The following is a 144,179-nucleotide window of genomic DNA, read 5'->3' as shown; positions in this document are numbered from 1 at the left end:
ATTTTGAAACTACATACATGCATTGCTAGAAAATGGAAAACCAGTCATACAGCAATGCAATCACCAACACAAAACACCATACAAACAAAAGACAAAACAACCATTCACATGAGTCCTAGCAGACTGGCCAATCTGTAGGACCATCCGCGGCCGGAAGTGGGAGTACCTGCAGGGCGGTGACATGGGGGGTGGCGCAGGTTGGGTGGTAGTAATGCATGGATTCCGGAGCTTCCCAGGTGTGTAAATATTTAAATAAATAAAACAAATTTCGTTGAGTGCACTGCATCCCCAAATGCGATGTAGTGCACGCAGCAAAATTAATTTTATTTATTTAAATGTTCACTTACCTGTAAAACTCCGTAATCCATACATTACTACCCCCCACCCTGCCCCTCCTCCTTCCCACGTCACTGCCCTGCAGGTACTCCCACTGCCAGCCGTGGCTGTGTTGGACATAGCCTGGACGATGAAATCCAACAGAAGAAGGTGTGCCATGCGCCCAACAAAGGAAAGAGAGGGGAAAGCGAGGGAGAGAAACGGAGTGAGAAAGCACAAGCAGCGCTAGGTTGTGCAGGGCACCTGGCACCAATCAATCAATCAATCAATCAATCAATCAATCAATCAATCAATCAATCACGGCATTTGTAAAGCGCGCTACTCACCCGGGAGGGTCTCAAGGCGCTGGGGGAGAGGGCTACGTTACTGCTCGAACAGCCAGGTCTTGAGCTGCTTCCTGAAGGAGAGGTGTTCTTGGGTTCGCCGAAGGTGGGTGGGGAGGGAGTTCCAAGTCTTGGCTGCCAGGTAGGAGAAGGATCTTCCTCCGGCGGTGGCTCTGCGGATGCGTGGTACGGTGGCGGGGGCATGGCTGGTCGATCGTACCTGGTGGGTGGGCGTGTAGAAGGTCATGCGGTCGATGAGGTAATTGGGTCCCAGGTCGTGGAGAGCCTTGTGTGCGTGGGTGAGGAGTCTGAACGTGATTCTGTTGCTGACGGGGAGCCAGTGCAGGTCTATCAGGTGTCCGGTGATGTGGCTTTGTCGGGGGATGTCCAGGATGAGTCGTGCGGAGGCGTTCTGGATGCGATGGAGTCTTTTTTGAAGTTTGGCTGTGGTTCCGGCGTAGAGGGTGTTCCCATAGTCCAGTCGGCTGGTGATGAGTGCCTGGGTAACGGTCTTCCTGGTTTCTGTGGGGATCCATCTGAAGATCTTGCGGAGCATGCACAGGGTGTTGAAGCATGATGAGCACTGCGAGGGGTCGAGGGATCCGTTTGTCTCGAGGAAGGCAGCGAGCTGTCTGTTGATGATCTTCTCGATGACTTTGGCAGGAAAAGGAAGGAGCAAGATGGGACGGTAGTTCTTGAGGTCGGTGGGGTCCGCCATTAGTTTCTTCAGGAGGGCGCTAAGCTCGGCGTGCTTCCAGCTCTCCGGGAAGGTGGCGGTGTGGAAGGAGGTGTTGATGATGTCCCGGAGATGGGGTGCGATGATGGCGTCGGCCTTGTTGAAGACGTGGTGGGGGCAGGGGTCGGTTGGTGATCCGGAGTGGATGGTGTTCATCGTGCAGGTGGTGTCTTCGGTGCTGATCGGGGTCCAGTTGCAGAGGGTGGTGGAGGCGGGCGTTGGTTCGGTAGTAGGGTGCGTGGTCTGTGCGTCGAAGCTGTTGTGTATGTCGGCGATCTTGCGGTGGAAGAACGAGGCGAGTGAGTTGCAGAGGTCTTGCGAGGGAGTGATGTCGTTGTTTCCGGCGCTGGGGTTGGAGAACTCTCTGACGATGCTGAAGAGTTCCTTGCTGTCGTGGGCATTGTTGTCAAGTCCTTCTTTGAGTGCCGTCTTCTTGGTGGCGCGGATCAGCTAATGGTGTTTGCGGGTGGCGTGCTTGAGAGCGGTCCTGTTGTCTGTGGTCTGGTCGAGCCGCCAGGCTTTCTCGAGGGTGCGGCAGTTCTTCTTGGAGTCCTTGAGTTCATCGGTGAACCAGGGGGTTTTCTTGCTGCCGGGTCTGCTGGAGCAAGGTCATCGGCGCAGGCGGTCAGCCACTTGGTGAGGTTGCTGGCTGCTTCGTTGAGGTCCGTTGTGCTGGTGGGAGGGTTCAGGCTGAGGGAGGCGGTGAGCTGCTTGGCGGTGATCTTGCTCCAGCTCGGGCGAGGAACCTGTTGTGGGTGGTGGTGGGTGGTGGTTCTTCTGAAGCTGAAGTGGACGCAGCTGTGGTTGGTCCAGTGGAGTCCGGTGGAGTGGCTAAAGGAGATGTGCTTGCTGGATGAGAAGACGGGGTCAAGCGTGTGGCCGGCGTAGTGGCTGGGGGTGTTCACCAGTTGCTTGAGTCCGAGGTTGGCGAGGTTGTCCAGCAGGGTGGTGGTGTTTCTGTCATTGTTCTCCAGGTGGAAGTTGAGGTCCACTAGAAGGATGTAGTCAACGGATGGAAGGGCGTCCGGGCTGATGAAGTCTGCGATGTCTTCGCTGAATTGTGTGTGTGGTCCCCGGGGTCTGTAGATGAGGGTACCCCGGAGGGTGGTCTTGGGGTCGGTGTGTATCTGGAAGTGGAGGTGTTCAGCGGCGGTGAAAGATTTGTCGGAGTTGGTCCAGATGCGGATAGTGTTCTTGTGTACGATGGCGATGCCTCCTCCCGTCTGGTTGGCGCGGTCCCTCCGGGTGATCTTGTATCCGTCCGGGATGGCTATGGCGATGTCGGGCGCTGAGGAGGCGTTCATCCAGGTTTCAGTGAGGAAGGCGACATCTGGTGTTATCGCGTCGAGCAGGTTCCAGAGTTCCACGGCGTGCCTGTGGACGGAACGGGTAGTGAGCAAGATGCACTTGAGTTGCTTGTTGCTGGTGTCTGGCTTGGCGGGAGCGGTGCAGGTCAGGAGGCAGGTGAATTTGCAGGCTTGGCAGGTGAATGGTCCGTGGGTGCGTCTCGGGGTGGCTCGGTAGCAGGCGGGGTTCCAGCCAGCGTTGAGTGCGTTGAGGGTGGTGGGGTCGTAAGTCTGTCGTGTGGGCTGGCATTCTCGGGGGCCAACATGTGTGTGTGTATCGCCAACCGTACACCATGAGCCCAACGCTGTGTCCCAATCACAGCCACAAAGCCTCACAGTCTGACAAACCTCAGAGATGAAAGCTCCATTGTTCCAATACAGAAGGTGGGAGGACACCTGCACCTCTGACCTTGGTCCTGAACACGCCTGGAACACCCTGAGAGAGATGCCATGGCAGATGTGGATGACTCCCACACCACTCATTGCGCAAAGGAACCATCTGCCTGATCCACACCCCACACACAAAAGACCCTGCCTGAGGTACCCCCACATGGGATGGCCTTGACTGTCACGGAAACAGTAACCCATTCTCTCCAACATTGCACACACATTCAAATTATTGCTCTGAGCTGTGGCATATCCTCCACACACCTGCTGCAGTACAGTAGAGTGCCGGTTCCACGAGACGCACCGAGGCAATGGCAGGCCATACCGGGCACATGCACAACCCCCGTTTCATTGAACAGTACAGTGCACGCATGCTGCATTTACAGGGCGCAGTGGATCAGTTACCGGCTCAGCTTCCACACTGCCTACGTCACCTGCGTCCAGCCCTGGTTCCACTGCCGAACATAGACATTTGAGTCTCCAATGGATGAATGCCTATCCAACACAGCAGTAGCTGAATTGGATTATGATTTGTGTCTGCGCCCCCTGTTGGATCACGAACAGGAGTGTAACCGAGACAGACATGCATGGGATGCCTTGACATTCTGCATATGTATAGGTAGTTGTGCATGGAAGATCGCACAATTCCTTGTGTGCAGCGACCACATAGAGGCACTACCCTATTGGGCTGTCTTGTGAATTTGTGAAACGGCCTGGGATGAGCACACCTGCCTGGACCAGTTAATGGATTGGCTCACCCTGGTGTTCCTTGAACATGACAACGAAGTAATATTGGAACACATTGCATAGGAAGCTGCGTGGGCATTCATGGACGAGTATCTATGTTCCTGCAGCCCTGCACCTGATTGCTACCCATAACACAGGTCGCATCAACATGTTGCATCGTGGGAATGGCTCACATATCCCAACACTACAGAGGACACGTCTGCCATCATCCGAAGTCTGGATGCATGTGCTTGAAACAACGCGTGTCTACACACACCTTCCGTAAATTAATCATAAGACATTTTCCTTTGTTAAAAGGTAAAAATATCCTTCAATGCCATCATTCCATCCCATTTCCTTACTTAATACCCATTATAAAATAATTACCAGTATCTTGGCTGCACAAATTAATAAGGTAATTGGGAGTATAGTACACGAAGATCAAAAGGGATTTATATCAGGGAGGAATTTGAGGGAGTTAAATCATACCCTGATTGGTACCATAGACCTAGACCATAGACCTAGCTACAACAAAAGGTCTTCCACTGGCGATTGTAACTGTAGATGCCGCTAAGGCATTTGAGCGGGTCAACTGGAGTTTTCTTAAGGCAGTGATGGATCATTTTGGTTTTGGTAAAGCAATGATAGGCATGCTAGAGAAGACTTATAACTGTTAAAACTGTTAAAACTGTTATAACTGTTAAAAACTGTTAAAAAGATGGCAAAATATTCCTTTATCCATTTACAGGCGCATAAATCTGGTTAAAATGTCCCTCCTACCTAAAAGCACCTACCTGTTTGACAACATCCGCCTACATTTTGGGAAAAAGGGTATACTGGCTCTACAAGGGAAAACATCGTCTTTTATTTGGGCCAATAAGGGAGTGCGTCTTTCTTGGAAGAAGCTGAGAAGGAAGATTATTGTAGGGGATTGGGGCTTCTCGTCATTTACAATTTTACTGTTAGGCTTTCAACTCAAAAATAATAGAATGCTATTATTTCACCCAAGTGAGACTTTAGTTTGGGGAATGTATAGAGCAATGCTTCTTGAGTACTCAGAGGAATGTTTTCTGTATAAATTCGGGCCCCCAAAATATTTGAAGAAGGGTAGACTAAAATGCCTCAAGGCGGCAGCTAAGACCTGGTATGAAGTTAAGTCTTCTGTAGGTATTCCATATTATAGCCCGTGTTCATACATTTGCGATTCCCCTGGCACTCCCGAATTTATGTTAGACTCCCTTGCAGAGCCCTTGAGATGGAGTGGGGTAAGCAGATGGGGACATTTGTTAGATGAAGAACACGACCTGAGTTGGGACCATTGGAATCATAAGACCAAAGGGAAAATATCTAGATTTAAAATAGTCCAAATAAAATCATGGATGAAAAAACAATATGGGATTAGTAAAAATTCGAACTAAATGGAAATAGACCTACAAGATCAGCGGACAAGAAAAAAGGAAGTGGCATTGTGGTATTCATAGCTACTTGCAGCTGCAAACAAAAGGGTGAAAGTGCCCTCTTCGCCCTGGGAAGAATTCTTGCCGGACGTCGAGTTGGAAGAGTATTTGCCGGACGTCGAGTTGGAAGAGTTATGGCAAGTCTCTATATCTATACTTTACATGATAGTTAAATCTGCTGCTTTGAGGAAAAAACACTTTTTTACTCTTCACAGAATATATTGGAGTCCAAAATAACTGGATAAATTTAAGAGAAAGGGTGATTCCAAGTGTAAACGTTGTGGAAGAGCTGACACAGACGACATGCATATGTTTGCTACCTGCCCAGAGCTTGAAGCATTTTGGCTGGATGTTGGTAAGACCATTTCTGAGGTGATTGGCACTAGAGTGGAGGTAAGCACAGAACTAATTATGTTTGGGATAAGGCCGCAAGATCTAAAAACCTTGTGTCTTAATGTAAAACAAAGCGGTACAAAAGGGGGTGATGATGGACGGAGCATCTGAACCAATCAAACACTCACACCCAGTCACAGATCTGCTTGTTTCCGGTCCAGGGAAGACATGGCTTGGCAGTTCGGGCTGGACTGTTCCCATGAGGCACAGGTCACACTGATTTGCATATGGCTATGTCTGAACTGGGGTGGCAGAGTGGGCTAAAGAACGGTGATGGATTAAACTCAGATCTGTTGACTGGGTGTGAGTGTTTGATTGGTTTAGATGCTCCGTCCATCACCACCCCTTTTGTACCACTTTGTTCGCCATAAGTTGGCAGAGTATGTTCTGACGTGAGACCCTTGCTCACTTTAAATAAAAATGTAAAAATTTAGTTTTTAGTTATCTGGAACCTACTCAAAGGTTTGAAGCACGCCATCAAACAGGATGCAGTACGATGAAATCACCCACATGACCGAAAGTTGAGCAGATACATTCGCATTTGATGAAGATGCGAGCACACGGATATATTCACTAATTCAAGAGGAAACTACCGAATTCGCCACCAAGAAAACAAAGGAACAACATATTAGACAGTTATTATACTTAACCAGAAAAACGATTAACCAACGCCTCCATGCAAGTACCATGATTAAATATCATAAGGCACAGCGGATTCTCAGGGGACTCAGGATCCCTCTTAAACCATCTTTATGCAAGAATAGTAAACATTTCTCTGAAAAATGGTATTCTATACTGAATAAATGTAGCCTAGACTTAATTTTACTCATCATAGAGGAATTGTCAAAGATATTAGAAGAACTCAGCACATAAATAAGCACAGTTAAGGAAGAATTGAACAAACTTGTGAGCCCAGAGGAAATAGTAAAAACGTTAGAGGACATCAACAACTAGCGAAACATGCGCAGGAAGTTAATGAGCGTAAGATCAGAAAATATCGCAGGGACACCCTGGATTATAAGCTGGAGGAAGTATATAAATGGGCGAAAGTCTACGCCAAAAGACGTCAAACAAAAAGATATACTTCACAAACAGACACCTCTTCCACTGGCAGCGACATGTCAGGACAAAAAAGAACACAAGCCACTGAGACACAAAGAACAAAAGAGACCCCAACAACATCGGTGGAGAAGCTTTTTTCAGAGTCAGGCCCAGACACAAGGGAAGACCCAGGAGGAGCCATAGCAATAGAAAAAGAGAAAGATCCACCTTTAACGAAACAAGTGGGCCGGATGAAGAGAATTTGGTCATTAACATATCACATAAACTTTTAAAAAAGAAGGAAATAACAACAATGCAGAGAGGAACCTCTTACATACCTACTACTAGAAATGACGCTCTAGAACTGGAAGTGAGTTTGTTCAAACTAACTAAAAAATTACGCCTGAGGAACTTTTTTGACAACATAGTTATTGAGAAAAGAACAGAATATCAAGATCAACTCAAAGGATTAAAGTCTCAAAGTACTTACATAGCTCCAGTCAGCCATAAGGCGATAGACTTATTTGAAACCCTCTGTAAACAAGACATACAAAAACTTGAGTTCAGTATTAGGAAACAACATACCAATATACCATCCAATGAAATGAACATCATCAGAAACATAAGTCAAGATGAAACCGTGATATGTCAGAAAGCGTTTAAGGGAGGTGCCCTAGTTATTTTGGACCGTACATACTATGAGTCTCAAGTCACTGAACATTTGGCTGACATTAACCTATACATGAAATTGCAATATAACCCAACTAAAGAAATACAAGACATACTTTCACAGATTTTGAATAAAGCAAAAGACAATGGCACTATCAAAGAAAAAACCAAGCAATACTTGACACAAATCGAACCACACAGTCCGTCATTTTATATGACACCAAAAGTACATAAGGACTTAAAAAATCCTCCATGTAGACCGATAGTGTCCACCTGTGAGAGCATCCATGAACCTATTGGTAAGTTCCTGGACAAATACCTCCAATCCTCTGCAACGGAAGCGAAGTCTTTTTAAAGAAACTTGCCACGATTAAAATCACGAAAGAGCAACCCATAGTCATGGCTACCATTGACGTCAAGGCATTATATACTACTATCCCTCACCAATCAGGCCTTGAGGCAGTAGAAACAGTTTTATTGAATAGTGACTATGAAGATGAGATGAAAATCTACCTCATGGAGCTTCTTCAATTCACCTTGATGCATAGCTATTTCAAATATGGACAAGAATGGTATTTACAAAAGAGCGGAACATCCATGGGCAATTCGGCAGCTCCCACATATGCGAACATCTTTATGAGGGATTTTGAGGACACCAACATCTTAAGCCAAAACAACTGGAAGGAACACATTAAACTGTACGTTCGATTCATCGACGATATCTTTATTGCTTGGGAAGGCACCAAAGAACAACTGTTACCGGAAATCGTCAAACTCAACCAAATAAATGAACGGATTCAGTTCACTTGGGAGATCAAAGAGAAGAGCATCAATTTCTTGGATGTAGCGATCACTAGACAAGAATATAAATTTACCACCACCTTATTCAGAAAAAACACAGATCGTAACAATTTACTAAGGTACGACAGTCATCACCCACCATCATTAAAAAGGCACCTACCCTATTCTCAACTGATGAGGGTAAAATGAGTCATCTCGGAACCGGATAAAGCAGAGGAACAAATATACGAAATGACAGCACGATTCCACAGGAGGGGCTACCCAAGACCCATACTAAATGAAGCAAGACAAAGAATTAAAAATGTCACTAGAGAAGATTTACTAACCAGTAAACTGGCAAGTAAAGAGCAATGCATCACATGTGTGAGTAAGTTCTCCACCTCCAGTCAATCGTTTAAAAACATCATCAGGAAACATTGGACAATACTACGTGTGGAGCCAGATTTCAAAGGAGCGTTTGAAAAAGAACGCTTGTTTGCGCATACAAGGTCTAAAAATGTGGGACAACTATTGAAACCCAAGACTAAAACAAGTGTCATCACGAAATTCAGAGGCACTCAACCATGCATGAATTGCCACAACTGTAGCAATATTAGTAAAGGTAACTTGTTACTACCTCCTGAGTTTAAAGAAAAAATGACTTTAAAAGTAAATGGAACGTGTGACACCATGAACGTTATATATCTTCTAAGTTGCCCGTGCAACCTGAACTATGTGGGACACACAGAGCGCAAACTGAAAGTCAGGCTCAATGAGCATAAAAGCAACATTAGAACGTAAATGCTCAAATCAACGGTGGCCACACACTTCATGGAGGCCAAACATGATATTACCCAATTAAAGGCACACATTTTGGAAATTGTGGACAAACATGAAGGCACCAACAATAAAACTCAGCTCTTAAAGAGAGAACATTACTGGATTTATCGCTTAAAAACTTTAAGACTGGGGGGGCTAAATGAAAGAGTGGAATTCTTATGTTATCTGTAAATATATGCTAGTAGTCAACCTTTATTATTATAGGTTTCTTGTCATGGAGTAATAGGTTAGCCATTTTTAGCGTTCTTCTTTATTTTTCTCACTGCTTTTCTATGAATACAAGTTCCACCAACCTTAGCGCCTAGGCGTAGTCATGGGCTCCACCTACTAATTCCCTTAAGTTTTCCCGCCCGCCACTCCGTAGATTCCAAACGGAGCGTAGCGGAATAGCAGGCAGAGCGGAACGTATCAGATCTTCGATTACCAGTAAGCGGCATTTGCGCAACTGCAGTGTTTAATCATTTCGATAGCATGCTGTTTTAACTAAACCCCTTCACTCTATAAGTGCTAGTTTGTGTCCAGGAATATCACTACAGCGGGTCAGTTATAACGATACCGCATTTCTTTAAGCTACTAGCGGTCTCTACATGAACGGATATCACATTCACCCACACATAAGCTTGCAGAGTTTACACACGCAAACGCCTAGCGCATTTTCTTTCTTTTAAAAGCAAGAGTATATTTATATTACTATTTAGCCAACTGTTAAATAGGGGGAATGGAATTTTGTCAAAGGGTAATGGGACACAAAGTTAATAGTTTACAACCAGAGTAGTGATGTCACGTATAGCAGGGAGAACTAGTAGTGTGCCATGAACATTGCTAACCTCAGTTTGGTTCAGTTTATTTTATTTTAGCAACTATGATGTTATGTCAGTAGCTAGTAATAGCACAATATGGATGGCGGTGTAAAGTAGTACTAATCACTCGTATTTTGACCCACAGATCCCTCGACAAAGGCGCTGCTGCGCCGAAATGCATTGGGAGGCCATTTAATGCCAATAATGAAAAGAAAGTTATATTGATGAAAATGAAGAGATTTTGATTGATGTGAATCAACATTATGGATTGTGTTGTAAACCATGGATTATAATTAAAATGAAACTATTGAAATGAAGAATCGAGTTGTTGGCTCACTAAATTAATGCTGGAGATCCAGCCTACACTTGTGCCCAAGGAGACAAGCCGACCAAAGACTTGCTTAATAATTTAACCCTTGCTCACTTTGCCACTGGATTAAAGCAAGCTTGGCTGAAGACGGCTGCAATGCCAGAAACCGGTCCTAGGAAGCTTGTTTTTGTACCCTTGTCCTGATGAAGCCATAAAGATATAACTGGCGGAAACGCGACTGCGACTGCGTCAGGATCTCCTTGGCAGATATATATCACTCGAAATTAGGAGTGTATATTTTGAGATAGGTCTTTCTTTAGATCTTTCATTGGGTACACCTTTGTATATGTATATGTATTATGTATTGTATATATTGTAATTGTGATTTGTATATATTTGATTGTATTGTATATAGTCGATATGTGCTTTCTCTATATATATATATATTCTTCTGTGTGTCACTTTTTTCTTGCAGCATGTCTATATGTCTTTAGAAATTTGTGATTAGTAACCTCCATACATTAAGTTGTACAGAACAGGATAATTAATTTTTTTCTTGTTCGAAATTAAATGTTGAATTAATCCCTCAGTATCATCTTTTTTACTTTTTTATCTTTTTGATGTTCCTTGTCCAGATATGGGAGGGTGATGTGGGCAGAACCCATGTAGTATTTTCAGAACGGTTCCCATTAGGCACAGGGTCAGACTGATTTGCATATGGCCATGTCTGAACTGGGGTGGCAGAGTGCGCGAAAGAACGGTGATGAATTACACCCAGATCTGTTGACTAGGTGTGAGTGCTTGATTGGTTAGATGCTCCGTCCATCACTACCCCCTTTTGTACCACTTTGTTCACCATAAGTTGGCAGGGTATGCTCAGACGTGAGTTCCTTGCTCACTTTGCCACTGGATTCAAGCAAGCCTGGCTGAAGAAGGCTGTAATGCCAGACACCAGTCCTAGGAAGCTTGTTTACGGTCCAGGGAAGGCATAGCTTGGCAGTTCGGGCTGGACTGTTCCCATGAGGCACAGGGTGAGACTGATTTGCATATGCCCATGTCTGAACTGGGGTGGGAGAGTGGGCTAAAGAACAGTGATGAATTAAACCCAGATCTGTTGACTGGGTGTGAGTGTTTGATTGGTTCAGATTCTCCGTCCATCACCACCCTCTTTTGTACCACTTTGTTCACCATAAGTTGGCAGGGTGTGCTCAGACGTGAGTCCCTTGCTCCCTTTGCCACTGGATTCAAGCAAGCCTAGCTGAAGACGTCTGTAATGCCAGAAACCGGTCCTAGGAAGCTTGTTTCCAGTCCAGGGAAGGCATGGCTTGGCAGTTCGGGCTGGACTGTTACCATGAGGCACAGGGTCAGACTGATTTGCATATGCCCATGTCTGAACTGGGGTGGCAGAGTGGGCATCAATGTGATACCCGGGACACCAACGACCATATTTGTGGCCCCTGGGAAAATTTTTGGAGTACCCATGCTCTATCTGATTGGTATTTTTTATATCAAGTAAACATAACGTATTGTGTTCAGCTTTGCACTAACATGGTAACGTTCATGTCTCCTTTTACTCCAGAAAAACACTGCCCACAGGTCTGAATTTAAGTAGTCCTTTCCCCTGTTTCTAATATGCTGATAATTATCCCTTTGATTATCTGCATTTTGGGCATTTGCAGAGATGAATTCTGTGAGGCTATTCGTAATGTTCTTTTTCAATCTAAGCAGGTTTCTGCCTATTCTGTGAGAGTATTAAAGGTGCTGCCATGCAAAGAATTCAAGAGAAATAGCACTGTGTGTTACTGTAATTATGTGTTCAGCAAGTAATGTCGGTTTTCAAGAATGTAATTCGGAAAATAGCAGTGCTCTTTGTTCTATGAAAGAGAGCAATTGTATGACTTTATTTTTTATTGTAGGCTTGTCTAATATGTAATACACAAAGATTTGTTCATGGTGTTGCTCTTTATTAAAAAAAAGGTAATTCGCTGGATACCTCACTATATAGCCTGCAATTTTTGCGACAAACTTTAGACTCCCTGTTAAATTTTACTCAATGAGGGTGCATGAGGATGCCATATTTTGCCATTTATAGTAGAACTTGATGTTGCGGTCTGTAGTCACAATCAAAGCGTAATAACACTTAGCGTTGCTCACTGTTATTGGTCCAGTACATTTTCTTATTGTCAGTAGACTGAGCCTGTGGCCCGGAGGATCAAGTCTTTAATTGTTACGTCCCTAATTAGTACCTTTAAAACTGCCTATTCTATAACATAGTCCAACGGCCTTTTATATTAAAGGACACAACTTTTAATAAAAGAGTCCCTGCCCATAAGGGCGTGGCCGCTCCCGTGGGCTTCTGGTCTCTGAAGTGCCTCGTATTTCTCCAGTGAGTGTGCATTTAAAGTGACTTGTATTTTTACGTGTGCCTACTGAATATTTGAAGTAGTATTGGGACAGTTGTATTAGGCAATCCTGGCAATGAACATCATATTGTGATTCATTGAAGTAATTAATATATATTTTTTTAATATATATCCATAGAAGCAGTGTATTCAGGCAAAGCTCAACAATAATCATAATATAGTTATGGGTTATTTTATAGTTAGATTAATTAAATTCATTAACATCGATTAGAACATAATATATAGTATCATAAAAAGACTATAGGCTGAAGTATAATGCAGTGTTGAAATTAACATGTATTCATTGTTAAAAAAAAATGATTAAGGTGCGGTGGTTTGGATATTGGTCCTGGGCTAGTTCATAAACAAAAGAAATAGTGTTTAAAATAGCATGTAGACCATTAGCCATGTGATTAAACTTTTCTAGGTTTCAAAATACAGAAGTCACTTATGAGCCTTTGAGTGCAATTGATGGGCTGAGAGTCATTCGTTCAGGGTCAAGATGAGCTCTAAGGGGCATGTTCACAAGAAGCTATTGCCGAATTAACAGCACTTTTGCGAAGCCAAAGTCGTGATAAATTTAACCCACCATTCACATGCAGGTGCTAACAGCCCACAGCACCAGTTTTCCCGCGATAGCAGCAGTAAAAAACATCACCACAGAGGACCCCTGCAAATATCGCTAATGAGATGCAGAGTGTGCGTTCCCATACCAAACCCCACGACAACAGCACACCTTAACATTCACAATGATCAGACAGAACCGCAAAAAAAACACAAAACACGCAATAAGCCGCATTAGCAACAGGAAATTTACACTTGCTCTGACCTTGTGTAAAGTCGGACCACAGTCTGCACCACAAAAAGGAGCACAGCCCACAGCCACACCTGAAGACAAACAGATGCTATGGAGCAACTGAACATGCGGCACGGACACCCAAGAGGGCCACAACACCCACTGACACTACACCCAGGCAAGCAACAGCCCACCGCCCACCGCCCCCCTCCCTCCCCCCCCAGGCCCACCCACAACCCCGGAACAAGAAACCGCACAGCAACACCATGAATCACAAAACAAATATGTTGCCTGAGGTCGCACAAGCAGGAAAATCAACATACATGCATTGCTAGAAAATGGAGAACCAGTCATACAGCAATGCAATCACCAACACAAAACACCATACAAACAAAAGACAAAACAACCATTCACATGAGTCCTAGCAGACTGGCCAATCTGTAGGACCATCTGCGGCCGGAAGTGGGAGTACCTGCAGGGCGGTGACATGGGGGGTGGCGCAGGTTGGGGGGTAGTAATGCATGGATTTCGGAGCTTCCCAGGTGTGTAAACATTTAAATAAATAAAACAAATTTCGTTGAGTGCACTGCATCCCCAAATGCGATGTAGTGCACGCAGCAAAATTAATTTTATTTATTTAAATGTTCACTTACCTGTAAAACTCAGTAATCCATACATTACTACCCCCCACCCTGCCCCTCCCCCTCCCCACGTCACCGCCCTGCAGGTACTCCCACTGCCAGCCGTGGCTGTGTTGGACATAGCCTGGATGATGAAATCCAACAGAAGAAGGTGTGCCATGCGCCCAACAAAGGAAAGAGAGGGGAGAACGAGGGAGAGAAACAGAGTGAGAAAGTACAAGCAGCGCTAGGTTGTGCAGGGCACCTGGCACCAATCAATCAATCAATCAATCAATCACGGCATTTGTAAAGCGCGCTACTCACCCGGGAGGGTCTCAAGGCGCTGGGGGAGAGGGGTAGGTTACTGCTCGAACAGCCAGGTCTTGAGCTGCTTCCTGAAGGAGAGGTGGTCTTGGGTTCGCCGAAGGTGGGTGGGGAGGGAGTTCCAAGTCTTGGCTGCCAGGTAGGCGAAGGATCTTCCTCCAGCGGTGGCTCTGCGGATGCGTGGTACGGTGGCGGGGGCGTGGCTGGTCGATCGTAGCTGGCGGGTGGGCGTGTAGAAGGTCATGCGGTCATTGAGGTACTTGGGGCCCAGGCCGTGGAGAGCCTTGTGTGCGTGGGTGAGGAGTCTGAACGTGATTCTGTTGCTGACAGGGAGCCAGTACAGGTCTATCAGGTGTCCGGTGATGTGGCTTTGTCGGGGGATGTCCAGGATGAGTCGTGCGGAGGCGTTCTGGATGCGATGGAGTCTTTTTTGAAGTTTGGCTGTGGTTCCGGCGTAGAGGGTGTTCCCATAGTCCAGTCGGCTGGTGACGAGTGCCTGGGTTACGGTCTTCCTGGTTTCTGTGGGGATCCATCTGAAGATCTTGCGGAGCATGCACAGGGTGTTGAAGCATGATGAGCACTGCGAGGGGTCGAGGGATCCGTTTGTCTCGAGGAAGGCAGCGAGCTGTCTGTTGATGGTCTTCTCGATGACTTTGGCAGGAAAAGGAAGGAGCGAGATGGGACGGTAGTTCTTGAGGTCGGTGGGGTCCGCCGTTAGTTTTTTCAGGAGGGCGCTAAGCTCGGCGTGCTTCCAGCTCTCCGGGAAGGTGGCGGTGTGGAAAGAGGTGTTGATGATGTCCCGGAGATGGGGTGCGATGATGGCGTCGGCCTTGTTGAAGACGTGGTGGGGGCAGGGGTCGGTTGGTGATCCGGAGTGGATGGTGTTCATCGTGCGGGTGGTGTCTTCGGTGCTGATCGGGGTCCAGTTTCAGAGGGTGGTGGTGGCGGGCGTTGGTTCGGTGGTAAGGTGCGTGGTCTGTGCGTCGAAGCTGTTGTGTATGTCGGCGATCTTGCGGTGGAAGAACGAGGCGAGTGAGTTGCAGAGGTCTTGCGAGGGAGTGATGTCGTTGTTTCCGGCGCTGGGGTTGGAGAACTCTTTAACGATGCTGAAGAGTTCCTTGCTGTCGTGGGCGTTGTTGTCAAGTCCTTCTTTGAGTGCCGTCTTCTTGGTGGCGCAGATCAGCTGATGGTGTTTACGGGTGGCAGGCTTGAGGGCGGTCCTGTTGTCTGTGGTCTGGTCGAGCCGCCAGGCTTTCTCGAGGGTGCGGCAGTTCTTCTTGGAGTCCTTGAGTTCGTCGGTGAACCAGGGGGTTTTCTTGCTGCCGGGTCTGCTGGAGCGAGGTCATCGGCGCAGGCGGTCAGCCACTTGGTGAGGTTGCTGGCTGCTTCGTTGGGGTCCGTTGTGCTGGTGGGAGGGTTCTGGCTGAGGGAGGCGGTGAGCTGCTTGGCGTGATCTTGCTCCAGCTCCGGCGAGGAACCTGTTGCGGGTGGTGGTGGGTGGTGGTTCTTCTGAAGCTGAAGTGGACGCAGCTGTGGTCGGTCCAGTGGAGTCCGGTGGAGTGGCTGAAGGAGATGTGCTTGCTGGATGAGAAGACGGGGTCAAGCGTGTGGCCGGCGTAGTGGGTGGGGGTGTTCACCAGTTGCTTGAGTCCGAGGTTGGCGAGGTTGTCCAGCAGGGTGGTGGTGTTTCTGTCATTGTTGTTCTCCAGGTGGAAGTTGAGGTCCCCTAGAAGGATGTAGTCAACGGAGGGAAGGGCGTGCGGGCTGAGGAAGTCTGCGATGTCTTCGCTGAATTGTGTGTGTGGTTCCGGGGGTCTGTAGATGAGGGTACCCCGGAGGGTGGTCTTGGGGTCGGTGTGTATCTGGAAGTGGAGGTGTTCAGCGGCGGTGAAGGATCCGTCGGAGTTGGTCGAGATGCGGATAGTGTTCTTGTGTACGATGGCGATGCCTCCTCCCATCTGGTTGGCGCGGTCCCTCCGGGTGATCTTGTATCCGTCCGGGATGGCTATGGCGATGTCGGGCGCTAAGAAGGCGTTCATCCAGGTTTCAGTGAGGAAGGCGACATCTGGTGCTGTCGCGTCGAGCAGGTTCCAGAGTTCCACGCCGTGCCTGTGGACGGAGCGGGTGTTGAGCAGGATGCACTTGAGTTGGTTGTTGCTGGTGTCTGGCTTGGCGGGAGCGGTGCAGGTCAGGAGGCAGGTTAATTTGCAGGCTTGGCAGGTGAATGGTCCGTGGGTGCGTCTTGGGGTGGGTCGGTAGCAGGCGGGGTTCCGTCCAGCGTTGAGTGCGTTGAGGGTGGTGGGGTCGTAAGTCCGTCGTGTGGGCTGGCGTTCTCGGGGGCCAACATGTGTGTGTGTATCGCCAACCGTACACCATGAGCCCAACGCTGTCTCCCTATCACAGCCACAAAGCATCACAGTCAGACAAACCTCAGAGATGAAAGCTCCATTGTTCCAATGCAGAAGGCGGGAGGACACCTGCACCTCTGACCTTGGTCCTGAACGCGCCTGGAACACCCTGAGAGAGATGCCATGGCAGATGTGGATGACTCCCACACCACTCATTGCGCAAAGGAACCATCTGCCTGATCCACACCCCACACACAAAAGCCCCTGCCTGAGGTACCCCCACATGGGATGGCCTTGACTGTCACGGAAACAGCAACCCATTCTCTCCAACATTGCACACACATTCAAATTATTGCTCTGAGCTGTGGCATATCCTCCACACACCTGCTGCAGTACAGTAGAGTGCCGGTTCCACGAGACGGGCCAAGGCGATACCGGACACATACACAACCCCCGTTTCATTGAACAGTACAGTGCACGCATGCTGCATTTACAGGGCGCAGTGGATCAGTTACCGGCTCAGCTTCCACACTGCCTACGTCACCTGCGTCCAGCCCTGGTTCCACTGCCGAACATAAACATTTGAGTCTCCAATGGATGAATGCCTATCCAACACAACAGTAGCTGAATTGGATTATGATTTGTGTCTGCGCCCCCTGTTGGATCACGAACAGGAGTTTAACCGAGACAGACATGCATGGGATGCCTTGACATTCTGCATATGTATAGGTAGTTGTGCATGGAAGATCACACAATTCCTTGTGTGCAGTGACCACATAGGGGCACTACCCTATTGGGCTGTCTTGTGAATTTGTGAAACGGCGTGGGATGAGCACACCTGCCCGGACCAGTTAATGGATTGGCTCACCCTGGTGTTCCTTGAACATGACAACGAAGTAATATTGGAACGCATTGCATAGGAAGCTGCGTGGGCATTCATGGACGAGTATCTATGTTCCTGCAGCCACAACTGATTGCTACCCATAACACAGGTCGCATCAACATGTTGCATCGTGGGAATGGCTCATATATCCCAACACTACAGAGGACACGTCTGCCATCATCCGAAGTCTGGATGCATGTGCGTGAAACAACGCGTGTCTACACACACCTTCAGTAAATTAATCATAAGACATTTTCCTTTGTTAAAAGGTAAAAATATCCTTCAATGCCAATCATTCCATCCCATTTCCTTACTTAATACCCATTATAAAATAATTACCAGTATCTTGGCTGCACAAATTAATAAGGTAATTGGGAGTATAGTACACGAAGATCAAAAGGGATTTATATCAGGGAGGAATTTGAGGGAGTTAAATCATACCCTGATTGGTACCATAGACCTAGCTACAACAAAAGGTCTTCCACTGGCGATTGTAACTGTAGATGTCGCTAAGGCATTTGAGCGGGTCAACTGGAGTTATCTTAAGGCAGTGATGGATCATTTTGGTTTTGGTAAAAACTGTTAAAAAGATGGCAAAATATTCCTTTATCCATTTACAGGCGCATAAATCTGGTTAAAATGTCCCTCCTACCTAAAAGCACCTACCTGTTTGACAACATCCGCCTACATTTTGGGAAAAAGGGTATACTGGCTCTACAAGGCAAAACAGCGTCTTTTATTTGGGCCAATAAGGGAGTGCGTCTTTCTTGGAAGAAGCTGAGAAGGAAGATTATTGTAGGGTATTGGGGCTTCCTCATTTACAATTTTACTGTTGGGCTTTCAACTCAAAAATAATAGAATGTTGTTATTTCACCCAAGTGAGACTTTAGTTTGGGGAATGTATAGAGCAATGCTTCTTGAGTACTCAGAGGAATGTTTTCTGTATAAATTCTGTCCCCCAAAATATTTGAAGAAGGTTAGACTAAAATGCCTCAAGGCGGCAGCTAAGACCTGGTATGAAGTTAAGTCTTCTGTAGGTATTCCATATTATAGCCCGTGTTCATACATTTGCGATTCCCCTGGCACTCCCGAATTTATGTTAGACTCCCTTGCAGAGCCCTTGAGATGGAGTGGGATAAGCAGATGGGGACATTTGTTAGATGAAGAACACGACCTGAGTTGGGACCATTGGAATCATAAAACCAAAGGGAAAATATCTAGATTTAAAATAGTCCAAATAAAATCATGGATGAAAAAACAATATGGGATTAGTAAAAATTCGAACTAAATGGAAATAGACCTACAAGATCAGCGGACAAGAAAAAAGGAAGTGGCATTGTGGTATTCATAGCTACTTGCAGCTGCAAACAAAAGGATGAAAGTGCCCTCTTCGCCATGGGAAGAATTCTTGCCGGATGTCGAGTTGGAAGAGTAATTGCCGGACGTCGAGTTGGAAGAGTTATGGCAAGTCTCTATATCTACACTTTACATGATAGTTTAATCTGCTGCTTTGAGGAAAAAACACTTTTTTACTCTTCACAGAATATATTGGACTCCAAAATAACTGGCTACATTTAAGAGAAAGGGTGATTCCAAGTGTAAACGTTGTGGAAGAGCTGACACAGACGACATACATATGTTTGCTACCTGTCCAGAGCTTGAAGCATTTTGGCTGGATGTTGGTAAGACCATTTCTGAGGTGATTGGCACCAGAGTGGAGGTAAGCACGGAACTAATTATGTTTGGGATAAGGCCGCAAGATCTAAAAACCTTGTATCTTAATGTAAAACAAAGCGGTAAAAAAGGGGGTGATGATGGACGGAGCATCTGAACCAATCAAACACTCACACCCAGTCACAGATCTGCTTGTTTCCGGTCCAGGGAAGACATGGCTTGGCAGTTCGGGCTGGACTGTTCCCATGAGGTACAGGTCAGACTGATTTGCATATGGCCATGTCTGAACTGGGGTGGCAGAGTGGGCTAAAGAACGGTGATGGATTAAACTCAGATCTGTTGACTGGGTGTGAGTGTTTGATTGGTTTAGATGCTCCGTCCATCACCACCCCTTTTGTACCACTTTGTTTGCCATAAGTTGGCAGAGTATGTTCAGACGTGAGACCCTTGCTCACTTTAAATAAAAATGTAAAAATGTAGTTTTTAGTTATCTGGAACCTACTCAAAGGTTTGAAGCATGCCATCAAACAGGATGCAGTACGATGAAATCACCCACATGACCGAAAGTCGAGCAGATACATTCGCATTTGATGAAGATGCGAGCACACGGATATATTCACTAATTCAAGAGGAATCTACCGAATTCGCCACCAAGAAAACAAAGGAACAACATATTAGACAGTTATTATACTTAACCAGAAAAACAATTAACCAACGCCTCCATGCAAGTACCATGATTAAATATCATAAGGCACAGCGGATCCCCAGGGGATTCAGGATCCCTCTTAAACCATCTTTATGCAAGAATGGTAAACATTTCGTTGAAAAATGGTATGCTATACTGAATAAATATAGCCTAGACTAAATTTTACTCATCATAGAGGAATTGTCAAAGATATTAGAAGAACTCAGCACATAAATAAGCACAGTTAAGGAAGAATTGAACAAACTTATTAGCCCAGAGGAAATAGTTAAAACGTTAGAGGACATCAATCAACAACTAGCGAAACATGCGCAGGAAGTTAATTAGCGTAAGATCCGAAAATATCGCAGGGACACCCTGGATTATAAGCTGGAGGAAGTATATACGTGGGCGGAAGTCTACGCCAAAAGACGTCAAACAAAAGGATATACTTCACAAACAGACACCTCTTCCACTGGCAGCGACACGTCAGGACAAAGAAGAACACAAGCCACTGAGACACAAAGAACAAAAGAGACCCCAACCACATCGGTGGAGAAGCCTTTTTTAGAGTCAGGCCCAGACACAAGGGAAGACCCAGGAGGAGCCATAGCAATAGAAAAAGAGAAAGATCCACCTTTAACGAAACAAGTGGGCAGGAGGAAGAAATAATGATAAGACAATTTGATGAAGAGAATTTGGTCATTAACATATCACATAAACTTTTAAAAAAAAGGAAATAACAACACTACAGAGAGGAACCTCTTACATACCGACTACTAGAACTGACGCTCTAGAACTGGAAGTGAGTTTGTTCAAACTAACTAAAAAATTACGCCTGAGGAACTTTTTTGACAACATAGTTATTGAGAAAAGAACAGAAGATTAAGATCAACTCAAAGGATTAAAGTCTCAAAGTACTTACATAGCTCCAGTCAGCCATAAGGCGATAGACTTATTTGAAACCCTCTGTAAACAAGACATACAAAAACTTGAGTTCAGTATTAAGAAACAACATACCAATATACCATCCAATGAAACGAACATCATCAGAAACATAAGTCAAGATGAAACCGTGATATGTCAGAAAGCGGATAAGGGAGGTGCCCTAGTTATTTTGGACCGTACATACTATGAGTCTCAAGTCACTTAACATTTGGCTGACATTAACCTATACATGAAATTGCAATATAACCCAACTAAAGAAATACAAGACATACTTTCACAGATTTTGAATAAAGCAAAAGACAATGGCACTATCAAAGAAAAAACCAAGCAATACTTGACACAAATCGAACCACGCAGTCCGTCATTTTATATGACACCAAAAGAACATAAGGACTTAAAAAATCCTCCATGTAGACCGATAGTGTCTACCTGTGAGAGCATCCATGAACCTATTGGTAAGTTCCTGGACAAATACCTCCAATCCTTTGCAACGGAAGCGAAGTCATACATAAAAGACACTACTGATTTTTTAAAGAAACTTGCCACGATTAAAATCACCAAAGAGCAACCCATAGTCATGGCTATCATTGACGTCAAGGCATTATATACTTCTATCCCTCACCAATCAGGCCTTGAGGCAGTAGAAAAAGTTTTATTGAATAGTCACTATGAAGATGAGATGAAAATCTACCTCACGGAGCTTCTTCAATTCACCTATTTCAAATATGGACAAGAATGGTATTTACAAAAGAGCGGAACATCCATGGGCAATTCGGCAGCTCCCACATATGCGAATATCTTTATGAGGGATTTTGAGGACACCAACATCTTAAGCCAAAACAACGGGAAGGAACACATTAAACTGTACGTTTGATTCATCGACGATATCTTTATTGCTTGGGAAGGCACCAAAGAACAACTGTTACCGGAAATCGTCAAACTCAACCAAATAAATGAACGGATTCAGTTCACTTGGGAGATCGAAGAGAAGAACATCAATTTCTTGGATGTAGCGATCACTAGACAAGAGAATAAATTTACCACCACCTTATTCAGAAAAAACACAGATCGTAACAATTTTAAGGTACGACAGTCATCACCCACCATCATTAAAAAGGCACCTACCCTATTCTCAACTGATGAGGGTAAAACGAGTCATCTCGGAACCGGATAAAGCAGAGGAACAAATGGACGAAATGACAGCACGATTCCACAGGAGGGGCTACCCAAGACCCATACTAAATGAAGCAAGACAAAGAATTAAAAATGTCACTAGAGAAGATTAACTAACCAGTAAACCGGCAAGTAAAGAGCAATGCATCACATGCGTGAGTAAGTTCTCCACCTCCAGTCAATCGTTTAAAAACATCAGGAAACATTGGACAATACTACGTGTGGAGCCAGATTTCAAAGGAGCGTTTGAAAAAGAACCCTTGTTTGCGCATACAAGGTCCAAAAATGTGGGACAACTATTGAAACCCAAGACTAAAACAACTGTAGCAATATTAGTAAAGGTAACTTGTTACTACCTCCTGAGTTTAAAGAAAAAATTACTTTAAAAGTAAATGGAACGTGTGACACCATGAACGTTATATATCTTCTAAGTTGCCCGTGCAACCTGAACTATGTGGGACACACAGAGCGCAAACTGAAAGTCAGGCTCAATGAGCATAAAAGCAACATTAGAACGAAAATGCTCAAATCAACGGTGGCCACACACTTCATGGAGGCCAAACATGATATTACCCAATTAAAGGCACACCTTTTGGAAATTGTGGACAAACATGAAGGCACCAACAATAAAACTCAGCTCTTAAAGAGAGAAAATTACTGGATTTATCGCTTAAAAACTTTAAGACCGGGGGGGCTAAATGAAAGAGTGGAATTCTTATGTTATCTGTAAATATATGCTAGTAGTCAACCTTTATTATTATAGGTTTCTTGTCATGGAGTAATAGGTTAGCCATTTTTAGCGTTCTTCTTTATTTTTCTCACTGCTTTTCTATGAATACAAGTTCCAGCAACCTTAGCGCCTATGCGTAGTCATGGGCTCCACCTACTAATTCCCTTAGGTTTTCCCGCCCACCACTCCGTAGATTTCAAACGGAGCGTAGCGGAATAGCAGGCAGAGCGGAACGTATCAGATCTTTGATTACCGGTAAGCGGCATTTGCGCAACTGCAGCGTTTAATCATTTTGATAGCATGCTGTTTTAACTAAACCCTTTCACTCTATAAGTGCTAGTTTGTATCCAGGAATATCACTACAGCGGGTCAGTTATAACGATACCGCATTTCTTTAAGCTACTAGCGGTCTCTACATGAACGGATATCACATCCACCCACACATAAGCTTGCAGAGTTTACACACGCAAACGCCTAGCACATTTTCTTGCGTTTAAAAGCAAGAGTATATTTATATTACTATTTAGCCAACTGTTAAATAGGGGGAATGGAATTTTGTCAAAGGGTAATGGGACACGAAGTTAATAGTTTACAACCAGAGTAGTGATGTCACGTATAGCAGGGAGAACTAGTAGTGTGCCATGAACATTGCTAACCTCAGTTTGGTTCAGTTTATTTTATTTTAGCAACTATGATGTTATGTCAGTAGCTAGTAATAGCACAATATGGATGGCGATAGTAAAGTAGTACTAATCACTCGCATTTTGACCCACAGATCCCTCGACAAAGGCGCTGCTGCGCCGAAATGCATTGGGAGGCCATTTAATGCCAATAATGAAAAGAAAGTTATGTTGATGAACATCAAGAGATTTTGATTGATGCGAATCAACATTATGGATTGTGTTGTAAACCATGGATTATAATTAAAATGAAACTATTGAAATGAAGAATCGAGTTGTTGGCTCCCTAAATTAATGCTGGAGATCCAGCCTACACTTGTGCCCAAGGAGACAAGCCGACCAAAGACTTGCTTAATTATTTAACCCTTGCTCCCTGGCTGAAGACGGCTGCAATGCCAGAAACCGGTCCTAGGAAGCTTGTTTTTGTACCCTTGTCCTGATGAAGCCATAAAGATATAACTGGCGGAAACGCGACTGCGACGGCATCAGGATCTCCTTGGCAGATATATATCACTCGAAATTAGGAGTGTACATTTTGAGATAGGTCTTTCTTTAGATCTTTCATTGGGTACACCTTTGTATATGTATAAGTATTGTATATATTGTAATTGTGATTTGTATATATTTGATTGTATTGTATATAGTCGATATGTGCTTTCTCTATATATATATATTCTTCTGTGTGTCACTTTTTTCTTGCAGCATGTCTATATGTCTTTAGAAATTTGTGATTAGTAACCTCCATACATTAAGTTGTACAGAACAGGATAATTCATTTTTTTCTTGTTCGAAATTAAATGTTGAATTAATCCCTCAGTATCATCTTTTCTACTTTTTTATCTTTTTGATGTTCCTTGCCCAGATATGGGAGGGTGATGTGGGCCGAACGCCTGTAGTATTTTCAGGACTGTTCCCATTAGGCACAGGGTCAGACTGATTTGCATATGGCCATGTCTGAACTGGGGTGGCAGAGTGCGCGAAAGAACGGTGATGAATTACACCCAGATCTGTTGACTATGTGTGAGTGCTTGATTGGTTAGATGCTCCGTCCATCACCACCCCCTTTTGTACCACTTTGTTTGCCATAAGTTGGCAGGGTATGCTCAGACGTGAGTTCCTTGCTCACTCACGGGGTTTTCTGCTGTCTAAACTGCTTTTATTCCTTGTGACTGCACACTCGTTTCCTGTGTTTTTTAAAACTGCACATTGTTTAGAGAGCGAGCGCCTGAAAGGGAAGATCAATATCCCTCTTCAGCGTCAAGCTCCCACGTGACTTGGGGCCACGCCCATCGCTTTTTGCCACGCCCACCCAGGAAGTACAAAACGCCGGGCTGAGCAAGCAGCCGGTGCTGACCTGATAGGACCCTGAGGCGGAAGCCGGGGTTTTCTGCTGTCTAAACTGCTTTTATTCCTTGTGACTGCACACTCGTTTTCTGTGTTTTTAAAAACTGCACATTGTTTAGAGAGCGAGCGCCTGAAAGGGAAGATCAATATCCCTCTTCAGCGTCAAGCTCCCACGTGACTTGGGGCCACTCCCATCGCTTTTAGCCACGCCCACTCCTCCTTCACCTCATTACCATGCTCACAACTCGACCGCGCAGCGGTCGAGCGTAGCGGGCACACCTTCAGCACGCCGAAGACACGCCAAAGACTAGCCCGTCTGTGCCCGTCCGGGCCCAGACGGGCTTAGGGCATACCACTCTGCTTAACTCTTCTAGCCCTCAGACCCCCTTCCACAGGTATTCGCAGGACACACTGCTTGCTCTACGCACGGCCAGACACCCCAGCTGCTGCTATTATTGGATTGAGGGTTCCGCATTTAAACATTGTCTTGCCTGTCGCCCGCATAACACTTGCAAGGTACTTGACTCACTGACTATGGCTCTGCTTAATTGCAGATCACTGCCTTGTCATGCCACGGAGGTTCACTCCCTCCTTTTGGACCATAGTCTGGATGTCTTATTCCTGACGGAAACGTGGCTGACTACAGGTTCCGACCCCAACATTGTCAACGCTCTCCCCCCGGGATACCTCATGTTCCATCTTGATAGGCCGGATGGGAGAGGGGGTGGAGTGGCCATTGTCTACAGAGACACACTCTTATGCAAAGCAGTAGACTGCGGCATCAACAACACTGAAAGTTGTCAGTTTACCCTTCGCGTCTCCTCTACTGTCTCTATCTCTGGCCTCCTTTTGTATCGGCCTCCCGCTACGCTAGGGAACTTCGTGGATTCTTTCATGGAGGCTGTTATCCCACTGGCTGCTGCCTCGTCCAATGACGTAGTAGCAAGGGATTTTCTAAGTTCGCTCGGGGCACTGGACCTACATCTCGTTAATATGGGAGCTACTCATATTAGAGGTCATCAGCTTGATGCGGTTTTTGCTAATTCTGCGAACCTACAGGCTCTCCAGATGTTGGCTCTCCCCTGGACCGATCACCATCTCATTCCGTTTAGCTGGTTGCTGGGGAACCGTAGAGACCCCGCACCAAGACAACATACTGTGGAACGACTCTGGTCGAAGCTCCTGGTGGACAGTTGGGCGGAAGAACTAGCTAGAACCTGTCCTCACCCCGTAGATGACCCCAACATCGCTGATCAGCTCTTGGGCGAATGGCTGACTAACTCTCTGGACTTACTGATCCCGAATAAAAGGAGGCTTGTCAGGGAGAGAAGAATTGGCTCTGCCCCCTGGTATACCCCCGAACTTAGGTGCATCAGAACCTCTTGTAAAAGGCTTGAACGTGCTTGGAGGAGAGAGCAGACGGAAGAAAGCCGGGCCAATTAGAAAAGGGAGTTGAGGAAATACAAAAGCGCACTGAAGGACGCTAAAAAGATTTTCTTTAGCGACAGGATTGAGAGAGCAAGCAATTCTTCTGGAGAATCGTTTAAAATCTTCAAGGAACTTCTGAAAGCCCCAGTCCCTCCAGTGCTGCATGATAATCCCAAAGAAAAATGTGAGGAACTGGCCAGCTTCTTCCATTCAAAAATAGAGAAAATCTTATCCTCCTTACCCACTATTCCTCAAAGCCATGAACCAGTTACTAGCCTCACAAGTCACTCGATTGAGCTAGCATCTTTGGGCCCCTTCTCGGAAGAGGAGGTGATAAAAGTCCTGTTGGAGATGAAGAGTGGCTCCCCGAGTGACCCAGTTCCCATAAAACATCTTAAGCTCGTGGCTAACACCTTGTCAACTCCTCTGACTGATCTCTTGAACCTTTCACTCGCTCAGGGCACAGTGCCCCAGAGATGGAAAAAGGCCGTGGTGAAAGCCCTATTGAAAAAACCAGGACTGGATCCATCCAATTTGACCAACTTCAGGCCAATTTCACTTCTGCCTGGATTTTCTAAAATTGCAGAGAAGTTGGTCAACCGTCAGCTCTCTCACCATCTTGAGTCTAACCACCTGCTAGGAGATTCCCAGACTGGTTTCCGCCCCGGCCATGGAACAGACACTGCCTTGCTGGCAGTAGTGGAGGAGGCAAGGAGCACTCTAGATACAGGAGGGTCAGTGGCAGTGATCCTCCTGGACTTGAGTGCTGCCTTTGACACCGTGAGTCATCAGGTGCTCCTCCAACGTCTGTCAGAGGTAGGTGTCTCAGGGACGGCCCTGAAATGGTTGGGATCTTTTCTCTCTGATCGCTGAGCCCTACCCTATTTAATATATATATGACTCCACTTGAAAGAGTGGTCGCCCCTTCAGGGGTGAAGATCATCAGTTACGCTGATGATACTCAGCTGGTGGTGGGCCTCACTCAGCTGGCGGAACAACCTGAGGTGTTAAGCGACTGCCTTGCCAATGTTTATCGTTGGATGTCTATCTCCGCCCTAAAGCTTAATGGAGGTAAAACCGAGCTGATGCTCCTGGCAAATTCCAGCCCCTCCATTATTGCGAACTGCTGGCCCCGGTCTCTTGGTGACCCACCATCCCCCAAGAAGGAGATCAAGTCCTTGGGAGTATGGTTGGAAGAAGACCTGTCCTTTAGGAATCATGCCAGGAAGACCGCAGGGGTTTGCTTTGGTTTACTGAGATCAGCCCGAAAGGTGCTACCTCTGCTTCCTGATCCAGCAAGGAAGCTGTTGATACGTGGCCTGATTCTATCGAGGCTCGATTATGGGAATGCGCTGTTTCTCGGTGCTCCCGAAGCGACCTTCAAAACCCTCCAACAGGTGCAAAACGCAGCTGCGAGAGTCATTATGGATGTTCCCAGAAGGCAATCTGCTGCTCCGGCCCTCAAAGCGCTTCACTGGCTCCCCGTGAAGGAGCGGGTGAAATTTAAAGCGCTATGTACAGCCCACAAAATTTTACATGGCAAAGGCCCCCCCATCCTTGCTAACATGGCCCGTCCTTACAAACCCCCACGTCTGCTGCGCTCGGACCAAAAACACCTTTTGCAGTTAGCGAGAGTAAGAAGAGCTCGTTCTGGGGGCAGGCGTTTCTCTGTGCAAGTGGCCTCTCTTTGGAACTCTCTGCCCCTCAAGATTCGCTCAGAGCCCAAGATCCTACCATTCAGTAAACTTCTTAAGACCCACTTGTTTCCATAGTAGTGATTAGCTGAGTCTCTCCTTCTGGTCTGTTGCGCCGGGATGCCCCCGGGTAAGCTGAGCGCATTACAAATTTCATATTATTATTATTATTATTACTTTGCCACTGGATTCAAGCAAGCCTGGCTGAAGAAGGCTGTAATGCCATAAACCAGTCCTAGGAAGCTTGTTTCCGGTCCAGGGAAGGCATGGCTTGGCAGTTCGGGCTGGACTTTTCCCATGAGGCACAGGGTCAGACTGATTTGCATATGCCCATGTCTGAACTGGGGTGGCAGAGTGGGCTAAAGAACAGTGATGAATTAAACCCAGATCGGTTGACTGGGTGTGAGTGTTTGATTGGTTCAGATGCTCCGTCCATCACCACCCTCTTTTGTACCACTTTGTTCACCATAAGTTGGCAGGGTATGCTCAGACGTGAGTCCCTTGCTCCCTTTGCCACTGGATTCAAGCAAGCCTAGCTGAAGACGTCTGTAATGCCAGAAACCGGTCCTAGGAAGCTTGTTTCCGGTCCAGGGAAGGCATGGCTTGGCAGTTCGGGCTGGACTGTTCCCATGAGGCACAGGGTCAGACTGATTTGCATATGCCCATGTCTGAACTGGGGTGGCAGAGTGGGCTAAAGAACAGTGATGAATTAAACCCAGATCTGTTGACTGGGTGTGAGTGTTTGATTGGTTCAGATGCTCCGTCCATCACCACCCTCTTTTGTACCACTTTGTTCACCATAAGTTGGCAGGGTATGCTCAGACGTGAGTCCCTTGCTCCCTTTGCCACTGGATTCAAGCAAGCCTAGCTGAAGACGTCTGTAATGCCAGAAACCGGTCCTAGGAAGCTTGTTTCCGGTCCAGGGAAGGCATGGCTTGGCAGTTCGGGCTGGACTGTTACCATGAGGCACAGGGTCAGACTGATTTGCATATGCCCATTTCTGAACTGGGGTGGCAGAGTGGGATAAAGAACTGTGATGGATTAAACCCAGACCTGTTGACTGGGTGTGAGTGTGTGATTGGTTCAGATGCTCCGTCCATCACCACCCCCTTTTGTACCACTTAATGTAAAACAAAGGCATTTAATGTTTTACCTAATTTTAATAGCAAGAAGGGAAATTTGTAAATTATTGATCGAAAGCTCCATCCCCTCGTGGCAGGGGTGGAAGCACTCAGTGACCTTGTTTGAGAAGGTGGATAGGAGAGGACCTGGTGATACCTCTGGGTTCACAGTATGGGATTTATTTTGAACAGAGTAAACCACCAGTCCAATGATTACACCTTCTCATAGCAACGGGCCGGGAAAGTAAGTCACATAAATGGGGGCCCAATAAACAACATCTGTTATTAGTCTGTTGCTTGAAGAAGAAACTCCAATTTAATAGGCACAAGGGTTATCGTAATGTGGAAGGTGCTTATTTTTGAGATTTGAGTGGGTATGAGGACAAACAAAAAAAAGAAAATGTTTCTGGCTGTTGATGAAATAGAGGCATCAAAAGTCAAGAGGGGGGGTGTAGAAGTCAACTAGAAAGGGGACCTATCCTCCACAGCATTTTTGTTAATAATAAAAAGAGGCACCCCAAAACAGGGAAGTATTTTGTATGCTTGCAGGAATATAGAAAAAAAAAGGACTTTTCTTTTCATAAAACCCTCACCCACCCGGTTTTCCCCTGGGTTGCATGCTTCATCAGTGGGTCCATCCCTGCCCTCTACGGACAGGGGTGAGCTGCTACCTGCAGAAAATTGGGAGTACTCATTTGTAAAAAGATTGGGTGTCCCTATAAATTTAACCACTCATGAAGAATTTTAAGGGAGTGGTTTGTTTGCAAAAGTAAAGAAAACGGTTATAAATGCCAGATTAGTGGGTCCAAAAACAATTTTATTTCCTACCCCCAAAATGGTATGCTAAAATCCGGGGATGTGTGGGAAAAACCCTAGGCATTAATACCTATTGTTTCCCTTTAGTTGGTCGACTAGGTTCATGCTTTTCTCCAAGGCTTTTCATCAGGGCCTAGAAAGTAGAAATGATGTTCCCACTCCTGGTGTAACACTATACACAATAATAATCAAATATACAAAAATATATACATACACCACCAATTTGGCCTGCGTTTAAATATAAAAAACGACCTGCAACTATATAAGGAAAAACAAAGATTAAAAAATACACGACCGTGAGGTCTATACTGCGTCTCATAAGTTGTGATTATACTGTGATTGTGATAAATATTTTGCCCAAGGCGTGCATAAACCTATAGAAAAAAGGACTCACTGGACAAACTGACATAAAAAATAAAACACATAATACAATGTCACCAGTATAAAAGTAAGTTAGGTAGTTTCATACTAAAAATGCGACAATCATTGGGCCCCATGAGTCCATCGGGGAGATTGAGGAGAGATGCCTGTAGTCAAACCCTGCATATTTTTGAAAAGTAGGGGAAAACAAGAAATCGAGTGAGCATGGTAATCGTGACAAATATTCTGCAAGTGCCCTGATTTGGACAGGAAGCCCATACTCACTCCGCCAAGGCTAATCCCTCTCCGCACACCTGACTGCTCTCTATTCCATGGCTCCAATGTTACTGGAGCCGCAGACATGGTCAGTTTTTAAACACATGAAGAGTACATGTCAAGGGGAAGGAAAAGAAGACTAGACTATGCAATGCGGTTAGCAAACTGGGTTACTTCCGGTTCTGGGCAATAGGCCGCTTGTGCGTTAGTAGAAGAAAATATTTTTTTTTATGAAGAGTGACCTGTCTTTTGAGTCACTGATGTAAAAAAGATCTTTCCATGCAAAACTCTAGCAGACTTCATATTTGCCCCATATACAGAGACGATGAGGAGATGTTCGGATAGAGCGTGGGCTCACCTGCTCAGTTTACCATACTCACCTGGGCCCATGAACTATATATACATTCAACAGGTAAACCTATACTTAATCAATTTTGATTTTACTATTCGGTATCTACACCATTTGGCTTACCAATCCAAGCCACCGATACCTATACTTATAGTCCTAAAGGATCAAGGGAGTTAGCAAGAAAAAAGGTAGTATAATAACATTTAGCATTTCATAAATAACTACAAACTCGAGAAAAGTTTACGTTCTTTTATCTAAATAAATCTTTAAATGTCTGAAACCATGAAATCAATAATTTCTTGTTCTATGTAGATTAAAACAAACATATGCAAATAATTTGGAAATAAGTATTATTAAGCATTCCGACAAAGGGTGGGTAGAGAAAGGGAAAACAGTACAATGACAAACCCACACTTTATAATTACCTAGAATGGTGTGGTGACCAACCCTGGCCACAAGATGAGACAAAGGATAAGAATCCCAAAGTGCAGGTGCCAGCAGGAAAGAACAGGTGCAAATCAGAATCAGGACAGGTTACGGACCAAATTGGATTGGACCACCTCAGGCTAAGACCGGCACCCACAGCTAAAGTGCAACGCCTGCGTCACACCTCTCTCTGCAGCTAACAAACTCCTTCCCAGAACCCCAATTGGGTTTTCAAATCTTCTGACAGAGTGCTCCGCCAGCAACTCTGCTCTCGATCACCTATTGAGTGTGTTGGGTCAGTGACAGGTCAGCTATTCAGACAAGTCGGGCAATCTAACTAGCTAAGCTTACCATATTTATACTATTTTCCAGGTCAGTGTACCACCCCCAAATGTTGCAAATGTGTGAATAACACAATTTTATTGGACAAAAGACGAAGAGTAGTCATCACACCATATTGATATGAGATAACTTGTCAATCATGTATTTAAATGTTCCCTCCGATAACTTTATCTTCCCATGTACTTTTTATTCCGCCCGGAAGTGAATGTAACAATAAGACATTTAAACATTTTATTCAACTCAGCTTCCTATGGCAGGGTGAGGAGTTCACTCTTATCATAGTTTTTTCCATCCATGTCAGATTTGTCACTGTTTCATTGCCACCGCTTCAGCAGTTTGGAGTTTCTTTTGCACAGGTGCAGTCTCTCCAAGATGGAGTTCAGAGGTACATTTAGGCCAAAATACGATACAAGCAAGAATAAAATAGAAACTGTTTTAGAGACACAAAATAAAATGAATGCACTGTATATCACTTCTTTCTACTCTATTCCCATTATTTTATTTAAACTATTGCATTAAAGGTTAGGCAAAACAAACAGCTTAGCCAAGCAGCGATGTAAGCTTCTTGCACGTAGGACACAGAACAGTCATCTTAATTCTAGTGCGCAGAAGCAAAAGTTTCCCACCAAGCGAAATAACATGTGAGCATGACAGACACATGCTCAGTAGAAAATCCCGCGTACCAGCAGCCATTTTAATGCATGCGGATTATAGTTAGTAAAAGCACATTGTCGAGCTTCCCATAGATACCTAAAATGTTGTGTAATGCAATAATAGTATGACAGAACATGTTAGTTAGTACATTAATATTATTTTTGAGAGGTTTGAATACAAGCAAGTCACTTTGCATGTGCAACCTTGTTCCATCAGTTCCATGATCCTGATAGGAGTGACAGAAAAAGTCTGTCATGTATTCTTATTGCTTGATGGAAGCCGGTATCTCTCAGAGAAATGTTTGAGCACCCCTGTAGAAAAATTATAGATATTAACCTAAAGAGGTAGTTCCATCTCTAGAGATGAAGGGTATGTGATATAGGGTTGAGGTCTCAAAACTGGAAAAGAGAACTCTTGCCCGAAGCAACTTTATTTACAAACTGCCAGGATGAAAAGAGGGAACGTGGCCTCACTGGTTTGCCCAGCACGTGTTTGTGCCATATGTGAATAATTAGTGAGGTATTCCATATTATTAGGGAACATTGCCATAAGTGACAGAGAAGTGATATTACAGCAAAGTAAGGTTAAATAAGGGTGTAAGCATGAAGGCTATCCAGTGAATTATAGTGAACTGTAATTGAACTGATTAACAACTAGGTTGGCCTCCATGAAAAAGAACAGAGATGGGTATATAGACTTAAATCAGATGAACATGGATTAAATGACAATGTACCATGGGGCCAATTTACATGAACATTGTCCATCTGTATTCACCGGATAGCATTCATTTGTTACACCCTTATTATACCTTCATTGCTCTAATAACACTTCTCCGTCGCTTATGGAAATGTTCCTTAATAATGTGGCTTTCTGCCAGTGTCCAGGGTCACCTGACTGTGAATGGCTCTCCTGTCATGTTTTGTGTATTCCTTCCAAAAATGGGGATAAAAGATCCTTGGGTGTTTACCTCATTAGTAGGATGTACGAATGAGTTGGACTCAGCCTTACTGAGCTTAAAAGGGTAGCCCAGGCCCTCCTTCCTGACTTTTAAAGGCTGTCTGGCCTGCCACTGACAAAAGCAGCTCACACTTAGGCCCACCTGCCCTTTGTTACCCTAGACAGTTTGAAGCCAAACCCAGGAAAGAGGATGATATACAAAAAAGGGCATCCCTCCACCCATAGCCTGGCACTGGGGATAATTGTGGCACCTTCAGAACCTATCATCAGAACACTCCTGGACCTGTAGAAGATTCATAAGAAGGACTGCCCTGCTATCTGAAGAAGAAAGATTGGACCTGCTTGCTGTAAACTTAGGCTACCCTGAAGTATGTCCAAGGGTCAGTTAGCTGTCCTCCTGTTTGAACTACAGGGGCTCTTGGAAGATGGTTTATTAGTAGTTTCCAGTAAGAACATACAGGTAGTAATAACATCATATTCACATATAAGGTCCAGCCAAGTCTCAATAAATTAATCCTTCCTCAACCTTTTGCAGCTTGGCTGACATATAGTGAGGCTTAACTTAAGAGACAGGTGTATAAAGCATTTACGATCATCAAGACTGTAAATAAGTAAGACATAACACACAATAAAAATACCACACCAATTTATAAAAATAAAGAATATTTTTATCTTTAAAATGACATCAAAATGACTTCCAGTGTTGGTAACAGGAGATGTACATTTTTTAAGTTTAAATAAATAAATGTGTTTTCTAGTGCCTAAAAGTGATAAGCGTCAACTGCTGCTATCTAGTTGTGCTGGACTGGAGCAAAATTTCAGGCTGACTGTGAAGGACCGGGGTCGTCTACGATGAATGTTAGGGCCCGGTCAGGTTTTTTTCCTTCTGGTTAAAATTCACTTTTTTGGAGAGGGGGTCTCTGGAAATCCGGGTTTGAGTTCAATGACATTGGCCTGCTACTGTGCAATGCCTCTGTATGTCCTGGAGGTCTTTGTCTTAGTCCTCAATGTCAAAAAGTTCTAGAGCTTTCAGTGGGACAAACCTGCAAGTCGGCACAGTTGGTTGTCACCGGATTGACTCTTATTGCCGTGGTGAGTGGACTTATGGAGCTTTTCCCCCAAAGTTGTCTGAAAGTTTCTAAACTTCGAGAACTTCTTCTGGTAGGTCTCTTGAGGGTTTTTGATGGTCCACAACTCCAGCCAAGGGTCCAGAAGCTGGTCAGCTGGGCTTGTCTTTGTTGTAGCTGATGCAGGGAACTTCTTTCAGCACATTTTCCTGTTGCTGTTCGGGGATTCCATGAGGACATGAGGTACAGTACAGCTCACCCAGATTTATTCCAGATTCTAGGCTGGCAAGAGGACTCACCCCCAACCAATGGGTTTCATGGTGCTATCTCAGTTATGACCACTTCCTGGGAAGTGTGGCATATTTCTGTCCCAGAATGCATATCTTCACAAAAATCAAAATGGATAAAATCTCTCCTTGGAGTTCAGATCTGGCTAGCCCAACCCACAGGTAAAGCTACATTTTTCCTAAACTCCCCTTCTCGCCCATTTCCTAATCTAATTAGAGGGGCTCCCATCTGGCTAGGGGTTTAGGAAGGGAAGTTGGTCCTGGTTCTTGGCCTATAGGTGCTTCTTCCTTTGAAGACCAGTTTGGCTATCCAGTGCCCTTCATGTCCTGGCATCGGCAGGAAGCTGATCTCTTCCCACCAGATCAGTCTACTGTTTCAGCTCCAGGCCTCTTGACAACTAATCAAGGAGCAGCTTGGCTCAGGCTGTCAAAGGCTGGTCAATCAGGAGAGGCTGCTAAAGGGCTGCTTATGGTAACTTCAGGAAAGCAAGTGCTAGGACTACTTTCCTGCAATATTTTTAATAAATCCAACCTTGGTTAGTGGTTGGATTTATTGTTCCTAATATTTTGAAACTTTGAATTGTATAGCTAGCTCACTACTCTCAAAGGTTTGACTTTATGAAAGTTTAATAAAGCCTTCCTGTGTTAGTCTACGGAGCTAGCAGGACCACATGGGGAAACATGAAATTAGCAGTTTTTAACTCTCCAGGGCATATAAAACATATTTTATTATGTCCCTTCTTTCAATTACAAAGCATCCTACTCTTGGGGCATCAAGGGCAGACGTTAAGGGTGGCTCGTATATAATAAAAAGCTAGTTTTGGACTTGGGAAATACGAATTTGTACATGCCTTTATTTCATAACCAGCGTGCAAGCAGGACTGGCTTCAATATGAAGCAAGCACTGCGAAAGTGCACACTTAAGTGCATTAAACCCACTGAATGACCTACTAATTACCATATAACTTTTAAACAAGGAAACTGGCTGGTTCTGAGCAAGATTAGGAGAGCCAAGGGCAAATTCAGAGTCAGTAACCACTTGTGTCCGTCAAAAAACGGGGGTGATCAGGCTAAAAAGGACACACTCAAAGGGACATAAGCTTCCAGAGGCCCCTTGCAACCACCCAGCTGAATGCACTAACCGGACCTGCCTAAATCTGCCTGAGCCCAGCTGCTGGCATTTGCTGCAGTGAGTACTGATTCCCAGGTGGTGCCCTTTAGTTCCTGGATCTTTGGCTGGCTTAGAATGTACTCATCCTGAGCCCAAAGTGGAGATTACAGAGGTTTGGAGCTCCTCACAACTTTGAAGGGAATTCTTCAGGTCGAAAAGTGACCATTGGAGTCAACCCCCTAGACAAAGCTCCAATGAAGACTAGAACTTTGCTGCAACAGCAACAGTCTGCGACCACCGCAAGCACAAAGCTTTAGCAATGAATGGCTCTTTGCACCAATATAGGGGCTGTCTGTGATGCCCGACCTCCTTGCGGTCCCTGCCAATACGAATTGAAGTTCGGCAGCTCCTCGCACAGACTTGAGGAGGTAATTGTTGAGCAAGTCAAACCTGGTCCCTGTATCCAACTCGTGCTCTATTGCGATTGGTGTAAACTTGTCACTTTTCCCCAGTCCAATGCAACCCAATGACTGCTTTGCGCTTTTTGGTGCTTTCTGCACATGTAACTATAAAAATCCATAACTCAGTTTCTACCAGTTGGATGTTTGTCATCTTGGTGTTATTGTATTTATTACATTTGACTCTATCATCCCAGGTTAGGTTGCAATTTCTCTTGCATTTTCTTTTCACTTTATTACTGTTTAAGTGCTGTATATATTCTACACACAGTGCCTCAAGTTCACCCTGACTGCTTTTGTTCCAAGCTACCCTAGTGTGAAGCACAGGTTTTTTTAGTGACATTTGTGGTTCATCCAGGCAATGATTGTGTTTATTATGTTAGTTTAGCTTCCACCCCTATCATCTAATAACCTAATTTCTTACAATATATATTCCTGTCATACCTTGCTTCCAGGATCCTTATTGTAAACGTAGTTATTATGAAGATAGGTATGGACCTTTGGGTGTAAAACTAACAGGACAGAAACATAAGAAGGCATCAGACCGTATTAAGTTATGGTATTGTGCCACATTTGCCTGTCAGCCATTCAGTGTCATCTGTGTAATCCCCACTTCCCACATTTGAAAAATTAAAGGTGGTAGAAATCCGCACATGGAAATGAGCTACTGATATTTCCCATATTTGTCACCTCACACACTGTCACCATGAAAGCACACCCATACACAATGTTCTGCTATTTATTATAAAATAAACTGTGGCAGTGCCACAACAATCGGATTTGGGAGGCCAATTCCAGTTCCTGGACCCTTGGATCATATGGGTTGTGCTGCAACTCAAGTAAAACAACACTGACCCACTCAGTGATGCTGGCAGGGCTATCACAACCTACACCAAGGCCCTGAGTACTGCTGGTGAAGTCCACAACACACTGCCCCACCTGCACCTCAGCTCCCATACCTTCACGTTATCCACATGGGTGACTTCCCAAACGGATCGACACTGCACCACTGAATGGAACCAATGCCTTGCAGCTGCCTCACCTCACCTGCCAGCCTGGACTTGGGGCCTTGCCTCCTGCAGTGAGGAGCAGACCTCGCCTTGCACCACCAAGGCCTCACCTACATGATGCTGTGCATCGTCTTTTGACTTCATTTTGAAGGTAATGTTGCTCGGGGGTCCATATGACTCCATGACCGGACCGCACATCTCGCGGTCAGCGTTGTACTTTGGAATTGTGCCCGTCACAACATTGTATTAGCACCAGTTGGAGCTATTTGGTGCTACAAGTGTTATTATTGCAATAATAATTCTAAAAGTGATATCTTTATATATGTATGCAGGAGTTTTGTAAATGTGGTCTTGTTCGGTTTAGATAAAGATATTTTATTTTTCTTAACTGGTATGGTGTCTATTTGCAGTGTTTCCACTGTGTTACTGTGTGTTTGGGTGTAAATACTTTGCACATTGCCTTTGTATTAAGTGTGTCTGCTTGTGCCAATCTAACACGGGTGTGAGCAAGGGTTATCTAAAGTGTGTTATCTCCTTATCCTGACTAGAAGGAAGGGTCTCTACTGGAATTTGGTGCATACATCAGCAAACTAGAGACCCTCATTTCTAATACCACGGGATATGTGTTACACTGCGATAAATTACAAGTTTATGGGGAATAACATGCAGATTTTGGAGTTTAAGCATAAAAATAAGCATTATACAGGTGATAAGTATCGGATGTTTTAAGCTTCAAGCTCGTTATTTCGACCCATCCGAAAACAGGGGTTATCTCATGGTTTGAAACCTTAGTAGCAACTCGTAGTAGAAGTAAGAGCAATCAGAGACATTATGCTAGGGTAGCAGGGTGACAGGCATTGGTTGCAGGGCACTTCCCCTAAATGCTACAGAAAGCTACCCCTGTTCACCTCAAGCAGGCACAGTTTTACAGTGATGCATTATTTGGCTGAGAGCCTCTACATAATACATTTCACTTAATATTTATGTTTTATGTTACAGGTTTCCTTCCTTCAATTGAAATAGCAAAGATAACATACAGTCTGAAAATCCAACCATAATTATTTTCATTGACTAACAAACGAATAACACATACTTTTCATAAACGGAATTACAACTATTTGATCGTAGGTAGTTTTACAGTTTCGCGCCCATTGCAAGGTATTCTCTCCATGCCCAAATATTGACTTGCCAATTATATAAAGTATGTGTGGGTCAGCCGACATGTATGGCTTCTTGGGCTGCAAATGCCCCAGGCGAAGCTCAGTTGTAATAGATACATTATAATTTATTACAAAATCCGATCTCACAGTTGACATTTTTTTTAGAGGGAGTGCAGTTTGGACTGTGTAACACATGCTCCGCTACAACATATTAAAATGTAATACATGGTATATTATGAATAAGGATCATGGAAAGAAATGTCGCATACAAACACAATTATGCTACCACAATCAAATTATTCAGCAGAATATACATAGGGCTACAAAAATAAAGGTGGGGATGAGGTGCAGGTTCAATGCTAGTAGTTTCAAGTTCTATGAAATATTTCTAGATGATTTGTTACGTGATAATATTTTATTGCAGTATTCTGTAGACCCCGACACTTCACCTAGGTGTTTTCACAGAAATGTTAATTATTTTGAAAGGTGCATTAATATCCCAGCACGTCTCATTGTTGGGCTTATATATGTATAGACGTTACTTTGCATCAGATTGTGTAGATGTCCTAGAAATGTATATTTTTTTATTTGTTCTTGTGAGCATGGAAGTACAGCTGAAGGGTAGGACAAAAAGGGTTTTAGCAAATGCTTTAGATTTTACAACCTTGGACTAATCTGTTTTGTATAAAAAATGAATAATGTATAGCTTTGCAGAAATTTGGAAGACTAGCTTCGTTTCTCTTTTGTCTCATTGTCTTTAAATTACTTTTAAAAATGTAGAATGGGAGTGTTTGCTTAGGGGATTACTCTACTAAAACCTTGTTTTAATGCATCATGATTCTGTGATATATGCTTAAGCTGCCTGAGGCATTGTATGTGGTATGTGCCGTGGTCTCCTGACATTAAGGTATTGCATATTTTGCCTAATGGCGCCAGTCTTTTAAAACACCATTAAGAAATATTCTTGCTTCATTTCAAACAAGATGGGTAATGTTCTAGACATATCTGCTCAAATCAAGTATCTTTTTGTTAAAGTCAATGTCTAGGGACAAGTTAAGATACATCTCAATGAATATGTACGCCTTTAAATGATGCAACAAAGACAAGGTTGTCTTAAAGAGTTATGTGTTGTATGATTTTTAGAGAATCCCTAAATCAACTAATTTGACAAGAACTGTTCATAAGAATCTCGCGCCCTGATGTATATGAATTCTATCAGATGGTCAAATAGGCATGAGAAAACCACCACCTTTAACAACTAGAAGCTTTTGAAAAAATGTCAGGACTGGCTTCTCCAAAGACTGCTTGAGCTCACTCCCGGTATCAGTAACGAAACGTGAGTTGAGGCTGAGGAAGAAAAACCGTACCTTGCAAAGTCAGGAGCTGTCAGGAAAGGTCACCTTTTGTGAAGAAGTGCAAAGTTCGCTGACTTCACCCGATGAGTAGATTTACTAACGACCCCATTCCATGCAGCTAGATGTTCAGCCCAAAGTGGACGGAACATCAGATAGCAACAAATATGTTTTCACAGCTCTGAATAACAATGGGAAATGTGTTAGCTGTCAAACTTCAGAACATCATCATCTTTACCTGGCACTTACGGCAGTCGCAAAAGTATATCAGCATGTTCCCATTAACAGTGCCTTTTGGTTCTGCCACTTATTTTATTTTGAGCAGATTTTTTCACCCTACGGTTTTTAATCCGTGGGTGTTATAATTATTTTTTCAAAGTACAAGTTACTTAACTTGAATCAACTTCTATGATAGTCTGCGGACTTGCTTTGCCGTACAGAAAAAGGGATTTGTTATATACAGGCAGGAAACCCCTGAGCCACAAAGAATTCCAAAGGTAAGGAATCAGACGAGGGGAGCAAATAAGCGAATTCTAAGAATAATTACTAAAAATCCATCCCTCTCATCCTTGCAGTAAATGCGCCAAAACCAAAGTTTTGGAAAAAGGCGTCGCCGCCCAAAACGTAAGAGCAGCGGCCAGCCTGCGGGCTGAAACCCCAAGTAAGTAACTACTAGAAATGGGGAATTGACCAAAAAGTCCCGTAAATGTTTGAACATATACATTATAGAATTCTCCTCACTTTATCGTCAACACAGACCCTGCCGCCGCTGCTTAAATATTACGCCATTAAGAAAAAAAGAAACTACAGCATTCGCGAACAAAGAAATTAGGTAAACGTAAGTCCAGATGCTGTTAAATTCATCAGAATCACAGTGACAGTATGCTCTTTGTATGCATATAGAATCATTAAGTGCTCTTTATCTCTGCAGAACTACCCGTCATTCAGGAGTCCCGATCAGGACAGACCCAAACACCCTTGCTTGTAAAGGTAACAACGAGCGAAAATGACTTGTGGCACTAAATTAGCACAAGTGAAAGGTCCTATTCTGAAACGTGTCTCCCATTGTTTTTACATAGGTACCCAACTAACAAAAGCCCTGAAGAAAAAAACAAAGTTTATGACATTTTTGCCCTTGCGTGACCAGTCCTTAGATACATAAAAGTTACATGACGAAGGTCTGGTGTCAAAATCTGTTAGTAGGGTGCAATTTAGACCTCTTTTATGTAAAATATATTGTAGAAATTGTACAGTATAAATGTCAATGTATATTTGTATCCCAATTGTTTATTTTGGTGTTAATTGTAACACTTGTATATAACAAATCCCTGTTTGTGTCTATTTTCTCTAATACATATTAACGTTGTCCTACCCAGCGCTAAAAAGAACACAACCCCACTCTTTTCAAACACATTAACAGTGCGGCATAGCAGCGGGAGCACTCCATATGCAGTTCAATTACCTTTTTTGTCCCTAATTATTCTTTCAAATCTTCACCAGCTTGTAGTTCTCAAAGTATAATATGTGAGAACTAGGGCTTCGCAAGCTTGCACAGCTCTTTTAGTGAGTGACCTATCTTCATAATCTCACTTCACTTTGCTGCATGGAGTTAGCCAATAGTCGGGTAGTGATGATTTAGATTAAGGGAAACCCTAATCACAAATGCCGAGGACCCTGTGGTAAACTTGAAATTACGTTTTCAGTGCGGTGGCCTATGGCTTTGTGCATTTCATCTACTCAAAGCCATCGGGGTTTCCATTTTAGTATCTGAATAGCGGAAAAGTAATGCACTGGCTTAACATTTGACAAGCATTGGCAAAGCCAATAGGTCTGGCGTTAACTGGTAGCTTTTTGACAATTGTGGCCTGTACAAGTAAGAGTGGTGGGACAGTGAGTCGACAGACAATGATGAGGTAAAATACAAATTAGAAAAATAAACCATTTACCTTGCGCAAGAGCACAAGGTAAGTGGTATTCCTTTTTATTCTTTTATTTTCCCTCATCATCATCTGATGACTCACCCCACGGCCCTACCGCCCTACTGATCTTACCTGCCCTGGCCGCAACTGCTTTTTGACAATTCTCGTTTTGTTTTGACATGGTTTTTAAAATGCTTTTTTTAATTTTTTTTTTATTTCTGTAATTTTTTTATTGAGTGAAAAAAAAGGAAATATATATATTTACATGGAGCATGGGATGTACATGAGTGGAAAAAACAGAGAAAGAAGAATGAGGAAAGGAGGGATAGAAAGGAGCGCCGGGGGGGATGTAACAGTTTGATTGTCCATGTTCTGTTGGTCGTTGTTTTATGCCTCCTCCTTTGCGAAGCTTCGTTGTTCATTGGTCTTTCTTTCCCCGGCCCCGGACAATAGTGAGGAGGGGGGGGGAATAGAGGTCGAGGTCGATAGAGAGAGTGCCTGGTACGCTGGAACGTGTGTCCCTTCTGTAGTGTCTGGATTCTGCGCCAATGGGGGTTTGTGTGATGATAGGTAGTGGTGTAGGGGGCCCCACATGTTCGCTTGCCTATGTGTTTTCGGTGAGTGTTTTGCTGTAATGTTGTCTGCCCCCCTTTGGAACGTGACCCAGTTGAGCCATGCTTGGGGCGCGGCTTTTGAGGTGTCCTTCCAATTACTTAGGACCGTTGTGACTGCTGCCGTTAGCAATAGGTCAATGAGGTCGCGATCTTCTGTCGTTGTGATTGACGGAGACGTAAAGCCCAGGACTAGGTTTGGAAAATCTATGTGTATGTTTATTCCTGTAATCTCATTGATGAGTGTTCCAATTCTGTTCCAGAATTCCCTGACCTTCGGGCAGCTAAGCAGAAGGTGTTCTAGGTCTCCCTTCGCTTTGTGGCAATTCCAGCATGTATCGCTCTCTCGGATCCCCACAGCGGCCAGGCGGTGCCTTGTGCACTAGCCAATATTTAGTCTGGTTGAGCGCTGGGACTACACTGGTTAGACCCAAGAAAGGAATATACCCCAGCATGGTTGACACTAGAGCGAGGACTACTAAAAGGGATGAACCCATCACCCTCCTCACAGCCACCAGACACCCAGCAGTCAAGGAGAACCCCGTCCTGAAGAACACGAAAACAGCTCTCCTGAGCGTCGACAAACTATTGACATCAAGCATAAGGGGCAGCCAATTTGAATCCATATGGCATAACCCAACACTGAAATACAAAGATAAGGTCCTAGACATGCACGAGTGGTATAGACATGGTATCTCTACAGCCCAAGACCTTCAGGTTCGGGGTGCATACACATCTTTCGACACCATCAAAGAAACACACAACTTACAAAGCATAGAGCTCTACAACTTCCTGAAAATTAAAGTAGCCATCAGGAAGGGAAACCTCAATAACTGCACTCCCCCGCTCATACAACTCGCAGCCAGTCTCAACACACTAGGACACCAAGTAGCACACCTATACAAAGCCCTCTGCCCCAAGAACTCCAAACTAAACGATAAGATCACAAATTCCTGGGGGGAGATAACAGGAAGGGAGCTAAGCGAGGCAGAGAAAGCAGAGATGTGGAGATTCGCCACTAGGAAGAAAATAACGGCAGCGCTAAACCAGACTAAAATGCTTTAATATTCAGGAAGCTTCCAGGCCCTCATGAAAAAAAAGGAAAAAAAATGGGCTACGGGCAAAATGTTTTTTTTGGTCTCCAAATTGAACACATTACTACAGTAATACCTGGCACTGAAAGGAACTACTTTGTGTGTGGATGTGCTCATTTTGAAAGGGCAGCATGCTGTAAATCCTTGTGAAGTGGGCTGTTGCATTGCCCCTTGATCTATGCTGAAGTAAATGGAAAGACAAATGTGAATGACACAATCACAGACCAATGGCCAAAGTCTGGATAAAAACCCCTGCAAGAAACTATGTTATAAGGTCTTGGATAACACAGACCTAAAAAAGCCAGCCCATCTGGTTTTGGAGAAGACAAAAAAGAAACACCAAAAATAAGATAGAAAGAATTAAGCAAGGCAAGAAAGAAAGGGAAGGAATGAAAGAAAGAACAAAAGAAAAAAGGCAAGAAGAAAAGGGAAGGAAAACATGGAAGAAAGATGGAAGGGAAAAAAGGAAAGAATGCAAAAATGAAAATAGTGAAGAAAGGAGGGCGAAAGAAAGAATGAATGAAAGAAGGAAAAAGAAGGAAAGAAATAATGAAAGAAGACAACGAAGGACAGAAGTAAACTTATTGCACAGTTATTAAAAACTATTGCAAAATATATTAAAAACAATCAAATCAATAAAATAGCGGCACTGATTAAAACGTTCAATTAATACAATTGCAATTTTCCCATTGACCTAAAACAAAAACCTATAAAACTGGGTACTGCTCCAGAGATTACATACTAAGGGCCCCATGCATCAAACCAAATACTGGTCACAAACGGGAAGATTCTCAGAATCTGCCCCTTTGCCACCGGTATTTTTGCATCATCCCAAATGCAAAAATCGCAATTTAAGGAACCTCTAAATTGCGATTCCTTAAATTGCGATTGCATTTAAGGAATCCCAAATTGAGATTCCCTAAATTCCATGCATGAAAGTTAAAAAATTAGTGATTTCGCTAATAGGAGTAGCAAATTACCATCAAGTTGAACTTAGGGGAAATTTGCAAAAATGAACTTTTGTGCAGTTTTCAAAGTTTCATGTTGCGCACACACATGCCCTTAGGGCATGTGAGTGTGCAACATGTGTGCAGAGATCAATTTCAGGGGTGCAACAGGGTGTCATGTTGACACCCTTGCACCCTTGAAATTGCATGAGCAATTTGCGAGTACCTACTGGCACTCGCAAATTGCTCATGCATTCTCCACTTCATTCCTATGGGCCTATGGGCCTGTAGGCCCATAGGAATGAATAGGACAGCATTCCTTAATTGCGGCAACAAATTTGCGAGTAGCAATTTGGAAAGGGGCGACCATTCGGTCCCCCCGAACGTATGGTGGAGTACCACGATCCCCCCGGGAAGCCATCTTGGGCGGGAGGCGAGTCTCGGCTGGTATGCCCGAAGCGGCGTAGCCGGGGCGCGCCTTTTCCCGCTCTGGAGTGGGTTGTCCTAGACACGGACGCGACCGGCCACGCCCACGGAGGCAGGCGGGGGCGGGTTTACGCCCGCCCTGAAGACGGATAAAAGGAGCAACAAGCCGAGAAAGCTTCCTCTTGTTCCTGTGCTCTGAAGCTGCACCTCCCCGCTGCACGTGAGCTCGAGACGGAACGAAGAGCCAATTTTGAGCGTTGTAATCTTTCTTTTTGTCTTACAGAGATTCCATCTGAGAATGCCCAAGAAAGTCGGAAAGCGGGTCAGCACCGATCAGATGCTCCGCATGCTCATGAAGGAGGTAGCCGATTTGAAGAAGCAGATGGCGGCTAAGGACGGGGAGGGAGGACCTAAACAGCCTTTGCCAGGAGCAGTCCCGGGGGGAAGAGGCAAGAGGTCCAGAAGAGGGGCACTCGGGGGGGAAACCCCGGTCCCTGATAGCCCACGTGAGGAGCCAACCCCTGTGCCGAAAGAGGGAAATCCGATCCCCGTGGTGGTCACCCCCGTGAGCGGGGAGGATATGCCGCCCGAGTTAGCGGCACAATTGGCAGCGTGGTTGGGAAAAGATAACGAGGGCACCACGGCTGACGACGCCAGGGCAGTGATGAGGCAGCTGCGGGAATCTAGAGAGGCTGCGAAGGCATCGTCTCCGGTTGCCCCGCCGGTTCCGGCGGCGGAGAATCCGTCTGGTTCAGGTAAGCGGCTACTGCCGATCGCGGGGGAAGGGTCTGTACCTTCACGGAGGGAAAAGGTGGCTCAACATGTTCCAATGGAAATTAAGGAAAAGATTTGGGCGAATAAGTATGTGAACATTTTTTCCTTGCTTACCGATCATTACGAGATGGAGCATGTTAAGAGCCAAAAGGAGCTCATGCATCCGAGTGTTTGGCGCGCAAAAATGGCCGCCTTTAAGGTTGAGGAGAACATTGGTACTTGGGGCAGAGCGTGGGGCATTTTTACCTCCATTATGGGCGAGCGCAGGTCCGAGTTGCTGACCGAGTTGCCTATTTATCAATCACGTATTATGGAGTATTCCGGAGCGTATGGGGGCAACCAGTGGTTTTGCTATGATAACCTTTTCAGAAAAGCTAAAGAACATGACTCAAATTTGACTTGGGATTGTTACGACTCTGTGTCATGGCAAAAGATGGAGAGTACGGGAATGTTGAAAGTTCCATTGTTAGGGAGTAGCGGGGGTGAATCTTCCCGCCAATACTCGGGGACGTCCTTTCGGACGGGTGCAGGTAACGAGTACCACTCGAGGCCGAGTGGCAACACAGGTAAAAGGGGGATTTGTTGGAATTTCAACAGAGGGAAATGTACGAGGCCCCAGGGGTCATGCAAATTCAGACATGAGTGTGGGGGGTGTGGGCAGCCATCCCATCCTGAGTCCATGTGCAGAGCCAAAACGGGTGATAACGGTGGTAAGGGAGGCGCCAAACAGGTCTGATATAGTCCGAGGGGCGCCTTTACCTACTCCGATTGATACCATGGCAATGATCCCTTGGCTCAACGAATACCCGGATCATGCTTCCGCTGGGGTGTTGCGGAACGGGTTCTCATATGGTTTCCGCATCCCAGTGGGGGATTTTCAGGGTGTAGAAAAATGTAAGAATCAACTGTCGGTCTTGCAGCATACGGCGGTGGTACAGGCGAAGATTGGCAAAGAGGTGACTCGAGGTCGTGTCGCCGGCCCATTTGATATGCCACCGGTTGCTAACTTTGTGTGTTCCCCTTTAGGGGTAGTCCCCAAGAAGGACCCGGGTGAGTTTTGGCTGATACATAACTTGTCAGCCCCACGTGGTCTTTCCGTGAATGATGCGATAGACCCGGAAGTATGTTCGGTGCGGTACGCATCTTTCGATGAGGCCGTCGCCATGTTGAATCGCCTAGGGCCCGGGGCGCTGATGGCAAAATCAGACATCGAGTCAGCGTTCCGGTTGCTCCTGGTACACCCAGACGATCAGCGTCTCCTTGGTTTCATGTTTCAGGGTCGCTACTACATGGATAGATGTATGCCAATGGGATGCTCTATATCTTGTGCCTATTTTGAAAAGTTCAGTTGCTTTCTGCAATGGGTCTTCACAAAGAAGACGGGTTTTCGACATGTTATGCATTATCTCGATGATTTTCTGTTCCTGGGGGCGGCCGGGGATCCAGAATGTGGACAGGCTTTGAATGAATTTTGTGTCTTAATGAACCATTTTGGTGTGCCATTGGCGCCAGGTAAGACTGTGGGTCCCTCGACTTGCCTCGAGTTTCTGGGGATCGAGCTCGACTCGGAGGAAGGTTGTTTTCGATTACCGAGAGACAAAGTGTTAAAATTCAGGGCATCCCTCGAAACGTGTATTAACGAGACTAAGGTAAAACTGCATCAATTGCAACAGATGGTGGGCCAGTTGAATTTTGCCCTGAGAGTAATACCGATGGCCCGCCCCTTTTCCCGCTCGATTGCTAAAGCCATGGTCGGCCTGAAGGAGGGTCATCACCGCACGAGGCTCTCGGCAGAGGTTCGCCAGGACATGCGCATTTGGTTGGCATTTCTGGCGGATTTCAATGGTCGAATTGTCTGGAACAAACCGGCGGTGTCCTCCGAGGAGCTGGGGCTGTGGACAGATTCGGCAGGGAGTATTGGTTTTGGTGCAATATTTGGCACACAATGGTCAGCTCAAAGATGGCCGTCATGGTGGCACGAGGACGGGCTGACAAGTAACATTGCTTTTCTCAAACTTTTCCCTATTCTGGTGGCCCTGAAAACTTGGCCTGAGGGGTTCCGGGATCACTCTGTGGTGTTCTGGTCTGATAACATGACCGTGGTCGAGTGTATCAATAGTCAGGCAGCACGATGCAAATGGATTCTGAGATTGCTCAAAGAAATTGTGTTACTGTGTATGCAATTGAATGTGCTATTTAGGGCAAGACATGTGCCGGGGGTAATGAACCAAGCGGCTGATGCGCTTTCTCGTTTCCGTATGCAGGCCTTCTGGGGTTTTCTGCCCACAGCGGACCCGGTGGCGGCACCCTTTCCCGAAGCTCTCTGGTCTCTCGGTGCCCCGAACTACAAAACCTCGTGGGAGAGAGTTTAGCACCCAGGACGAGGAAGGCATATGTAGGGGCGTTCCGTTCCTATTGGGCCTTTTTGGGGGCTGCTAGGGGGGAGCTTTGGGGCCAGGAAGAGTTTGTAGTAAAATTTCTGCTGTCTTTACATCAGGCAGGCAAATCAGTAGCTACGGCCCAGAGGCATCGGGCCGCCATTTCCTTTATGGCAAGGGCTCATGGGATCCAGGACCCGACAGCGTCTTTCGTAGTACAAAAAGCGCTACGTGGGTGGCAATGCCTGGAGGGTCGCAGAGCAGATGAGAGGCACCCGATAGGTCTGGATAGGTTGGCCCTGTTATTATCCGTACTCCCTGCAACGTGTTCATCCCAGTATGAAACAGTGTTATTCAGGGCCGCTTTTGCGCTGGCATTCCATGGGGCTATGCGGGTAAGCGAACTAGTGGCGAAGAACAAGCAGGATACGATGGGGGGACTGTGCCGAGAGCACATTCAGGTCAGAGGGGAATCGATATCTGTCTCATTTGTCAGGTCCAAAACCGATCAGGGTGCGATTGGGGACTGCATAATCATACAGAGGATTCCCGGGTCTCCCATGTGCCCTGTTGTCTGCGTGGAGGAATATTTAGCGCTGAGGGTGGCATCATTGGGGGGGGACCTTGTTGAGACACGCTGATACCACCCCACTGACGAGGTTTCAGTTCCAGCGGGTGCTTGCGATGTCCATTTCGGCCGCGGGCTTGAACCCCGGCGAGTTTGGGACCCATTCCTTTCGGATAGGGGCTGCTACAGAGGCTACAGCCAGGGGTCTGAGTGTAGAAGAAGTAAAACGTGTGGGGCGTTGGTCCTCGAACTGTTATAAGAGGTATGTGCGGTTGCACATGTTGTGAAGCTGTAATGATGTACTCACGCTTCTTGTTTTCTTTGGTTTTCAGTTGCGCAAGCCTACAAGGCGGGGCAGACTGTGCAGTCGACCCGACACCTGGGGACCAGCGGTCAGACATCACCGGCTGTGAAAAAGGAGGTGTGGGTCGTGGGCCACTCATACGTGAGGCGTGCCGCGGACGTATTCAAAGCAGGTGATATGATTCACGAGGCTGGAGAATACGGGTACAGAGTGTCCTTCTACGGAAAGGGCGGCCTCTGTATTGACCAGTTTCAATCATTTTTCGAGGGTTTGTTAGGGCGGACAAGGTCACCGCCGTCTATAATCATAGTCCATCTTGGGGGCAACGATTTGGTGGCCACTGGTAGACGACTTCTTCTTGAAGCGATGCTTTCCACAGTAAGTTGGTTGGCAAGAAGAGTTCCAGGGTGCACAATTGCATGGTCCCATATGATCCCACGAAAAGTGTGGCGGGGGGCTGTTTCGGTTTCTGCTCTGAATAATTCAGTGAGGAAAATTAATAACAAAGTGAGTAGATTGTTTCGTTCAAGTACACTGCATTCTGTTTCGCATAGTTGTATTAAAGGGGACAGTATGTATTTGGGGGATGGTGTTCATTTGTCCCTGGTGGGGAATGAATTACTCATAGGAGACCTCATAGCTTGGTTAAAGAGTTTATAACATGACCTTTTAGGCAGGAGTGTTGTGGGGGGTCCGGATAGCCGGTCAACTATCCGGCCTGTGGCGGTAAGGTCATGATCGGTGAGCAGTAATTGGAAGATCCCTATGGGGGGGCGTCACCCATTACGGATGGGAGCGCTCGGGGGAGGTGGCCATTGGCCCCTCAACGGTGAGGCGGTCCCGTCTAAGGATAGGCCGCCGGAAGGAAAGGAAAGGTGGTCAAGGCCCCTTCCTGGATAGGAGGGGCTACGGGCCCTCCTGGGGAATTTCCCGGGGCCAGGACATCTGCGACGGCAGATGTGTAAGTTGTGTGGGGTTCGGGAGGGGGTTTACGCTACCTTTTAGACACCTCACACGAGTCCTCGGACGACCGTTAAATGGCGTCGAGTTCATTGGGGCCCCCGTCAAGTCCAAGGGAAATTGGTAGATGCACTTGAGGTACGCCTCTGTGCGGTTGGTCCCCTCACAAGTGAGGGTGGGATTTCTGGTTTAGGGATCTGACACCGGTTACGACCTTGCCGTTGGCCCTTAACGTTAGGATGTACAATTTCAAGTCAAATGTTTTGTAGGATGTTAGTTCCGCTAGGAGAACCTTTGTATTAGAGATCTGTTAAGGTTAGCCAAACATCGTAATGTGAAAATGAAATTGTACAGAATATGAAACTGTTATTTTAATGTTTTGATTTTGTTTCATATTTTAATAAATACGGCCGGGAGGGTCACTCCCTCCCGCCTTCCAAAAGTTCAGAACCGTTTCCGGTTTCCCATCCTTGGGGATTGTGTTGAGAGGGGGTGGCGGGTATCTCAGCCATATGGAAAGGGGCGACCATTCGGTCCCCCCGAACGTATGGTGGAGTACCACGATCCCCCCGGGAAGCCATCTTGGGCGGGAGGCGAGTCTCGGCTGGTATGCCCGAAGCGGCGTAGCCGGGGCGCGCCTTTTCCCGCCCTGGAGTGGGTTGTCCTAGACACGGACGCGACCGGCCACGCCCACGGAGGCAGGCGGGGGCGGGTTTACGCCCGCCCTGAAGACGGATAAAAGGAGCAACAAGCCGAGAAAGCTTCCTCTTGTTCCTGTGCTCTGAAGCTGCACCTCCCCGCTGCACGTGAGCTCGAGACGGAACGAAGAGCCAATTTTGACCCACCCACCAGCCCCTGAGGACAGCTAGTTGTGTGAATAAAGTTTTTGATGTGGTAACTCTATTTCTTGCAGGTTGTGATGATTGTCGTGATGTTTTTGAATATGCAATAAAGATGGTCACTTTCAGTATGTTTTTCAAATAAAGTATTTGCACTAGTGTCGATCAGTAATCATGCTTGGAATAAGTTTTAATTGTTTTGTAATTTAGTAGTTTAGGTAGATTTGTCGTATTTATTGTCGGGCGGTAAGGTCATGATCGGTGAGCAGTAATTGGAAGATCCCTATGGGGGGGCGTCACCCATTACGGATGGGAGCGCTCGGGGGAGGTGGCCATTGGCCCCTCAACGGTGAGGCGGTCCCGTCTAAGGATAGGCCGCCGGAAGGAAAGGAAAGGTGGTCAAGGCCCCTTCCTGGATAGGAGGGGCTACGGGCCCTCCTGGGGAATTTCCCGGGGCCAGGACATCTGCGACGGCAGATGTGTAAGTTGTGTGGGGTTCGGGGGGGGGGTTTACGCTACCTTTTAGACACCTCACACGAGTCCTCGGATGACCGTTAAATGGCGTCGAGTTCATTGGGGCCCCCGTCAAGTCCAAGGGAAATTGGTAGATGCACTTGAGGTACGCCTCTGTGCGGTTGGTCCCCTCACAAGTGAGGGTGGGATTTCTGGTTTAGGGATCTGACACCGGTTACGACCTTGCCGTTGGCCCTTAACGTTAGGATGTACAATTTCAAGTCAAATGTTTTGTAGGATGTTAGTTCGGCTAGGAGAACCTTTGTATTAGAGATCTGTTAAGGTTAGCCAAACATCGTAATGTGAAAATGAAATTGTACAGAATATGAAACTGTTATTTTAATGTTTTGATTTTGTTTCATATTTTAATAAATACGGCCGGGAGGGTCACTCCCTCCCGCCTTCCAAAAGTTCAGAACCGTTTCCGGTTTCCCATCCTTGGGGATTGTGTTGAGAGGGGGTGGCGGGCATCTCAGCCATAAAGGAATGTTTAGGAATCGCTATTTTTATAGCGATTCCTACATGCATAGGCTTTTGCGATTCCTAAATAGCGATTCCTTAAAAATCGCTATTTAGAAATCGCAAAAACCTACTTTGATGCATGTGCCAGTAAATTCCATCTGCAGAAGGTTGCTTAACAGAGCATCCTAGCATTGCACTTTAATCATGTCAAGTTTGTATAATAGTTAAGCTCTACTCAGTGAAATGACAAGCTCTACAAAAGCCGGAATGTTATGAACTTAATTGCCAGACTTTTATTTAATTTCAGTTGGACTGTTATGGATATTTATCCAGAGGGCCACTTAATTTATTTCTGCATCAGTTAACGTCAACAGTGACCCTGACTAATCCATAGAGTCACTTGCAATTTGAACTGGATTTTGATCCAGTGTATAGGTGGAGGAATAGATCATCAGATATGATATAGTCTGTTCAGTGATTTACTAGGATCACTCATTACCATTTAGTTAGTCAGATCTGTGCACCAGACTTCAAATTGGTTGACATTTAATCTGAAGCTTCCTCCAGCATCTTAATTGCATGTTGTATACATTTCACAAATCCAGCTGCAAGCTGCAGTGATTGTGGGTAAAAACAGGCAGAAACTGCTTCCTGGCATGATCTTATGTGTAACAGCAGAAAGAATGGACATAGCCAGAACTGTCTCTGGACCAATAATGGCTCACAGATACAGGTTATGAGCAACATATACTCAGTTTGCCAGCCGAAGCGGTACACTTTAACCCCTTCGATGCTGATGACGGCCGGGAGCCATCATGGCACACAGTGCTCGTGTGCTGATGACGGCTCCCGGCCGTCATGGCGCCCACCCACGGGGGGAGGGCTGGTGCTCCCCCGCAGGTGCCCGATCGTGGTAATTTAACTTGGGAAGGCCGGGGAAGACCTTCCCGTGCCTCCCCCACCGCCTCCCTGCCACGTCATCTCTGACGTCAGCGCGCGAGCCGCGCTGACATCAGTCCTTGTTCACTTTCTGTTTCCCCTCTGGTGGCCGCCATTTGGATGCGGTACAAAAGAGGGTGGTGATAGATAGAGCATCTGAATCAATCAAACACTCACACCCAGTCAAAGTATCTGGGTTTAATCCATCACCGTTCTTTAGCCCACTCTGCCACCCCAGTTCAGACATGGCTATATGCAAATCAGTCTGACCCTGTGCCTCATGGGAACAGTCCAGCCCGAACTGCCAAGCCATGTCTTCCCTGGACAAGAAACAAGCTTCCGAGGACCGGTTTCTGGCATTCCAGCCGTCTTCAGCCCGTCTTGCTTGAATCCAGTGGCAAAGTGAGCAAGGGACTCACGTCTGAGCATACCCTGCCACGCTTATGGCGGCCAAAAGCGGTACAAAAGGGGGTGGTGATGGACGGAGCATCTGAATCAATCAAACACTCACACCCAGTCAAAAGATCTGGGTTTAATCCATCCCGTTCTTTAGCCCACTCTGCCACCCCAGTTCAGACATGGCTATATGCAAATCAGTCTGACCCTGTGCCTCATGGAAACAGTCCAGCCCGAACTGCCAAGCCATGTCTTCCCTGGACCGGAAACAAGCATCCGAGGACCGGTTTCTGTCATTCCAGCAGTCTTCAGCCTGGCTTGCTTGAATCCAGTGGCAAAGTGAGCAAGGGACTCACATCTGAGCATACCCTGCCACACTTATGGCGGCCAAAAGCGGTACAAAAGGGGGTGGTGATGAACGGAGCATCTGAATCAATGAAACACTCACACCCAGTCAAAAGATCTGGGTTTAATCCATCAATGTTCTTTAGCCCACTCTGCCACCCCAGTTCAGACATGGCTATATGCAAATCAGTCTGACCCTGTGCCTCATGGAAACAGTCCAGCCCGAACTGCCAAGCCATGTCTTCCCTGGACCGGAAACAAGCATCCGAGGACCGATTTCTGTCATTCCAGCAGTCTTCAGCCCGGCTTGCTTGAATCCAATGGCAAAGTGAGCAAGGGACTCACGTCTGAGCATACCCAGCCACACTTATGGCGCCCAAAAGCGGTACAAAAGCCTTTATTGCTGATGACGGCCGGGAGCCGTCATGGCACACAGTGCTCGTGTGCTGATGACAGCTCCCGGCCGTCATGGCGCCTAGCCACAGGGGGAGGGCTGGTGCTCCCCCCGCGGGTGCCCGATCGCGTTAATTTAACTTGGGAAGGCCGGGGAAGACCTTCCCCTGCCTCCCCCACCACCCCCCTGCCACGTCATCACTGATGTCAGCGCGCGAGGCGTGCTGACGTCAGTCCTTGTTTACTTTCTGTTTCCCCACCGGTGGCCGCCATTTGGATGCAGCACACCGAGGGGAAAGCAGGTGAGTCTGATCACCATGGCAGGGGCGATTTGTGTAAAAGAGGCATCGGGGGATACAAAAGGGTTTTTTCTTTCCCCTGATGCCTCTTTTTGCATTCCTGATGCACGATCGTGCAGCAGGAATGCACACTAGACCCAGGGAGTTTTTTGTGTGTGTGTTTTCTGTTTGGAGGAGCGGCCCCTTGGGCAAGGGTCGCTCCCCAAGGGGTGCAAATTATTTTACGGTGTCTGCCCCCCCCCCAGGGTATATATTTATTGATTTAGCAGCCCACTGGACCACCAATAATTATTTATATGGGGAGTGGCCCCTTGGGCATAGGTCAGTCCCCTTGGGGGCATGTTTTTGGCTGTCTGCCCCCATGGGGGGGCAGATCGAGCCATTTTTATACGTTTTTGTTGGGCCCACTAGACCAACAGGGATGTTTGCAAGAAGAGTGACCCCTTGGGCAAGGGTCACTCTCCTTTTGGCCTGCTAGACCACTAGGGATGTGTGTAGGGAGCGGCCCCTTGGGCAAGGGTCGCTCCCCAAGGGGTGCAAATAATTTTACGGGGTCTGTCCCCCTCCCGGGGGGTGGGGGGGTATATATTTTGTATTTTCTGGCTGCCTGGACCACTGATTTTGCGGCATATGGGGAGTGGCCCCTTCGGCAAGGGTCACTCCCCTTTGGGGGCATGTTTTTGGCTGTCAGCCCCCATGGGGGGCAGAGCAAGCAGTTTTTTACGTTTTTTGTCGGGCCCACTATGCCACCAGGGATGTTTATAAGGAGAGTGACCCCTTGGGCAAGGGTCACTTTCCATTTGGCCCACTAGACCACCAGGGATGTGTGTGAGTTGCGGCCCCTTGGGCAAGGGTCGCTCCTCAAGGGGTGCAAATAATTTTACAGTGTCTGCCCCACCCCCACTGGCAGCCTGGACTACTGATTTTGGCGCATATGGGGAGTGGCCCCTTGGGCTCGGGTCACTCCACTTTCGGGGGCATGTTTTTGGCTGTCTGCCCCCATGGGGGGGCAGATCAAGCCTTTTTTTGTTTTTGTAGGGCCCACTAGGCCACCAGGGATGTTTGTAAGGAGAGTGACCCCTTGGGCAAAAGTCACTCTCCATTGGGGGCTATTACGCACCACATTTGGCCCACTAGACCGCCAGGGATGTGTGTGGGGAGCGGCCCCATGGGCAAGGGTCTCTCTCTTCATGGTGCGAATTCATTTTACGTTGTCCGTCCCCCCCTGGGGGGGCAGGTTAAATATTTATTTATTTACTGACCCACATACCACCAATGTAGCCATGTGTGGGGAGTGGCCCCTTGGGCAATTGTCACTTTCCGTTCGGGCCCTCTTGCACCATATTTGGCCCACTAGACCACCAGGGATGTGTGTGGGGAGCGGCCCCTTGGGCAAGGGTCGCTCCCCAATGGGTACAATTTATTTTGGCAGATTGAATGTTTGGTAATGTATTGGCCCACTGGACCACCAAGCCATGTGTGGGGGGTGGACTCAAGGGCAAGGGTTGCTCCCCTTTTACAGGGGTGAATATTTTTTTTATACTCTTAGGCTCACCTACCCCTTAGCTTTGCTGGTGTATTGTGTGTTGACTGGTGCATTATTTGAATATGTGATTGCAATGTTTTTTCTTTCCCTTTTTATTGTAGTGTAAAGCTTGTGATTCCTGTTTGCGGTTTCGGCAGTGGTTGTTCTGCAGTTTTGCGTATTTGCATTTATTTGGTAAGAAAAACATTTTTGGAGGGTTTTCTCCAAATGAGTATTATTCTTATGCATAAATGTCTTTTTTTGTAAGTGCTGTCATAATGGCTGTATTTCTGTTTGTGTTCTGACCCTGAAATTCTTTGTAATGTGTTTTGCATTGTCTTATGTGTAATTTGTTTTTTTTTTCTTTTTCTTTTCTAGTGGGATATTGTTGATCATTTCTGTGTCTGTGCAGAGTAGGTGGTGCTGAGTCTAGCTGCTTCTGTCAAGTGAGTGGTATAGTGTTGGAGTATATAGGTCTTTGAGATAAAGCAACATTGTGTTTATTTCTTTTTTTTCAAAGGATTTGTTGTTCACATGCTTGACAAGTTACCTTTTTTAGTTAGCATTATGGCTAGCCGTAGAATGACTGCTCAGCAGGTGATTGGTTTGCTTCTTGAATCTTCCTCTGAGCTGGATTATGAGGCTGACAGTGCATCTGAGGGAGAGCAGGGAGGGGAAGATTCAGGCAGTGAGTTTTCTCTCCACATGGAATCATCGGATTCTGAATCCACTCTTAGTGCGGACGAAGTGCCTGTTTTAGAGGAGGAGATTGATGTGCCGATGGTGCAGAGACATCTGACTTGCAGCCTTGGGCTGCAAGCCTTCCTATTGGAAGTGCTGGACTCTGGGTTTATCCTAACATGGTGCAGCCGGTGTTGTCTGACTTTACTGGTTATGCAGGGTGTAGAGTGGATTGTGAAAATTTCTTGCGTATACAGTTTTATCAGTTGCTCATGAATGATGTATATTTGGTTGAGATTGTTGAGCAGACTAATTTGTATGCAGAACACTTTTTGAGGGACAATAGCGACAAACTTGGGCCCCACTCTAGAGCTACCCGGTGGACTCCCACAAATCTGGAGGAGATGAAGAGGTTTTTGGGTTTGATTTTTTTGATGGGCTTGATAAGGAAGCCTTCCCTGGCTTCATATTGGTCTTCTAGTCCCTTGATGGCAACGTCTATATTTCCTGCAGTTATGAGTCGTGATCGGTATTTACTTTTGCTTCGGATGCTGCATTTCATTGATAATGCTTTGGCGTTGCCACGAGATCACCCTGACTGTGACCCCCTTTTTAAGATTCGCCTGTTATTGATCATTTTGTGGATCGATTTTCAGAGATCTATACTCCAGGCAAAGAAATATCTATTGATGACTCTTTGGTCCTGTTCAAGGGCTGTTTGCTTTTTAGGCAGTACATTCCTAGCAAGAGGGCACGTTATGGAATTAAGCTGTATATGTTCTCTGAGAGTAGGGCAGGATATATCTGTAATTTACGGGTGTACACTGGTAAGGATTCCACTATTGACTCCCCCTGGTTGTCCGTTCACTTTTGGAGTGTCTGAGAAAATTGTGTGGGATCTTGCTACAAGACTGTTTAACAAAGGCCATCATTTGTACCTTGATAACTTCTACACTGGTGTGCCATTGTTTAAGGAGTTGTTCAAAGTGGACACTTTTGCCTGTGGCACAATCCGCTCTAACCATAAAGGTTTTGCAAAAGAGCTTGTTTGCAAAAAGCTTCAGAGGGGACAGTGCAGTGCCTTGGTAGTGATGAACTGCTAGCTGCAAAATTCGACAGGAGGGATGTGTACATGCTGACTACCATCCATGATAAAAGTACTACATCTATGCCTGTTTGGGGTCAGTTTGCTGAAGTGAGTAAACCTGTGTGCATTGTAGACTACAATATGTATATGGGTGGTGTTGACAGAGTAGATCAGAGGTTGGAACCTTACACTGCTATTCGTAAGTCTTACATTTGGTATAAGAAGTTGGCCATCCATATTTTTAATTTAGCAACTTTTAATGCTTTTGTTGTGTTCAAGGAGTGTTCTCCTGCGTCAAAGTTGACTTTTTTTTAAGTTTCAGGAGTCTGTGATAGGCAGCCTTCTTGATGTGGAACAGGCACATGTTCCTAGAGTCGGAGTGGTGGAGGAAGTGGCTAGATTGCGAGATCGCCACTTTCTTGATCACATTCCTCCCACGCCCCAAAAAACAATCCCTGTAAGAGATGTAAAGTCTGCAATCGCAGAGATGTGTGGAAGGATACTCGTATGCACTGTGCCGATTGTCCTTCTCATCCTGGGCTGTGTGTATCCAGATGTTTCAGTATGTATCACACTCAAAAGAAATTTTGGGAGCTACCGTGAGTCTAATGGTCTACTGCCTGGTCTGTAATATTTTTTATTGGTTATTCAGTTTCACCTGTGGCATTAGTATTTTGTTTTTTAGTTACCGCTGTTTGTAGTTGTAGTTTTGTATCTAGTTTCAAATGGTTTGTAATTTTTTTCTTTGTTTTAAAAAAAAAAGTATTTGGCGGTGTGCGTGGACTGGTGTTTGGCTGGCGGCGTGCATGGACTGGTGTTTGGCTGGCGGCTTGCATGGACTGACACTTGGCTGGTGGTGTGTCTGGACTGGTGCTTGGCTGGCGGCGTGTGTGGACGGGCACTTGGCTGGCGGTGTGATTGGACGGGCGCTTGGCTGGCGGTGTGTGTGGACTGGTCTTTGGCAGGCGGTGTGTGTGGACTGGTGCTTGTCAGGCGGTGTGCGTGGACTGGCGCATGGCTGGCGGCGTGCATGAATTGGCGATTGGCTGGCAGTATGCATTGACTGGCGCTTGGCTGGCGGTGTGCATTGACTGGTGCTTGGCTGACGGTGTGCGTTGACTGATGCTTGGCTGGCGGTGTGCGTGGACTGGCGCTTGGCTGGCAGAGTATGTGGATTGGCGCTAGGCTGGTGATGCGCATGGCCTGGTGTTTGGATGGTGGTGTGGGTGGACTGGTGCTTGGCTGGCGGTGTGTGAGTAGTTTCTTTCTGTTGATCACTACACACACTGCTAGCTGAGCACCACTCCACGCAGTCCATCACTTTGTGTAGTTGCTGTGTCTGGAATGTGGGTGTGTGAAAGTGATGGGCCCTTGAATGGCGCTGTCTGCTGGTGTGAGTGTTGTAATGTGATGGGCCGCGGCTAGCGGTGTGAATGTTTTGTATGTGTCACACGTATGAAAGGTGTATGAATGGCCTGTAAAGAGGTTGGTGCCTTGACGTGGCTTTACAGCTCACGAGCTGTGAGTCAATAGTTCAGTTTCACATTCTTTCAATTATTAACAGTTCATTTCATTTTTGTGAAATGACTTGATAATACATTTGTATATACTGAATCATCACTCACCCTTGTGCCAAATCGAACCAGTATGTGTGTGTGTGTGTGCTTGAGGATTAGAAGGCTGTGCAGTAATATTTGTCTTTTTTCTCTTTCTGAAGCAGGGTGTGCCTTGTCCCTTTTTGTGAATATTGTAATGTGTTGTATTTGCTCCTGGATGGTGTGAATGGTCTTGTGTGTATCAGGTATGAAAGGTGCGTGAATGGCCTGTAAAACGGTTGGTGCCTTGTTGTGGCTTTACAGCTCACGATTTGCGAGTCACTGGTTCTGTTTTTATGCATTTAATTATTGACAGAACATTTCATTTGTGTGAAATCTATTGTTAAATAAATTGTATGTACTGAACCATCACGCGCCCTCGTGCCAAATCCAAACAGTATGTGTGTGTGTTTGAGGAATAGATAGCTGTGCTGGAATGTTTGACTTTTGAGTGTCTCTGTTAAGGTGTACATTCCAGCTAAGAATAACCTACTAAATGTAGATATTATTCTTAAAACATGGGAGTATATGGTGATGTCTCTCTTGTGAATTCCCCCGGGTGTCTAGTTTTCAGACGTTTTTGGGTATTGTAGTTTCCCAAGATGGCCGCAGAGCCCGGGGCCAAAAAGTTGTGGAAACCCCCTTGTAAAACCAGGTTGGTTTGTGATAGGTTATTTTGATGTCAGCTCATTAGGGTTTGGTCCCTTGCCTGTAGCGGGTCCTTGAGCCACCCACGCAAGTGAGGTACCATTTTCATTGGGAGACCTGGGGTAACGCTGGGTGGGAGGAAATTTGTGTGAGCCCAATGATGCCACGCATTCCCACACAAAAATGTGTGAAAAACCGGATTTATTTAGCTAAAATCGAGGTTTGCAAGGGATTCTGGGTAAGAGAACCTTGGGGGATCCACGCAAGCCATAGCTCCTTGGAAGCCCCCGGGTGTCTACTTTGTAGAAATGTGTGGGTTTGGTAGGTTTCCATAGATGGCCATCTAGCACGGGGCCATAAACCCAGGTGACCCCCTCCTTGCAAAAGCTGGTGGTTTTGACACAAGCGACTTTGCCTATGTCAAAACCACCAGCTTTTGCAAGGTGGGGTCACCTGGATTTATGGCCCCGTGCTAGACGGCCATCTATGGAAACCTACCAAACCCACACATTTTTGCAAAGTCGACACCCGGGGGCTTCCAATGAGGTATGGTTTGAGTAGATCCTCCAACGTTCCTTCACACAGAATCCCTTGCAAATCTCAATTTTAGCTTGAAAAAATCAGTTTTGTCACACATTTTTGTGTGGGAAAGCGTGGCATCACTGGGCTCACACAAATTTCCTCTCACCCAGCGTTCCCCCAGGTCTCCCGATAAAAATGGTACCTCACATGCGTGAGTGGCTCAAGAACCCGCAACAGGCAAGGGCCCAAAACCTAATGAGGCGACATCAAAATTACCTATCACAAACCAACCTGGTTTTGCAATCCGGTTCCCATGAGTTTTTGGCCTGGGGCTCGGCGGCCATCTAGGGAAACCTACCTAACCCACATATTTCTTGAAACTAGACACCCATGGGAGTCCAGCGAGGTATGGCTTGCGTGGGTCCCCCAACGTTTTCCTACCCAGAAAATTAGATTTTTCAAACATTTCTGTGTGGGAAAACGTGGTATCACTGGGCACACACGAATTTCGTCCCACCCAGCGTTCCCCCAGGTCTCCCGATGAAAATGGTACCTCACTTGTGTGGGTAGGCATAGTGGCTGCAAAAGGAAAAGGGCCAAATGGTATGGTGGAGATTTAAAAAATACCTTTAGCAAAACTATTTTCTTTTTTGGGGGGGAACCTGAGTTTTTGGCCCGGGGCCCAGCTACCATCTTTGAAAACTACCAAACCCAAACAGTTCTGAAAACTAGACACCCAGGGGAGTCCAGGGAGGTATGGCATGCATGGGTCCCCCAAGGTTTTCCTACCCAGAAGTCCATGCGAACCTTAAAATTAGGTTAAAAAAACACTTTTTCCATACATTTTTTCATGGGATCTCCGTGCCGGCACAAATTACCTACCACACAGCGTTCACCTTGTTCTCCCGAGTAAAATGATACCTCACTTGTTTGGGTGGGTCAAAGGCCTGTGACTAGGATGACCCCAAAACCGTAGAATTCTATGTGCTTAATTTGACAGCTCCAAAAACTCAAATTTCTTAAAACTACGGGGCATATTACCAACAACTAGCGATAATTATCGCTATTTTAGTTTAGCGGCGATATTTTTATCGCCGAGCTGCGGCGATTTTTATTGCTTAGGATCCTTGCTATTATCAAGGTTTATCTCCTAAGCGATAAAAATCTGCCGAAATGCATGAATATCGCTGAAAAGTCAGCGATATTCATGCATTACCGAGCTAATGCTCTAAGCCATGTTATCCACCTACCATTGGATAACATTGCTAAGAACTGCTCAGGGGCAGGTGTTAGCTTTTGGAGATATTCGCGCTTAGCGCAAATATCTCCAAAAGTTGGTAATAGGATATAGCGATGTTAGCGACTGTTTCCAGTCGCTAACATCTTGGCACGTCCACTTTGCATGTCATTAGTGATAAATAAGCGAGGCCCAAGATGGTCGCTATCTCCTACTATAGATAAACCCCCTTAATAATATGCCTCTACATTTTTGGCCTGTTCCGCTTTGGCCCACCCACACAAGTGAGGTATCATTTTACTCGGGGGAACAAGGGGAACGCATGGTGGTAGGATATTTGTGTTGGCACTGAGATCCCATGAAAAAATATATGGAAAAGTGTTTTTTTACCTAATTTTAAGGTTTGCAAGGAATTCTGGGTAGGAAAACGTTGGGGGACCCACGCATGCCATACCCCCCTGGACTCCCCGGTGTCTAGTTTGCAAAACTGTTTCAGTTTGGTAGTTTCCAAAGATAGCCGCCGAGCCCTGGCCCAAAAACTCAGGTTCCCCCCCGCCTCTTCCCTGATGTTTCAGTGAGAGAGCCTTGCTCTTCTGCTGGTCCGCTTTGGCAGCCTTTGTGTAGTTTTCTGCCTTATCTGTCTGCCTTTTGTCTTTCTGCCTTTGTCTGTCTGTGCCCTTTTTTGACTCATTTGTGCAGTTTGTGTCTTTTTTGTACCTTTTTGTATATTTGTCTCTTTGTGCATTTTTTGTCTATCTGTCTCTTTGTGCCTCTTTGTCTATTTGCTTTTTTGCGCCTTTTTTCACTCTTCTTCCCTGTTTGCCATTTTTCGCTCCCTTTTCTGCTGCTACTACCCCGCGGCCCCTCCCCCGCCTGTTCACACTCCAGCCTCCCAGCTGTTTCCCTCCCTCCGACCCCTAATTATTGGTGGCCATTGCTTGGCCACACCGCTGGTGTGCCAAAGGCAGGCCTGTCTGCATCCGTCCTTGACCTGACCGCACCAGCGCCAGGGACCCTGGGCCTCAGACCCCCCACAGCTACGACTCAACATCTCTCCACACACTCAACCCCGGAAGAAACAACATTTGCCAGCTGTCAACGCTGAACACCACCCAAGGCCATTTCTCCTGGGACATGTTCCTGCACCTTCACTCACCGTGAGACTCCTACAGCTACCACCAACCCACCAGAAGCAAGCACACCCAAACATCTAAGCTGCATCCTCCTCAATGTACACTCCCTACACAGACACATAGTAGAAATCTGGGACCTCCTCAACACCCTCTTGCCCAACGTTGCCTTCTTCATAGAAACTTGGACCAATGCCAGCTCCGCACCAACATTGCAACTGCCATCTTTGATGGGTACAAGATCCAAAGGAAAGACTGCCCCAAGCACCCCTGATGGTGGCCTTGCCATCATACACAAAAACTGCCATCTCAAATGACTCCTCACCCCCCCATGGAACACCTCCACTTCCAGATCCGTATCAACCCCAGAACGATTCTACGTAGAACTCTCACCTACAGAACTCCCGGACCACCCACTCTCACCTCCATGGACTACCAACACCACTGCAGACCTCATTGCGTACCACGCCCTTGCCTCCACGGACAATGCACTGTTCGGAGACCTGAATTTCCACCTCAACAACCCCAGCAACCAAAACTCCACCGCCCTCCTGGACAACTTTGCAAACATTAGAATGAAGCAGCTCATCACCACCCCCACCCACAAGACAGGACATACCCTCAACCTTATCTTCGCGGGAGGAAACAACATTTGCTTCATTCACACCATGCAGCCCCTCTGGACAGACCACGACTGGGTCTACTTCTCCTTCTCGAAACCCACTGCATGCAAGCCTACACCACTCCCCCGCACAGAAACTGTAGCAAGATCACCAAAGAGCACCTCAGCTCCGCCGTCAGCAGTCTTCCTTCACCCACCATGACTGACTCCAACTCTGCAGCCAATGAACTTCATAGACTGATCTCCGACTGCGCAAACATGCTAGCACTCTCCAGAACTCTGACCGACAGTGTACCACGAAAGCTACCTGGTTCACCACGGACCTTAGAGAATCCAAGCGCACATGCCGACACCTCGTAAAAGCATGGAGGAACAGCAAAACATCAGAAGCCTACTGGACCACCAACTCATCAGGTCCACAAAAAGGAACTTCATCCAGGACAGAATCCTCTCCAACTCCTGCAACTCAAAGGAACTCTTCAACATCATACAATAATTCACCAAGCCCCCCTGAGAAACCTCTGATGTCCCTCTCTTCCAGGACCTCTGCAATGAACCCAGCTCCTTCTTCCATCACAAGATCAGGACTTTCTTTGACTATTTCGATGAACAGAGCCGAGGCGCCGACACAACACTGGCCACCAGCAACGCCACCCGGCCAACCATCACCACCTGGACCCCTGTCACCATGGAGGATACCAAAAAAACCATGAGGAGCCTTCACTCCGGAGCTCCCACCGACCCATGGCCACCGCACATCTTCCACAGGGCCACCTTCACCATAGCACCTGTACTACAGCGCACAATCAACTACACTCTCGAAACAGGCACATTCCCTGAAGACTGGAAACGCCCAGAAGTCAAACCCTCTTCAAAAAGCCCTCCGCAGACCAGACGGACCTCAAGAACTACAGCTCCATCTCTCTCCTCCTCTTCACTGCCAAAGTACTGAGAAGATAGTCAACAAACAGTTCACTAACTTCCTAGAATCCAACTTGATCCTCAACACTTCTCAATCCGGATTTCACAGCAACAACAGCACCGGGACCTCCCTCCTAGTCACCATGCTTAACATATGCACTCTCCTTGACCAAGGCTACACAGCAGGCCTCATCCTACTAGACCTCTCATTAACCTTCAACACCTTCTCCCACCTCACACTAGCCACCAGGCTCCACATCTCTGGCATACAGGGAACTCTAACCCTCTCTCTCTCCGAACCCACAGATATCAGATGTGGAGTACCCCAAGAATCCTCCCTCAGCCCCACGCTCTTCAACATCTACATAGCCCCACCTGCAACCATTGTGAGAAAACACAGACTCCAACACTGATGACACCCATTTCTTCCTCTCCCTCATCAAGGAACCCAACATCACCAGACACAGTTTCCAGAAGGAATGAAGGACGTTGCATCCTTGATGAGCAGCAGCTGCCTGAAGCTCAACTCAGAGAAAAAGGATGTCCTTGTCCTCTGACCCACCCCCTCTGCTTGGGACCATACTTGGTGGCCTCCCACCCTCAGCAACCCTCCTACTCCCATGGACCACCCCCACAACCTCAGCATTATACTCAACTCCTCCCTCACTATGAACTGACAGATCAATGCTGTATCTTCCACGTGCTTCAACACCCTCCCCAATCTCTGCAAGACCTTCAAATGGATCCCCCTAAATCCAGAAAGACCATCACCCATGCACTCATACCCAGCAGTCTGGATTACGGGAATGCCCTCTACACCAGAATCAACAAATCTCTACTCCACAAACTCCAGACCATCCAGAACGCCGCAGCCGGACTGGTCCTCAACATCCCACGAAAAGACACATCACACAGCACCTACCAGACCTCCACTGGCTCTCCATAAAAAAGAGTGACTTTCAAGTTGCTCACACATGCCTACAAAGCCCTCCACAACACTGGGCCCCAATACCTCAACAAAAGAATCTCCTTCCAAGTCCCCAAGAGGAACCTTCGCTATGCCGATTTTGCCCTGGCCGAAATTCCAGACATCCTCAAAACCAGAACGGGAGTAAGATCCTTCTCCTACATCATGGCCAAGACCTAAAGAAACTCCCCTGCAGCATCAGGTGTACCCCCACGCTGCAAACATTCAGGAAGAGCCTCAAGACCTGGCTCCTCAGATGAGCTGGAGCTGCGCAAATTTCCCCCCAGCGTCTTGAGACCCTCAAGGGTGGGTGGTGTGCTTTACAAATCCCTGATTGATTGAACTCATTGTGCTTGGTGATACGACTGTCCTCCGTTTCATTGGCTCTATGCTCTACTAAAGCTACTTCCTCCTCCGCCGCATACAGGGAAGAAATATTTCTGGCTCATGATGCAACTGACATGTTACTCTAGGGTGGATGTTTATTTGGCCTCAATAGTGGATGGACAAGGAGCCAACATGCACTCAGATTTAGTGACCTTGCTTCCTCAAACAGTTTTAACCATTGTTCCTTTGAGACTTTAGCTCCTGCTCACAAGGTTTTCACCTATAATGCTTCCAAATTTGAAAGAAGGTAGATCTCGAATGTTTATTGGTACCATCTCCAGCCAGTTGTCTTACTGTGGCATTCAACTTTTTCAGGCGTCTTGTTTCATCACTCATTTGGGAGCAATTGCAAAGAAACTTTTTTGTATCTGCTCAAGCTCTCGACAATTGAAGATAGCCCTGAATGGACCTAATGGCTATGTGCCAAGAGTCCGACGTGACTTTAAACTCATATTCAGTCCTCCAAAGACATCATCTAAGTTATTCACACTCTAGACCTGATGCTATACTTTCCATTTAATTTTCCTAAATGGAGTCACTTCCTCCTGAGATCATATTAAACTGGGTGTTTTTTTTGAGTAACCCCCATGTACAAACTGACTCGGTAGAATCATGTGATTGCTAATCCCTGTATGAAGTGCTTGAAGCTCGAATGTAGTACCGGGTTGACTTCTTCTTACCGGAAATTCAGGTGAATGAGGCTGGTTGGTCTGGAGGAATTCTTCCCCTGATACAGTGAAGGCCAAATCATTCATTAAAGTTGACACTGCTACACCAGCCATGTCGGATTTGCCAATAGTGTTCTTTAGATGGGAGATTCTTAATCCTGCATCATCTATTTTTTGTCAAATTGATGTACTAACTATATGCAGTGGGTTTGAGTTGAATTAGCCTCGTCCATTGATTGCTCACTATGGCAACTATGGGCCTTATTATGATGTTGGGCGTCCAACTGACACCATTGGAGAATGGAACCATTTGACCATAGGGCAGCTGTTGCACCCGCTGTATTTGGATACGACCACTGTATGGGCGGTTGGAAACATCCATGTTTCAATTGCAGCTTTTGCTGAATGCTGGAAAGTGCTGCATCACAAATTATAATTGAAAAATGGATGTTTACAAACATCCCTGTACCATGTAAACGATGTTTAGGGGGGAAGTCAGGCTCCATAGCAGAGGGTCAGGTGGAAAGTGGGCCCTGTTAATGGGCTCCAACGTCACTTTATGTCTGCCACTTTATGGCAGGCAGACTACCATGAAAGGGCAGAAGGAATGCGACACAGTAATCCCAATGGCAGAGCCGAGGCTAGCTCTGCTGCCATTATGGGATTATCATTCCACCGACGCCCTGCCCATCAGAAGCAGAGCGGGATCCTGCTGTGTGTATCCCTCCAACCGCCAGTATTCTAATACCTCCGACTAGCTGTTTGATGGCATTCCACCCGACATCGTAATTGGACCCTTTGTTTTAGAGTTGGCATTTTTTCTTTGCCAATAGTGAGTTGACCTATGCATTAGCCCTGATCACTATTACCTTGGGATACGTTGGTGCGAAGGACTAAAATCCATATTAGCTAGAACAAGATCACCTGCACCTATTTAGAGGGTGGATATATTGGCCTCCAAGCATTTGCTTATGTGTACAGCTATTCTACCAGAAGAGTGGCCTCCTTTAATGATGGTTGGGCTGGAGCGATTGTTTTGTAAATGTCTTTCCAGCCACTACCCATTTTCTGCCAGGTTTCCTTAGGCAAACTTTACCATTTTGATATGGGGGCCTAATTACTTCGGTTTTAGTGAACACATTATTAAGTCCTCTGATGTTCCAAGAACACACTGTGAGACGTGGATCTAGCTTGAGGGTCAGAGATCCGGGGATGCCAAGGGCCTTCTTTTAGGTACACTGGCTCCTATCATTTGGAAGATTCCTTTTTAGTTACTATTCCCTCTCTCTAAACAAACTTGCAATGATTCGTTGATGGTTCCTTGATACCAATATCCCTTGAAAGGGATTACCTATGAGCTCTTGTGTTTTCTCTGTCCGACCTTCCACTACCAGATATGTATTGGATTTTCCTTGACTCATTTGTTCAAATGCTTTTGGGTATCTCATCACTGGAGGGTCTAATACTTGAATGTCCACCCGTCCAAGAAACCTTTATATGACAAAATGTTTTCCTAAATTTCTCTACTTAGGTTTTTGTAAGAGGGTTTTTGTTTTCATATTCAGTTTTTCAAGACGTTTTTTGTTTTTTCTTGCGAGTACTGGAGTGCAAAATGGTGGCTTGTAGATCTCACATTCCATTAATGGAGATGTGGGTTCCACTTGCTTGGTAGTTGCTTCTTTAACTTCCTTACTCTCAATCGGCCCCACCTATTGAATAGGATTTAAATGTGAAATTAGAGGAAGGCTCTTCCAGAGCTTGGTCATTCCCACAATGAAGCTTCATCCTCCTAGTTCATCTTTCGGATTCTAGGAACACCAGTTTCTTGTCTCCTAAGCAGCGCAAAAGTATGCTAGGTTTGTACCACTCAAAGATGTGCCTCAGTAACCATAGGCAACCATTGCGCAAAGCCTTGTGGGTGGTGCAAAGGACTTGGGGCCTCATTTCTGAGGCCTTGCGTCAGTTTTGCGCTGCTGATGCGTCACTTTTTGTGACGCATCGGCGGCGTAAAACATGTGCCTTGTTGCGCCATATTTAAAAAGTGACGCATCTAGATAGATGCGTCACTTTTTAAACCCCTGCGCCACATTATACCTGCGTCAGGTATAATGTATGAAGAGGGGGCGTTACCCCGCAAAAAGCCTCATAATAGTGACGCAGTGAAATCTATGAGATTTCACTGCGTCACTTTTAGGACGCTGTTGCGTCAAAATCTTGCGCCTGCCTCACAGCAGGCATAAGACTGACGCAAGCCCTTTCACATGGGGCTTTACCCATGTGAAAGGACGCATTGCTGGAGTTGAGTCACTTTTGTGACACACTCCAGCAATGCATCACTTTTGCGCTTACAGATACGTCAGAAATACTGACGTATCTGTAACTCTTTGCGACATGATGCGTCATACATTAAAGGAGTGCACAGTGAAAAGTGACGCATCGCTGTTATCACGCAGCGATGCGTCACTTTTCATAAATAAGGCCCTTGGAACTCAATGCGACTTCTTACTGGAAGCCATTGTAATTTATGTAGTTCCTGGAAAATGGATTGGAATTTGGGAATTCCTAGGAGAAGCCCGGCAACCACGTTTTGCACTCTGAAGCCTGTTAAGATGCTTTTCCTGCATGTCCATGTATAAGCAATTACAGTAGTCTATTTTTGATAAGACTAAAGCAATGATGACGTTTTTGTTTATGTTGGCTGGGATAAAAGAAGATGTCTCGATCATCCTAAAAGCACTGAAGGTGGAGGAGACAGTGGCATTAACCTGGCTTTTAAAGTTCATCCTGTTGTCAACTTGAACTCCTAGGTTCTTGCCCTTGGACAAGGTAATGTAAAGGTGGCCTAGTTCTTTTGGCCACCAGGAAGGGGCCCGTACAGGAGACAGGTTACCAAACAGTGCCATCTCTGTTTTTCCTGAGTTGGGCTTCAGGCAGTGTTTGTTCATCCATGAACTGAAAGCGGACGAAGTCTTTGGCATCATTGTTAAAAGCTGACAAAACTATCTGTGTGTCATCAGCATATGAAGTTAGGGAGCAGTCATAAATTTTAATCAAGGTAGCCAATACAGAAACATCTACATTAAATAATGTTGAACTGAGCGCTGATACCCCGGGACCCTGCATGGGACGGAAAAAGGAAGGATTTATACTGGTCCAGGTCTATTGTTTGTAGTGGTAGTAGTAGTAGTAGTAGTAAATAGCTTTATTTCGATATATAATTCATATCATAAAAAGCAAAACATTTACATAAAAACAGTAGAAACAGTATTGATAAAAACATACACTTTAAAAAACAGTTTAGAAAAATTCTGGGCTTTGTGGCCAGGGATGCTCTCAGACAAGATGGGAAAGTCTATTCAATCTAATGCGCCAGACCCAGCCTAGGAATTTAGCCATACCAATCGCAAACAATGGCCGGGGGTCAGTTTGCAAAATACTTAGCGCCTCCTTGTGGGATCTGGATTTAAGTTCTCTACACAGAGGCTTCAGCCATGTTTTACGGGGGGCTACATAGGCCGGGCACTCGAACAGTAAGTGAGGAACTGTCTCTAGCCTCTCCACACAACAGGGACAAAAAGGGGTTGTCTGCATCGGGACCCTCCAGCTGGCTGTCATAGTTCCTAGGGGGAGGACCCCTACCCTAAATTTGAAGTGGAGTGCCCTATCCCACGGGGTTCTAATACAGTCCAGATAAGGCTCACAGAAGTGAACCTCCTTTACCTGTAGGAATTCAGTCGTGGCCCTGCACAGTTTAGCATTAGCTTTTCTATCCTCAATCACCCATGCCCAGTAAAGTTGCTTCAAGGTTGACTTGGGCAGGGCCGATCGAGTGAGCCAGGCATCCTCAAGTCCCATGTCTAATAGGAGTCACTTAACTCCCCTTAGCCACTGGATCTTAGCCCAGCCAGGCATGAGGAGGATCTCTTTTAGCCCCTCTGCATAGCTGGAGAGTTCTGGGACTCTCCAGATACAAGCCCATAAGAGGAGTGGGCGCAGTTTTGCCTGGTCACTGATAGGACGTGTGCCCATGTCAATTAGGAGAGGTAGGGTTGGGGTGCTGTAAGGGAGGGCCATTAGATCTTTGTGGAATTTATTTTTAGAAAAGGTTAGATGATCCACATTTTGCACACCCCATAATTCGGCCCCATAAAGGGCTGCACTGACGGCTCGGGCTCTATAAATATCGAGGACCGGTGCAATGGGTTTTAGAGAAGAGCCCCGGTGTTCCTTTAGGAGAGCCCCCGTCACCCTCTTATGTGTCAGCAGCATCTTGTTATGGTGTGGTTTCTAACTCAGGGAGTCGCAGAGACGAATGCCAAGATAGTCAAACTCTTTGACCCTCTCGAGTTGGACTGAGTCAAGGGTAGGAGGGTAGACTGGTTTTTTAAAAGGATTTAGAACCAGAAACTTCGTCTTCCCCGTATTGATGACTAATCCCCTTGAATCACAAAAGTTTTTAAAGTTATCTAGAAGACACTGCAAGCCCACTGGTGACTTGGAGATGAGGAGGGTGTCATCAGCAAATAGGAGTGTAGGGATTTTCTTACCCGCCAGGGATGGTGCATCTGCTGGATGTTGTAGTAGGTGCTCAACCACTCCACTGACATATAATGAAAATAGAGTGGGAGCTAGCACACAGCCCTGGCGGACACCCCTATTTACCGGTATTCGAGCTGCTCTCTGACCCTGTTTTCCCCACCTAATCTGTGCAAAGTTATTGGCATGAAATATTAATAGCATATCCAATAGGTAAGGGGGGATGCCTAGAGAATGGAGGACTGTCCAGAGGTGGTTACGTGGGACCAGGTCAAAGGCAGTCCTTAGATCTATAAACGCAAGGTATAGACTGCCTTTGCCCAGTACGACCACTTTCCAAAACAACATCAACAGCTGGAGTGCTTGCTCGATCGTTCCCATACCCAATCTAAACCCGGCTTGGAAGTCGGATAAAATATTGTTCTCTTCAACCCACTGTAGGAGCCTACCTAGGACCACTTTACCTGCCACCTTTTGTGTGGAATCCAGGAGGCTTATGGGACGATAATTGGAGGGGTCGTCCCGACTTCCTCTCTTAAAGATTGGTACGACCTCTGCACCCCTCCATGAATCTGGGAGGTCTAGACCAGCCAGGCCTCCGTTCAACACTGAGGCAATGAGTCTCCCCCATTCATCCACATTAACACGAAGCAAGTCCCCAGGGAAACCATCTGGGCTGGCTGCCTTATTGAGAACCAAGCACTTGATCGCCCCTTCTACTTCCTTGTGCGTGAATAAAACTACCTCTCTGAGCTCAGTGTTACTCGGGAAGTACTGCTCCACCTCAATAGGCCCTGGAGCCGCGGCCACAGAGTAGAGCTTTGAGAAATGGTCAAACCATACATCCTCCGTTATATTGCATGTAATAAGAGAGTCCGTAGGTTTGTCCCTCATTCTTATTAGATCCCAAAGGCCCTTAGAATCTTTCCTCGAGCTGGCGACCAGTAGATCTTGCCAGAACTGGTTCTCATGCTCGGCCTTTGCCTTTGCTAGAGTCTTTCGCTAAGTACACCCAGCGGAGCTAATCTGGGGGCCATCCTTGACTTTCACCGCCCTCACCAACTCCCTCTTGGCAACACTACAGGCCTGGGTAAACCAACCCATGTTGCGCGTGTGGTTACCATAAGTCTTACTCCTGGTGCCTGAGGAATGAACCACAAACAAATCGCCTAGTGCTTTTATTGTTTCAGAGAACAACTTGGAGACTTCAGGGTGAGAGGCTTCAAGGGTGACTAGCCGCAAAACGGTATTAGACATAATTAACTGAATGAACTAAACAACTGAATCTTGTCTTCATTGGCCGCAAAGGTGTTCCATTTTAGTCGTCTGCCACAATTAGTAGGGATAACTTCGTGCTTTGTTTTCCTAGCAGGATGGCATTGTGCCAAGGGAGAGTCCATCCATAAGGTGGACAGTGACAAGGATAGAGGATTATGGTCACTAACAGACGTCAATAGGACCTCCATATCTATTAAGTGGGGCCAAAGGGTGTAATTCAATAAAATAAAGTCGATACGTGAAGATTGTCCTACTTTATTATACGTATGAGCACCTGCCTGGTCTGGGGCCGATCTACCATTGGTGGCCCTGAGGCCATGCTCCAGGCAGAGAGCATTAAGATGAATAGCAGTTTGGGACCAGCTTCTATTAGGGGCCAGTGAGAGGGAAGGGATACCTCTTCTGGCATCATCCTCCCCAGTGCCCAGTATATCCTCCCTAGCAAGGAGTTCAAATGTGCAGTTGAAATCTCCTGCTAATATTACTAGGGAATCTGGTGCACAGGAACTAAGGCCCTCCTCAATGCCCGTAAGAGAGAGTGTGGAAGACCCACCCCTCGAGCCTCTAACATAAATGTTAAAGATTTCAAGCCTTCTCCCCCCACGTGGACCTCTAGCTGTGATTCTCTGCAAGTCTGAAGATTTACTAGCTATAGACCTAAAGGAGAGACCTAGAGAAATACTTGCCCAGATTAGGAGGCCGCCAGAAGGACGGCCTTTCCCTCCAGGTGCTTGGATCGCAGGGACAAAATAGGTGGTAAAACCCACCTTATAGTGTGGTTCTACGGTCCAAGTTTCTTGAAACAGACACAATCCGAAGGAATCAACAAATGTGTTCCAATCGGGTAGGTCTATATTGCGTGCTCGGCCAGCTATGTTCCAGCTAAGCAACTTTAGGCCTTCTCCACCAACTCCCTCAACATCCAGCACACAATCGACAGTGAAGGGGGCTAAAGCAATATTCGGGGCATTAGCCAGGGACAAAGCTAGCTGTTCCCTCCCTGATGATTCCACAAGTCGCTCAGTGAGTTCTCCCCCTATCGGCAACGTTGGCCGCTCAATGTAGCTGCTAGATGCAGATATTTTGCCCTGAGTATCTAGAGCAAGGAGAGATGACTTAGTGCCAGGGAATCCCTCTGGATGCTGCAAGTTTATTTCATACGGCTCCCTAAGAAAGGGGATACCCTTAGCATTCTCACCAGCTGGTACAAGTTGGTTCACAATATCATAGTTGGGCTCAGGAAATGTGCCACCAACACCGTGTGCAGCAACATCCCCCTCTATGTGTATAGTCTCACCTATAAATGATTTACAGTTATCAGGGGAACATTCTGGTGGTAAGAGGACAGAGCGGGGTAAAGGGCAAGGCAAAGAACAGTGTGGGTCGGCTGGGGGCAGTGTGTCAGAGGCCCTATGGGAGAGTCAATCCACATCCTCGAGGCACCCAAATCTATTATAAGTGGGTGCCCCATTCCACCCACCATGTGTGCCTTGCCAGTGGTTGGATAGCCCGCCCTGGACACAATTTCTTGTCGGGATCCAATTCCAATTTCCCCCAGTGTTAAGATATGAGCACGGGGGATAAAAAGAGGTCTAGGTGTTATGGGCGTGTTCCCTCCATATTTATTCCATGAGTGGATCTGGTAGGCCGTGTTAGGATCTTCAAAGGAGACAATAACACAATCACCTGTGATAGATTTGTGTGAATTACCTATCCAGGGGACCCGCCGCACCATAAGGATTTTGCTTCTCAGGTGATTAGGTAATGGCCTATTTGCATTAAGCCAATGGGTTACCTTATTTCTGAGTGAGCCAAAGTCTTCCTGTTGGTGGTCTGGAATTTCCGGTACCCCCGTTAACACAACTACATAGGGTCTCACATCTGGCGGGAGATCCACATAGCCCCTATAATGATTTTTATTAGGTTTTGCCCTCTGTGAGGTAAAGTGGTGTGTATTATGGTCTTTAGCTCTTGGGACTGCCGTAGGTTTCGGGGCTGGTGGAGGATGGGCTAGCACCTGGTTAGCATCCTCTGGTGCTGGAATAATGGGAGTGCTTGCTACAACCTTACGTCGAGGTTTCGGAATGGGTTTAGTCGCAGGAGCTACTGTTGGGATGGCAGCAAGTGCAGGTGGAATAGTAGTAGCAACTAGAGCACTAGTTGGTTTATTTTCGGGTATGCTCAAGGTTGCTAAAGTTCAAATGCTTTTTTCTGTCTCAAGCAGCTGGTTTTCTATTCGTGACAGTCTAACCTCCACGGGGGTTAAGAGTTTTTTTTATGTTTCCCAAACAATTGTTAGAAATTCCACATCCTTCCCTTGTATCGTACAGAGTGGAACCCCACCATTCTCACTTTCTATTACAAAATTATCATGATCCCTCACCGCTTTAGTTGAACTAGGTTCTAATGCAGAGGGGCAATTATTTCCCATCAAAAGGGATGCGTGAGATCCAAGAGGGGGTGTATGCGAGGGTAATTGGGGGGGAAGGCTACCCTCCCTCTTGTCATTAGGCTTTGTCCCCGTAAAAACCTGGGCCTTTGCAACTTTGGCCTTTTTCCTAGAATAGGCAGATGTGTTATTGCGCTTTCGTTTGTGGATAGCACCCTTTTGGGGGAAAGGGGAGATCCTCTCACTCACTACCTTACACTTAACAGCAGGTGCCATCTCCGGCTGGGTCCCCTCAACCCCAGCCACCCTACCCAATGATGGACTGTGAATGGGTGGGGATAAACGGGGAGACTCCACCATTAATGCTGGGGCTAACAGGGACGAGAGTGCTGGCTGGTGGATGACTGCCTGTGTCAGAATAGGAGCCGGGCCTATTAAGCGTTCAGGTGTTTTGGCAAGGGCAAACTGGCCTAGAGAAGATTTTTTGGCCATAGCCAGCTCCTGGGATAACCTTCTAGCAGCATCGAGTTCAATGGAAACCCTATGCTGCATTTTATTGATCTCAATGTCTATGGCGGTATTAGTCCTGGTAATAAAGTCATCAAGTGTCCCATTTTGCAGTTTCCCTTTGGCTGCCCTACTTCTATACTCCCGTGTGGATATACCACCTTATAGTCTACAGGTGGCTCAATAGGTGAACTTAAATAGCAACGAGGTTGGGGCCAGGGGGAATAGCTCTTTGCCCGGTCTTCGCCCCGAGCTCTGTCCCGCGCGCGTCCCGCGTCACGGTGGTGCTTGCGCCAGTAAAGTACGTAGAAGCAGGGGGCGTGGCCGCCGAGGGAAGAGGCACCAGCTGTGCTGAGTGGAGAATGCTGGTCCTTGCAGTCCCCCGGTAGGCTTCAAGGCTAAGTGCACGCCAATAGTCCTCAACCTGTACTGCAGCTTGCTGGGAGCGAGTTAGCTCTCCGCCGACTGCGGAGCTGCTCACACCAGCAGCGACAGCCTCAGGGAGCAGGCAAGGGAACAGACGCCCAAAAGCGATCCTCGTGTCAGGGATAATCCAACGATGAGCGGCACCCGCGAAGCGGGTGTCTCCAAAGGTAATAAGGGCTCGAGTCAGAGGGCGTGGCCGCCGGGGGAAGATGCACTAGCTGTGCTGAGTGGAGAATGCTGGTCCTCGCAGTCCCCCGGTAGGCTTCAAGGATAAGTGCACGCCAATAGTCCTCAATCTGTACTGCAGCTTGCTGGGAGTGAGTTAGCTCTCCGCCCACTGCGGAGCCGCTCACAACAGCAGCGACAGCCTCAGGGAGCAGGCAAGGGAACAGATGCCCAAAAGCGATCCTCATGTCAGGGATAATCCAACGATGAGAGGCACCCGCGAAGCGGGTGTCGCGAAAGGTATTAAGGGCTCGAGTCAGAGGGCGTGGCCGCCGGGGGAAGAGGCACCTGCTGTGCTGAGTGGAGAGTGCTGGTCCTCGCAGTCCCCCGGTAGGCTTCAAGGCTAATTGCACGCCAATAGTCCTCAACCTGTACAGCAGCTTGCTGGGAGCGAGTTAGCTCTCCTCCGACTGCGGAGCCGCTCACACCAGCCGCGACAGCCTCAGGGAGCAGGCAAGGGAACAGACGCCCAAAAGCGATCCTCGTGTCAGGGATAATCCAACGATGAGCGGCACCTGTTTGTAGTCTGCCTGACAGAAAGAAAGTCAGTAAGGCCAGGACCTAATTCTTGACTACTAGTTCAGCCAGTCAATTGATCCATCAGCTTTTTTATTTTCTTCTTTTTTATTTACGGAGTTTTATACAGCCCAAACTTGACCCGGTATCGGGTATCAGAGCACTTTACATAGCATCTGTTGCATTACATGAGGACACAGTCATCATTTTGTTAGGCACCGGGAGATTAAGAGATTTGCCCGGAATCTCTTAATCTCATTGCCGAATCATTGCCGAGACTCAAACCTGGTTCCCCAGATTCGAGGTCGACCACCCAAGCAGTTAGGCCAAATCCTCTTTTTTGATCGTCCTTATCACAGGCTTCTGACAAATCGAGGAAAATAAGAGCTGCAGTCCCTCCTCTGTCCAGAGCAGCTGTTATCTCCTCTGTGGCTTTGATCAGGGCAGTTTCTGTCCTATGCTCAAGTCTGAATCCAAATTGTGTAGAGTCCAGTAAAAGGTTATCTAGAATGAACTGACCAAGCTGTGCATTCATTACTTTCTCCACTATCTTTACAGGGAGTGGGAGGCGGGAAATGGGGTGATAGTTGTTGGAGTAGGCAGGGTTCAGACTGGTTCTTTATAAGTTGGTGAATGGAAGCTCATTTCCATTGAGAGGCGAAGACTCCCATGATAAACATGGAGTTGAAAATGGATGAGACTTTATTTCTATGACATCAGGTGCTAGCTTTAGAGTAGCTGAGGGTCAGGGGTCTAGAGGACAGCCAGATTTGGCACTGATAACCAGTAACCAGATCTGGGGTAACTGGGAGGAAATCTGTGAAGGATGTTTGAACAGAATGTGCCTGATTGGTATGGACCCTGGTGTCTGAATTGTCTGAATCCTCAAACTTTGAATGTGTGGTAAGTTTAGCCATTAGCTAGGCGAGCTCCTTAAAGGAAACTTTGGCTGACCCAATGTTTTGGGTAAAGTAGTTTCTCTTTTCTTTCTTCAGTAGGCATTTACATTTGTCTGTTTGCTAATTGGTGCTCAAATGGTTAATGAGAAGGAGAAACAGCAATCAGAAGGGACAGGAAATTCAAGGACCGGCTAATGTCGGAGGTCCCTTCTGTTTGTGCCTGGAGGAAACAGGGGGAGCATGCTGGCTAGGAGGAAGGGATTAGCACGCTCAATTATCACCCGACTCTGAGTCAACCTCCCTGATTGACCCTTGCCACCTTAGCACCTGCACCCTGCCACGAGCAGGGCGCCCCTTTGTAGTCTATGATGATCTGCTGCACTCTGAGGACGGTTGCCCTTTGTGGGTTGATCAACTGATAATTATCATTCTTATTGAAATGCAAAAAATGAAATATAGATCAGCAGGGCCTCGGAGAGGAGAATGGTGAATGTCATCGATATGAGGGAATGACAGGGCCGGTGAGTGATGCGAATCGCAGTGAAGCGGGGGCTGCACTTGCTACGGAAAGAAGATAATCACCACTTTATAATCGACGGAATGGCGGTGGCCCGTTCATCTGTGTCACGGTGCTGGAGCTGCTTTGACAACACGAGGATACAGAAAACAGACGCTCCTCTAGAAAGACTCCAAGTTACCGAGTTCGGCAGCCACGTGGTTTGTTAATGCAGAAATTCAATTAAGTTATTAATACTTGAGGGCAAACTTTGTCCCATGACTGTAACACAGTATCAATGGTCCATTGTGCATCTTTTCAGGTTTTGCAATTTGTTGTTCCCCTAAAAACATGTGAGAACCACAAGTACCAAAATGCAAAAAAACAACAAAGGTACAATCCTCGATGAGTGACACACCAATAGTTGGGCAAATTAAGGCCTCTGAATGCCTTAATGGCATGCTTTAAAAAGTGCATTTTTTGCACTCTGGTCATTTGCGTTTCAACTCGTGACAATACCACTTTGAAGTGAGCAGCTATCTTGATATTACATACAATTATTAAAAGAAAACAATCACAAATCTAACATTTTAGAAAGGTAAAAGCCTGGGGTGTGGTACTTGCAAAAATTAATATGATGTATGGGACGAGGTAGCCAGCCTGGTGAAAACAGCCACATACGTTTGAACAACCATTACCTAATGAGACAGCACAGGTGCTGAAGTCACATATGATTAAGCTGCATAAACTAAGATCCCCATTGTTTCCCCTGAGGCAACTTGAGCAGAGGAGTAAGGCAGTCTTTGTGCTCTCTGTGCTGCTATTTGTCTCCGTGTGGGAGAGTGCAATGTGCTGTTGTGATGAGGTCCTCCTGGCGCAGCCCACTGCAGGGGAGAGGCAGAGGGTGCAGCAGGGGGGGAAGGCAGCCGGCGACAGGGGCTCAGTAGCCGTTGCTGCACCCATGGAGAGAAGGAGGAGGAGACAGCTGTAGCGATGCCAGTCTAGTCAGGCATGGCTCGAGTACGCACAGATCTCTTGGTCACCGGACTGTTTTCCTCCAGTAACTTGTGCTCATATTTCATGCTCTTTACGTCCTGTTTCTGTTTCAAGCAGGAAACAGAAGCGGGCTTGTTTCAGGGAGTGCTGCTGCTCGGGAGGAAATTTCACAGATGAATTGTTAAACGTCAGGTGAATGTAGCAGGAACGTTCTGCAGCTCTTACAGAGTACACACGACTTGCAGCAACAAGTAAGAGGTTTAGTTGTGTTTTGTGCTGTATTTGTGTCACCGCTTTGCGATGCAAGGTTAAAATGAGGTTTTCCAAAGTGTCACACCTAGCTCAGAGGAGTGGCACGGTTTTAGTTGGGAATTGACGATAAAATGCATACAGTACAAGCAATCACGATTAGTTTTCCACGGGTGGGAACTGACACCTCACACTGTTATGTGGGTAGGTTAAAGTGTATGCTATTCAGATCCAGGAAGATTTAAAGTTGGTTAAATCGAAGGTAAAACAAGCGCAAGTGCCTCGTGCTGAAAGAAGAGGAGGCAGCATGGGGAGGGGAGAGAGGAGGGGCCTGTGCCGGTTTTCCTTGTGGGAGCGAGCAGGAACCATATGTTAATTACAAACAAATGGTTTCAAAGCTCGTTCCCACAAGGGAATCGCCAAACGTGCAGCGTTGGCTTTCAAAGCAATGCAATTTGTGCACGCTTTTACCTCAAAAGCTGAATAGATTTCTAAAGGTCTCATCCAATACAGCACATGCGTGCTGCGTATGCAAGACCTAAAAATGGGTTGTGTCTTTATCAGTTGCTTTGTTAGTAGGTCTATATCAATTTTGTTCCAAGCCCGAGTGTGGATGGATAGGTCTGGGCTCGATTTTGTGGTATATTTAATAAAAAAATGATTGATTGATAGTCTGACCAGATTAATGGTAGCACATCCTCTAACGAGATAAGGAAATTATTAGTAAACAAGCCATCTAATGTGTGCCTTGCTATGTGTGTAGGTTTATTATTAGTTGTGCTAGTCTTAGCATACCCATAGTTTCAAGGAGTGCGTCTGTAGTTTTGTCAGATGAGGCCTTTAGGTGAAAATTAAAATCCCCTAGTATGGTGGAGTCATTAGTGCATAGACTGGCCTCCTGCAGTGCGCCAATGTTTTTCACTTACCCACTTCTGGGGCCTGGTGGAGGGCAAAGTAGGTCACTTTGAACAGTGCCAGAAAGAGTTGAATTAAAAGAAGAGGGATTTTTAATGTAGGAGGGCCCAATGTTGTGCCCTGGTTATTTTGATGGAGTAAGGATTCGCACATAAAGCGACTTGCTCTCCCTCATGAACCTCGTTAACTTGTAATAGTATTAACCAACCCTGTTTGTCATTAATATTACACTTTTACAGTACACGAGGGTGTCCCAGCGACGCTTGCCTATGTGTCTATTTATCCTAACTCCGCTTGCATACTACAGAATGGCCGCTTCGCAGAAATTCAGTTTGCGCATGCGTCGGTCATACCCATGTGACGTGACACACTCGCAGATTTGGAGGGAGAGTTCGCTCATGCGCATTGTAGCTAAAATGGCCACTTGTCTCTAAACACGCTTTCTGATTGCCCATGCTGCTTGGCATTTCTATCTATTTCCGCTTAACCTTTAACCGCTGTAGTTATTCTGAAGTAAGGGGTGCAGAGTAGATTATCATGGTGTACCGTGTATTCTATTGTTCTGTGTTATTAATTTGTTTTTGCTTACTTTTCATGTACCGCATACATTGGGGCCTGGGAGTGGGGAGCGGCGCCATCTTTGAAACCTCCTACAACCCGGTCACGAGATGTGGGAAAAGCCGAACCGCGCAGAAGCAAGCCCAAGCCAGCTGGCTCCTGAAGCTGAGATGCGCCTGAGAACATCTTCCATGCACTGGGAAGAGAATTCGGCTGTACCTAAAACCGATACAAATGTATATTCTTATGTGTGCCCTTTTGTTTTACACCTTTCTCATACCCTGGTAACTGGAATGTAAGGGGTGGGTACTAAGAAATAAATATTAATTGTGGGAACACAGAATTTGAGGTGGTGACTATGACCTAACCACCTCTCCTGACCAATCGTAAGTTGGGACCCTGTCACTTGCAACATTTGTGGGTGGTCTGGGGACCCAAAAAGAGTATATCTAGCCTAGTTTAGTTAGGGAAAATTGTCCGACTTGTCCGAATAGCTGACCTGTTACCGACCCCACGACTCTATAGGTGATTGATACAGAGAGCTGTGGAGCGCTCTGTCCGAATTTCCACAAACTCCAAGGGGTGGAAATAGTCTTGAGTGCTGGCAAAGCACTTTGCTGGGGGATTCGAGAACCCAATCAGGGTTACTGGCGGATTTCGTGCAGTGAGGGGGTAGCGCAGGCGTTGCATCCGAAGCTGCAGGTGTTGGTCGTGCCCTTTTGGTGAGCCCAGTCCTGACCCAAATCCTGAGGGGTATCCTGTCCTGATTTTCCGTGAGCTGTACCTACTCATCTACTGGCATCCTAAATCCTTGAGGGTCCTTGTCCTCGTCTTTTCCCGAAGCTTACCCATGGCCAGGGTTAGTCCTCATTCCTATCCTAGGTAAATATACCCGTGGGTGTCCGTCTACTATCCTTTCCTTCCTGTTCTTTAATAAAGCCTCTATGCCCATGATATTCTCTCTGTTCTATCTAATGATGCATATGCAAATTGTTTATTAGTATGTTCCATTTTTCCCTGTCCTGTAGGGCATATTGAAACTGTTTTGCTTAAATAAAGGGTGATGAATATTATTGATGTGTAGGATCTAAGTTAGATAGACTAAGTTTAGGGTTTGAATCACTTATAGGCTTTAGGAATTCACTGACTAATGTGTTTCTAAACTTACCTTCCCTAGTATAAGCCTGAAACTGAATAGTTTGTTCCCTGTTACCCTTACCCAATAGAGTCCTATTCGCACCCAATGGTGTTTGCCCTTATCCATAGTTTTATCATTCTTGTAATCCTGATTATTGATGTTTTGATTTGCATCTGCCTTATACTCTTGTCACTTTGAATTTTACATCTTATATAAAACTCTTAAAACCCTTCAGGTGTCTGTGGTCCTTTTAAGACTTACAAAGTGTTATTTAATGAAAGGAATAAATGTTTAGAATTATCTTGTCACCTATCCTCTAACAGCTCCTGATTCATCAGGAAGAGTAAGTACCTGTGGTAAGTCAGGTGCCATGGTAATAGTGTTACAGAAAACACATATAAAGTACTGATAGTGGTGCGTAAACTCACTCGACTCACAAAATTGAATTTCAATCACGTCATGGGCCCGAGTGCGTGAAAATCTGGTAAACTCAGAGCCGGGTGACCTGCGCGCTCTATCAACACACAGCATTGGCTCCCATTTTCTTTGAAGACTTTTTGAAAGTTTTGATTTTGGTTTTGCTTAACAGGGCCTGCAACAAATGTGAGCTGTGCATTCTCATTGCTCGTCCTGGGGTTATTCACAAATGGTTACCAGAGGCAGTTTTGGCTTATTTGTTCACTTTCTCCTTCAGTCTCTTTGTTGAGTTTAGCTCTTTTTCCTGTGCTATTAGGGCTGTGGCTTTGATTGCTGAAGGAGGGGGACAGGGAGCTCACCATGGGATAAAGGCTGCATTGAGATCTAACACGTCTGTCTCTGCATCACCTGGGTTCTACACATCAGGGAGGTAACACTAGTGTCACCCGACACTATCATTAACACACCTCATTGATCCAGGTGGCTTCTTTACTCTTGCATTGATGTATTGCCCCTATTTTTGTGCCCTATGGTTGGCCAACAAAACAAGCCCAGCTATAGAGCTGCAAGACTCCTACAAATGCCCTTTAACACCCCTAGTAAAGGCGGCAGGGCAGAGCTGACTACAGGTCAGCAGGGCAGTGAGACAGTACGAGAGCAGCTGAACAGCAGATGAGCAGATCAACAAGCTTACGGGCAAGTGGGCAAACATGTGGTGTACAGACTCCCTTAAGAGGCACGAGCCGCACCTGCCAAATTCCAGCTGCCTCCCTGCCACTAGAGGAGCCAGCAGTCTAAAGCTCTTACCAGCATGCCACAAGATGATAGAGGCCAACCTGCCTCTCTGCACTCTCTGCACCTAGTCCCTCAAGGAGGGGTGCCGGGGTGCTTTCTGTCTGACTCCATGCTGCACCACTCACTAGCCTCTTTATCTGGTCTCTTCTGCAAAAACAATACAACTCCAGAACTCCAACACAGTAAAGGAACCAGTGGGTGGGCAAACGATTGCACTGAGTGAACAGTGAAACTGCAGAAGCAGTAGGTAGGCTGAATCTCCCATTCAGTGCTGCCAATACTGCAAAACAGTGCTTGCGGCCATGCTTAGCTGCTTCTGCTGCTAAAAGTTTAGTGCCCAGTCGGTACTAACAGCTGATGCTAATACCTAACTTTACTGGGAACAGTGCTGCAGAATACCAGAAACCGGCTCCATGCTCCTTGAGGTCTCTGCTTCCTCTGTGTCCTTCATGTCCTCATACAGAAGTAAGGAAAGAAGGCAAAAAAAGAAAGAAAGAAGTAAAAGAAAGAAGGCAACAGAAAAGGAAAGAAAGAAGGCAAAAAAGAAAGAGAAAAGAGACAGAAGAAAGGAAAGAAAGGAAAGTTGGCGATAATGAAAAGAGAGAAGGCAAGCAAGAAGACAAGAAAGAAAGAGGAAAGAAGCAACAACAGAATAGGGAAAGAAAGAAAGAAAGAATGAAAGAAAGAAAGAAAGAAAGAAAGAAAGACTTACAGTATAACACTTTGAATACTACAACCCACATTACACCTTATCTACATTTCTTTTTTAAACCTATTAAAAGTGTGCTGCAAACTAAACATAATTAGGTTTTGTTTTTTTCCTGGGCAAAGTTGATAAAATAACCATTGGTGAAACTAAGCCTAGGAACTAACCCTGGGCGGTGAACTCCGCTCCACTTGTGCAGTTTCCCGCACTCTACGTTACGCGGAGCTCATGGATTTCCCCAAAAATCCGCTTTGCGCAGTGGAGCAGAGTTTTTTTCCCCGCTCGCATTCAGAAACGTCAAGTTGGCGAGTGCAAGTGAGAAAAATCCACCTCCCGGTGAGATTTTTCCTCGTTCGTGATCGCCAACATCCAGTTGGCGAGGTGGAAAATGAACCTACCAGCGAGATTTCTCAATGCGGAAGGCTCAGGTTTCTCATTGCGAGTGGTTGTGTACGCTTGTGACCGCTCGCGTTGAGAAACTGCCCGTTAGTGTTGAGAAAGCTGGCGCTCGAGTAACATTCTACTCGAGCAGCAGAAAAGGTAAGCTTGCGCTGTACAGGGTGCTGTTCGCAATCATTGCACAGTGCGGACAAGCATCCAGCACTGTGCAATCACCTCGTGCAGCATTTTTCTACTATACTCCGCCGCTTGCGGAGCTCCGCGTAGTGCGATGGAGTTTTTTTTGCACTTTGCATAGCTCTGCATAGTGCAACTCCACAAACTCTGCCCAGGATTACTAGGAACACAATATGTCATGCTGTGAAACAGCAGCAGTCAGATAAATAAAGAACAGTATTGGCAGGAGACAGGAACTGTTAAAGCTGGACTGTGCCCAATGCTCACATGAATAGGTGATAGAATGCATCCTACTATCACAAAGCCAACACTAAAGTGATAATAAATTAAAAATGAAAGAACTGGCACTTACAGAAACTAACTTGTTCACAGATGTGCTCATTGTGAAACGTCAAAATGCAGTCACTCAAAGTGAGGTTTACCAGTGGCTTAAGTAGGCTGACACATTTCCTGATGCCCTATGCTGCAGTTAAAGAAAGCAAAACTTAAGTGACACAACATATCAATAAATGAATAGAGCTGACTGAAAGCCTTTTAAAGTAAGCATATTAAAATATTATTTAAGTAAAATCAAAAGATATTGGCTAACACCAAGCCAAAAAAGGGGTATACAGCTAAGCCTAATTCATATCATACAAGTTAATACCAAGGCTGTATGTTATCAGTAAGGTTTGTGCTGAAATATTGAATGGCGACCTACTTGCTTGAACAGATAAAATTAGCTAACATGTCTTTGGAGTCAAATACAGTACAACCCACAAGGTTCTGGTGTTTATTGTTTTACATAGAATGCCATCTGCATAGTTATTAGCTCTAGAGTCTGTGCTTTTTGAATTTACACAGCTTTTGATGGCATAATTTGCTTGTTATTCTGACAGTAGCTGGTGCTCTGTGTTAACCCCTTATTGTTAATAGGAGCTAACTACTATCTAGATGTGGGCAGGGGAATAGCTCAACAAGAGTGCCCTGTCAAGCAATGGGTTGAACTAGAGGGGTGTAAAGAAGGGAGGTAGCCATTATGGTTGTTGGAAAGAGTTTCCATTGGTGCTAAGGTTTGAATGCTTCGGCTCGGGGATACAAAGATGGGATACGGGGCCTGATTTATATATTTGGGGGGAAAGAACTTGATCGCAACAGCTCCGGAGTTCCCACCCCACCAATATAGTGGTCCAAATTTAATTTCAGGCAGACCTTGAGTATGGCCATGTGATGACCACTATGTCTCCACTGTGGCCAAACTTCTTCGATGGCCTGGGGGGGGGGGGGGGGGGGGGGGGGGGTAAGGGCCATCTATGAAATTGCAAAATGTCCGTCCACCCACTTTAGATAGATAGACATGTATTCGTTTTTTGCTCTTTCTTAACGCCAGGTCAAACTTGGTGATAAGGAACAGCTAAAACATTATAACCCCCACCCCTCTCCGCCAGAGGAGGAGACTCCCATGGTGAGGAAAGCATCATATGTTTTATTTCCATGAAGAAAATCTTGTTTTGGGAATGTTCTTTTTGTAAAGAAAACAATCATTACTCTGTTGTGCTGTAGGGCTGAGTCCTGCTGATGCAGCCCTGTAGCACATAGTAATATTGCCAGGAATAGCTGTCACAGCAGTTCCTGGCAATGCTTTTTTAAATGAATGCCTGTTGATGGTCATTTATAAATGAGGCGGACAATCTCTCCATAAAGGGCACTGAGTAATGTAGTCTAGCCCTACGATGGAACGGTGGCCATTATATAAGACCAGCCGTATGTCTTTAAAAGATTCAAGGCCTTTAGCTCATTTAAAGTGTTATTTTGTCACAGGCTCAATGTAGGGTTGAGAAGTCCTGTTTAAATGATCTCTCTAGATGTTTTCAGATTTGTTGTATGCTTAATAGACCTAGAAGTTGTTTTAAATGTGAAGAAAAGACCCGTTTGCAATCAAATTGCTCCACAATAGAAGCACCTCAGTCTTGGAAATTACAGATTCATTAGAATGTATACCATCAATTCATGCTTCTTAGAGGGAATGAGATCATGAAGTCGCCCATTGGCTCAAAGTTATCAAAAGTTCTTGAGTATATTCCAGACCACTCCTTTCTGTAGTCCCTGTGCGAGCATTGTGTACTCTTTCAATACTCCTTTGTTTGCCTGGGTGACCTCTACTGTCACCTCTGTTTGTGCTGCTGTCATACTCCATATTATCCACCTATGCTTAACTGATACAGTCCTAATACACTGACGTTGAAAAAGTTATTCTTGAAATTCTCTATCTCTCTAGCTGAGGTTTTCACCCCCGTGCTAGCCTACCAAGTACTGTAACTATCACTTCTTCTCTTCTGCCTGTGCTGCTGTAGTTGTAATACTAAATGACAGGCAGTCGTGCCCTTTTTTCCAAGAGTGCACTACTATAACCTGCCTGTTTGCTGGTTACAGGTCAGAGGAAAAGGTAATCATTGTGCTTATCGGCATCACCATTAATATAAATCTGTCAATTGGTAACATAGTGAAAGTACCTTTTTGTGTGCCGGTCTGGACTGGAACAAGGAAATACATTTCACTATGTAATCAAAAGGTATCAAGCAGTAATGACAGCATGCCGGGTCTCTTCTGAATTGGGTAACAATGGATAAATTAAAGATCTTTGACACAGTAAGTCATGACAAACAGGTCATATGTATATTTCTGTCTGATCAATATTGTGTTTAATAGCTCCCTTCCTGGGAGGTGTAGGGACGAAAATTGTGCTTTGCTTTACATATTTTATGAATAAAACACACATGAACATGTCCTGAATCACCTGTATCGACAGAGTGACCTCATAGATCAGTTTAAGAACTCCTTGCAGGAGAAATGTAATGGGGAAATTGTGACAAACCGATTGCGGTTTAGCATTGTAAAGTCATTGAGCAGAAATGTCAAGCCTCTGGCCAGTTTTACAGGTGCCATCAATAATGTGGCAGGTACTAATGGAGCAATACGTCTTCCCCCGCCTGCTCCTATGCAGGGAATTGTATGCAAACTGTGGAGTCTGTGACTTAATGAGCCTTAGAGTATCATGTGAATGTCTTTTGCACATGCCTATCTCCCAAGGAGACAGGGGCGTTCTAAATTAGGTGTGTTTTTGTCCCATAAAAAGGCTTTCGGCCTGGAAACAAACGATATCGGGAACATTTTTTCAATTATTTCGCTTTATAAATTTTAGCAAAAGTAGTACTTTCCAGAGCAGTTCAATGATAATTAATTTGTAATATATAGTCATATCTCAACGCTTTCTGTGTTCTTCATGTCAAAATCAAAAAAAGACAATATCCTATGTTCAGGTGGTGAAGGGAGAGATGTAAAGCTGCCTCTGCGATGAAGGGAGAATTTAAAAAAACACTAGTGAATATGGCACTGCTACTTATTGTGAAACAGTTGTAAGATTTCTTTTTGAAAAATAAATGTACCCCTTTAGCGCTGACAGTCATTACAAATGTTGGATGCAGATCTACAAGGAAGTGCTGCAGCCCAAGCCCTTTGGGTGCGCCACGTTGCAGCACTTCCGAAGCACAGGAATGCAACATATTTACAATAATATGTCGCATTCCTGTGCTTTCCCCTGCACTGGCACACAAACTGCAGTCATGCGCCTGCTCACGCGCCCTTGCAACATGGTGCAAGGATGCCTGCGTCATGGGGAGATTGTTTTTGTGCAGGAAGGGGCACCTTCCTGCACAAAAACAATCACTACAGGCATTTTCCTCTTTCAATGCATGCTGTAGAATGCAGCACGCTTTGAAAGAGGAAAAAACAAGGAGAAATGAAAACATTTCTCCTCGTTGCGCCTCGCTACGCCAGAGGCGTAGCATTGACACGCATTTCCAGATTTACGATTGCTCATGAATCTGGAAATGTGTCTCTTTCCATGGGTGTTGCGTAGAACACCCATAGCAACACCCATGGAAACCCCCTTCCATACCAAGTGCTGCCTGTAAAGGGCCATATTTACAAGGAGAGGAAAAGTCACGCAGGGTGGCTTTTCCTCTCCATGTATTTATGGAGAAGTGAAATGCGGCGGAGTTAAGAAAGGTCTATAGCAAAGTGACAGACATTGATTAGATAATACAATTGACTTTTTTTGTAAATAAAAACCTAGAATGAAACAGTATATTGAGTCCACTTGTGTACAGAAACCAATGATAATACCAACAACAAGCTCCATATCCCCAGCAAATCCAGGCACCTCAAGGGAACTCCAATCAATACCTGGAAACAAGGAATGCCAAATATTGGAGACAATAGATACCATACCAATCTTCAATTTAAGCAAAACTAGTCTTAATCAATCCACAATGTCTTTACTATCGAAGGGACTCTCCTTTGTCCCTCATGCTGGCATAAACAAATTTGAACTTTTCGCAGATCTTATGACATTTCTTCGAAAAGTAAGATTGAAATTTTTCTTTCAGAATAATCAAAGCAATGACAATGAAATTAACAAATCAGGACTAGCTCCCAAATCGATATTTACTCCAACCTTGGATCAAATACCACCTGAAGTGGCCATATTTGAAAAAGTAGTATATAACAACTTCATACAGGCCACTAAATATGTACCTAGAACACCTTTCAACGTTCCCTTAGATGAGTATCAAGCTATCGAATGTTTGAAAAACAACACTAAACTGACTGTTAAATGTTGTGATAAAGGGGGCGGAATAGCGATCCTTGATACAAATAACTACATTGAAAAAATGGAAAACATGCTTAATGACAACAGGTTCTATGTAAAAATTACTAAGAATACAACTAATGCAACTAAATCTAAAATTGAAAAACTCACTTACAAAGCCTATAATGATGACATCATTTGTCGCAAAGAATATGAATACCTTAATCTAGATTCACCAAAATTAGCATGCATCTATGGTACCCCCAAAGTACATAAAGATGTAGGCAATCCCCCACTTAGACCTATTGTCAACACTATTGGCTCTGTTACTGAGCCCATATCAAAATACCTAGACGCAATTTTGCGCCCTTACGTCCAGCTAATACCAGGTTACATCAAAGATACCAGTCAGGTAATCAACCTCTTAGAAGGCACCCCTTATAATGCACAGACCCAATGGCTAGTAACACTGGATGTTGAAAATCTTTATTCCAACATTCCATATGAAGGTGCTATTAATGCAGTAACCTGGTTCATTGAAACCTACCAAGTTGATTGCAATAGCAAGTTCATTGTTGATTGCTTAGCGATTATCCTTAAAGAAAATATTTTTGAATTTAGAAATGACCTATACAAACAAGTAAAAGGGGTAAGCATGGGAGCGTCCTGTGCTCCTACTATAGCGAACATTTATGTAGCTCACTTTGAATACCAGTACATTTTCAAAGAGGAGGCCCCCTTTTTCGAGACTGTCCTTTGTTGGTCACGTTATATTGACGATATCGTCTTTATATGGAATGATGATCTTCAAATTCTGTCTGAATTTATACAATGGCTAAACCTCTGTGATGAAAATCTTTGATTTACATCACATGTCAGCAACTATCAGATCGTGTTCCTCGACATTATGATCAAACATGAGGGAATGCAATTATATGTGGATTTATATACTAAACCCACTGCACGCAATACCATCTTGCACCACTCTAGTTTTCATCCCACAAACCAAAAAAAATGCAATCCCTTTTGGACAATTTCTGCGATTACGTCGTAATTGCACCAAACTCAGTGATTACGACCTAAGAGCAGAAGATATGAAGATCAAATTCAAGAATCGTGGATATCCTCATCGTATCATTCGGGATGCATACAAACGAGCCCGCTTTTACGACAGGCAAGACCTACTGTCAGGCAATTCCAACACTTCTGAACAAAATCTGGTATTTGTCACCAGACATTCGATTCTTAATGACAGAATCAGACAGATTGTCTGTTCACACTGGCACTTGTTAAACATCAATAAACCATCTACTGAGGCAATACAAAAACCTATGTTTGCCTATCAAAAAAATTAAAATCTGAAAGACCTAATAGTAAGGTCACGTGTGCCTAAAACAAAACCACCTCTTCAGTTGAACATTAGAGACCTACAGCCTATTCATGGTAACTACAAATGCGGAACATGTAAATCATGTCCCTTGGCCATAGAAAATAAATCATTTAGCCATCATGGAATTACCATTCAAAATAAAGGGATGACAAACTGCAAAAGCAAAAATTTGGTTTACATACTTCTGTGGCCATGCGAAAAAGCATACGTGGGTGAGACTTCGCGATCTATGAATACTAGATTAACCGAACATAGATCCGCAATCCGCACACAAAAAATGGCTGCACCACTAGTAAGTCATTATCTGGAAAAACAACATTCTCCAGATGATATACGTTGGTATATATTGGAAAAAAATGTACCAACTGCAGGGCTCTGCTGTGATAAAATTAGAAAAAAACGGGAAGTATATCACATTTTCATGTTTGACACGGTAAATAATGGACTTAATTCCGAAATCCCTTGGGACCAAGCGATTATTTGATACACACTCTGAAAGATATATACTTAAAGCTTAATAAAAGAGTTGTCCCTTTGTATATAGACATGACTATACGACACATGTGAAATAAGCCACCTTTACATATGAGGAGGAATTATTCCCCTATGTAGTATTAACTATTTGCTATCCTACCTACTTTTTTCGCCCTTTAATTATCAGATTCCTCCCGTCATGACCCAAAGAAATTAAGACTATTACAACAGATCTTCTTTTTTCAACCCTACTTAAGAACTAGGTTAGCGCCTCTGTAGTATTCATTTGTTTATTCAATTCTATTACTTAAAACAGCACCTACAGGTATTATTGCTTCTTGAATAATTTGTGTTCTGCTATTTATCGTCACAAATTATTACTTTTTCTGCTCATTAAAGTCATCTGTCATCTTTGTAATTCTAGAAATCAAGTTCTATTCATCTTCGCATCTTTTGCAATTTTCTACTAGGATCGTTTACTAGTATTGTTTCCGCCACACATTAGTCTTTCTTCTAACCTAACCCTGTATCTTATGTCTACTATTGATATCGCCTCATGTTGCCATTAGACATAGAACAGTCCTTTCTTTATTTTATTTGATTTTACTTTACAAGTCCTTCTTCTATTTTAATCACTGTGACCTAGCACAAACAAGTCCTTCCTCGATTTCCACTCCCAGTATTTCCGTCCAATCATCTACCATTTATAAAGCGGCTGCTTCCTATCACACGGTTGCTTGCATTCTAGCATACCGGTGTGCGGTCTTTTGGCGGTTGAGTACTGCTACCAGTCCGTTTCTACCAGGAGCGTCACTATTTTCATCAGTCTCATGGGTGAGTCTGTTCAAGATGAAACTTTAGAAGTCATGCTTAGTCTAGCTCGGTTATTTATATATACTCATGCTACACCAAATGCGCTATTTCACAGCATAGTTACATCTATATGCTTATCTTCTTCCTCAATCATATGTGAAATATCTTCCTGCTAATAAGTATGTTTGTTTCGGCCGACTAATTATGCTTAGCTAATCACTATATAGAGATATGGCAACTCTCTTTTTTATAAATGCTAGATATGCTATACTATATGCGTTATTTCACAGCATAGCTACACCGATATGCTTATCCTCTTCCCCAATCAAATGTGAAAGATATTTCTGTTAATAAGTATGTTTGATTCGGCATTTCAATTCTGCTAAGCTAAACACAATATAGAGATACGGCAACTCTCATCTTTATATACGTTATTCTCAGGCAGTGCTATGACCAGATCATCCTCCATAGTATCTTCTGCTCCTGGGACATCCTTTCTACTTTATCTTTAGGTAAATTTCCAACTTGTTGTTTTAGTAAAATAGAATTTCTTTCGATTTCCCTGCACAAATATGTTTACTACTTAATTCTATTTCGCTATTCATCCCTAGGTGGATACAAAATATTCGAGCTAACAATTATACATCATTATTGCTCGCCTCCGGATATTTTATCAACTTGTGGAGGTAATATTAGACACCATACTTAATCGCGCTATAGATGCAATATATTGCATCATTATATACTAAACCCTCTTATCTTACATCCCTAGATAAATACTCGCTTCCTTCACTATTGCTCTCATCACCTTACCATCTACTCACTGGAAGTTATCCTCGTGGAGGTAACTATATATTGATAATGCACTCTTTCACTTATATATGGAGAGTCAATTATACATGCAAACTATATCTGGTCCATGATATCTTATTTTATTTTAGGTTCTACAAATGTCAACACAAATAACGATCTGAATCTAAGCTACCTCCACTATACTGTTCTACCACCTCCTTTTCTCTGATGTCATACCATCATATGACAAGCTATAGGACTACATCGTTCCACATCTCAAGGTAATTTTATTATGCTTCTTACTCTCATTGCTGTATGACCCTATCCATGTTCATAGTTCATAGTCATCTATACACCAACAGGGCTAACAGTGATATTACTACCTATCAGTCTGCTATATTTACACCTATAGCTGACTTATTATGCAGCTCATCCTATGTACAGTTTAAATCCTCCTTCATTTACAGGATCCAATATGTCTCAAGTTATCTTAATTCTGTAATGATACGTATTATAACTATTTTCATTATCGTTGTTAATTATATTACACCTCCAGATCTTAAGAAGCTGCCTTTACCGACTGACCTTTTATATCCACGCCACACCTAACTGTGAGTCCTGGACTCTTTGAAACTCTGTAAGTACATCTCCATACATTTATATCATCTTTGTTCAACCTAAGTTCCCCCTTTTTATATAAATTCTGGGAACCTCGGTCATTGCTATGCTTTCATTTGGTTTAACAACATTTGTTTTCTCTCTTAACAATGTAGCAATACTTTAAACTACAGGTCATATAGGATATTATTAAAAACCACATCTTTCTCTATTTTGCCTATTCCCACCTTTGCTAATAAAGTCTATCCTACCCCCATAAAAGTATACTCTACATTATACAGGTGGCTTATTTTTGAAAACTATATGGTTATCAAACAATATATGTATTGCTTTAAGAAAGTAACCTATACACTTGACTTATCAATATTTTGTCTATTATGGAATGCAATTTATGAATTGAAGTTCAAGATTAATATACTCAAATAATGTCTATCATTTTGATGTCAAGTAAAAAAATTTATGACAACCAACAGGTAAAGCTTTACTATCTGAAATGTAGAATCAGATAATGTTTATCAATTAATGTCAACTAAAATAGATTTAAGGTAATCAACAGGTAAAGGGCTAACTATCAACATGCTCTGAAGTGTATAAACATGTTAATAATGTCATGTAAAAATGTCATGTATAAAATTTGCCTTGCAACAGGTAAAGCTTAACCATGTATATGATCTGAAATGTATAATCAAATAATGTCTATCGATTAATGTAAAACTAAAAGAGATCTAAGGTAATCAACAGGCAAAGGGCTAACTATTAACATGCTCTAAAGTGTATAAACATGTCAATACTGTAATGTATAACATTTGCCGTGTATACAAGAAATGTTACATCCCTGTAAAATCGCTATACCTTGAAGTAATACAAGTGTAAATGAAAAGAATCTCTACCACTATGATGACACACCTATACTGCCTGTCTGTCCTAAGTCCACTGTATATAATAAGGTTGTCGCCATTATAAAACTGTAAGAAATGTAAATAATTTGTATATATGTCTTCTTTTATATATTGTACATAATATGTCTGTGTTTGTAAATTTCATCCATATATCTTTTTATTGCTTATAGAACAATAGACGGTCACCTGAAGAAGGCTCAAGAGCCGAAACGCCCGTAGTGGTGTCTACCGCTTTGCCTTCATCACTGTATATATGTTTCATGTCTATTGATTTTGTATTTTCTCTTTTGTATTTTTTAATTCAAGACTATATAAAATTTAAACACATAATCACTTATAAAAACTATATATACAAAAAACAGTAGAAAACAAAAGAAAAATAGTCAACAACAATAAACGATAAAGCTCTATCAGAAATTATTTTTCTCATTGGTTTCTGTACACAAGTGGACTTAATATACTGTTTTATTCTAGGTTTTTATTTACAAAAAACCATAAATTGTACTATCTAATCAATGTCTGTCACTTTGCTATAGACCTTTCCTAACTCTGTTTCTTCCCTATGTATAGCAAGTGCTACTATATTATATAGGGGTCCCCTTTTTCCAAATATTTGAAGTGAAATGCGGCTCCAGTACATTACAAAAAGTGATGTACTGGTGGTGCAGAAGGATTGTAAATCGGCCCCCCATTGTGGAGGATATCTGCTCGGGCAGTGTCTCCACTCTCTTTATTGTACATGTCCTCCAGTAGTTGTCTCAGTACTGAGTGTGTTACTGTAAGTAATCAGTTGTTACCAGCACCATTTGCCCTGCACAAATACTGGTATGTGTTTTAAAAGGAAGACCCTACTTTCAGCATCATTTAGAGCTGGGCGACACAAACTAAAAAGCAACCAAAATCTAAGATACAGTTCATTACCCCCACAAAAACCCACACACTCTTCTCCCTGGGCTCGCAAGTGAGCGGAATGTAGCACATCCAGGGGCTTACGGGCACATGCATCATTCAAAATTGCATTCGCAAAAGGGTGCGAATCGCTAAATACGGCCGTTTGCGAATGCAATTTCATCTTTTGGGATGCATCATTCAGAAACTGAAAATCGCTATTTTAGAAATCGCTAAAGTTTTTGCGATTTCTTAAAGAAATCGCAAACAGTAAGGAATCACAATTTATTGTTACAAAATTGCATGCATGAAAATTCGCAATTTGCGATTTTTTTAGAAATCGCAAATTGGAATTCTTATTTTTAGAAGCACTCTGACCAGGTGGTATTTTTTTATTTTTAAAGACAATCAGGTGAAACTTATTTTGAGGGCATAAAAGGGGTACCACAATGCATCTCACATTCTTTCACAATGGCTGCAGTCATTGCATTGGCACGTAGGAGGAGGTTGATAGCTGCTGCAAGGAGGAGAAGGATGATCAATGATAGGATATTTAGAGTGCGCATTACTTTGTTAGGGCAGACAGAGGCAGAAATATATGACAAGTATAGGCTTAATGGTGACTCTATTTCAGAGCTGATAGCAGATTTGGACCCAATTTTGCAAAGACAAACACGTAGGACCCAAGCCATTCCCACTCATGTACAAGTACTGTGTTCCATTCACCTTCTTGCCTCAGGGTCTTTCCAGGGTGTCATAGCCATTGCTGGTGGGGTGTCGCAGAGTTCCCTTTCTAGATTTTTCAACAACTTCCTAAATGCCATGTTGCAAAGGATTAGGCATTACATTACTTTTCCAAGTACACAGCAGGAATTGCTGCAAACTAAGTTAGACTTTTACAACATGGCACATTTTCTACATGTGATAGGCTGCATAGATGGCACACATGTTCCAATTTGCCCACCTTCAGAAAATGAGTACATTTACCGTAGTAGGAAATGTTACCATTCTCTGAACATTCAAGCAATTTGTAATGCAAAAACAATTATTACAGATTTAGTCGCTAGCTACCCTGGAAGTGCCCATGATTCCTATATATTTAGACATAGTGCCATCCACACAAGACTGCTTGCTGGAGAATTTGGAGATGGATATTTTCTTGGTAAGTACTTCTCATTTTTTATTCATGTAAAAATGGCATGTTACTCAATGTTCATACTCATGCATTGTGCTTTCTATTTTTCAAAACCATAGGTGATAGTGCATATGCTGTGAGATCATTTATACTCACACCCTATGTCAATCCTACTACCCGCAAAGAACAACAGTATAACCATGCCCATATTGCAATCCACAATGTCATAGAGAGGACTTTTGGTGTCATGAAATCAAGATTTCGCATACTCCATAAAACTGGAGGAGCATTACAATATAGACCAGATCTTTGCTGTAAGATTGTTGCAACATGTGCCATGCTTCACAACGTAGCCACTAAGAGAGGCCTTGAACTTGATTTTGAGGATTGGCAACCCAACATTGACAGCCAACCTCAACAACCCCAAGCAAGAATACATGGACCAGACGCAGCAGAGGGTAGGAGAAGGAGGGCAGAGATCACACAACATTATTTTTAGCAGAGGTATGAAGCTTACAATGTTTGCAGTGTGCTTACATCTTATGTTTATTAACTTCACATTCAAATGTAAGTCATGGAACTCTTAACACCATAATGATTGCTCTACAAAGTAAATTGATATGCATTTACTTCCTTCAGTTTTTGTAAAGCATTAATTCTTATGATGTTATTGAAAATACAGGCCATTGCAAACATGTCATTTTTTCCTTCCTCGCACCCCTAAAGCCTTAGATGTTAGATTAGCAATGGCCATGGGTATGCAGCTTGCTCTGTCTACTTTTCTATTGCTATGGCGTTCTCCAATTTGACTTGTACTCCCTTCACCACTCATTTTTGAAGCAACATCACTAACCGCCCCTTCCACTGACATTCTTGTTGCCTTCACAAGTTGCATGTCATTTGCAATACTTTGCAGTGCAGTCATTCCTCTGGATAGGTCCCCACAGCACTGTGTCATGTCCTTCTGCATGCCAAGTGTATGTTTGATAAGCTGAGCAGTGCTGCTGCACATCCGATTCATTGTCCTACTACATGCCTGCATACTTAACAATGACCTGTTAAACCTACTGCAATTTGCAATTTGTTGTGCCTGCATTGTTGCACACATTGATTCCATGGCCACTGCCATGCGGTCTAGTTTTTCAGATGACACCACATGTGCCTTTTCTATGACCTTTGTCATTTGAGTAAGACTACTGCTAATGGCACTGATGCCAAGACTGATGTGATTTAATTTCCCCTTCATCACCCTTATGTCTTTTCCTTGCAGACGTTGCACGTTCAGCAGCCTCAACTCAACAACACTGGCACTTGTGTCATCATCTAAGGTTGATCTGCGCTGTGAAGGACGTGCCCTCCGCCTGAAAAATTGCTGGATTCTATGTCGCCTGCCAAGTTGTCTTTGTACAGGAGCAGGTGTTTGAACAGAGTTTTGGACATCACCATGGACATTTGTATTGTCATCACTGTCAGACTCTTAAATTTGGCGCTCTCTGTGTCGTGGATTTCTTGCCTGCACTGTGGGTGATGATGTTTCAGAATTTATTCCTGCAGAGTTCAGCATTTCCTGAGTAAATGACTCAGCAAACTCAATGAAATGAGTGTCCAGGTCTGCATCTAAGGTTTAAAAGAGTGAAAAAAGTGTATTACTACTACAGAAGTGCACTTCATGTGTCATTTAAATAAATATTTTCAATGTTGAAAACAAATGTGTCAAGCCCATTCACTTACTCTAACTACTTAATTGTTGGTCATTTACTTTTGAAAAAATATTACATATGTCAGGAAATTTACAGTTTCCAGAACTACAAGTACCATGATGCATTGCTTCTACAATTACAAGAAGCATTGAGAGTACACACATCCTGTGATATGTACAACACAAGCAGGGGAATATAAAAAAAGGTATGACATTGTTAGGAGTGTCAAGCAAACACCAACTTTACATAAAAAAATGACATTTGTATCATTACCTTGAGAGGTTCCTGGTTGGTCAGAAGTATCAATGTCTATGACTTCAATGACCGCTTCAGTGGAAAGGGTTCCTTCTACCAGGTCCTCCAGAGGAGTGTTAGGTCTGTCCCTGGGAGTCCCACCACCAGTTCTTTTGGCAGACTTGATGCGGGTAGCAATCCTTTCTTTGGCACGGCTGCGCAGGTCATACCAGCGCTTCTGAAGGTTATTGATGTCTCTGTGTGCAATACCCACTGCATTTACTTTTGCTTGTATTGCCAGCCAAAGTTTTCTTTTCACCCCTTCTGGAACCTTCAGGGACTGCTTTCCAAAAAGCTGATCCTGCCGCGCTGTGAACTCTTCAATTAATATCTCTAGCTCCTGGTCACTGAATTTCACTTTCCTTTTTCTGGCATGTTGCTCTTCTGAAAGATTTTCTGCCATTTCTAAAACCACACCACACAGAAAGCCTCTTACAGTTGCTTCAGGCTGAGTTCAAACTGCCAAAAGCCACTCCTGCAGTTCAAACAGTGCATCGGGTGGGTGTAATTGCTCTCAGAGCTTCCTGGCTGTAATTATAATGAGATGCATCATGTGCGATTTTTCGTAATTTGCGAATTCCCAAAATGCGAATTCGCAATTAGGAATTCGCATTTTTTATGCGATTCGGTAAAAATTGCGATTTTTACCGATTTGCATAAAAAATACTAAAATATTGATGCATACCTTTTTGCGATTCGTTATTTTCGATTCCTTATTTCTCGCAAATAACAAATCGCAAAAAAAAACGATGATGCATGTGCCCGCAAGTTACAATCCTCTTGCACTGCCGGTGCGTCACTTCTTTCCATGTTAAAAGTGATGCACCAGCAGTGTAAGGGGCTTGTAAATAGGCCCCCCAGTGTCTTATTGACTGGAAAGAGTGGATCAGCGCTTGCCCTCCTTCCTTTATGAGGAAACTAACCAGTGAAGGAGGGGAAAGAGTGAGATTCCACCTCAGCATGAAACATACTTTCATTTATGATTGGGGAGCATTAGGAGGGGATATGCATAATACACACACATTTGCAATGCCTCTCATTCTGAGTTTAAAGGAATGTTGTATGGTAATGTGAAGCATTACATGTAAATAGCGTTGATGCCAGTCACACAGCTTAAGCCAGACCTAAACATCCATTCAAGTGAATGACTGCCCTCCTCCCATCTGTGCTGCTGCCAGGCAAAACAAGCATTTGCAATGCATTAGGTCTCGCATTAGGAACGTTTGAGCTATTGGTATTGTAAATGACAAATATTTCATTTATGTGTTGGTTTTGAAACTAGCGAAATTAATAGCTTTGTCATTTACAATACCAATATTTTTTACTTTCGCAAATGTTACACCTATAGCATTTGTAAAGCAATATGTGTTGTATTTACGTGACTTAGATGTATTGATATTACAAATAACAATGGCTTTTAATTTTTTTTAATTAATAATTCTTTAATAAAAGTTATTGTAATTTTTAATGGCAATAGCTTTAACTTTTGTAAACAACTTTTGTGAAGATTATGTTCAGTGTATTTTATTGTGACCAAGAACAGAAGTGAAATATTAAAATCTTTTTGTGACATTTGTAATAACGCTTGAAACATTGAGAGAACATATTTGAACCAGTTGCTGTTGAATGGTTGCACAGATTGATGCTCTGGTGGCACTGAGTGATGATGTTGTGGTGGCGAAGAGTGATGCTGTGGCGTTCAGTGATGCTGTGGTAGCGCATAGTAATGTTGTGGTGCACTGAGTGATGTTGTGGTGCCCCTCAGTGATTCTCTGGTAGTGCTGAGTCATGCTGTGGTGATGGGATAGATAGATAGATAGAGTGAGTGCGATAGATAGATAGAGGGAGGGCGATAGATAGATAGATAGAGTGAGGGCGACAGTTAGATAGACAGATAGAGTGATGGCGATAGTTAGATAGACAGATAGATAGAGTGAGTGCGATAGATAGATAGAGTGAGGGCAATAGATAGAGTGAGGGCGATAGATAGAGTGAGGGCAATAGATAGTTAGATAGAGGGCGATAGATAGATAGAGGGTGATAGATAGATAGAGGGCGATGGATAGATAGAGGGCGATGGATAGAGTGAGGGTGATAGAGTGAGGGCGATAGATAGAGTGAGGGCGATAGATAGATAGATAGAGTGAGGGGGCGATAGAGTGAGGGCGAAGGTAGATAGATATAGCTAGTGCGATAGATAGAGTGAGGGCGATAGATAGATAGAGTGAGGGCAATAGATAGAGTGAGGGTGATAGAGTGAGGGCGATAGATAGAGTGAGGGCGATAGATAGATAGAGTGAGGGCGATAAATAAATAGAGTGAGGGCGATAAATAGATAGAGTGAGGGCAATAGATAGATAGATAGAGTGAGGGCGATAGATAGATAGAGTGAGGGCAATAGATAGATAGATAGAGTGAGGGTGATAGATAGATAGACTGAGGGCGATAGATAGATAGATAGATAGATAGATAGATAGATAGATAGATAGATAGATAGATAGATAGATAGATAGATAGATAGATAGATAGATAGATAGATAGAGTGAGGGCGATAGAGTGAGGGCGATAGGTAGATAGATATAGCGAGGGCGATAGATAGATAGAGTGAGGGCGATAGAGTGAGGGCGATAGATAGAGTGAGGGTGATAGATAGAGTTAGGGCGATAGATAAATAGAGTGAGACTGATAAATAGATAGAGTGAGGGCAATAAATAGATAGAGTGAGGGCGATAAATAGATAGAGTGAGGGCGATAGATAGATGGATAGAGTGAGGGTGATAGCTGGATATACTGAGGGCGATGGATAGATAGAGTGAGGGCGATAGATAGATAGACAGATAGAGTGAGGGCGATAGATACAGTAAAAGCGATAGATAGATAGAGTGAGGGAGGGCCATAGATAGATAGATAGATGGTTGTGTGTGTGTGGGGGGGTTGTATGTCTGTGGGATTGTGTGTGTGTGGGGTTGTGTGTGTGGGGGGTTGTGTGTGTGTTTGGTTGTGTGTGTGTGTGTGGGGTTGTTTGTGTGGGGGGGGGGGGTGGGGTGTGTGGGGGGGTTGTGTGTGGTGTGTGTGTGGGGGGTTGTGTGTGTGGGGGTTGTGTGTGTGGGGGTTGTGTGTGGGGGTTGTTTGTGTGGGGGGTTGTGTGTGGGGGGTTGTGTTTGGAGGGGTTGTTTGTGTGTGTGTGGAGGTTTGTGTGTGGGGTTGTGTGTGTGGGTTTGTGTGTGTGTGGTATTGTGTGTGTGGTGGGTTGTGTGTGTGTGTGTGTGGGGGACAGTGGAGACAAAAGCGGGAAAAATGAAGAGAAATTGGGACAAAAGTGTGGTGCACTGGCCAGCCAGGAGCAGTACTTATCCGAGTCTCACGCGACTAGCCCCTGCCTTCTGAAGCCCACCGAGAAATTTGGATTCAGAAGAGTAAATCATCGCGTCTTAGTATCCTATGGATTGAATTTGGTAACGTCGGTGACTACATCTATAGTATCAGGGAGCCTAGAATATTTCAAAAGTTCACTAGCTAGAGGAGCTGCGCACATCTTGCTAGTGCCCCGGGGGAACTCTGGTAAGAACAAAAGTGCTCAGTGTTCTGACATCAGGCCTCGCCCGCTGCCGGGACAGGCGGACAGAAGAGGAGGTGCACGCAGGGAGGAGGAGCAATGGCAGTTGCCCTGAGGCGAAGGTGCCGTCCCCTTGGAACAGGTATTATGAATCCCCGCTGCATATGCTCTGAGGAGACCGCCAGTAGGCGGATAGGAGCGACCTCATGAATGGGCACTGCAAACTGCCATGGTATATGCTCTGAGAAGCCCACCCAACAGTGGCAGAGGAGGAAACTAAGGAAATGGACATTAAACAATCAGCCGTGATATCTGCTCTGATGGGTCTACCATTGGGAAACTAAGAAGCAATCATTACATGACCAGCGATAGTATATGCCTGAATGGTTCACCCTCTTCATGCAGGGAGCGGCTCATGAGAGTGAGATGATAGTACCACTAGCCACAGCACTTGCCCTGAAGAGTCCGTACAGGAATGGTGGGAGCAACCCTTTGGATCGGACATTATCCAATCAACAAAGGCAGACGATCCAGGGAGTTCACCCAGACACCTGCCAATGCGTTAAGCCTGCGTGTGACGTCAGAGTGAGCATCTCTTTGTTATGTACAGAGACCAGTGAGTGACGTAGATTGCAGAGCAGATCGCCATCCCCTTTTCTTCACCTAGGTTGTTTTTGTGCGCTGCCTTGGTGAACCTTGGTCTGTTCATGCACAGAGGTTTTATTTATAGCATACATGCCAGCGTTTTAAACAGGAACGTGGAAGACTTTGAAAAAAGAATCATGAGATTGTAGTTTCCCAATTTACTTACTTTGAAGCGCAGTCAATTTAAGTTGGGAGACAGCTAAAATAATGCCAGTTTTGGCTTTAAAAAATCAGGAGTCTCCTGCATGAAGCATGTATGTTGGCATATAGGTTAAAGGCTGCACCAGGACTCCCCCCATTCTCTTCCGTCCAAATGAATGGACCCGGTGGCGCATGCGCAGTGCAGTTGTCCGTACGGGTCAATGGCTGCGGCCCGCGGCTGTATGCCGTAAGGTGCAGCCGCTGAGTGACGTCAGGCAGGCGCAAGCACCCCCACGCTGGCGCAGAGCGCTCTTGGCCGTTTCTCCGCTTGCTGATGTCGTAGAAGAAGAGGCGACGGACAGAGAAAGAGCGGGGACTGGTGGGAAGGTGGGGGATCCGGAGGGGGGTTTACCCCTGATGGGGTACGGGGAGCAATGCCCGAGAGGGGAGGTAGAGCAGAGAGTGGGAACAGAAGCGGGGAGCTTTGGGGGAAATTAAGAAATGTGTGTGTATGCACGCGTTCACAAGTTGCGTGCACTGGCTGGGTGTGTGGGTGTGTGCGCGTGTGTGTGCACGCGCGTGTGTGCGTGTGTTAAAATAATGCACTTGCAGGAGGCTGACTTGCCTCGGAAGCGGGACAGGAGATGGGCACAGTGCGTGGCTGTACGTGCACGTACACCTGGGCAAATCGCAAAAGCTCTGCACGTGCCCATCTCCTGTCCCACTTCCGAGGCACTTCCCTAACAATAGAGCTTGCTGGTGACAACAGTGCTTCGTACTGCTTACGCCAGGCTCAACATAAAAATAATCAACAGGCATGCTTCTTGCAACCTTCCACTTTCAGTGTCATGAAAAAACACCTTCCCAAACAATGTTCACAATTTCACCCCAAATTAAGTGTCTGATTCATAGTAGCAATATTATTCAAGGAGGAGGGCACTCCGCGGTAGTTGATGGCCGTGGGTTAGGGTAGGATCACATGCTTCACTTCAGGCGCCAGTCAGTACCTACGTGGAGGTTCCCTCTGCCTTGGATAATATTGAATATTTAGTATACTGGAATATTGGAACATTCATTGCAGGCAACAAAGCGCCCAAAAGTTAATGACACCTGGTATAGACCTCCAGCACTAACATTCCAAAGCTTACATTAGTTTCTCACAGTTTATAACCTTCTACCCCCTGTGGCAGGAATATTTAAATAGCACTATAGCCCTTTTGACTTGGGCTAAAGTAACTGTTAAAGGCCCTATCCCTTGGTAAGCAGACATAATATCGACTTTTTATTATCGATGTGACAGAATATCGAAGTTTTTATATCGATGGTAAAGTATGTCGAATAATAAAATATCGATTACAAAATTATCGTTTTAAGTATGTGTAATGTTACATGGGATGCAAAAATATAGTAAGACAAAATATTGTTGTATAAAAATATCGATATATTGTAATTATTAGTAAAATTTGTTTATTTTTTAGAAATGTTTAGTGTTTATTAATAATTAGTCATTTCAATGTGTTATTAAAATGTTATTTTTATATATTTTATCACAAATAATATATCATTTTAGGAGCAAGATATTGGGTTTATAGGGGATAAGGGTGGGGAGTGTTTTAAAAATGTAAAAATTGGAAGTAATATTTGTAAACAAGTTTAAAAAAATTTAAATTTAAATTTAAAACCAAAATTATTTAGTAGCGGGATGTTGGGTTTATAGGGGAAAAGGGTGGGGAGTGTTTTAAAAATGTTAAAATTTGAAGTTATATTTGTAAAAAACAATTAAAAAAAATTTAAAAAATTAAATTGAAATAAAAAAAAAACATTTTGTAGCAGGATGTTGGGTTTATAGGGGATAAGGGTGGGGAGTGTTTTAAAAAATTCAAAATTTGAAGTTAAATTTGTTAAAAAATTTAAAAAAAATAAAAAAATTAAAAATGACAAAAAAATAATAATTTAGTAGCGGGATGTTGGGTTTATTGGGGATAATGGTGGGGAGTGTTTTAAAAAATTATAAAATTGAAGAAATATTTATTTTAAATGTAAAAAAAAATTTTATTTTAAAAAAAGGTCTTATTTGAAAAAATGTAAAATTTAATTCACAATTTATAATTTTGTAATATTTTAAACAAAATTGAAAAATGTATTTGAAAAATTTAAATTAAAATGTATGTTTACAAAATACATATTATATTACTATATTATTTAATTCGTTTGTATACTTTTTTGGGATATATTATAAATATTTTATTGGTTTACAGCTACTACGCAAATTTAATGTAGACTGGAGTGGGAGTAGTAAATTATATTTAATTAGTGTCCAGCACGTACCTCAATTTAATGTAGACTGGAGTGGGAATAGTAAATAAATTTCCATTAGTGTCCAGCACCTACCCCAATTTAATGTAGACTGGAGTCGGAATAGTAAATTATATTTCATTAGTGTCCAGCACCTACCACAATTTAATGTAGACTGGAGTGGGAATAGTAAATTATATTTAATTGGTGTCCAGCACCAACCACAATTTAATGTAGATTGGAGTGGCAATAGTAAATTATAATTAATTAGTGTCCAGCACCTACCCCAATTTTAGGTAGACTTGAGTGGGAATAGTGAATTATAATCAATTAGTGTCCAGCACCTACCTCAATTTTAGGTAGACTGGAGTGGGAATAGTAAATTATATTTAATTAGTGTCCAGCACTGACCCCAATTTAATGTAGACTGGAGTGGGAATAGTAAATTATAATTAATTAGTGTCCAGCACCTATCCCAATTTAATGTAGACTGGAGTGGGAATAGTAAATAATTTTAAATTACTGTCCAGTACCTACCCCAATTTAATGTAGAATGGAGTGGGAATAGTACATTTTATTTAATTAGTGTCCAGCACCTACCACAATTTAATGTAGACTGGAGTGGGAATAGTAAATTATACTTAATTAGTGTCCAGCACCTACCCCAATTTAATGTAGACTGGAGTGGGAATAGTAAATTATATTTAATTAGTGTACAGCACCTACCACTATTTAATGTAGACTGGAGTGGGAATAGTAAATTATAATTAATTAGTGTCCAGCACCTACCCAAATTTTAGGTAGACTGGAGTGGGAATAGTAAAATATATTTAATTAGTGTCAAGCACCTACCACAATTTTATGTAGGCAGGAGTGGGAATAGTAAATTATATTTAATTAGTGTCCAGCACCTACCACAATTTAATGTAGACTGGAGTGGCAATAGTAAATTATAATTAATTAGTGTCCAGCACCTACCCCAATTTTAGGGAGACTGGAGTGGGAATAGTAAATTATATTTATTTAGTGTCAAGCACCTACCACAATTTTATGTAGATTGGAGTGGGAATAGTAAATTATATTTAATTAGTGTCCAGCACCTACCACAATTTAATGTAGACTGGAGTGGCAATAGTAAATTATATTTAATTAGTGTCTAGCACCTACTTCAATTTAATGTAGACTGGAGTGGGAATAGTAAATTAGAATTAATTAGTGTCCAGCTCCTACCCCAATGTAATGTAGACTGGAGTGGGAATATGAAATGTTATTTAATTAGTGTCTAGCACCTACCTCAATTTAATGTAGACTGGAGTGGGAATAGTAAATTATAATTAATTATTGTCCAGCACTTACCCCAATTTAATGTAGACTGGAGTGGGAATAGTAAAGTATAATTAATTAGTGTCCAGCACCTACCCCAATTTATTGTAGACTGGAGTGGGAATAGTAAATAATTTTAAATTCGTGTCCAGCACCTACCCCAATTTAATGTAGACTGGAGTGGGAATAGTACATTTTATTTAATTAGTGTTCAGCACTTACCCCAATTTAATGTAGACTGGAGTGGGAATAGTAAATAATTTTAAATTAGTGTCCAGCACCTACCCCAATTTAATGTAGACTGGAGTGGGAATAGTAAACTTTATGTAATTAGTGTCCAGCACCAACCCTAATTTAATGTAGAATGGAGTGGGAATAGTAAATTATTTATGACTATAAATAAATGTATACAATTTTTGTGCAGTTGGAATCTTTTATTTTTTTAATAACGTTAAAAAAAACAGGAAACATTAGTATTATATTTTTATTTCATACTAATTTATTTGGTCACATATATTTGACAAAAAAATGTATGTTCAATTTACATTTTTATATGTCTTTGAAATTGTACATTTTATTAAAAAAAAATTGAATACAGATGTAAGTACGGTTTAAAATGATAACAAAAAAGTACAATTTTTTCACATATTATATAACATTTATATATATGCTGTGAGTTTTTTTATTTGATATGCAAAAGATGAGTTTGTTGCATAGTCTATATTAAAGTTGTCTTTTGTAAATGTCTCCATAGACACTGGTTAAAGTGATAATAGCAGCCTTGAATACAGGTATAGGGGTGTATTTTTAAAATACGTGAAAGCATTGCTTGTTCAAAATCAAGTATTATTATTTCTGGGGAATAGTCATTAGTTTTTTGTTTGATTGTGTTTAACACCATGGCTGCTAAGGGTTTTCCCCCCGGTGCTGGGTTCCCAGATTTATCATTGTTCATGACAAGGTCAGCTCGTCATAAGCACAGCTCTACTGTGCCTCATGACGAGCTGAGCTCGTCATGAGCAGCGAAGGGGTTAATAATTCAATATATGTGGAATTAGTTTTATTTGGTAGTAGTGCATAAAGTAGAGGTATGTTGCAGTTTTGATATAGGCCATGTTTTGTGTATAATTGGAAAGAAGGTTGGGACAGATGTTAAAAGTCCCATCCATCATCTAATATTGGCTTTGCTGAAGTTTTATGAGGTTTATATTTGTGCCAAAAATTATGAGCCTTTTATCATTGCTTTCATTGTCGTAAATGACAAATGGTCATTTGTTTAAAGTTATAGTTTGGTTAGGATTTAAATTTATATCGCTATATGTTCTAGGAGGTAAAGTAGTAGTAGTAGTTGTTCTTTTTTGTTCGGGCTTTTGTTCTTTTTAGGGAAACAATATTTGGCATCTGAGTAGTCGCTGTTTCAGGTATTTTGGGAATATGTTCTTTTAAGATGATGCTTGTTGCTTTTTGGGAACCTGTGCTTGCCTCTTTTATATTTTCTAATGCTGTTCTAACTTCTATTTCTGTTACGTTTGGTGGGTGGTTGTGTTCCCTAGTATAAAGTACTGTTGCTTCTCTAGTTGTTGCCCTTCTGTAACATTTGTTGGAGTAATATTTGCAACATTTCCAATTACCTTTCATCCCAAATTGTTATTCTTGGGTATAAGTGTAACCCATGTAGCACAGTAATAGTTTTCCTTTCTGGCTGGTAACACATTCAGCTCCTTCACTCATTTTGTTGTTTGTTATTCTACAAGAAATATATTTTGTAGTTATTAAAAAAATAATTTATGAATTTTAAGTTAATTTAAAAAACATTTTTATAGTATATACTTACATTTTTAGAAATTCTGTCTTTGATTTTGATGTACTTGACTGTTACTTTTGGCCTTTATTTTCTGTGTTTTCTTGATCTGTTAGGAAAAAATGCATTTATTTGTGTTAATTGTTCAGAGATATTTTTTAGGTTGTAATTAGAGTTTTTTTGATAATTTTAGCTTAAACTTATTTTATGTTTTTAAGAAAATGTTTGAACATACTTACTTTGTTGGTTTTCTGAATTGTGTTCTCTGTTCTTTGTCAGTAGAGTATTCTGTAGTGGTAGGAGAAAATAAAAAGTAGATATGTCCTAGTAATTTGAACATGTTTGTAATTTTTAACATTTTAGCAGTTAGTTTAATGTTCGAATATACTTACTTTGTTAGTTGTATCTTGGTTTTCAGAATTCTGTTCTCTGTTCTTTGTTAGTAGAGTATTCTGTAGTGGTAGGAGAAAATAAAAAGTAGATATGCATTAGTAATTTCATTATGTTAGTATTTTTCACATTTTAGCAGTTAGTTTTATTTAGTTGTTTTACTTACTTACTTTTAATCCATAGAATTTTAGGTTCATCTGGATGTTCTTGTAGGTGTAGTCGAATTTATCCAATGTATTTTCTCCTGTAGTTTTTTTCTTCAGGTGGTTTGTGTTTAGTGTGTAATTGTTTATATAGTGGTTTGGAGTTAGTAATTAGTTTGCTATTGGTTAATTTATATTTTCAGTGTTTTCATTGATCAGTTTTTATTTTTGAATATATGTTAGGATTTTTTTTATATATAAGGCAAACGTAAAATAATAATTTTGCGTGTTAATTTTATATAATTTATTTAAAAGCTTTTATTAATATTTTTTAAATTATTAGATGTTTCATAAATCTGAAATGTAATTATATTCATAGTTTGTTATGAGAGATGTGTATGTTGGTGTTAATTTAATTTTTATATGTTGGAAAGTATTGTTATTACCTACTGCGGTCGCCAGTAGGTATATATAGTTAGGATTTTTTCTCTATGGGATTTTTGAAAATTCTATGTCTAATAACTTTGGCGTTTGTGGACGGAATTGGCTGAAATTTTCAGGAAAATGGAACATTTTGTTTCTGAGCAGCCCCTGACAATTTGGGGGGGTTTCATCAAGGGGGGGCTGAGAAAAATGGGGGGTCCCAAAACGCGTTTTTCCCATGTTAATTTCCATAGGGTGGTTGGCCTCACTTTTAGCTCGAACGGCTGAATGGATTTGCACGAAACTTCGCAAAATTGTAGGGACTGTTAGCCCGATGTGCCTTTGCTAGGTCTCAATATATGTGCTCCAGTGGATTTTGAGTAATTTAGGTTCAAAAAAAGATATATCTGGGCGGAGCCTAACCACACATCTGATCTGATTGGCTGTCAGCACTTCATCCAAGAAGTGTTCGCAGCCATCTTGGGACCAATATACATGATAGCACCTCATTAAAAAGCATTCTAGTTAATAGAGGGTTTTAGGACTTTAGTTACATTATAAATCATTTGTTGATGGTACCATACTCGTTTTAGGAATTGTGGTGGGTTCTAAGGTGATTTTACCATGTGAAAAAACCTTCTGCTGTGATATCATGAATATTGTTTGAAAGAAAACTAATGTCTCATGATTTTCCCACAGTGGTTTGGAAGGGGATCTATAAGCTAAACTGAAAGCATATTTTCTGTAAATTCACATTATCTTTCTCAGTCATGGGAAAATGAAGTCTGACATTCTCAGTAAAACATGTACATCCAACAAGGACAGAGACTGTCAGTTGATTCCTTTGTGTTCTACTGCAGCCTCCTAGAGTGTTCTAAAGAACAACTAGAGCGCTAACAGTCCTACTTATTACAAAGGTATGGCACAACTGAAGCCATCTTGATTGGAATAAAGTGGTAACTCTTAAAACATTTAATTTAAAAAGAAACAACATGAGGGGGTATATTTTGCCATAGAAAGTATGATTAGTGCTGCAGAATGAAAAATTAGGGCACATTTTGAGTGACTTCTCAAATCCTTTTCTATTTCATTAAAACATTCTGACATGCAGTCTCCCAAAAGGGCCACCAGAGACAAAAGAGCCCAAATGTAGCCCAAATATCACCCAGATGTAGCCCAAGTATAGCCCAATGACAGAATGTCCCAGAGTGTTCTAAAGAACAACTAGAGCGCTAACAGTCCTACTTATTACAAAGGTATGGCACACCTGAAGCCATCTTGATTGGAATAAAGTGGTAACTCTTAAAACATTTAATTTAAAAAGAAACAACATGAGGGGGTATATTTTGCCATAGAAAGTATGATTAGTGCTGCAGAATGAAAAATTAGGGCACATTTTGAGTGACTTCTCAAATCCTTTTCTATTTCATTAAAACATTCTGACATGCAGTCTCCCAAAATGGCCACCAGAGACAAAAGAGCCCAAATGTAGCCCAAATATCACCCAGATGTAGCCCAAGTATAGCCCAATGACAGAATGTCCCAGAGTGTTCTAAAGAACAACTAGAGCGCTAACAGTCCTACTTATTACAAAGGTATAGCACACCTGGAGCCATCGTGATGGGAATAAAGTGGTAACTCTTAAAACATTTAATTTAAAAAGGAACAAAATGAGGGGGTATATTATGCAATAGAAGGTATTATTAGTGCTGCAGAAAGAAAAATTAGGGCACATTTTGAGTGACTTTTCAAATCCTCTTCTATTTCATTAAAAAATTCTGACATGCAGTCTCCCAAACTGGCCACCAGAGACAAAAGAGCCCAAATGTAGCCCAAATATCACCCAGATAAAGCCCAAGTATAGCCCAATGACAGAATGTCCCAGAGTGTTCTAAAGAACAACTAGAGTGCTAACAGTCCTACTCATTACAAAGGTATGGCACACCTGAAGCCATCTTGATTGGAATAAAGTGGTAACTCTTAAAACATTTAATTTAAAAAGGAACAAAATGAGGGGGTATATTTTGCCATATGAATTATGATTAGTGCTGCTGAAAGAAAAATTAGGGCACATTTTGAGTGACTTCTCAAACCCTCTTCAATTTCATTAAAAAATTCTGACATACAGTCTCCCAAGATGGCCACCAGAGACAAAAGAGCCTAAATGTATCCCAAATATCACCCAGATGTACCCCAAGTATAGCCCAATGACAGAATGTCCCAGAGTGTTCTAAAGAACAACTAGAGCGCTAACATATCTCATGATTTTCCCACAGTGGTTTGGAAGGGGATCTATAAGCTAAACTGAAAGCATATTTTCTGTAAATTCACATTATCTTTCTCAGTCATGGGAAAATTAAGTCTGACATTCTCAGTAAAACATGTACATCCAACAAGGACAGAGACTGTCAGTTGATTCCTTTGTGTTCTACTGCAGCCTCCTAGAGTGTTCTAAAGAACAACTAGAGCGCTAACAGTCTTACTTATGACAAAAGTATGGCACACCAGAAGACATCTTGATTGGAATGAAGTGGTAAGTCTGAAAACACTCAATTTAAAAAGGAACAACATGAGGGGGTTAATTTTGCCATAGAAAGTATGATTAGTGCTTCAGAAAGAAAAATTAGGGATCATTTTGAGTGACTTCTCAAATCCTCTTCTATTTCATTAAAAAAATTCTGACATGCAGACTGAAACATGCACTTTGAATACCAGCAGCAGACGTCCCTGGTGAGCAGTAGCTTTACTACAGTGATCTAATGTGCAACTAGAGTGCTAACATTCAGAATTTATGGCAAATGTGTGACACATCTGAATGCCTTCTTGATGGAACCAAAGTAAACAAGCACTGAAAATGCAATAGATCTCGCCCTCGTTTAAGTTAAAGCCATTCTGTTTGTAATGAGGTGGCTTTTTAGCTTTGCTTTTATTAGTGTTTTTTCAACTTTCATGTAAATAACATGCATCTGTATGCATATAAGTATATGTATGCATGCATTTATGTTTGTATTTATATAGATATACAGATGATATATGTTTACATATGTATGTATATATATATATATATATTCACTGAAAAAACCATAGGTTATAGACCATATATAGTTAGGAATTAGCATTTACAAAACCTTGAAAATTCACTGAAAAAACCATAGGTTATAGACCATATATAGTTAGGAATTAGCATTTACAAAACCTTGAAAATTCACTGAAAAAACCATAGGTTATAGACCATATATAGTTAGGAATTCGCATTTACAAAACCTTATTTTACTCACACAAAACCATTGAAATTCCATATATAGTTAGTTGCACTAACTATATATCGCGCACCCGCAATCCACTGCTGATGATGTCACATATTACATCATTCATGACATGGTCAGTGACATCACTGATGACATCTCAAATGGCATCACTGATGACATCACTGATGACAACATCCAGTGACTGTATGTTTCTGTAAAGTTAAAATATGTCTTACATATTGAAGAATGAGTGGATGGATAAGTGTCTGGATGAAGGATTTAGTAGGTGCATGACTGACTGTATGAGTGAGTGATTAAATGCGTCTCACTGAGTGCATGGGTTAGTGACTAAATGGTCTTAATTTGTGCATCATTATGTCTGTTGTTCTGTAAACTGTTGCATGTGTTGATAAGTAGCTATATGAGTAACTATATGGGTTATTGATTGGTTGCCCAAGTATTTGTATGGGAGACTGAGTGTGTGTTTGGGTGGCTGGGAGGTGTATGACTCTGTGAATAGATGTGTGAGCAGTTGATTCACTAGATGTATGGTTTCAAAAGTGCATGTGGAAACAGCTGTATGGGCGGTTGACTGTGTGCATGAGTGTATTGGTGAGTGAATGGATATCTCAGTGCTACATGTCAAAGTAAGTACATATGTAAAACACAGTACATGTGAGAGTTGACATATATAAATAACTGTGCATAAGAGCCAGTGAATGTGTGAGTGGCTGTATGGATCATTGTGAACTTGTATCAGGGATTGTATAAGAGAGTAAATATGTGTTAGTATATGTTTGAATAAGTAAAGTTTGTATAACTGTATAGTTGAGGAAATGGAGGTGTGATTGATTCTTTGCATGACTGACTAGGTGTGTGAGTAACTCCATGGATGAGTGACAGTCTGTGAGTGTCTGTTTACACTGATTGTATCTAAGGTTATATTAGAGTCTGAAGAGGTTCATCGTATTATCACATGAATTATATCATCAGTGATGTGATCAGTAATGTCAAATGAGATGTCATCAGTGATGTCATCAGTGATGTCATTTGAGATGTCATCAGTGATGTCATTTGAGATGTCATCAGTGATGTCATCAGTGATGTCACTGACCATGTCATGAATGATGTAATATGTGACATCATCAGCAGTGGATTGCGGGTGCGCGATACATAGTTAGTGCAACTAACTATATATGGAATTTCAATGGTTTTGTGTGAGTAAAATAAGGTTTTGTAAATGCGAATTCCTAACTATATATCGTCTATAACCCATGGTTTTTTCAGTGAATATATATATATATATAAATAATTTATATATATAACGATAACATTGTTGTCGATAAATATGTTCTCGATATTTTTGACTTAGTGTATACATTTTAATGTAGTCGATATTTAAAACTTTCGATATGTATGTTGTCGATTTTAGTGAGATCGATGTTTATGTAGGTCGATATTGTGCATCTGATATTTTTGTATGTTTTTAGTTATGTATAGGATGTCGATATTATTGTGTTTGATAATTTTGTTCCGATATTTTTGTAAGACGATATTGTGTCTTTCGATAATATGTCAGTGATTCCTATCCCTTATTACATTGCCTCATATGTGGCTTGGACCTACAATTTGATTTTGGCAACGGCTATAATAATACGGTTTGGCACACTTGTTTCACAAACACTAGTTGGAGGTGAGGAGACTTAATCCTCCGCCCACAAAAAATGAAAATTAACAGCTTCAAACCCAGGTTTAAAACACCATAGACAATACCAGACAGGAAGTGTGCTGGGGATGAATGACAGATCGTGATTCCGGCACCAATTATAGCTAAATTAGAAACACAGGCTATCAATTTGTGCACAATATGTTAATTCGTCACATACTGTGGCTCGTAATAAGCAGCCATCATCATTTGCAGCCAAATTCTACACAGCTTTTTTTTTTTTGTTCAAGCAGCAATTACATGAAACACAGTACACTGAAATGAGTAAACATTCACTCTTGCCATACCTTTCGGAGAGCCCACTCAAGCAACGCAGGAAGGCGGGCCCAGCACAGAGAAGGAAAAAACATTCCCCATCAAGCACAAGCAGCAAATCGGATTCTCACCAGGCTTTAAAAAAAACAAGAATATACTGCAGGGTGATTTAATGCACGAGGGGGGGGTGGGTTAAAGGCACGCAGGATGCATGCGCACAGCAGGCGCGTGATCTCGTCAGTTTCTCGGCCGTGATGAACACTTTTCTTATCAGCTTGTTAAATAAACAAGCTGATAAGAAATGTCTTCACAAACCAGACAATGTTGTCCATAGGGGCTGTCTAAAAAGCAGACAGGGTGGCACCCAAAACCCCTCTTTTCCAATGGGAAGCCAGCGTTTACCATGAATGCTGACGCTACCCAATGGAAAGGAGGGAAGGGGCTTACAGGACCCTTTTTAGAACAAAATCTCTCGCAGGGCGTGGCCAGAGCAGCTCTGCTGCTCAAGCCCACGCCTCTTGCGAGACCTAAAAACCATCAATTATCTAGGTATCTAAGACACTTTAGAAGCATTGCAATGTAATGTGTGTGCCCCTGAATTTTCAAGTTTAGGCAGCTGGAGAAATAAACAAGGTGGTCACAGTGCGCAAAGGGCAAGCACGTTTTTTATGGAAGCACACAATTTCTGCCCAATCAAAACATGTACTTCTGGCCACCAACATGTGGGCGTAGCTAACACACCTTTTTAGGGATGCTCACATACTTGTCTGGTGACAGATGTGCTGTCAAGCAAGACCACATAAATTGGCATAGGGGGGAAGAGACACAATGCACTTTACATTGATAATGTTTAGTTACACACATCAAATTAATAAAGTTATTTGAGGACCCAGGTTTTTAATACAGTGAATGGCAAATGAGCAGATTATAGACACTGAAGTGCAAGGGAATATTACAGACCCATGTTATAGCGACTCAGTGGTATAGATGAAAATGTTCACAATGTCTGAATCCAATGTGCCAAGTGGTAAAAGCAATATCTAATAAAGAATGCGATTGATGCTGCTTTATTCAGGGACCACACTCCATCAAACCATGTGACGAATTTAATGTGCATTCAGTAGCAGTAGTTACGAGTAAATGAATATCACACTCATCATTGCTATGACCATATGACATTTCACTGTCAGACCCTATGTGCATTTGGTCTAGAACTACAACAACTCTTTTCAGTCCAGATTCTATAGCTGGGAGCGTGGTCTGGCCATGAAGGAAAATGGCCACCTGAAGAGAGGACACCGCTGCAGGACGGACTCTGAAGGAGGTGGTGTTCTCCTCAGTGTTACCAGGGCTGCAGCATTGGCGTTTTTGAAGCATCGAGTGCTCTGGGTATGGCTGGCCTGAGTTTTACTGCAAAACAAGCTCTCCTAGGTCTCATTCTGATATGGAGAGGTTTTGATGTGAATGGAACCTGTTGGGCCCTGTGACGCATCAAAAGCCTCGGATCTTGCGTGTCATACAAGCCACGTCTGTCGACTCTCTGAGGACTTCCTAAGACCCTTGCATGACAGAATTGAATCAACAATGCCTTCCTCATTGCTGGCGCTTCTGAAAGGGTAGGAGGCTGCGACACATATCATAGGCCAATCTAAGAATGCCCTTTTACATTTCCTCATTGCCCCTGTAAATAAGAGAATGCATACAACATTCTTAGGTGACTGCAAAAACTTGCTCTGCGCACTGTTGCAAGCTATTTATCCCTTGAATGTAGTAAAAAGGGTCAGCGATGCCTACATTTCCGCTGATACTGCTGTGCATGCTATAATTTGGGAGTGTGACAAAGTCTGAAAAATGAACGTTCCTGGATATTGCTGGGTAAAGGTCGATCTGGGTGGTACCTTGAGATAACTGGTGCTGGTAAAAAGGTGACCTAGGTCTGCTGAAGAGCTGTTGGGAACAGGAGCACTTGGGAGACACTGATCCCCACGTGATTCAGTCCATAGGTGTCGCCCTACAGTTTGTTTTGGGCACAGATAGTACAACAGTGTTCTCTTAACATCTAAAGAGAACTGTAACTGGACTTACTCTGCAAATACTGTTAATTCCTGTGAAGGTGGTGGCACCTTGTGGTAATTCTTATAACACCAGTACTTGCTGCCTTGGAGTGTTTTGACCCATGCAAAAATTGGGAACTTTGTTCTTTGCATCTGTTCAATCTACTAGGCACCTGGCTAGGGCAGAAATTGCTGGTCCATTCTTTACTACTACTAAATGCCCTGACTAAACAAACATACTGTTATTGACTCTGGAAAGGCCAGGAATGTCACACAGCGACATAGAGACCAAAGAAGCATAGTATTACACAAAGCAGCTGTATGTAAGAACTTGAGCATCTTATAGAGTCTGTAATGCAAGAAAAGTCTTGGGCCTAAAGGCACATTAGAAGAACTTCATACATAAAGTCTAGACTAACCTCATATCCGCCCAATAAATATATGAGACAGGTCCTTTTCAGTAAACCCAACACACCAAGGAGTTGAACCAGTGGTCACTACTTGCGCTTCTGAGGCTATATTCAGTCTATTGCAGTGCCAGGTACCACAGCAAGTACATAAGTTTCATACGAGTAATATAGACCACGCTTTTATCGCTCAACATCCTCAGTCCAACAGAGGACGATGCTTACAACAACAGTCTTCTGGGTATAAGACTGGAACAAACAAAGTGAATATAGATTACGAGGATCACAGATATAAACATTTCTAGGCTAGAGATATTAACCCCTCCCACGCTGGTGACGGAACCGCTCTGTCACGCCCCTCGGGTGGGCTGTGCTGGTGACGGAACGGTTCCATCATGGCCCGCTCGCCGCACCTGCGCAGCGCTGATTTCGGGCCTGCACGGCGCGTTCTATTGAGCGGGTGGGGCTGTGACGGAACCGTTCCGTCACAAGCACAGCTCACCCGAGGGGCATGACGGAGCGGTTCTGTCACCAGCATCGGGGCGCCGCGCGGCCCCCCCACCCCTTAGCACTGCGGCCGAATTGCCTTCGCAGCGAAAGGGTTAATACAACGAACTGGTCTCATCATAACTAACAGTATTTTGTCTCAGGTCACATCAACCCCAAAACAAGGTAAGACTATGGATGGCATTCTGCAAGAAATTTTGACAATCAGCCATCGCCTGGAAGATGTGGAAACTAATATTTCCTCTCTTACAGGGGAGGGTAAGTCAATTAGGGCAGACATTGTGGGATTCTATGTTAGGGCAGAGGAGATGGACCAACAGTAGTAGAGAACCGGCTTGACTCAGTACAGAGCAGAGATCAAGAGCTGTTACTCCTCCTTAGCAAGCTCGTTGATTTGGAAGATCATAGAAAAAGAGTTAGAAAAATGTTCTTTGGATTCCCAGAAACAATTAAAGGTCAGAATACTAGAGCATTCTTATTTGATATTCTTCCAAAACTGGTCGGCATTACATTTGATCCATCGCTTGAAGTTCAACGTCTACATCGTATTGGTCCTCCATGTAAAGACATAACCATACGCTCAAGACCCCTCATTGCCTACTTCTTGGGACACGTTCAATCGCGACAACTATTAACGGCAGCTCCCCCACAAGGCTCATTCCTATATGATGGTAGTTAAATCCGCATGTCAGCTGACTTCTCCAGAGTAACTAATGATAGACAAAAGCATTAATTTCTATGAGACCTCAACTGTAAAAAATGGGCATCAGATATGGTCTATTTGAACCAGCCTGTTTTCGCATCACCAAAAATGGGGACTTAAAGGACTTCTATAACCCTGAGGATCTATAGTGATTCTTGGACAGCATGAAACCACAGGACATGGACATCCAGCATATCCATACAGACCAGACTCATCGGGGTTCTAGACTTTCTCAACAGATGCCAGACAGCAGACATCGGAATACTAGTGAATTTAGTCACCGTGGTAGAGAACTTGAGCGAATAAAACGCACAATGGAGGATAAAACCTTGGCCTTACAAACAGTTTCTGCTTCAGATGAAGAATAAGTCTTAACAGTGTATAGTTTTTATTGCAGATGCAGCTAGTCAAGTCAAGTCAAGTCAAGTCAAAGAATTTATATAGCGCACTACATACCCAGAGGGTTTCAAGGCGCTTAGGGAGGGGAGGAGGATTATTTGTCAAATATCCACGTTTTAAGTTGTTTTCTGAATGCCAGGTGGTTCTGGGTAAGGCGAAGGTAAGCGGGGAGTGAGTTCCAAGTTTTAGCAGCCAGGTGTGAAAAGGATCTGCCTCCCATGGTGGTCTTGTTAATGCGAGGTACAGTGGCGAGGGCTTGGCTGGAGGATCGTAGTTGGTGGGAGGGGGTGTAGAAGGACAGTCGTGAGTTGAGGCAATCTGGTCCGATGTCGTAGAGTGATTTGTGTGCGTGGGTAAGCAGTCGGAAAGTGATCCTCTTATTGACGGGTAGCCAGTGGAGGTCTTTCAGGTGACCAGAGATGTGTTCGTTGCGAGGGATGTCTAATATGAGTCTGGCTGAGGCGTTTTGGATTCGTTGGAGTTTCTTCTGGAGTTTTGCAGTAGTGCCTGCGTAGAGGGTGTTTCCGTAGTCCAGACGGCTCGTGACCAGAGCGTGGGTGACTGTTTTCCTTGTGTCAGAGGGGATCCAGCGAAATTTCTTTTTGAGCATGCGAAGAATGTTGAAGCAGGAAGAGGATACGGCATTGACTTGTCTGTTCATCGAGAGTGAAGAGTCCAGGATAACGCCTAGGTTCCGTGCGTGGTCTGTCGGTATGGGTGCCTTTCCAAGGGCTTCCGGCCACCATGAGTCGTCCCAGGCGGAGGGGGAGGTACCTAAGATGAGGACTTCTGTTTTATCCGAGTTCAGTTTCAGACGGCTTTGTTTCATCCATTCGGCAACTTCTTTCATTCCTTCGTGTAGGTTATTTTTGGCGGTGCTGGGGTCATTGTGAGGAAAATTAAATTTTGGCCATGTTGTGTTCCCTAGCGCGTACCCCACCGACTCCATGTACCAGCTTAAAGTGCATGTAACTTCCCTCCTGTGCCAGCTATGAAGACGCAAATACATTTGCGTCCACCGTCAACTTGTCCTCTTTCAGACGCACCATGAATGGATTATATAGTCCGTTCCTAAGTATGCTATGCCAACGTCTTTTTGTAGTACACTTTTCACTTTCTTCTGCTCTAGCCAGAGTAGGCCCTGAATTCCTGCCATCTGAACCTCTTTTGTGGCTCCTGGCTCTGCCCAGGCTACCTCTGTACTCATGAACTATGTCCTACATTCAGCGCGGCCCCTTGCGCTCAGCTCAAGCCTGCTTTCTGCCAAGACTGACTATAACCTTCGAGTTATCTGTTCCGCTCCCCGAGAATACATTCCTGCCTACTAGATCCTGTAAACATCCTCTCCAGCTGCAGAGCCAAAAGGCCGATCTGTCTTAATACAAGTAATTCATAGCCTCCGTTGCCATGCTTCCATGGAAGGCCCCGTGCCCCCACGCTTCACATGCAGACACTCAGGCGTTCAGGCGCTCATACACGCATTCACAGTTAGCATAGAATAGCTTCTACCCTAGAGACCTTTCCGCCCAGATAGTATAGTTCCTAAACATCAGATATCAGATATGATAGAAGTACAAGTTGATCTGACATGCCAGACTTCTGTCTCTTCCCGTCAGTGTAAATGTCAAGATCCCTGCACCCCGTCAGTCACACGTCATACAGCTGCGCGCGCATCCAAGCTTCCGATTTCTGCTGACATTGCAACATTCTGTTAGCACCACCCCTTGGTGCCACCCACTTACGTCACCTATCAGTTACGTTTCTAGCACACACCTCTAGTTCACGCCTAGTTTACGCCTCTTGATGATGTATTGGTACCACATGTATACTGTTATCTTGTCTTCTCTCAGCTGTTACGCCTCTCACACTGAAACTTATGATGTAAACCAAGTATATAAGCTATGTAATGTCAATAAACGAGAGCGCGCTCATCTATCCCTTCTGACACCCCTGTGGTGGTCAGAACATGATATCCTGATTCCTTTATTAGGAATAAAACCCTTAGAAACTCTAACACCACGGACTCTGTTTTCTTTCCTTCTGATTGAGTTATTATTGATTAAGTACTTACCTGCATAGAAATTAAGAGAGTAAATTAATTATTTACGTCAATTGGTGAGAGAAAGGATCAGTTGAGTGTCATCCGCGTATGAGATGATGTTGAGGTTGTGTTGGTGGACGATGGCCGCGAGGGGGCTCATGTATACGCTGAAGATGGTGGGGCTAAGTGAGGATCCTTGTGGTACTCCACAGATGACTTCAGTGGCTTCGGACTTGAATGGTGGGAGGCGGACTCTCTGGGTTCTTCCGGTGAGGAACGAGGTGATCCATTCAAGTGCTTTTCCTTGGATTCCGATGTTTTTGAGGCGTTGTAAAAGGGTGCTGTGGCAGACTGTGTCGAATGCTGCGGAGAGGTCGAGGAGGATGAGGGCGACTGTGTCTCCATTGTCCAGTAGAGTTCGAATGTCGTCTGTTGCTGCGATGAGGGCGGTCTCAGTGCTGTGTTTTGCTCGGAAGCCAGATTGTGAGGAGTCGAGGGATTTGTTGGCTTCGAGGAAGGCGGCGAGCTGGTTGTTGACAGCTTCCTCGATGACTTTGGCCGGGAATGGAAGGAGCGAGATGGGGCGGTAATTTTTGAGTTCGGTGGGGTCCGCTGTGGGTTTTTTCAGAAGGGCGGTGAGTTCAGCGTGTTTCCAGTCTTCCGGGAAGGTGGCGGAGTTGAAGGAGCAGTTGATGACGTCTCGGAGGTGCGGTGCTATGACGGAGTCTGCTTTGTTGAAGATGTGGTGAGGACAAGGGTCTGTGGGGGAACCTGAGTGGATGGAATTCATCAGGCGGATGGTGTCCTCAGTGGAGATTGGGTTCCAGTCGTTAAGGGTGTTCACGGGAGGAAGATGATCAGCAAATGGTAGGGTGGGTTGGTTTCCGGGTTGGTTGTCGAAGCTGTTGTGGATGTCTGCAATCTTGTTGTGGAAAAATGAGGCTAGGGAGTCGCAGAGGGTTTGAGAGGGGGTGATGTCGTTGGAGTTGGCCGAGGGATTGGAGAATTCCTTGACGATGTTGAAAAGTTCCTTGCTGTTGTGGGCGTTGTTGTCAAGTCGATCCTTGAATGCTGTTTTCTTAGCTTTTCGGATCAGTTGGTGGTGAGTGCGGGTGGCGCTTTTGAAGGCGTCCTTGGTGCTGGTGGTTGGGTCTTTTTTCCAGGCCTTTTCAAGGGAGTGGCAGAGTTTCTTGGACTTCTTGAGATCATCGTTGAACCATGAGGTCTTCTTGCTGCCAGGTTTGCTTTGACGTTTTTTCAATGGTGCTAAGGTGTCGGCGGTGTTGGATAGCCATAGGGTGAGGTTGGCGGCGGATTCGTTTGCGTTAGAAGAGAGGGCTGGGGGGTTTAGAAGAAGCGATGAGGAGATCTGGTCGAAGGTGATTTTGTTCCAGTTTCTTTGCAGAGTTGGTTGGGGGTGGTTGATGGGTTTCGGCTTGATGTACGTGAAGTGAACGCAGCTGTGGTCAGTCCAGAGGAGATCCGTAGTGTGGCTGAAGGAGACATGGTTGCTGGAGGTGAAGATGGGGTCGAGTGTGTGACCAGCGATGTGGGTGGGGGAAGTGACTAGTTGTTTAAGTCCGAGGTTGGCGAGGTTGTTCACGAGGGTGGCGGTGTTGCGGTCATTGGTCTTTTCAAGGTGAAAGTTGAGGTCTCCCAGAAGGATGTACTCTTTGGAGGGGAGCGCGTGTGGAGTGATGAAGTTCGTGATGTCTTCACTGAATTTTGCGCGGGGTCCTGGTGGTCTGTAGAGGAGGGTGCCTCTGAGTGTGGTTTTGGGGTCGATGTGGATCTGGAAGTGAAGGTGTTCGGAGTTAGCGAGGTTGGCGTCAGAGCTGGTTGAGATGCGGATTGATTTCTTATGGACGATAGCGATTCCTCCTCCTGTGTGGCCGGTACGGTCCTTGTGTGTGATCTTGTAATCTTCTGGGATGGCAATGGTGATGTCTGGGGCGGAGGAGGCGTTCATCCATGTTTCCGTAAGGAAGGCGATGTCTGGAGAAATGGTGTCTAGTAGATTCCATAGGTCAATGGCGTGCCTGTGGATTGATCGGGTGTTGAGGAGGATGCATTGTAGGTGATTAGGGTCGGGAGACTGTGGTGTGGTCGTAGCGGAGATGCTGTCGGTGCCGCTAAATTTGCAGGAGTAGCATGAGAAAGGTCCATGGGTGTGTCCAGGTGCGGCTTGGACGCAGTTGGGGGCACGACCGGGGTTAAGGGCTAGGAGGGAGGCGGCATCGTAGGAAAAGCGGGAGGGCTGGGGAGCGCGAGGGGCAGGGGCTCTGGCGCTGGGCGCGGGCCAGGCGCAGACGGGCGTAGACGGGCTTACCTTTGGCGCACCTTCGGCGCGGATTGGGCGCGAACGCTGCGCGTAAACGCTGCGCGCGGGAACTACTGTCATATATGGAGAGTGGAGGGGGGAGGGGCGAGGGCGTCTCAGCTGGGAGGCGGGGCGGGCTTCTGACAAAGACAGACAACAAACAAAATGGAGGCGGAGGGGGGAGTACAGCCAAACACGCAAAGCAGAGTCAAATAATTCCTAAAATGCCGTTTTATAATGCAGGTAAGCGGAGCCCCGATCAGGCAGGTAGTAGGCACAAACAATACTGCAATTCTGTCATACAAAGCGGCACAGCGCGCAAACAGTCTCAATTCGGCAGAATAAGCAATACAAAGTGCGAGTGAGCTTAGCGGCGATCAGGCAGGCAGCAGGCACAGAAAGGAATCACTTTTGAAAGGCAAAGCGCAAAAACGATACCAGGTCTCACAGGGGACACTGGGGAGCAACCACTCAGCTCGAGGGAGGGGAGCAAGTCACAGCGTTTGCAGGTAGTGAAGCGCTGTTCTACTAAGTGGGAGGGCGTCTCAGCTGGGAGGCGGGGCGGGCTTCTGACGACGACAGACAACAAACAAAATGGAGGCGGAGGGGGGAGTACAGCCAAACACGCAAAGCAGAGTCAAATAATTCCTAAAATGCAGTTTTATAATGCAGGTAAGCGGAGCGCCGATCAGGCAGGTAGTAGGCACAAACAATACTGCAATTCTGTCATACAAAGCGGCACAGCACGCAAACAGTCTCAATTCGGCAGAATAAGCAATACAAAGTGCGAGTGAGCTTAGCGGCGATCAGGCAGGCAGCAGGCACAGAAAGGAATCACTTTTGAAAGGCAAAGCGCAAAAACGATACCAGGTCTCACAGGGGACACTGGGGAGCGACCACTCAGCTCGAGGGAGGGGAGCAAGTCACAGCGTTTGCAGGTAGTGAAGCGCTGTTCTACTAAGTGGGAGGGCGTCTCAGCTGGGAGGCGGGGCGGGCTTCTGACGACGACTGACAACAAACAAAATGGAGGCGGAGGGGGGAGTACCGCCAAACACGCAAAGCAGAGTCAAATAATTCCTAAAATGCAGTTTTATAATGCAGGTAAGCGGAGCGCCGATCAGGCAGGTAGTAGGCACAAACAATACTGCAATTCTGTCATACAAAGCGGCACAGCGCGCAAACAGTCTCAATTCGGCAGAATAAGCAATACAAAGTGCGAGTGAGCTTAGCGGCGATCAGGCAGGCAGCAGGCACAGAAAGGAATCACTTTTGAAAGGCAAAGCGCAAAAACGATACCAGGTCTCACAGGGGACACTGGGGAGCGACCACTCAGCTCGAGGGAGGGGAGCAAGTCACAGCGTTTGCAGGTAGTGAAGCGCTGTTCTACTAAGTGGGAGGGCGTCTCAGCTGGGAGGCGGGGCGGGCTTCTGACAACGACAGACAACAAACAAAATGGAGGCGGAGGGGGGAGTACAGCCAAACACGCAAATCAGAGTCAAATAATTCCTAAAATGCAGTTTTATAATGCAGGTAAGCGGAGCGCCGATCAGGCAGGTAGTAGGCACAAACAATACTGCAATTCTGTCATACAAAGCGGCACAGCGCGCAAACAGTCTCAATTCGGCAGAATAAGCAATACAAAGTGCGAGTGAGCTTAGCGGCGATCAGGCAGGCAGCAGGCACAGAAAGGAATCACTTTTGAAAAGCAAAGCGCAAAAACGATACCAGGTCTCACAGGGGACACTGGGGAGCGACCACTCAGCTCGAGGGAGGGGAGCAAGTCACAGCGTTTGCAGGTAGTGAAGCGCTGTTCTACTAAGTGGGAGGGCGTCTCAGCTGGGAGGCGGGGCGGGCTTCTGACGACGACAGACAACAAACAAAATGGAGGCGGAGGGGGGAGTACAGCCAAACACGCAAAGCAGAGTCAAATAATTCCTAAAATGCAGTTTTATAATGCAGGTAAGCGGAGCGCCGATCAGGCAGGTAGTAGGCACAAACAATACTGCAATTCTGTCATACAAAGCGGCACAGCGCGCAAACAGTCTCAATTCGGCAGAATAAGCAATACAAAGTGCGAGTGAGCTTAGCGGTGATCAGGCAGGCAGCAGGCACAGAAAGGAATCACTTTTGAAAGGCAAAGCGCAAAAACGATACCAGGTCTCACAGGGGACACTGGGGAGCGACCACTCAGCTCGAGGGAGGGGAGCAAGTTATAGTTAATGTTCTCAACATGATTATTTTCAAGTTCCTCACAAACTGAGACAGAGCGATATATGGTTACTGTCTTTAAAGGAAAGTAACATCTATGCATGGGGCAGATAAATATTGATCTCTTTTATATTTTTATTTTTACTTTTCTTCTCATTTTTACTTTTGTTAAAAAATATTATTATTGTCGTCACTATCTCTGTGGTCATAATCATATTTATAACTTCACTCATGCTAATATTAAGGTGAGGTATTTTATGTGCTAACTGTGTTTATTGTGTTGAAAGTCTTAATATGGGTATATTAATTTTATGTTATTCACAGTTGTGACTCATAAGACCTTTAGTCCTATTTTTTCTGTTATATTTGAATCAAATGTTATAGTCAATTGAAGATATTGACTTTTCTAACCTTAGATGTGGAATACAGATAACTCTCCTCTGTACTCTTAGCAATCGCAAATGTTTTATTATACACTTCTATACGCTATCATATCACTCCTCTCCCTTACCAGTAGGTAATAATATACACACACGGGTCCCCAGACCTTAATTGTTCTCCTGTTTAGCCCTGGCTATTGTTATGCCCTCCCGATGGGGCTCTTTCCGGCAGCGGGGCTATTGTGAGCCCAGACCAGAGGTTAAAAGTACAGAATTCCCTGTATTACCACATCATACTACATGTTTTCTTCTCCTATTTTTTCCTCTAACCACTGTTATCCTCTCCTTTTAGGGACCTCCCCTGACAATCCTTACTATCATCTTCGAGACATTAACTGGGCTCTTTTGTCCATTCTCCCCTCTCACTTTCAGGACCATTGCCTAATAGGACTATAAAATCTAAGCTGGGCATCAAACTTATTCCTCCTCATTTTCACGCATCCTCCCATACCTCCCCACTTTCCCCCAAAACCTCACAAGTTCCCCCACTTCGCTAAACACCCCTAAACAAGTTTTCAGATATTATTCAATACAAACACCACTATTGTCCCTATAGATATGAATAACATTCAACCCTTACGTGCAATAACATGGAATGCTCACGGACTGATGCATTCTATCGAAAGGAAAAAAGTACTGTCTTATTCACAATCAAAAAAGATAGATGTGTCTTTGCTTCAAGAGACACACCTTGATGCACTGGAATCTGAAAAGCTGCATAGAGATTGGGTAGAAAAGGTGTTTCACAGTAGTGCACGGGGGGGGAAAGGTGTTTCACAGTAGTGCACGGGGGAGATCCCCAGACACAGGCCCTATCCGTAAATGTGGTGCAGCGATCCTTATCTGTAAATCTCTTCCAGTTGTGGTATCAAAGACATGAGCAGATCCAGATGGGCGATATGTATTTGTCATGCTACGAATAGGTGAAACCCATGTATGTGTGGGATCAGTTTATGCCCCGACAGGTGCGAAAAAATAATTTCTCCTTCGACTGAACTGCTTATTAACAGAAATAGGTGCCTCACAATATCTTATAGGTGGGGACTGGCATCTGGTAAGAGATCCTGTTCTGGACAGAACAGGTCCCTTTGACAAGAAGAATGCCGCAGCCAGAGTCTTGATGGGTGACATACTTGAAGATAATGGCCTGATAGATCATTGGCATCTTTGCCATCTGGCTGATACTGAATACACATTCCCTTTCCCTTCCCGCGGAACTCTCTCTCATCTGGATTACTTTCTAAGTTCCCAAAGTGTAGTCCAATTAGTCCAGGAATCCCATATTCTAGAAGCATCAAAGTCTGATCATTCCCCGGTTCTTTTATCTCTGCAAACAGGATTGGCCAACCCGGTACGTAAACCTTCGTGCATGAATATTCAACGCCATAAAACTCATAAGGGAAAATCCCAGTTATGGGATCACCTTCCGAATTACCTCTCCAACAAACAAAGGTCTGTGGACTCCAGTAGGACTCTCTGGGCTGCAGCCAAAGCTACCATACGGAGCCAACTTATGAGAGATGCTGCTCAAGCCAATAGGCAAAGCGCTGCTCGGCAGAAAGAGCTAGAACAGGACATTGAGTCATATACCCGTTTATATACTGCAAACCCAACTATACAGCATTGCAAGTCTTTAGAACAAGACTGTATGCATTAAATAGCTTTTTTACATCCAAGGCAGAATATGCATTACAAAAAATAAAGGGGAGACACTATGAACAGGGGGAAAAGGCAGGGAAACTTTTGGTGGTGCAGTTGTGCCAGAGAGAGGCTGCTACAGCCATACCATCCATAAGATCAACTGGAGGAATCATGTTGACCCGACCCCAAGATATCTTACTACCTATCCCCCTATACCCTGGTGACTCAGATGGACCAGGACAAGAAGATCTCTTTTCCAGCAGTAGTGGAGCTACCTCACCTCTTAGATGCGGGAGGAGTATTCCTTGAGGGAGAGATCAGTAAGGAAGCGATTTTGCAAGCAATAGCCAAACTTCCATATCATAAAGCCCTGGGAAAAGTTGGCTTTCCAGCTGAGTTTAATCACTGGTCAGGTGAGGAGATAGTTGATACTCTACAAGCCACTTTTCAGGAAGGGGATCATGAAGCCTCTTTAGGATGCCTTTCTAATAATACAGTAATAGCAGTTTTACCTAAACCTGGGAAGGATCCATTACTTTGCGGAAGCTACTGTCCCATTTCGCTCCTAAATTGTGATACCAGAATACTGGCTAGTATCCTAGCCTCTCAACTTCGCAAAGTCTTACCCTCCCTAATTCATCATACACAGGTGGGACTTGTGCCAGGACGCTCATCTAGGAATCATTAGCGTACTTGGGCTCATGCGCTTTGGTCTGCCAGATCTCTTCAGGATGGTACTCTGTCATAATCACTCATCGCGGAAAAGGCATTTGATCATGTTGAGTGTGAATATCTTTTTTTAAGTCTTAGAACGATTCGGCTTGGGGGGACCAGTTTATAGCCAAGGTGTGACTGCTATACGAAAAACCCACTGCACAAGTTAATTGTGGAGGTTTTTTTTCAGACTGATTCCTAATCCGCAGAGGAACTCTTTTATTTCTCTTGGCTATAGAGCCCCTACCAACCCCAATTCGCCAATCGACCAACGTTGTGGGCATTCGTCTTCTGGTGGGAAAATATAAACTTTCTTTATACGCTGATGAAAATCTGCTCACTATTGCTGACTTCCCATGCACTCTACCATCACTGCTCCAAATCATAGATGATTTCTTCTCCTTTTCTGGTTGCCATGTAAATTGGGACAAAAGTGAAGCACTGCCGATATCAAATGGGACCACAAAAGCAGCTATACAGGGAAATCCCTTTCACTTTCAACCTTTACGTCTCAAGTACTTGGGTATTCTGGTGAAGAAAGGAACAAAAGGGATGGTTGCAGATAATTTAAGCCCTTTACTAACCCAGATACTGACAAAGTGATACAGATATTCAAACAGTTTAGTCACTATCCACTATATTTAGTGAGACACTATAAATTGGTCAAGTAAACAGTCAATTACACTGCTACTAAATCCTCCATCCAAATATTTATTTTTATATATCCACTCATTCTTCAATGCAAATTGCTATATATATAATGCATATTTAAATAACGAAGCAAACCACATTCACTGGATGATGTCATCAGTGATGTCATCAGTGATGTCATTTGAGATGTGATCAGTGATGTCACTGACCATGTCATGAATAATGTAATATGTGACATCATCAGCAGTGGATTGCGGGTGCGCGAAATATAGTTAGTACAACTAGCTATATAGGAGCAATTTCAATGGTTTTGTATGAGTGAAATGTCCAGCTAACTATAACACCCCTAAAACTTATAGTTTTGTGAGTGAATTTTAAAGGTTTTTTAAATGCTAATTCCTAACTATATAGGGCCTGAAACCTATGGTTTTTTCAGTGAATTTCAAAGGTTTTTTAAATGCTAATTCCTAACTATATAAGGCCTGAAACCTATGGTTTTTCAGCGAATTTACAAGGTTTTTAAATGCTAATTCCTAACTATATAAGGCCTGAAACCTATGTTTTTTTCAGTGAATTTCAAAGGTTTTTTAATGCTAATACCTAACTATATAAGACCTGAAAGCCCACCAGGAATCTCCAGTATGCGCCAGGGGACTGCATTTGCGAGAGGTGTGATGAAGCCACGCCCCTTTTTACACCTCTCTGCAACGCAGCCCCGTGCATGTTTGAAGAGGGGGAACTAATTCCCCTTGCATACTGGGGGCCCCTGGAGGCCAAGTAGCCCACCTGGAACCTCCAGTATGCGCCAGGGGGCTGCATTGCAGAGGTGTAATGAGGCTATGCCCCTTGTTACACCTCTCTGCAACGCAGCCCCTGGTGCGTTTGCAGAGGGGGAACGAATTCCCCTTGCATACTGGGGGTCCCTGGAGGCCAACTAGCCCACCAGGAGCCTCCAGTATGCGCCAGGGGGCTGCATTGCAGAGAGGTGTAATGAGGCCAAACCCTTTTTTCACCTCTCTGCAACGCAGCCCCCGTGCATGTTTGAAGAGGGGTAACTATTTCCCCTTGCATACTGGGGGCCCCTGGGGGCCAACTAGCCCACCTGGAACCTCCAGTATGCGCCAGGGGGCTGCATTGCAGAGGTGTCATGAGGCTATGCCCCTTGTTACACCTCTCTGCAACACAGCCCCTGGCGCGTTTGCAGAGGGGGAACTAATTCCCCTTGCATACAGGGGGTCCCTGGGGGCCAACTAGCCCACCAGGAGCCTCCAGTATGCGCCAGGGGGCTGCATTGCAGAGAGGTGTAATGAGGCCACACCCTTTTTTCACCTCTCTGCAACACAGCCCCGTGCATGTTTGTAGAGGGGGAACTAATTCCCCTTGCATACTGGGGGTTACCGGGGGCCAACTAGCCCACCTGGAACCTCCAGTATGCGCCAGGGGGCTGCATTGTACAGAGGTGTAATGAGGCTATGCCCCTTTTTACACCTCTCTGCAACGCAGGCCACTGGCGCGTTTGCAGAGGGGGGACTAATTCCCCCTGCATACTGGGGTCCCTGGGTCATATCTGCCCAAACGCCCATATTCCGAATGATTGAAAATGACTTTTCTTGAGAAACATTTGGATTTGGATTATCATGTCCTATACTTTGGAATTTTTGAAAGACTGACTTTGAGGATGCTATAAATTACTCAAGTCTGCCCGAATTGTGTGGGTAAAAATGATACCTAGTCACTTTGAATAAGAATGTACTTACGTCTCGTCTAACATTTGGAAGAAATATCTAGTTATATGACAACAGGATACCGACATAACTTGAAGGAAATAAAAACGCCAAGTTCTGTTGTACTCTCTACTACTCTCTACTACTCACTCTACTACTCACTCTATACTACTCTCTACTATTCTCTCTCTCTGCTTCTCACTCTCTACTACTCTCTACTACTCACTCTCTACTCCTCACTCTCTACTACTCACTCTTTACTACTCTCTACTACTCACTCTCTACTGCTCTCTACTACTCACTCTACTACTTACTCTCTACTACTCTCCACTACTCACTCTCTACTACTCACTCTCTACTACTTTCTACTACTCACTCTACTATTCACTCTACTACTCTCTACTACTCACTCTCTACTCTCTATTACTCACTCTCTACTCTCTACCTCTCTATTTCTCTCTACTTCTCTCTCTACTAGTCTCTACCTCTCTACCTCTACCTCTCTACCTCTACACCTCTACCTCTCTACCTCTCTCTACACGCACACATATACACATATATATATATGCATATAAATGCATATGCATTTATATATATGTATGTGTATATTACCTACTGGCGATAGCCAGTTGGTATATATAGTTAGGATTGGCTACCATAGGAAATTCCGAACATTCTATTGGGAATAACTTTGGCGCCGATTGAGGGATATGCCTGCAATTTTCCTTAAAATTGTCTCGCTGCGCTCCGCTCCTTCCCTGAAAGTTTTGGGGGGATTCGTGAAGTGGGGGCTGAGAAAAAAGGGGGGTCCCAAAACATATTTTCCCCATGTTAATTTCCATAGGACGGTCTGACAAGTCTACAGCCCGAACCGCTGTACGGAATTATGCCAAACTTGGCAAAGTTGTAGGGACTGGTACGCAGATGTGCCTTTGCTATGTTTGGTGAAAATTGCTCCAGTGGTTTTTATGAAAATTAGGTTAAAAAACACATATATATCTATATGAGCTTACGGGTCCGCGCACCGTACGCGTACCGTACGCGTACCGTACGCGTACGTGTGCGTACCCTTACATGCGCGAGCGCAATCCTGATTGGCTGGCAGTCGACTGTCAACATTCCAAACTGTTCAAACCAGGAAGAGCTGGCCACCATCTTGTTTCTCAGGAGAACTGAGGCACAAGAGAGCCCAAAACAAGAGTGGAAAACATGAAAAGGGGGCATGGTAGAGACCCCCCAACTCCCTAGCCCTTCTCAGGGAGTCCCAGAAGGACCCCCAATAATGATTTTATAATTCACTAAGTATGACTTACTATCTAAAGGAATAGATGAAGTGGTGTTTGTATAAGTGTGTAGTTAAGTAAGTATGTAAGTATGATCCATTGTTTGCCTAAGTGAGTAGGATGACTTCACATGTGAATAGGATGTGTGCTGTTGTTTAATGTCGATATAGGTGTATAAGTATTTTTGATAGTGTTCTATTGTTCATTGACAGCATGTATGAGTGAATCTACAGGTAAGTGATTAGATGTGTGCATACATCTATGAATCACTGAGTGGGTTTTTAGATACTTCTATAGCTGTGACAATGGATTCAAATATGATACTCTGTATTTTACATTGAGTGATGAAAGATTTTACTAGTGTATGAAAAGGTGTATGTGATTGTCACGTGGATGATGTCATCAGTGATGTCATCAGTGATGTCATTTGAGATGCCATCAGTGATGTCACTGACCATGTCATGAATGATCTAATATGTGACATCATCAGCAGTGCATTGCGGGTGCGCGAAATATAGTTAGTCCAACTAACTATATAGGAGCAATTTCAATGGTTTTGTATGAGTGAAATGTCCAGCAAACTATAAGACCCCTAAAACTTTTTTTGAGGGAATTACAAAGTTTTTAAAGCTAATTCCTAACTTTATAAGGCCTGAAACCTATGGTTTTTCAAGTGAATATATATAAACATACATATATAAACATGTATAATCTGCATATTTATATAAATGCATGCATACATATACATATATGCATACATATGGATGTTATTTACATGAAAGTTTTAAAAATACTAATAAAAGCAAAGCTAAAAAGCCACCTCATTACAAACAGAATGTTGTCAAAATGTGCCCTCATTTTTCTTTCTGAAGCACTAATCATACTTTCTATGGCAAAATGAGCCCCCTCATTTTGTTCTTTTTTAAATTAAATGTTTTCAGACTTACCACTTCATTCCAATCAAGATGGCTTCTGGTGTGCCATACTTTTGTCATAAGTAAGACTGTTAGCGCTCTAGTTGTTCTTTAGAACACTCTGGGACATTCTGTCATTGGGCTGTACTTGGGCTACATCTGGGTGATATTTGGGCTACATTTGGGCTCTTTTGTCTCTGGTGGCCATCTTGGGAGACTGCATGTCAGAATGTTTTAATGAAATAGAAGAGGATTTGAGAAGTCACTCAAAATGTACCCTAATTTTTCTTTCTGCAGCACTAATCATAATTTTTATGGAAAAATATACCCCCTCATTTTGTTCCTTTTTAAATTAGATGTTTTAAGAGTTACCACTTTATTCCAATCAAGATGGCTTCAGGTGTGCCGTACGTTTGTAATGAGTAGGACTGTTAGCGCTCTAGTTGTTCTTTTGAACACTCTGGGACATTCTGTCATTGGGCTATACTTGGGCTACATCTGGGTGATATTTGGGCTACATTTGGGCTCTTTTGTCTCTGGTGGCCATCTTGGGAGACTGCATGTCAGAATTTTGTAATGAAATAGAAGAGAATTTGAGAAGACACTCAAAATGTGCCCTAATTTTCTTTCTGAAGCACTAATCATACTTTCTATGGCAAAATGAACCCCCTCATTTTGTTCCTTTTTAAATTAAATGTTTTCAGACTTACCACTTCATTCCAATCAAGATGGCTTCTGGTGTGCCATACTTTTGTCATAAGTAAGACTGTTAGCGCTCTAGTTGTTCTTTAGAACACTCTGGGACATTCTGCCTTAAGGAAAGTGTTATTGGACTGACGTTGGACTTCAAGTCTAACACTTTCCCTACTGTTGGGCAGATTGGAGTTGGAATAGTAAATTATACTATTCCAAAGACCAGCCCTTACCGTAAGGCACGACGTTGAAACAACTTTCGAGGTAACAGGATGCGTTGTAAAGACGCATCCGTGGTTTGGAGCGCATTGTTAAGGTAGGTGTGGTACATGCATTCGTGGTTCCAAATTACTCTGCCTAGCTTTGATAATTAGAAGAAAGAGCCCGTGGTGGCGCCTGATGTGTGATCCATCGCTGACCACCTCAAGGGAAGGGACTCTCGTCCCTCACAGCAAGGTGCCAGACCACCGCCCAGCGTAGGGATCCAACACTTATCTCTATGAGGGGAGTGCGAGAGTGAGTGAACTCTCATTTCGGTCTCACAAGGGTCTTATTGATACTCACAGCCCCGCAGCGGGACCCGCTCCTGGTCTCAAGGTGCAGAGAGCCACCAGCTTCGGAGCCTCCAGCGTGAAGAACATGCTGCTGGAGTGCTGCAAGGCCAAGACGAGAGACTATGAGGTAAGAGAAGGGGAGAGAAGAGGAGGGGAGGGGGACTCGGCTGGTCTTGGGCTCAAAAATTCCACTGACCTGATAATTCTTGCCTCGGTGCCTATTCCAATCATGGAGTCCCACTCTGCAACTCTGGGCAATAGCTTGCTTAATCTCCACAACGGCCCCCACAACGCTAAGGATGCCTGGCCTCCACCTTGGGGGTGCCCAGGAGTGGACGCCTCGCAGGAAAAGCCAGGATGGGTTCCACAGCGGTATTTGTACAAGCGCCTTGAGACGCTTGCGGGTGATTAGTGCGCTATACAAGCGCCAGAATGAATTACTTTAGTTGAAACACTTAGCAAAAAGGCAATAGACTTTTAAGTACAGTAGTTACAGTTGTTGTAATGGGCAGCACAATTTCAAACACAATGCAACATTGATCTCAATGTGTATTTCTAGCTAAATGCAATTTGTTACTTTATGGATTACCTTTCTAACCACAGGATTGGATCCTTGATTCAGTCCTTGGACAACTCCTGTAAATGGTTGAGTAAAATTGTTTTAGTTACAGTGGTGATTTTTAAGGAATATTATTGTATTTTAAAAGTTGACACTTAGACATTTTTTCACATAGAATCACCAATGCTATCCGATGGGAGGAAATTCACTTGGCAGGTAAGTAGTGTTATCATTACTTTTTCTTACTCAGTGGTGGATCCTGGTTCCAGCACTGGTGCATCTCCTGTTTAGTCAGTCAAAAGAATGTGTTTAAGTCATACAGGCGATTTTTTAGGAATATGTTTAGTTTGTGAAAATAGACACAGAAACTTTTCTGGTGAAAACCAGACAATGGATTCCTATGGAAGTAAATTCAAGTTACTGGTAAGTATGGTTAGAATTAATTTTCAGGATCAGTACTGGGCTCAAAGATGCAGCACTGAGTCCTCTCCTGATAACAGGTGAGCAAATCAGAATTCTTAGTTCGGCTGATTTTAGAAGAATTTTTTAAAGTTCCAAAACTCCACACTTAGAGGAATTTCCAAGTGAAACCAGTCAATGTTAGCCTATGGAAGGAAATTCAAGTCACTGTAACTACGATTAGAATTACTTTTCAGGATCAGTAGTGGGCTGAAAGATGCAGCACTGAGGTCTCTCCTGATAACGAATGAGTAAATTGGAATTCGTAGTTCGGCTGATTTTTGAGGAATTATTTAAAGTTCTAAAACTCCACAGTTAGGAAAATTTCCAAGTGATACCAGTCAATGTTAGCCTAGAAAGGAAATTCAAGTTACTATAACTACGATTAGAATTACTTTTCAGGATCAGTAGTGGGCTGAAAGATGCAGCACTGAGGTCTCTCCTGATAACAGGTGAGTAAATCGGAATTCGTAGTTCGGCTGATTTTAGAGGAATAGTTGTACATTTCAAAAATAGACACTTTGAGATGTCATCAGTGATGTCACTGACCATGTCATGAATGATCTAATATGTGACATCATCAGCAGTGCATTGCGGGTGCGCAAAATATAGTTAGTCCAACTAACTATATAGGAGCAATTTCAATGGTTTTGTATGAGTGAAATGTCCAGCAAACTATAAGACCCCTAAAACTTTTTTTGAGTGAATTTCAAAGTTTTTTTTAAAGCTAATTCCTAACTATATAAGGCCTGAAACCTATGGTTTTTTAAGTGAATATATATAAACATACATATATAAACATGTATAATCTGCATATTTATATAAATGCATGCATACATATATGCATACATATGGATGTTATTTACAGGAAAGTTTTAAAAATACTAATAAAAGCAAAGCTAAAAAGCCACCTCATTACAAACAGAATGGCTTTAACTTAAACGAGGGCGAGATCTATTGCATTTTCAATGCTTGTTTACTTTGGTTCCATCAAGAAGGCATTCAGATGTGTCACACATTTGCCATACATTCTGAATGTTAGCACTCTAGTTGCTCATTAGATCACTGTAGTAAAGCTACTGCTTACCAGGGAAGTCTGCTGCTGGTGTTCAAAGTGCATGTTTCATTCTGCATGTCTGAATTTTTTTAATGAAATAGAAGAGGATTTGAGAAGTCACTCAAAAAGTGCCCTCATTTTTCTTTCTGAAGCACTAATCATACTTTCTATGACAAAATGAGCCCCCTCATTTTGTTCCTCTTTAAATTAAATGTTTTCAGACTTACCACTTCATTCCAATCAAGATGGCTTCTGGTGTGCCATACTTTTGTCATAAGTAAGACTGTTAGCGCTCTAGTTGTTCTTTAGAACACTCTGGGACATTCTGCCTTAAGGAAAGTGTTATTGGACTGACGTTGGACTTCAAGTCTAACACTTTCCCTACTGTTGGGCAGATTGGAGTTGGAATAGTAAATTATACTATTCCAAAGACCAGCCCTTACCGTAAGGCACGACGTTGAAACAACTTTCGAGGTAACAGGATGCATTGTAAAGACGCATCCGTGGTTTGGAGCGCATTGTTAAGGTAGGTGTGGTACATACATTCGTGGTTCCAAATTACTCTGCCTAGCTTCGATAATTAGAAGAAAGAGCCCATGGTGGCGCTTGATGTGTGATCCATCGCTGACCACCTCAAGGGAAGGGACTCTCGTCCTTCACAGCAAGGTGCAAGACCACCGCCCAGCGTAGGGATCCAACACTTATCTCTATGAGGGGAGAGCGAGAGTGAGTGAACTCTCATTTCGGTCTCACAAGGGTCTTATTGATACTCACAGCCCCGCAGCGGGACCCGCTCCTGGTCTCAAGGTGCAGAGAGCCACCAGCTTCGGAGCCTCCAGCGTGAAGAACATGCTGCTGGAGTGGTGCAAGGCCAAGACGAGAGACTATGAGGTAAGAGAAGGGGAGGGAAGAGGAGGGGAGGGGGAGGACAAGGGAGGAGAGATGATATGAGAGGAGAGAAGAGGAGAGGAGAGGAGAGGAGAGGAGAGGAGAGGAGAGGAGAGGAGAGGAGAGGAGAGGAGAGGAGAGGAGAGGAGAGGAGAGGAGAGGAGAGGAGAGGAGAGGAGAAAAAGGAGAGGAAAGGAGAGGAAAGAAAGGAAAGGGAAGGAAAGGAAAGGAAAGGAAAGGAAAGTGGGGAAGTGTGGCTCAATGGTTAGAGCGGCAGACCCTGATGCAGGGGTCTAGCCCGGGACCAGGGTTCAAATCCCCGCCTCGGCGGGTCTTGGGCTCAAAAATTCCACGGACCTGATAATTCTCGCCTCAGTGCCTATTCCAATCATGGAGTCCCACTCTGCAACTCTGGGCAATAGCTTGCTTAATCTCCACAACTGCCCCCACAACGCTAAGGATGCCTGGCCTCCACCTTGGGGTTGCCCAGGAGTGGACGCCTCACAGGGAAAGCCAGGATGGGGTCCACAGCGGTATTTGTACAAGCGCCTTGAGACCCTTGCGGGTGAGTAGTGCGCTATACAGGCGCCAGAATGAATTACTTTAGTTGAAATACTTTGCAAATAGGCAATAGACTTTTAAGTACAGTAGTTACAGTTGTTGTAATGGGCAGCACAATTTCAAACACAATGCAACATTGATCTCAACGTGTATTTCTAGCTAAATGCAATTCGTTACTTTATGGATTACTTTTCTAACCACAGGATTGGAACCTTGATTCAGTCCTTGGACATCTCCTGTAAATGGTTGAGTAAAATTGTTTTAGTTACAGTGGTGATTTTTAAGGAATATTATTGTATTTTAAAAGTTGACACTTAGACATTTTTTTCACATAGAATCACCAATGTTATCCGATGGGAGGAAATTCACTTAGCAGGTAAGTAGTGTTATCATTACTTTTTCTTACTAAGTGGTGGATCCTTGTTCCAGCACTGGTGTATCTCTTGTTTAGTCAGTCGAAAGAATGTGTTTAAGTCATACAGGCGATTTTTTAGGAATATGTTTAGTTTGTGAAAATAGACACAGAAACTTTTCTGGTGAAAACCAGACAAGGGATTCCTATGGAAGGAAATTCAAGTTACTGGTAAGTATGGTTAAAATTACTTTTCAGGATCAGTACTGGGCTCAAAGATGCAGCACTGAGTCCTCTCCTGATAACAGGTGAGTAAATCAGAATTCTTAGTTTGGCTGATTTTAGAAGAGTTTTTTAAAGTTCCAGAACTCCACACTTAGAGGAATTTCCAAGTGAAACCAGTCAATGTTAGCCTATGGAAGGAAATTCAAGTCACTGTAACTACGATTAGAATTACTTTTCAGGATCAGTAGTGGGCTGAAAGATGCAGCACTGAGGTCTCTCCTGATAACAGATGAGTAAATTGGAATTCGTAGTTCGGCTGATTTTTGAGGAATTATTTAAAGTTCTAAAACTCCACAGTTAGAAAAATTTCCAAGTGATACCAGTCAATGTTAGCCTAGAAAGGAAATTCAAGTTACTATAACTACGATTAGAATTACTTTTCAGGATAGTAGTGGGCTGAAAGATGCAGCACTGAGGTCTCTCCTGATAACAGGTGAGTAAATCGGAATTCGTAGTTCGGCTGACTTTAGAGGAATAGTTGTACATTTCAAAAATAGACACTTAAAAAGTTTTCTGTTGAAAACCACACAATGGATTCCTATGGAAGGATATACAAGTTACTGGTAAGTACACTTAGATTTACTTTTCAGTGTCCGTACTGGGCTCAAAGATGCAGCACTGACGTCTCTCGTGATAACAGAGGAGTAAATCGGAATTCGTAGTTCCGCTGATTTTAGAGGAATATTGTGCTCAATAGTGAAGGAAGGGGGCGGGGCCAAAGATGACATGTGTGCAAACACGCCCTGTGGTGCATTTTAGATTGGGGAATTAATTCCTCTTCAATCCTGAGGTCTGTGAGCCAACTAGCCCACCAGGTACCTCCAGTATACGCCAGGGAGCTGTGTTGCAGAGAGGTGTTCAGAGGGCACGCCCCCTTTTACAACACTCTGCAACGCAGCTCTGTGGCGCTTAATGGAGGTACCTGTTGGACTAGTTTGCCCCCAGGGGACCACTGCATTGAAGAGGAATTAATTCCCCAACTTAAAACGAGCCACATGGCATGTTTGCACACATATCATATCAAGCCCTGCCCCCTACCTTCACCACTGCGCAAATGCGCCCTGTAGCGCGTTCTAAGTTGGGGGATTAAGTCTCCTTGCAAACTGGGGGACCCTAGAGGCCAACTAGCCCACCGGGAACCTCCAATATGCACCAGGGGGCTGCGTTGCAGAGAAGTGTAAAAAGGGGCATGGCCTCATTACACCTCTCTGCAACGCAGCCCCCTGGTGCGTTTGCAGAGGGGGAACTAATTCCCCTCGCATACTGGGGGTCCCTGGGGGCCAACTAGCCCACCAGGAACCTCCAGTATGCGCCAGGGATCTGCGTTGCACAGAGGTGTAATCAGGCACGCCCCTTTTTACACCTCTCTGCAAGGAAGCCCCCTGGCGCGTTTGCAGAGGGGGTACTAATTCCCCTTGCATACTGGGTGTCCCTGGGGGCCATCTAGCCCACCAGGAACCTCCAGTATGTATCAGGGGACTGAGTTGCAGAGACGTGTAATGAAGCCCCCCTATTTTTAAAACACTCTGCAAAGCAGCCCTGTGGCGCTTAGGAGGTACCTGGTGAGCTAGTTGGCCCCCAGAGGCCCCCAGTATGCAAGGGAAATTACTTTCCCCTCTGCAAACGCGCCAGGGGGTGCGTTTGCAGAGTGGTGCAGGGAGGGGGCAGGGCTTGAGGTGACGGATTACACCACTCTGCAAACGCGCCCCCTTGCACGTTTGCAGATGGGAATTAATTCCACTTGAATACTGGGGGTCCCTGGAGGTCAACTAGCCTACCAGGAACCTCTAGTATGCGCCAAGGGGCTGCCTTGCAGAGAGGTGTAAAAAGGGGTGTGGCCTCTTTACACGTCTCTGCAAGGCAGCCCCCTGGCGCGTTTTCAGAGGGGGAACTAATTCCCCTTGAATACTGGGGGTCCCTGGGGCCAACTAGCCCACCAGGAACCTCCAGTATGCGTCAGGGGGCTGCAATGCAGAGAAGTGTAAAAAGGGGTATGGCCTCTTTACACGTCTCTGCAAGGCAGCCCCCTAGCACATACTGGAGGTTCCTGGTGGGCTACTTGGCCCCCAGGGAACCCCAGTATTCAAGGGGAATCACCCTCACATTTTCAGGGAAGAAGGGGAGCGGAGCAGGCAATTTTCTTGGAGAATTTCACTAAGATTCGTCCACCGGCGCCAAAGTTATCCCAAATAGAATGATGTGGATTTCCTATGGAAAAAAGGTCCTAACTATATCTACCTACTGGCGACCGCCAGTAGGTAATATATATTTATATATATATATATATATATATATATATATATATATATATATATATATATATATATATATATATATATATATATATATATATATTACCTACTGGCGATAGTCCTATGGGACTTTTGAAAATTCTATGTCTAATAACTTTGGCGTTTGTGGACGGAATCGGCTGAAATTTTCAGGAAAATGGCACATTTTGTTTCTGAGCAGCCCTTGAAAATTTGGGGGGGTTTTGTCAAGGGGGGGCCGAGAAAAAAGGCCTCACTTTTAGCTCGAACGGCTGAATGGATTTGCACGAAACTTGGCAAAATTGTAGGGACTGTTAGCCCGATGTACCTTTGCTGGGTCTCAATATATGTGCTCCAGTGGATTTTGAGAAATTAACGTTTTAAAAAATGTATATATCTATGACAGCGTCCCGGGTAGCGCTCCAGATCGCGTACTTTTCGCGTCACGGAGCTTTGCGTAGCGAAGCTGATTGGCTGTCAGGTGTCTGTCAACATTCTAAACAGTCCGGTGTGGCCGCCATCTTGTCTGCCGGTAGGATCGAGAGACAAGAGGAGGAGAAAAACGAAGGGGGAATTTAATGAAAGGGGGCTAGGTAGACCCCTCTTGACCCCCTAGGAATGATGTTGGGGTTATTAAAGGGTCCCGTGGGGCAAATAAAAAAAATATATTTTCGCGGTAGAAGCGCTTCTCGGTTCGCAAACTGGTAGCGAAACGTGAATTCGCCATTTTGTGTTTCGATTTCATTAAATTACTAGGTATAAGGGGGTACGGGAGACGTATCCTGACCCCTTTTGTTTTCTGAGGGTGGCTGAGGAGGCTCATATATGTTGATTCATGTCTTCCAGCGGCTGTGCGTGAGCGTTTTTTTTTTTTTGCTGCATGACGTCTGTTAACGTTCGATTCGATGGAAATCAGGAAGTGTTGACCGCCATTTTGTCACTGCGAGTAAATATTTTATTTGTTATAAATAAATCATTATTGATAAACATTGTCTGCGCCATCTTGCCTTTTTACAATGCCACACTTTTGTCGAGCACAGCAGCCGTTTTAGATGCCTTGACCAGACCCACTGTCTGCCCCCTCGCAAGCATCTCCCCCATGCACTGGTCACTCCCGCTCTCTTTCTCATGTATGGGCTAGAAACCTCCTCCCATCTGCGCTGTTCTTCTCTGAGAATCACACCCTGTGCCCGCCCGACACCTGCCTTTCACCCTATTCACTACCGCACCCTCTGACACTCCTCTTCCTCTGTGTCCGATTGTCCAGGCCGGTCCCAGGCTATCACCTAGCCCTGCAGATTTAGTTTATGGCCCCAGCTGTAGTGAATCACCCCTCTTCAAAGAAGTTACAGTAGATCAAGGCCCCCACCCGATGAGATCCGTCACACCACACGCGTTCCTACTATCTGATAACCATCCTGTATTGTGATTGGGGAGGGGATTCTCACTGTGAGGGTGTGTGGGACCGAGCCTGAAGCAGAAGATTCCAGGGATGCCTTTTTGTACATCAAAGTCTTCACAATTATGTGTCACATTAAAAATATATAGCACTCACAAAAAAGTAGAAGGAAAATATCACTTTAATAACTTATAAATATATACATCGCAACAAAAACAGTAAACACCTTAAAACATTTTTTAATAAAACAGAAGCAACAATGGTCAGCAGCGGTCTGTTGTGCGAATAGTTCCAAGGCAGCACAACGTGCTGAGTTGTGGACGGCACCCAGGGAAGAACCATCCCTTCTTTAAACGCCATGAAAAAACTAAAGTGACAACTTCCTCATCCTTAATTTGTCTTTCTTTGTTCCTTAAGATGTCATCTGTGTCAACCTCTTCCGAGAATGCTGATGCGTTAGGGATTTTCTTGTGTTTCTTAATAGCATTGGTGTCTGCACACTTCTTTGTCAATTCTGTGAACATGACAGCTGCTTCATAGACAGACGATATCTTTGTTAAGTCATTAGTGTTAAGTGTGTCTGAAACTACAGTGCCCTTCTGTTTTACTTTCCTCAGACACTACAGAGTTTTGTGTGTTGTTCTTCTGAGCGACAATTATTCCAGAGGTTTCAGGTTCACTTGTTTTGTCCTGCAGTGAGTTAACAGCTTCAGAGACTTCATGTTTATTTGCTATGTCCTGCTGTGCGTCAACTGCTTCAGAGACGTCAGCCTCATTTGTTATGTTTGACTATAGCCTGGACCTGCCCGGCCGCGCCAAAAATGGAGCCGGTATAAATGGGACTCGTAACTCCTTGTTGTGTACTGGTTGCCCAACCTTGATATCACGAGATACGTATGCAGTTTTGAAGCACATGGCGAGCAGGGACGAGAATTGATTGAACATTTTGACATCCCTATTGATATTAAGTTCAGATGTGTTATTGATTACTGTACTATTGAAACATCGAATTAACGTCACTCATGGTACTTGCCCGCTTTAGCTGCACTGTGCCTCGTCAGTAGCGGTCTGTTGTGCGAATAGTCCCAAGGCAGCAGAACGTGCTGTGATCTGGACGGCACCCAGGTGATGTCCAGTAAGTTGCCGCACTGGTTTTGGTATCCTACAATGCTGCTCGTCTGCTGTAGTGGGGCGCCCCTTTACCGTTTCAGTTGCCATTCCACCCGCTTTTGCTACACTGTGCCTCATCCGCCATTCAGCTGTTTACCGCCCGCTCTTGCGGCTACAGCGTCTCGCTCACCATGTAGTAGAGTTGCTCCCACTCTTGCGGTGCAGCGATAGGCGGCTGCCACAGGAGTCTTAAAATGGCGGACGGCTCTTCGGATTTGGGCCTGGTCCACTAACATGGCCCTGGGACACCTTGGAACTCGGACGTCCCCTGAGCCTTGAAGATTTTACAAAAGTCTTGGGGGCTCCCGACTCCTGCAGGCTTCCGGTGGGGAGCGGCTGCCATGATTGCTCGCGGAATGACCACGACGGAGCCACGAGATGGTGGTGCTCTCAGGCTGACGCCAGCTTTAGTCTGAAACATCTAGAAACAAGGTGGGGCTTTCATCGTTTGGGAAAAAAAATGTTTTAATCTAATGAAAAGTGATATTTTTAGGTCATATGATCAAGCCTTCCATCATTAGGAAACCAAAAGTAAAATGAACCAATGAAAAGTTTTATTAACAAGTCACATGACCTGTTATGCTTACGTTACGCGCTGCGCGCCGCGCTCTGGATCGTATCTAGGAAGCTGCGCCTTGCGCACCGGAGCACTTCCGGGTGCGCTAACGCGGCGCGTCATATGACGCATTACGCGGCAACGCAGGTCCAGAATATAGTCAAAATGTCTCCACCAACCAGCGGTCGGAATACAACCCCTTTCAGCAGTCCAAAAAGTTCTGTTAAATGACAACAGAAGGGACAGGCAACAAGAACAATCAGTCAAAGAGGGGAGGGCAAGTTCTTCTCTACCGGGTCACGTTGGGGGTCCACCGGAACTGATTGAATTGGTAGTCTACAGTGTTTCTGGATGTTTCAGATTGAAGCTCGCGTCAGCATGAGAGCACCCAATTCTAAAACAGTAAATGCTTCGATAACAATCAATCAAATGTAGAGGGAAGCAGGCACGACGGGTTACAATGGGGGCAAAGGCTTACGTTCCCTACCCTTCACTATCTGCAAAGAGAGAATACTCCTAAAAGAAAAGAGAAGGGGGGGGCAGCGTTCAAAGCACATCAGCGTGCATAAATACGAAAATGTTTTTACCTACCACGTACTTGACATTTTACAGCTTTTGATATTTGCTATTAAAAAACCATTGAAATTCACTGAAAAAACCATAGGTTATAGACCATATATAGTTAGGAATTAGCATTTACAAAACCTTAATTTACTCGCACAAAACCATAGAAATTCGCATATATAGTTAGTTGCAATAACTATATATCGCGCACCCGCAATCCACTGCTGATGATGTCACATATTACATCATTCATGACATGGTCAGTGACATCACTGATGACATCACTGATGACATCACTGATGACATCTCATTTGACATTACTGATCACATCACTGATAATATCATTCATGTGATAATACGATGAACCTCTTCAGACTCTAATATAACCTTAGATACAATCAGTGTAAACAGACACTCACAGATTGTCACTCATCCATGGAGTTACTCACATATCTAGTCAGTCATGAAAAGAATCAATCACTCCTCCATTTCATCAACTATACAGTTATACACACCTTACTAATTCAAACATATTCTAACACATATTTACTCTCTTATACAATCTCTGATACAAGTTCACAATGATTCATAAAGCCACTCTCACATTCACTGGCTCTTATGCTCAGTTATTTATATATGTCAACTCTCACATGTACTGTGTTTTACATATGTACTTACTTTGACATGTAGCACTGAGATATCCATTCACTCACTAATACACTCATGCACACAGTCAACTGCCCATACAGCTGTTTCCACATGCACGTTTGAACCCATACATCTAGTGAATCAACTGCTCACACATCTATGCACAGAGTCATACACCTCCCAGCCACCCACACACAAACCAATCAATAACCCATATAGTTACTCATATAGCTACTGATTAACACATGCAGCAGTTTACAGAACAACAGACATAATGATGCACAAATTATGACAGTTTAGTCACTAACCCATGCACTCAGTGAAACACATTTAATCACTCTCTCATACAGTCAGTCATGCACCTACTAAACCCTTCATCCAGACACTTATACATCCACTCATTCTTCAATATGTAATACATATTTTAACTTTACACAAACATACAAACACTGGTTGATGTCATCAGTGATGTCATCAGTGATGTCACTGACCATGTCATGAATGATGTAATATGTGACATCATCAGCAGTGCATTGCGGGTGCGCGATATATAGTTATTGCAACTAACTATATATGCGAATTTCTATGGTTTTGTGCGAGTAAATTAAGGTTTTGTAAATGCTAATTCCTAACTATATATGGTCTATAACCTATGGTTTTTTCAGTGAATATATATATGTATATATACATATATATATATATATATATATATATATATATATATATACATATATATTCCAATCTCGAATGCAAGCGCGAACGCTCGCAGCGCCTTTCCCAGCCGCTTAGGTGAAGGCGGTCCGTCACGAGGCAGGCAGCCTTTTCAAAAATGCACCACAGCCGTGCTCTTTTACCTTGCTAGAAGCGCAGCAGTCACAGACACAAACCAGAATTATGTGCAGCAGACGTAGATTTATTCAACAAATGGTCTTTTGGCAAGGATACACTTGACGCGTTTCAGGATCACTCCCTTGTTCTCGAGTGTTTGATCTTACGTTGCATACGTTTTTATATAACACGTGACACCAGTGTGAGTGAAAACAGACTCAGCAACTCGTAAATGCACATTTCTTAAATGTTGCTAAACATATTTTCAACCAAATGCATGAGTCATTAAATGTGAAAAATAATAAAAGAAATGTATAACCGCATATGTGAAAGGCATAATCAGACATATACTGTCT

Source organism: Lissotriton vulgaris, chromosome 1_1 (genome assembly GCF_964263255.1).
Source record: "Lissotriton vulgaris chromosome 1_1, aLisVul1.2, whole genome shotgun sequence".
NCBI lineage: Eukaryota > Metazoa > Chordata > Amphibia > Caudata > Salamandridae > Lissotriton > Lissotriton vulgaris.
This window is presented reverse-complemented; position numbering follows the sequence as displayed.